Below are 121896 nucleotides of genomic sequence, written 5' to 3' on the forward strand. Positions count from 1 at the left end.
AATTCTGTTATCACTTTGGTTCACATTTTCACAAAAAGCATCGTGAATTATTATGAATTAATTAATTGTTAATTGCCATAATACAGGTGGTTACAAAAGAGAGTACGCGTAATTCTAATTTTGATACACAAATACAGATAAAATGGAAAAAATAAAGTAGCAAACTTTAAATTGTTCAATATGTTGTCCTCAGTGTAGGGGTCACATGCAAAAAATGCAATCAACAAACCCAGACATATACAATATTTACTATAACAAAGAAATTCACTCACGTTTCGTCAAAATGCAAAAGGTTAAAACTATACAAAAATTGGACATACAAAATAACATGTATGTCTTTTAAAGCATGCAAACAAATGAAATAAATTTATGGATAGTAAGAATTTCAATCATAAATCTATGACCAAATATTGTAAATAATAATATGCAACATGGACATATATACTCACATAGAAAATATTCAAAAAATATGTTACAATACTAACATATCATTTACGTCAGTCAGATAATCAACTGTATTACGGTTAGTTACTTCCGTACTTAAAACGCTGTTTGGAAGTTCCCTACAAATTTATGTGTACCCTACTCAGTGAGGATTTGAAGGCGCTTATTAATAAAATACGGTAATAGTTATAAATACAGATAACTGGAATAAATATGTCCAAAAAGTAGATAGTATCTGGTTATAACACAATTAAAAAGATTGTTTACAGTGCTTTCAGATATTTACTCCTACTTCAACTGTAGGATACTTACTTGTTTTGATTTTTATGTTTACCAGTCGTCGCAATAATTCTACTCCAACGTATTTTTATATTTATATTTCATGTAAACAGTGTCTAAAATTTAAATCGTAAAAAATAATAAAATAGCTTTTACTAATTTTACAAAAAATAGTCTATTATTTCCAACCCCCCCCCCCCAACACCTTCAGTACCCCAGACGAAAAGTTCAGCGTTCTTAACAAATCTTATTGAAGGTATGAAACACTGTCAGTCGTGATACTCAGGACTAAGGAAAGGTGTACTGCCACCGCACTCGCATACTTTCATCTCGTGAATCAATACCAGTACCAACTTACCGGGGACAAATTGGCAATACCGTCCGCATAGTAAACGTTTAAAATAAATAATTCAGATGGGATTTGCTTATTAAGGACCGCATGGGGGTACAGGTGGACGATATACGAGGCTATTACCGTGTAGTGGGCGAGGGTTGGGCAGTAGCCGTGGCCGGGGGGCGCAGGATGCGGGGGATCTGAGGTGTGAAGAACACGGTTTATGAGGTGGGACCCGGCGGGGGGCCCTGGGGCCATAACTCGACCGTAGGGGGCCCGGCTACACCCTAATTAATAGATATAGCCGTGTTTCCTCCACCTCACCTCTAGACTTCTTGTCTTACACGACTGAGACAAGTCGGACAGGCTGGGAGCAGCGACAGCGCGATCAGTCTTCGACGTCTCGGGTTACAGGAGTGAAGAAGCTAGTCAGAGCCCAGATCATAGTAGCCGAATTCTCCAGTGCTAAAGTAACCACAGTGGTAAGCTGTTGGGTAACTTTATCACCACCAAAAGCTAGCCACATCCAAACCTAGATGTATCACTGAGGATAATAAATGGGACCATTCAACAGTTTGCTGGGGATTCGGTGTCTTATCTATGGCAGTTCATAGTCTGACCGTCTGATCGCCCTAAGAACAGGGTTGCATCGAGATTTCATTGTTTTGTATTTAGATGAATATTATATATTCACTAAATACAATACACTACTATTATATATATTACTATATATACTACTTGTGTATTATTATATATTACTCTATATTCATAGAGTTCGTTACGAACTCTTCCAGAATGGCAGATGTTCCATTTACTGAAACCGTAATGTCACATAATAATAGAGCGGAGATACATAGTAACTTGACAATTCAAGATATTGCCTAGAAACTCATAAATGAATTGCATGAATATCTGGATTTTGCATGAAAGTTCAGCAGGGTCCTTGGAGTATATTCTATAAATAAATTCTCAATATCTGTTTATCATCTGATTACATCATGACTAAAGAGATCTGATAGTGTTGATCATAAAACTAAATGAGTTAGCTAAAAATATTAGGAGATCGTTCTTTATCTTCTAGCAAGGTCGTCTTTGACAAGCCCATTTGATGAATCTTTGGTCATCTTCAACTTTTCCAGGATGATTAGAGAGTGACCCAATACTGTTCCAGGAACGACTGGGAGAGAAGAGTTATTATATTATGTACATTAACAGGTGATGTATATCAGTAAAGTTAGAAGACAATCAAAGCGGTAGGCCTACTTAGACTCATTTTGACACGTGATTCAGTCCTATGCTTCATATATTTTGAGATATCAACGTCGGGTTGTGTTGACGATCAGCTGCCACCTGTGAGAGCGTCTTGCTGGTGAGTTGGAGTTTAGCAATTTTTCAGAACATCCATCCATTCAGATACTCCATTAGGTCCATCTACCATGGTTTGTTACTAAACTACTGAAGATTTTTCCATATATAGAAAATCCTTGTAGAAAACCGATCTGGTTGTGTAAGCAACGTTCGCTATCAGTAAATTAGTTTGTTGAATCACAAATTTCCAATCGAATAATCTCAACTTAGTTGGGACATATTTACTATATTCCACACACCAGCCGGGAATTGAGCCTGTAGGCACTTTTATGAATAATGTTTTGTCTTACTAAGCCCCTAATTTTTATTTATAGATCGAGGAAAGTGTTGTTTGGGTTAATATGAAACATTGAAGTGGATATGAAGAAATAAAATCCCCATTTGATCTCACTTAAGGTGGAGCAATCGGTTTTAGATTATTTTATTTAAAAAAATAAATTACCAATCTTTGACATCTCCCCTCAAGACAGAAAAAATAGCAATGTCTGTTTGGCGATTTCATGCCTTTAAAGGAATAAATGGGGACATCTCGGAATCAGCCCCTTAGGAAAACGGTTAAAGATAAGGGTTTGGCTTCTCAAGTTCTCCAAGTCTCCTACTTTACAGCACTAGTAACTAGGTGTGTCAAAAGGATTGCCTAGTTTTGTATAAAATACGTACAGTAAATAAATTTGAATTTAATCCTTTTAAGTCACCTACCACTGATGAAGAGGGCTTACCTACCACGTTTCCAATCATTCCATGATTACAACTAATTTACGATTATGAACTAAGCTTGTCAAAGATAATCAATCTCTTATTAAAATTAATTCTCCTCCCGACCTCGAACCACACTTGAGAAAAGTGAAGTTTTCTGTCTTGGCAGATACTCCTTTGAGTGATCTCTTCTCGAAACGACATATTGTGTCCAAGATACCGAGGTTCTCCAAGACACAGGACTTTGTGAGCCTTGCAGTCTGACAGGACTCTGCATACGTCTTCCATTGGGGCTAAACCAGCTTTAAATAGGTATATACAGCCCCCCTCAGTTTACCCAAGGCACGCTGGGTAGCATATGTTACGTGGTCACAAAAAGTGAGGCCTAAAACCAGTATGACTCCTAAAGTTTTGACTTTGTCACACACTACCAGACTACTACCACACAGCCCTTGGGCCTGTTGATTGGTCTCGCCGAGGGTATGTAAAATAGTATGTCGTGCCATGTAAAGAACTGTGCACTTGTCTGTGTAGAGCTTAAGGCCATTAGTCATTGACCACAGGTTCACACTGAGTAACTCAGAGTTGATTTTACCAATATCCTCGCCCAACCTGTCCAGGTCATATGAAAAGTGCAGCTGACAATCATCTGCGAATAAATGAGGAATACAACTCTGGAAAAGTCAGAAGTGCACAGATTGAATAAAATTGGACCAATACAGCTGCCGTGGGGAACACCCCGCTGTCTAGTAAGCGGAAATGATTGAGTCACTACCAATGCTGGTTATCTACTGTCTCCCACCGAGGTATGAACATATTTAGTTCAAGACATTTTGTTCAAATATATTATAGCTACGTTCTGTGTAGAAGAGTGCATCCCTACGCGATGGACATCCAACGAATGTTTTATTAGTGTGGCTCTAGACGTTTATTAAGTCCGCCGTAACAAATTATGATTACAAAATAAGTTGATTATTTAAAATATTCAGTCTAGAGGAGGAACTGACAGATGAACGTTCCTCGCCCTCGCCACACCTAACGTCTGAAGATCGCAGGACACTACAACCCACAATGTCCTTAATCATCGAGGGACATTCCGGCCAAGATTAATCCCGAGAGCGCGTGGCGAGGAAAGCCGTGAAGCCGCGAGTAATCGTGATCCGATGGAGGTAAACAGTCCGCCGATACGAATGTGTCACTGGGGTTTCAATTAGGCCCTGGCTGGCGGTGCGAGCGGTGACGGGGCGCATTCCTCCAGCTCGGAGCGCAGTTTGTTTAGCTCTCTTTCTCGGCATCACCACCTTCACTGCCTTTCCTTGTGCATTCTCACACGGCCATTGTAGCTCAGGACTCTCCCTCACCGATCGTCGGTGTTGGAGGATGTCTGGCCGGAAAGTTTGGAGAGAAGGATTGCGAAGAAAAATTACAATTCAATACATTTTTGGATAGACCTAGTAATAAGGGTGTTTAGTGTCTCTGTTAATGTAACTTCCGGGAATATTTCTACACCTAATTCAAATCCTTGCTTATTTATTACGGCGATATTAACCAGTTTAAAACTGTCTCTCCCCCTTTAAATAATCACTCCTTCAGCTCTTACTTTTTTATTACATTAGTTATATCATAATGGGTTTAAAGTTCAATAAAATCGTTAAATCTATTCATAAAATGAAGTTAGGTGGTAGAGATCACTATATTCATTACGATGAAAATGGAATCTAGCATAACCAATAACAAAAACGGAGTCTAAACAGTACTCTTGATGAAGATTAATACACCACATCACGGAGTATCGAAGAACCTGACGGAACGTTCCTGACCAAACTCCAGGGCAGCTACCTTTGATATTTTGATCCCAAAATCAATGGAGTTCTTCCTTGAACCATGAGCAACCTTATGCATACTAATTTTCAAGACTCAAGAACCTGTGTATCAAGTGTTATAGCACAGATGGACAACGACACGATTTAAAGAATGGTCCGACGAAGATTTGGGGGGTAAATTAATGATGTAGCAATATGTTTTGTTTGGGTTTTTCAGTGGCCACGATACATTGCCGTATGGCACATGGCAGAAAGTTCCAGATACGCCTCCATTAATAGGGCATAAATAAGCTGCATCACAAGTGTGAAATGTTATCTTATGCCTAAATAGTGACAACAAAATGCCATGTAGGAAGGCATGCCAGTTTTACCTGGGGGCTTGAGTGAAGCTCTATTTTGTTCTTCTTCTTTCTTATCCAGTGAATGCAACATCACATTGGTGCCATCTACTCGGCGAGAATCGAACTTCGTAAAGTTTCTGTAGCTATACAAGAAAATTTGTGGTACTAGAGTTGCTGTGAGAGTTGAACTTGCCTATTACATCTTTCCACTTTCTATAAGGCGTAGTTACTAAAGCTCCAAATTTTTTGTATTTACCTTTTACCAGTGAACTCATTGGCAAATAACACACAAAACGTCCCCCGGATCCCCGGTTTCGGACCCCCCCCCCCGAACGAAATTTCTGGCTACGCTACTGCCTGGGATGATTGTCTTGACTGTAAGAACTAAGAATAAGCTATCATTGATCACGGAAGCTGTACTACATGTACCTACAGGAATTGCTGAAATGTCGCAAAAGATGGCACATATGCAAAGGCGGTACAACTAGTCCTAGAGATACATTTTATGTGGTGAAAGGGAAGCCTGAGTGGCATCCCTCCAGTGCTGCCAAGTAGTGCAAATAGCGGGGATACAGTTAGACCACATATAGTGAAGGATATAGGTGTAAAGTGTTGACAAGTAGTGCGAATGGTAATGAATGATACTGTTAGAACGCCTATAGTGTAGGATAGAGGTGTGCATTGTTGACAAGTAGTGCGAATGGTAATGAATGATACTGTTAGAACGCCTATAGTGTAGGATAGAGGTGTGCATTGTTGACAAGTAGTGCGAATGGTAACGAATGATACTGTTAGAACGCCTATAGTGTAGGATAGAGGTGTGCATTGTTGACAAGTAGTGCGAATGGTAACGAATGATACTGTTAGAACGCCTATAGTGTAGGATAGAGGTGTGCATTGTTGACAAGTAGTGCGAATGGTAACGAATGATACTGTTAGAACGCCTATAGTGTAGGATAGAGGTGTGCATTGTTGACAAGTAGTGCGAATGGTAATGAATGATACTGTTAGAACGCCTATAGTGTAGGATAGAGGTGTGCATTGTTGACAAGTAGTGCGAATGGTAATGAATGATACTGTTAGAACGCCTATAGTGTAGGATAGAGGTGTGCATTGTTGACAAGTAGTGCGAATGGTAACGAATGATACTGTTAGAACGCCTATAGTGTAGGATAGAGGTGTGCATTGTTGACAAGTAGTGCGAATGGTAACGAATGATACTGTTAGAACGCCTATAGTGTAGGATAGAGGTGTGCATTGTTGACAAGTAGTGCGAATGGTAATGAATGATACTGTTAGAACGCCTATAGTGTAGGATAGAGGTGTGCATTGTTGACAAGTAGTGCGAATGGTAACGAATGATACTGTTAGAACGCCTATAGTGTAGGATAGAGGTGTGCATTGTTGACAAGTAGTGCGAATGGTAATGAATGATACTGTTAGAACGCCTATAGTGTAGGATAGAGGTGTGCATTGTTGACAAGTAGTGCGAATGGTAACGAATGATACTGTTAGAACGCCTATAGTGTAGGATAGAGGTGTGCATTGTTGACAAGTAGTGCGAATGGTAATGAATGATACTGTTAGAACGCCTATAGTGTAGGATAGAGGTGTGCATTGTTGACAAGTAGTGCGAATGGTAATGAATGATACTGTTAGAACGCCTATAGTGTAGGATAGAGGTGTGCATTGTTGACAAGTAGTGCGAATGGTAATGAATGATATTGTTAGAACGCCTATAGTGTAGGATAGAGGTGTGCATTGTTGACAAGTAGTGCGAATGGTAACGAATGATACTGTTAGAACGCCTATAGTGTAGGATAGAGGTGTGCATTGTTGACAAGTAGTGCGAATGGTAACGAATGATACTGTTAGAACGCCTATAGTGTAGGATAGAGGTGTGCATTGTTGACAAGTAGTGCGAATGGTAACGAATGATATTGTTAGAACGCCTATAGTGTAGGATAGAGGTGTGCATTGTTGACAAGTAGTGCGAATGTAATGAATGATACTGTTAGAACGCCTATAGTGTAGGATAGAGGTGTGCATTGTTGACAAGTAACGAATGATACTGTTAGAACGCCTATAGTGTAGGATAGAGTGTCCATTGTTGACAAGTGGTGCGAATGGCAATGAATGATACTGTTAGAACGCCTATAGTGTAGGATAGAGGTGTGCATTGTTGACAAGTAGTGCGAATGGTAACGAATGATACTGTTAGAACGCCTATAGTGTAGGATAGAGGTGTGCATTGTTGACAAGTAGTGCGAATGGCAATGAATGTGCAACTCTCTTGATTCTTGTCCGAAAAGAATAGTGTTATCACTCATAGGTATTTACTGTTGGCGGTAGGGATACGATAAATGTGTCTTTTAAATAAATTATTAAAATAATAACTAAACTCCTTTTAGTATTCTCGATTTTTACTAGCGGTTATTAACAAAATCACTTTTTGTAGAAACTCAAAAGCGTTTTTTATTCATTTTCTGAAAGCAGTAAAATAGCGAAATAAATTCATCATCCTACAAAGATTGTAGGTAGTGATTTGAGTAATCTTGAAACTAGACCCACAGGAAAAAGAATAAGGACATTAGTGTAAAACAAAATTTTCCGAAATCGTTAAAAGGAAAATCAGAAAAGTATGTCTTAATGAAATTGTTTAGTTTAAAATGAGTAATTTCATTAAGTTACAATTGATTAAAAACATGTATAATAATAATATAACCACACGCTGTAAAAAATAATCATCCATCAGCCACAAAAGTTTCCACAATTACTACTCTAAATATCTAATTCACATTGGAGTGATCAAAAAAGTATTCCAGCTGAGAAACGAAGGCACTTCCTCAAGGTGGTCCTGGTTTTAGTGCGTTAAAGTCACGTTACGCTCTCGCTGAGATCAGCCGTGCTAACACATTATTCTACATACTTGACCACATGATTCGTCAACTCGAAATAAATGAAAGTGCCATAAAATCACCGTATCTATGAAGTAACAGAGAGGTCACGTGTTAAATTTTTGGGGAAAGTCATTAAAATGTGGTAACTCTGACTGGGAGAACATGCACTCATCGTGGAATTAATGCAATTCCGATTATGGATATCACATTTTATTTAACTAATATGTAAAAAAAGTTTAGTATACCATTTTGAACTCGATTTTATGTTTTTCATATTGTATAATATAGCTCTTTATATAGTTAGTTTCGATTTGCTTTAAGCTAACTATTATTAATAAACACGCATATATAGATTTATGTAATTTTTTAACAATACACCCACTAGTATCCCTTATTTATATTCAGCCAGTCATTTTACAATCTAAACAATTACTATTTTTTTTAATAGCCTACATTAAATTATGTATATTTTTTAAAGGTCAAAGAAAATATACTAATATAATAAAGATAAGTATTTATTTGGTCAAAATAATCTACTAGTGAAAAACAAGTGTCAAATATAATTGTTATAACCTATAAAAACATCCTCATTCCATGATTCATATTTTAATATGTTATTAAGAACTATTAACAGATTTTTAAAAATAAATAACTCTTTGTTGAAAAAAATAATCAAAATATTAATATTTATTTTAACAAGATTTTTTCATTATAATCCATACTGTGTTTTATAATATATTACTGGAAGGAACACCAAGGTGATGCAAACAATACCCCCTCAGCTCCTTAAGTCAATTGGCAGAGCTTCTACAGAAATTTCAGAAAGATATCCTTCTCTTTTGGCGAGTTTCTGGAAAATGTGTATAGCTATATTTCGGAAACATTTTGAGATAAACAGTTTCAAATCTGATACCAACCATGAATCCACTCCTTAAAACACCTCATTTCGTTCCATCAGAACAACAAGCTTGGAACCAATAATAAGTGCCTTCGGTAACCTTACTAGGGCAAGATATATATATATATATATATATATATATATATATATATATATATATATATATATATATATATATATATATACAGTATATATATATATTCGCAATCGTCAATTCAGTGTCAGAGTATTTTAAAGTTTCAAGCAATTAAGGATCCGACAGGTCTTAGTTGAAATCGTGCCGTCTGTCCGTCCATCTGTGTGATGACTCTTGATAGGAAGGCTGTAGAGACTTGAAACTTGAAAAATGGGTTTTACTTAGTTCGAGGGAGAACGCCATTTATTTTGGAATCATAATATCAAAGAGCAGTATGTCTGTCCGACCATCTTCCCGTATGTGCAATGATTCATAATAGAAAGATCCTAGAGATTAAAAACCTTTATGTAGGTTCCTATTTGTTCAAGGAAGAAACAAATTGATGATTAAAATGGTCAAAAGATAGTCCGTCAGTATGTCTGTCTGACCATCTTCCCGTATGTGCAATGATTCATAATAGAAAGATCCTAGAGATTAAAAACCTTTATGTAGGTTCCTATTTGTTCAAGGAAGAAACAAATTGATGATTAAAATGGTCAAAAGATAGTCCGTCAGTATGTCTGTCTGACCATCTTCCCGTATGTGCAATGATTCATAATAGAAAGATCCTAGAGATTAAAAACCTTTATGTAGGTTCCTATTTGTTCAAGGAAGAAACAAATTGATGATTAAAATGGTCAAAAGATAGTCCGTCAGTATGTCTGTTCGTTTGGGTAGTGCGCTACCTCTTTTGTTACATTATGTCTGGTCCTTGGGTACTCCATTGTATGGTTTATTTTATTCTGTTGTTACGACACTAACATGCAAACCGTTAATGTTCTTCCCTTAGTGATCGGTGATGATAATAATATACATTTGGCAATTAGGAATGTAGTTAACATTTACATTTAATTAAATTTAAATTATGCAATCCCCTCATAGCAGTGCTTCCCAATGTGTGCGCCGCGGTTGAGAGACTGTGATTAAGAAACTATCATATCGTGTGAAAAAATTAAAAATTAATATTTATTGTTGCCTTTACGCTAAACTAGATTTATAATGTCATTTCGAATGATTTAATTGTCATTAATATACCTACAGCTCCATAAATTACTTAAAACTACTTTTATGTTAAAACATTTAAGTATAAACAAAAGACATTGCTATGTCATCCCATGAATAGCGTTCTGGTAAGACTCGCAGGACTGTGTTGCCAGAACCCTACTTACTTACTTACGCTACACATCACTTCATCTGGACAAGCAGAACAACATTTGACTGGCAAAAATGAGTTGTAATACGTAGTCTACTACACATAACGTAGCTATGGTGGGAAGGGTTGATTCAATATGAATGTTGAGTGCCACCTTCCGCTTTAGTGCAGCATCTGAAATCTGATGCTGTCACAAAATTTGACTCCTGAAATGTGGAGGCATGTTCATCTGAAGGAATTCGAAAATAATCGATGACGAAGAAGCTCACTACTGGTGTTGCACTTAAGAGGATGGTGAACCGGAGCTAACCTTAACATTCACACTAATAGTGGAAATTCAATGGTGGGTCGAAAAAGTTTGATCCATAGAGAAGCATTAGCCGCTGAACATCTCATTAAGGAACTGCACGGTGTACTTACAATTGTTATCGGTGAAATCAACTACATTGAAGTAAATGTACTCTAAAGCAGTGTTCCCAAACTTTTTGGACTCAAGACTGCCTTTAGATCTTTCCACGGCGCTCCACCCTCTCAGCTCATCTCAGTAGAGTCAATGAAGAATAACAATAAAGTATTGCGACGTTATAATTCACATAATAATTTACTCACATTGGTAAAATATTCGCCTATATGCCTTTTTAAATTAGCCATCTACAAAATATGAAGTAAAATCCATATTTTTAATAATTTAAGTAAAACTATGTACTATTCACTATTACTGATTTTTAAAGAAGAGCAATATTATACTATTTTTATTATTGAAGTAGTACAAGTAAATATATAGAGGGAAGTAAATAAATTACTAAACGTTTTACATTTTTAATACTGTCTAAATAAATTCAATGACTTTTTCATAAAAATTACAGTTTAGCTAGTCAGATCATATCTACTCATATTCGTCACAGTTCATAATACTTTGTTTCACACAAGATAATCATATATATATATATATATATATATATATATATATATATATATTAGCTAAAAGTCTACGAGAAGGATGTGATTTTTCCTTTAATCAGTATTTCAAAATTTGGACTCATGTTTGAAATTGCAACACACACTTCTTTTTAAATTTTTAAGTTTGGTCTGCATTTTGATTCGATGACTGTCACGACTGAGAAGCCCGTCTCACAAATGTAGGAAGCAGCAAAAGGATAAACACAAACAACGTTTTCCTGGCAATTTGCGGTGAGTTTTTTTGACGTGACATCTCTAACAAATAATTTTTTTTAATCCAATCTTTAACGAAGCATCTCTTTGGAATTCAACCAGCTGTTCACTCTCTTCAAGGTTAAGATGTATTTCATTATTAAATGGATTTGATACCCATATATAGAGTTGAAATCACTGATAGGGAGATATTCATCAAAATACACTCCGTTTGGAAAGAGCTTTCTTCAATAAACTGTTTCAAGGCGGGAAATGTAGTGTATTCATCTTTATCCGCGATTGCCTTCCACAAATCGAGTTTCTTTCACTTTGTCTGACAGGTTTAAAACAATTATTCTTTTCTTGCAATTACTTACTTAGTAGGCTATGTTTAACTTTTCAAACAATTCTGTACGAAAAGCTAACTTCGACAGAAAGTTCTAGCCAATAAATTGTATCGGCAATGACATGGTTTTTATCCTTCTGGGAAACTATAAAAACAACCCTAGAGAGGGGGGGGGTTGTAGAGACAACATACAAGAACTACTGCAGAATAAAACATTAGCGGTCTAATTCTATCTCCATGTACATTACTTCGAAAAAAATGTTATTTTTTAATGAGTGTTTTAATGTATTTCTTTTATTGGATATCCTCCAGAACACATATCTACTCTTCTTCACTCGGACCATCCAAATTAAGTTTGTATCGTGTGATCATTTTTATTCCATTTACAATTATGTACAGTTTAATTAGCGCCAACGGCCAAGTTTTTCTTCTGACTTTTCCAAATTTCCTCTGACAGCCCCCGACCTCTAGGACCAACCGACTTCTGGCAGTACACTTTGAAAATAAGTAATGTTATAGTTAAAATGCTAAACCATTTTACAGTTTAGGTCATCTTTACGTATTTTTATAATGTATTAATAATGTATCCCTGTGTCGCATTAATATCTACCACGTGTAAGCTATATATCAGACCAACTTAAGAAATTGTTAGTTAATTACCTTCAGTATCAAATTTAGTGAATGAGGCTGTGTTTATTCAAATTAATATAGACGTAGGCAGAAATAACTGTCATTATTAACAGCATAGTAAAAATGTTTTTCATAAATACTTTTTTTAACACCTTTAAATTAATAAACGACTGTTTATTTTAAATTTGTTCCTCCAAACATCTCCACCTTTAAAAATGTACTCTGTTTTTTGAAGGTACAACGTAAAAGTACCGAATTCAAAGTACATTTTAATTTTTTATTTCCAACGAACCTATTATATAACAATGGTAACAAAAACCATAATGGTTCTTTCTTGGAAATACCTAGTATATGAGAAAACAATTTAAGAGAAAGGTCAAGTGAAAACAAGTGTTAACAGAGGACTAAGAACAAATTAATAAGTACTCGTAACACAACTTTACTCAATAAATTAAAAATTTATAGACAACTAATTATTAGGACGAATTAGGTGTAATGTTGTTAGAATCTCCCAAACTAAAAAAAAATCGTTTACATTATCTTGGTTTACTACACTAAGTCTGAATTAACACAAAACTTTTCTTATATTTTCCTAATTGTCCGTAAGGTGTAAAAATCCAATAAAACTGTAGCAATATTCCTATTTGGTCTGGCATATACTTAGGAGCACACTCGATTTGAGTAGTCTAGGCCAAGATAGAAAGAATCATTCAGACAGACTATCAGATTTGATAAGTGGCTTCGCTAACGTTAAACCATAAATAAGGTTGCGAAGATTGTGTCAAATTTAAATTGGTAATGGATGAAAATGCAAAGATAGCCATTATTTATCAAAAATAAATTCTATATCTGAAGAACTGTACACCACTTTACATGTTGCCTACATATTTGTGCATCATTCTTTCTAAATTAATAGTACGAATTTTACTGTTTTTAGGTGACCTAAAAGTGTTTCAATTTGATATTTGCAAAAAATATTACATCGACCATAATATTTTTGTGTAAGAAACTCAAAGAAATAACAATTTGCTCTGATATTTATCGATCCAGATGTGCCTCATCTCAATACTGTGTCATTCAAACAAATAACCGCACGGAACAAAAATTGTGCTTGCCCAATAACGCTGATGGGCTGAAAACTATAAAAACCGACCAGCAATCGTCCAGAGAACAGGCTGACTCATTATTAGCCATTTAAGGGGCACCATCATTAACCGTTTCCTGGAGGTTTTAATGACTGTGATCTTATAAGATTGAATGAACAAGCGTTTTTCAACCATCAACCCACACCTTCGGACAGAATTGGCGGACCGACTCGACTGTTAGTTTGTCTGGAGCACATGCGGCCTATGAATTTGGCATATCAAATGAGTACTGAACTCATGTGTACTGAAGTACCGGTTTAGTTCTCTTACAAGATGACAATTCTGTTATTGTGAATTCAAAATTAGAGAAGTTCCAGTGAGCTTATACTTGGTAGAAAATCAAGTTTTCAACATTTTGTTCGGGTAGGCATTGTTGTGTAACTCCATCATCGTTACATTGTATAAAATATACAGGGCTAGGCAAAAGTGTGAAAACGCCTTTATATACTTTTAATTGCTTTTACCAGTAAACCTAAACTTATATTGATAGGGTATAAAAATGTACTTTTTGGTAACTTCTTCTACTTCGCCCTTTTTTCAAAATGGAGTATTTAGCAGATAACTCTAGCATTTCTTACGGAAAGTCTCATCCATAACTGGATGATAAAATAGTAAGAATGGTGAAAACTAGAGGTAATACCATTCCAAATGTTAAGGAAATGAAATGTTAACATGTTTTACTAGGCAACAGTGTGGAGAAGTCTTATATCTTTAAAACCCCTTTAACCAAAAACACCATACTCAGGACAACAAAACTCATGAGTTGATTCATAAGGATTTTTTTAAACAGGCTCTAACAAGGTTTCCTCATTCAATGCTGATTTTGGGCTTCCTGGACGGATAGGTACTTGGCCTGTTTTCACAAAACTTTGTACTATTTTACACACCACTTTAGTATAACGGATGCTATGTGGGATAGTGTTACTAAATAAATTCTTATCCTTTTCATAGTACCTAATTCGATAATCAAAACCTTCAATCATTAATCAACTAATACGCTCTCTTTTACTTAGTTCCATTTCCTCAATAACTAAAGGAAACAATTTTTGCCTTGAGATCACTTACATGATACTGATAAGGCTAGCAGTTATCTGATGAAATGATAAGCTTCGAAAAAGGAATGAGAAACAGACCTCAAGTTTTCGCTACGTATTCCACGTTTTTTTTTTTTTTTTTTTTTTTTTTTTTTTTTTTTTTTTTTTTTTACTATGGGTTATTGTAGTTTATTATGTATATTATTTTACCAGTAACTTTGAAATTAGGTGTTACGATCCAAATATGTTTTGTGCATGGAACTCAATGATGATTTTCACTTACTGGATGGTTTATGAAATTGAAACCGAAACAAATAAAAATTAACTCGTCGGTATTATTGTCGCTTGATTATTTGTACATTTTATCTCATCTGTGACAGATAAACCGTAATAGTTCGCCTTCGTATCACCGACTTCCTTAATTAACATAGAACGAGAAATTTTTTTCACTTGTCACTATTGGTTCTGCCGCAACCCGTACGAAAATTAAAAAAATACTTTCTGATCTTGTCTTAAGTATGTAGACCGTTAGGCCGTTTCCTTGGGTTTCATTCCTAATTCAGTAGTTTTAGATCTAATGTCTCCATCGACGGCGAATCATATACTTCAAGATAGTGCCTATTACGTAACAGAATAAAATCCTAGAGGTCCTGATTTTGAAATGCATGAGAGCGAGCTCTCCAACGTTATAATTTTATTTGTATTGATGTATATTCTTTAGAAAAAAGGTGAAGTTCGAAGTTCGGCTGACCAGTTCCGAGTTTGTCATCTTTATAGCAATAAGATATTTGATAGTTTCGCTGATAACAACGTAAAACCGATTCTCTGTAGTAACTATTGATATAGAATAATGAATGAAAGTGTTATAGTGTTAAATACCTGTATTGAAAAAAGTAAAATAGTTGCTGGAACAAGAATTTTTATAAGAAATATTGAGGCAACCTCCAAATAAACCATTAAAAAAATGGCAAAGTTGCAAATGTAACCAAACTCATTTATAAGTTAGCTGGCTATGCTAAGACGCTTGATATTTCTTCTCGGAAGAAGATTTCGCTCATTTGTCAGTCTGTCCAGTAGTTTGATATGAAAGAGAATCCTTTTCACACTTTCTTGAAGATTAGGGTGACAGTACTCTATTTAACGGCGCTGATTTTGTGTTGTAATATATTACCATGCTACATAATAAGCTTTGTATTAAAATTCAATGGACGCAATGAAAACGTTGTTTGGAAATTCCAATAAAGGTTGTTTCAAGAAGCTTTGTGTTCATGAAAATTTACATTTTACTTCAACAAATTTACGTTTTGATATATTGTAGTTCTTTATTTAATAAAATTTAGTTTTTATACAAACATGCAACCTAAAAAATTAAACCACGAATGAAACACTGGCTGTTTGTGATTGTTCGAATTTCTGCTAGGTCACTCAAGTTTCTTTAAAATATCCTAAATTCTTGTTTCTCCCTTTTCCAACAATACAAGATTTTTCATTTCAGAGTTTTAAGTACAAAAAAGCAAATGAGAAAAAATTGAGTTGATAACAGACGCACGATTTGGTTCAGTCTTATATACGTTTCGTTAGATATAGATTTTGAAGCATCAGAAAATGAACTCATTTCATGAGCTCATTGATTGTATGCAGAAAATCAAAATAAACAAAGAAAATTAAAAATGAAGAGCCTTTTTAAATAGCCTGCAGCATTTAGGTTTAGCGGTATCACATATACTCTAGCCTCATTTGCACCACTTCGGATAGAAATATTAATTGTAATCGTGCTTTAGAATTATGTTCATGACAGGAAATCCTATCAGCTCATTGAAAACTACGCGATAGAAAATCTTCTGCTCAACAATACATTCCCAAGATAAATTTACTTGCGGATGATCTGAAAGATTTCAAAGTTGTGATAAGAATTGAAAAATCAAAATTTAACGTATGACTCACAGTATCTTTCTATTCATAGCATTCTCAATAGAAACGCTCGTATTTTGCTGTAAATAAGTAACTGTAAGCAAGAAGAAAACATTTCAGAAGTGGTGATAAGTAAATCAAATTAGTAATTATAGACAAAAGTAGTAGAAATAATTACAATAAAGTACGTTTAGTAGAGTTAGTAATGATAATAAAGTAGTCTACTAATCTATGTATAAATTCTAGATTAACATTGATATTTTGTTACATTAGCAAATCTGTATCGCTTTTTAAGTCGGGTTTCCTTTTTTGTAATAAATATTTGTGGTAAACTCAAACTGTATTTCGTTACAGTATCCATTGGTCCAATATCCGTATCTCGTATTTTAATATTTTTGCAATAGATTAGTTTACAACTTGGTTAACTATCGTAAAAAATACAACTTAGACTCTATTAGGACAGATCAAAATTTAAACATGTTTTCATTTTAGGATTTTCATAGTATTAAAATTTCAGACGCGTAAAATACTTACTTTGGCAACTAGGATTTGAGCGTATATTCTGCATGAATGGCTCTCGATGGAAAGGGAAAGTTATTATTGTTGTGAATGTATAATGAAACTGACTCTGACAGACCCATTGTGGGTGACAGGTGGCTTTGAGGTTAGGTTATCTCAACCGACGACGCGACGCGACACGGTTATTCCAAGAAACGAACCAAACTCGATTTTGTTGACCTGGTTAAAAAATACGGTTTGATAAATTTGTCCAATAAAACGTATTTCATTAAACAATTCATTTACATAAGGGAATTATTACTGCATTGTGTAAGGATAAATATAAAGTTTTCATAAATATTTAATTTTTATCCTTTGATGTTTGCACTTGTTTTTTTAAAGAAAAACTAAACAAAAGGATTTAGTTTTTACCCATAACATACCAATAATGATAATTATCCGCAACAATTTTTCATCCTCTATCCTTTCAATCCGTTCAAAGGTAATAGCAAACTTTAGACAATATCATATGTATTATATTATATGTAGTATGATAAAAATACCGTTTATAGATACCGTTGCTTCAATATATAAGAAATTTATTTCGTAAACACTCTTATTTTCCTTATATTATCATTGAGAAAATTCAAAGTTCGATTAAGGATCCTTAGCCTCCCAGTGAAAGCGCAAATATATTTTCCTAATTCCATGAGTAATAAAAAAGTTGCACACTTGGATGGAATTAAGAAGAGTTGTTTGTTGGACTAAAGCTTTTCCCCATATAGTTTTATTAGGTAAACTTCTAATCTGACTATTATAATGTCTAAAAATATACATTCTTATCCATATATCATAATGATTAAGGCAGCAATACTTTATTTAACTGGGTTATGGACGTTCAATAAGAAAATTGCAAGGTTAAAATAGTTATTGGGGCCAATCGGGCCAAGGAGGCGGAACTCTTTGTCAAAACCTGTTACTACATGACTAATATAGATATACTACTTTGTGGTTATATGGGTTTTAATCAAATTTGGAATATACATTCTACGTGGTACATTTTCCTCTGATGGGGTTTCGGCACGTTTTTGAGTTAAGGGAGTGGAGTCCTAGGGTTAAAACCATTTTATAATCAGTTATGGTAGAGTCCTTTTAGTTGCATGGAATTGTAACTACTCTGATCACCTTCTGTTTAGATCGATTATAACCGAAAAAATGCTAGAGAACAGGGCCTGCCAGAGGTTGGGGTCTGCTAGAGGTCGAGGCTTGCTAGAGATTGAGGACTGCTAGAAGTCATTAGGTCCTATAGGATGAGGACTGTCAGATGTCTGGGCCCTAGAGAACAGGGCCTGCCAGAGGTCGGGGCTTGCTAGAGATTAGAGCCTGTCAGAGGTCAGGGCCTGCCAGAAGTCGGTAGGTCCTAGACACCGGGGATTGCCAGATGTTGGGACTTGTCAGAGGTCGGGGCTTGCTAGAGGTTAGAGCCTGTCAGAGGTCAGGGCTTGCTAGATGTCAGCGGCTGTCAGAAGTCAGGACCTGTCAGAGGCAGGGGCATGCCATAAGTTGAGAAGTCTTAGAAGTCGGAGCCTACCAATGGCCAAGACCTGCTAGAGGTCAGGAGGTCCTAGAGACCGGGGACTGATAGCGGCCGGAACCTGTGAGTGACTGGGTTCTCCACGGGGCAAAATCTACCAAAGGTGGGGGAGTTGCTAGACGCTGAGTGCTTCCGAAGGCCTGGGCTTACCAAAGGCGGAAAGCTTCTAGAAGCTGAAAACTCTTATACGTCGGAGCCTGCTATAAGTATGTCCCTAGAAGCTGAGCGCTCTCGAGACCGGAGGAGTCCCAAAATCAGAGATCTGACAGAGGCTGGGAGCTCTTAGAAGATGGGAGCTTAAAGCGTTTCAGAGTTATTTTAATGTTTATTCTTTAACGTAACCAGGTGGTTCGATGGCTTGTTCCAATATAACTGGCTTATTAACCCTACCTGAATCTTTTAGTCGTTGAGCCAAATGGTCTTGTTTTATTTATAATGTGCATTTGATTGGTTCGAAGAATAAAACGCGACATACTCAATTTCTCAAATAGCAACCAGTATTCATTGTTAACAAATATAAATATTATTGTTAAACATAATTTCTTAAAACTTAAGGGTTTATGTTAATAGCCCACATTGTCTTATAAGACGCTATTTAGTCACTATAGTTTATATATTATACTTTTCCACTCAGGCCGTTATCAATTAATGGCGCAGTTTCCACAGCTTCCCGCCCATTTCACTGCGATATAACAGTGGCTTCTAGGCACCCCTATTGAAATGGCGTACTTAGACTAAGTAATAGCTATTTGGAAAATGTCTAATTCTTTGAAACCACTTCCATAAAATTTGTAATGACATTTATTTGAGATTTCATTAGTTTTGTACTGAAGTTATTAAAGACCATTAAAGTCGGAGCCCTTGGCTCAGAAAGCAAATTCTTCCTTTCTGCTAATTTCTAAGGAAACTTTGTGTCTGTGCAATATTTCATGGTATTCGGTTCGGTAGTTTTTGCGAATTATTGGTCAGTAAATCGGCCGTGATAAAGTCAGTGGATGTTATCTGTTTACGTTACAACAGTGGTTTCATCATGGTTATGATTTTTCTGCGTGTGATGTGGACCATTTATTGCAAGTTCCCTGTAAACTCTGCGGGTCTTCAGTAGTGGTAACATTTTGTTAAGTATATAGCAATACAAATAAGTGGACATCTGCATTCTACTGATGACTCAACATTTATGTACTATAAATATTACTAATCACACAGTTTCATAACATACCGTACAATTCTTATGATACATTTAACATGCCTATTATTATGAGTTGTATCTCTGACATTTATGTTTTACAGAACAACTCACCTTCCAATGTAACATCATAATATTATAACTAATATTATAGTTAAAAAAAATAATCCTTATTAAGTCTTGTCAAAATCCAATGCCATAACATAATAGTGATGTGGATAACCGAATGCTAACGTCAGATTACAGAGAAATCCAAATAATTATACATATATAAGTTCATCCTCAAGTATTGTTAATTTTCGTTTACATTTGTGTGCGGAAATGCCCAACACCTTCTTGTTCCAAATAGATAATAGGCTCCTATCGTATCTAAAATATTTGAGGCCGTAAAATATCTAACAACATTTTTAAGTTGCGAATTTCCTATTAAAATCGGTAATTTCTTTGTAAGATTTATCTTTAATGAATATTAAAAGAACCCGAAAATGTCGCATTCTTCAACGCAACACACAGAGATTCCGTGGCTATGAAAATTCCGATGCTCTGTAGAATAATTGTGAATATTCTGCGTTCAACCCATCCTGGTGAAGTTGGCCCAATGGCCAGATAAATCAAGGATACCTCAGATTCGCAAGATGTGCTCGAAGCCACAGTGTTGGTCTGACGGAGGTATTGGCTATTTAACGCGTATCCTGAATTCTACTTGCTGAGACCTGAAAGTTATTTAGCTTGTCAACCAGCTACACTATATTTCTTTATCAATGCCAATCTTTACGAAGAACAGAACGATGGTGAGCAACTATTAAGAATACCCAGCAGGGATCACTTTTGGCTGGATTATACCTTCCAATTGAACCCACCACTGGGCACAGCAAAAACCGATGTGTCACTTAAATCTGGGCAACCTTATGGATGTCCAGGAGCGGAACATCACTAACCGCAAATGTCGAGATTCTGGGGTTCATGGGCAATTCGAGGTCTAGTCTACTGTAGGAGATGGCTGTTGGAGTTGGTGGGGTTTGTTCCCTAACCTCAGAGGTTCTTGCTAGCCTCAACAAGGGTATGCCACTCCCTGCCTACTTTGACTGTGGAAAGACTGGTTCAGAGCTGGCCTCCCCTTCTTCCGGAGGGACATGACTTTGAGATGTAGTGCCCTAATTCTTCCTCATGAATGTCGACAGGAGGCGGTCCTTACCTCCTAACCTTACCCATCCTGAATATCCTGTCACTCCGGAAGCAGCGCAAAGGTTCTTACAGGACTAAGTGCAATTTATAAGCTTCTTGTCCTAAGAGAAAAAAAAACTATTACGAAAATCTTTGTACACTTCTAATAAAATCCATGTGCTACATAGATAAAGTAATCTAGTAGACATTTATAAAAGTTCTAGCTGAATACCATCACACAAGTGTATCATATACGGTTCCGGCCTTCAACAAGAATAGTGGATGTTATTTCTATCGGGCCGAGCGAAGGAAGCTCATTCTCATGCACGTCCCTGTCCGCATGACGCCTGCTGAAGGAGCGAGACACGGCGGGCGCGGCGCGGCTCTCCTCAACTTTGACCCCGGCTGCGGTCCATATCCATCAGCGGCTATCCGCTTGTCCCCGACCCCCTGAACATCTCCATCACTCACTCATCCATCTTTCCGTATATAGTTTCACAACCTCTACCGTACTCACATCGTCAAGTTGCTCACTGAAAGTGAAGTGGCTATTTTGTTGGGACACTCCAATTTGGCACCTAAGATAAGATACTGTAGGATTCATATGCATCAGTTTTAAATAAATTAAAAACATATCAGGCGTTGAAACCGCACAGTTCTAATACGTTGTATTGTTATAGACATAAATATTACGTTCAGCGCGGCAATATTTTATGGATTCAAGATACCAACAGAAGATTTAAAACGGCACTTGTAACTTTCGATTTGATTACCGTAATTCCAGCACAGCCTAAAATATGTTGTAACAAGGCAATGGTCGTAGTGCTTTTTGCTGAGTACCTTGAGATGAATTGGGATCGTATTTAATTTGATTTTAGTAGTCGTTTTTAACCGTTCAGCTGATGTTCTGTTGTCTTTTTAATCATAAAATGTGTAATTACTCTTCACCGACTACTGATGAAGTTGATCGTTTATGTGACATTAGTTAACTAGAACCTTCACCACCTATTACAACTCTCATTACTGCTGGGTAGTAAATTACAGACAACAAAATAATCAAACAACTTTTCCCACAAGAACAGGCGAGAAGGCCCATAGCTCGGGCTGGCTCTTGAGGGATTTAACGACTCTGTATTTCATCTCGCTGCAAATTAGTTAAAATAATAAAGAAGGAATCGATTATTAGCGGAGTTTATTATCGGTTGCAGTGGATGAGGATGACGATTTACTGCTCTTCGTGGAAACATGTGCAGCGCTGTCGTCCGGGGCCGGCTGATGGTAAATCATCGTGAGTTGGCTGGTTGTGGACCAGCACTGGGAACATCTGTGTAATACTCCAGAGATCTCGCTTTAGATTCCTAGTCCATAGTCGGCTGATGATAAATCATCGTGAGTTGGCTGGTTGTGGACCAGCACTGGGAACATCTGTGTAATACTCCAGAGATCTCGCTTTAGATTCCTAGTCCGTGGCCGGCTGATGGTAAATCATCGTGAGTTGGCTGGTTGTGGACCAGCACTGGGAACATCTGTGTAATACTCCAGAGATCTCGCTTTAGATTCCTAGTCCGTGGTCGGCTGATGGTAAATCATCGTGAGTTGGCTGGTTGTGGACCAGCACTGGGAACATCTGTGTAATACTCCAGAGATCTCGCTTTAGATTCCTAGTCCGTGGTCGGCTGATGGTAAATCATCGTGAGTTGGCTGGTTGTGGACCAGCACTGGGAACATCTGTGTAATACTCCAGAGATCTCGCTTTAGATTCCTAGTCCGTGGTCGGCTGATGGTAAATCATCGTGAGTTGGCTGGTTGTGGACCAGCACTGGGAACATCTGTGTAATACTCCAGAGATCTCGCTTTAGATTCCTAGTCCGTGGTCGGCTGATGGTAAATCATCGTGAGTTGGCTGGTTGTGGACCAGCACTGGGAACATCTGTGTAATACTCCAGAGATCTCGCTTTAGATTCCTACTCCGTGGTCGGCTGATGGTAAATCATCGTGAGTTGGCTGGTTGTGGACCAGCACTGGGAACATCTGTGTAATACTCCAGAGATCTCGCTTTAGATTCCTAGTCCGTGGTCGGCTGATGGTAAATCATCGTGAGTTGGCTGGTTGTGGACCAGCACTGGGAACATCTGTGTAATACTCCAGAGATCTCGCTTTAGATTCCTAGTCCGTGGTCGGCTGATGGTAAATCATCGTGAGTTGGCTGGTTGTGGACCAGCACTGGGAACATCTGTGTAATACTCCAGAGATCTCGCTTTAGATTCCTACTCCGTGGTCGGCTGATGGTAAATCATCGTGAGTTGGCTGGTTGTGGACCAGCACTGGGAACATCTGTGTAATACTCCAGAGATCTCGCTTTAGATTCCTAGTCCGTGGTCGGCTGATGGTAAATCATCGTGAGTTGGCTGGTTGTGGACCAGCACTGGGAACATCTGTGTAATACTCCAGAGATCTCGCTTTAGATTCCTACTCCGTGGTCGGCTGATGGTAAATCATCGTGAGTTGGCTGGTTGTGGACCAGCACTGGGAACATCTGTGTAATACTCCAGAGATCTCGCTTTAGATTCCTACTCCGTGGTCGGCTGATGGTAAATCATCGTGAGTTGGCTGGTTGTGGACCAGCACTGGGAACATCTGTGTAATACTCCAGAGATCTCGCTTTAGATTCCAAAGTTTAAAAGCCATCGATTTTCTTTCAAGAATTTTAGATTTGGTATCATACATTTTAAATCTATAATGACGGGACGTCCAGAGTATGAGGTTTTAACAACATCGGAGGAAAATCAAACCTGTCGTTTAATGGACATTCTACTCTTCTTAAAGAAGAGATTTTGGTCCTTTTGGACATTCATAAAGCCAATGTCAAAAAAAGAACAGTTTACAAAGGATTATACATTTTATATTCCAGGTAGTATGGCATGGAAAATAAGAATATTGCCGGTTTTGTTTTAAAATTAAAAAAAAGTAATATTATTAGTCAAAAATATAATATATTTAAACATGCAGCAAGTAATTAAATGGGTTCTGTTTAGATAAAAACTTTAATTATTATCTGCAGTGTTTATACTGTACACACAGTACAGTACTGGTCACAGGCAAATGTTATTTTCGTTATTGGAGATGACACAAGCACGAGGTGTGGAGTTAGTAGACCATAAGTGTTAGTGCAGGGTCTGTCACCATTTGTCACTCAGCGCCGATACCGCGACTACCACCGGCGGCGAAATCACAGAATTACACGGCGAATTAATGCAACTACTGTTTGTAATTGCGGTGCCGGAAACAAAGAGGCATTTGCAAATCTCACAAAAACGCGTCACTGGCAATAATCGGCGCGGTAGGGAAGTACCACGTCCCTCGGCAGCGCTCAAAGCACGGGTTCGCCACGCTCGCCAGAACTAACTGGGCGCTGCATCCCGCATTCTGCAGCGACAGGTGTGGGACACTGACAGAGCATAAGTAAAAGTAAGCACTCGTTACACAGGTGCTGAAACCATTTCTGCCCATCAGTCTGGCCATCGGGAGTAGCAGAGCTCCAGAGTAGAAGGGCTTCTTGGAAGAACAAAATTACTTAGAGATCAACTTGTTGCGAGAGACCAGTGACTGGCCATCTAGGAAAGCCAGAAAAAGGTTTCAATGGAATATCTATTCGGTAAAGCGAGAGGTACAGAAGTCGTCATACACGAGATAAAGGAATTTCCAGAATCTAGTTTTGACAGACTTGAAGCTTGGTGTATATTCACTGCTTAGAGAAAGATTCGTTTTTTTATATATATATATAGGGTAGGAGTGGGTCTATCCAACGTTATTTTCATAGAAATTTGTAACATCACTACGCAAAAAATGTTAGAAAAAACTCGATTTTCATAAAAAAATTCTATTACCCAAATCTTACGTTAGGGTGGATTTTTTCATGTACTCAACGAATAGGCTGTTTGAATACCCAAACCACCTGTACTATAGACGAGATTTAAGATTAATCAGAATAAAACTTTTGTCTTCTTGATGCTACTTTCAGCTGTTCGATATATAAACGGTGTTATGAGCCAACCTTAAAGGTCTCATCTCAACACCTCCTGTTGTAGTGGTGGTATTCACTGTCACCTCTACAGTAATCACTAAACACCTCACAATCGTATTTCTATCATGATCTTCTTGCTCAGATGGAATTTGTGGATTGTATTCTTTGTCTAACCTAATTGCAGTTGGTGCCCATCGAGAAATGCAATTCAATAGTCCATTGTTTAAAGTGAGCCATGATACACATCATACATGTGAACGTCTCCAAACCCGAAAAGGCCAAGTTCAAACTCTGTCTGTCAAATCCTCCAGAAGACTCATCTACAGTACTGTAAGACAATACTGAATGGCCGGTGTAGTGTAGCGGTTGACCGGTGACAAAGTGGTCGCCTCATCAGCCGGTGACGAAGACACACATGATACATGCTCTCGTGACACGCCATCGCTCAGCCAGATAGTCCACTCCGGTGTTTATGTCCTCGCAGCGGGAGCCTAACGCAATCCACCTCGGCTAATGGCACTCGGTTTGTCCCCGATCGGTGACAACTGCGACGCCGACGCCGCTGCATCCATCTCGCGTGTCTTAGGATCAAATTCCCCGCAGTAAAATGGGAATTACAACCTCTTGACTCATTCAGATCGTTATATCTTATCGAACCGTTCTTTTATTTCTCTTGGCAATGGCAAGAGAATATAAGAGAGTATCTGTGTTTTATCGTTCATTTAGCGAGCATTGTTTATTAGAACACCCAACTATTTGGTACACTTACAAACTCTCCCATTAATTTTTCAACAGTAAACTATTAAATACATTTTCAAATAATGATCTGCAAATAATATTGGCCGAAATGGATATAACGAATCCAGTAAGTTCACACGGATAGACAGACAGACTGCTCTTTGACCTTCCCAAGAAATAGGGTTCTTCCCTAAGAGAAATCCAAGTACCAAACTTCAACTCTCTAGGATCTTCTATAGGCTTTATTAAGTCTCTTGGACCTTCCCATCAAGAGCTTAGACAAAGACGGTCAGACAGACGGACTGTCCTTTGACTTTTTCATCTCAAAGTCAAAAGGTTTGAATACACATTTGACCTAGAAGAACGTATGTACCAGGTTCCATGTCTCTAGGATCTTCTATAGGCTTTTTAAGTCTCTAGGATCAAGAACTTAGACAAAGACGGTCAGACAGACGAACTATCCTTTGACTTTTTCATCTCAAAGTCAAAAGGTTTGTATACACATTTGACCTAGAAGAACGTATGTACCAGGTTCCATGTCTCTAGGATCTTCTATAGGCTTTTTAGGTCTCTAGGATCAAGACCTTAGACAAAGACGGTCAGACAGACGGACTATCCTTTGACTTTTTCATCTCAAAGTCAAAAGGTTTGTATACACATTTGACCTAGAAGAACGTATGTACCAGGTTCCATGTCTCTAGGATCTTCTATAGGCTTTTTAAGTCTCTAGGATCAAGACCTTAGACAAAGACGGTCAGACAGACGGACTATCCTTTGACTTTTTCATCTCAAAGTCAAAAGGTTTGTATACACATTTGACCTAGAGGAACGTATGTACCACAGGTTCCATGTCTCTAGGATCTTCTATAGGCTTTTTAAGTCTCTAGGATCAAGAACTTAGACAAAGACGGTCAGACAGACGGACTATCCTTTGACTTTTTCATCTCAAAGTCAAAAGGTTTGTATACACATTTGACCTAGAGGAACGTATGTACCAGGTTCCATGTCTCTAGGATCTTCTATAGGCTTTTTAAGTCTCTAGGATCAAGAACTTAGACAAAGACGGTCAGACAGACGAACTATCCTTTGACTTTTTCATCTCAAAGTCAAAAGTTAACGTATGTACCAGGATAAACATATTTACTAGAAGCAAAGTCAAAATGAGACCTCGATGTAGGTTCCATGTCTATAGGATTCTCTAAGTTAGGTTCTAGGATCAAGAAGGATCTTAGATAGTCCAGACGACGACTTCTAGTCGTCATCTCAAAGTCAAAAGGTTTGTATACACATTTGACCTAGAGGAACGTATGTACCAGGTTCCATGTCTCTAGGATCTTCTATAGGCTTTTTAAGTCTCTAGGATCAAGACCTTAGACAAAGACGGTCAGACAGACGGACTATCCTTTGACTTTTTCATCTCAAAGTCAAAAGGTTTGTATACACATTTGACCTAGAAGAACGTATGTACCAGGTTCCATGTCTCTAGGATCTTCTATAGGCTTTTTAAGTCTCTAGGATCAAGACCTTAGACAAAGACGGTCAGACAGACGGACTATCCTTTGACTTTTTCATCTCAAAGTCAAAAGGTTTGTATACACATTTGACCTAGAGGAACGTATGTACCAGGTTCCATGTCTCTAGGATCTTCTATAGGCTTTTTAAGTCTCTAGGATCAAGACCTTAGACAAAGACGGTCAGACAGACGGACTATCCTTTGACTTTTTCATCTCAAAGTCAAAAGGTTTGTATACACATTTGACCTAGAGGAACGTATGTACCAGGTTCCATGTCTCTAGGATCTTCTATAGGCTTTTTAAGTCTCTAGGATCAAGACCTTAGACAAAGACGGTCAGACAGACGGACTATCCTTTGACTTTTTCATCTCAAAGTCAAAAGGTTTGTATACAAATTTGACCTAGAAGAACGTATGAACCAGGTTTCATGTCTCTAGGATCTTCTATAGGCTTTTTAGGTCTCTAGGATCAAGAGCTTACACAAAGACGGTCAGACAGACGGACTATCCTTTGACTTTTTCATCTCAAAGTCAAAAGGTTTGTATACAAATTTGACCTAGAAGAACGTATGAACCAGGTTTCATGTCTCTAGGATCTTCTATAGGCTTTTAGGTCTCTAGGATCAAGAGCTTAGACAAAGACGGTCAGACAGACGGACTATCCTTTGACTTTTTCATCTCAAAGTCAAAAGGTTTGTATACACATTTGACCTAGAGGAACGTATATATGTACAAGGTTCCATGTCTCTAGGACCTTTCTTTCAATAGTTTTTACACAGACAGAAGAACAAACGAACTGACAATGATTGACTTTAATAAGACACTTGACCTGAATGAAATCTCGTGATATTTTTCAGGTCTGTGTGATCCCTGTGTCTGTCCTTTAAAATCCAACGCCCATACAACATTTTAACAGTGGTATCTAAACAATTTCTACTCTTAGCACTTGTACGTGATGAGATCAAAAATTTACTGCTTCCTGCTGCTGCAAACACTCAAATAAATAAAACGTTACTTTCAAAAATCATAACTGTTGTCAACGCATTTCAGTATACTACAAGGTTATAAGGTAAACAAATCTTAGGTCCACTTTAATAATTATCTAATTAGATCTCGCAATGCATTAGTTATTATCGTTCCACACATGTAATCTGTTTTTGGCACGTATCTTAAAATATTAAATAAATAAATTATTACAATAAGCCTTCACTATTAACTTGCATTGAAAATTTTTCCGAAGAAAAATGTCTACAATGGTAATGTATATGTAAACTTATATACCTTTTAATATTACTGGGGGATTATAAGTTTATGTGAAAAGTAATTAACCCATCTCAGCCAAGATTAAACTGTTGAAATACACTATCATAGTTCACATTTGCATGGAGGGTGTTGCTACCACGATGACTACATACATACATTTAATAAACAATACCAGAGTGTCCTACAAAGGTACCAGTGGGGTAATGTGGGTTAATATAATTCATAACCATCCTCTGTGTTAGTACTCCATATGGCTACACTAGGTTGTTACGGGTGAATTAAAAATATATTTTTCCTTTATAGACTTGTTACGCCCCTACCAAAACAGTTAGTGATAAGAATCGAAATTCCTTACTGTTTCAAAATGTAACTGCTGTACTAAAAAGAGAAAACTCATCAAAATTGATTTGAAGAGAGACCATATGCTGCCAGATCTCGTGAAAAAGTTCACAATTGATGGTCTTCGTGGCATTTATGGTCAATTAAGGGGGAAATTCGCGCGAGAAACGTCGACAGCGGCTGGTACTGGCGCAGCTGTGGTCAAATTGCAGTTTGATTTCAACATACGGCGCTCAGGTGAGGTCGCCATTAATGAGCGAAGGTCCTCAGAAACGCATTAGGGGCGTTCGCGAACAGCGACCTTTGGAGAACTGGGGAAACTTCGGGTCGCTTATATTGAGTTTAGTATCTGAAGTTAGCTAGTAGAGTCTGAATTTGTCTGGAATATTGTAAGATTCGCTCCTCAGTAGCGATAATATTGTAACAATACGAGACTTTAGTATTACATGTTAAAACCTACCCTGGAGAACATTTTATGAGTACTTTCTCCCTCGTCACGTGTAACCAGTTAATACCACATAGTACAACGGGTAAATTACTGTTTCAACATTTAGGAAAAATGTCCTTTAGGCAGTACTAAAAATTTCAGGAAAAGGGAGTTTTTGGACCTCCAACAGACATGAAAAACGTTAAGAACCTCGAGTCTTTTAACGATGTATCTTGTTTATATCAGAAATATTTTCCAGCGATCTTTCTACTACGAGAATTTGAGGAAAAGGGAGTTTTTGGACGTGCAACACACATGCAACACGTCAAGAACCTCTGTTCTTTGAACTATGTATCTTGTTTATGTCAGAAATATTTTTCCAGCGATCTTTCTACTACGAGAATTTGAGGAAAAGGGAGTTTTTGGACGTGCAACACACATGCAACACGTAAAGAACCTCTGTTCTTTGAACGATGTATCTTGTTTATGTCAGAAATATTTTTCCAGCGATCTTTCTACTACGAGAATTTGAGGAAAAGGGAGTTTTTGGACGTGCAACACACATGCAACACGTCAAGAACCTCTGTTCTTTGAACTATGTATCTTGTTTATGTCAGAAATATTTTTCCAGCGATCTTTCTACTACGAGAATTTGTGGAAAAGGGAGATTTTAGACGTGCAACACACATGCAAAACGTCAAGAACCTCTGTTCTTTGAACGATGTATCTTGTTTATGTCAGAAATATTTTTCCAGCGATCTTTCTACTACGAGAATTTGAGGAAAAGGGAGATTTTGGACGTGCAACACACATGCAACACGTCAAGAACCTCTGTTCTTTGAACGATGTATCTTGTTTATGTCAGAAATATTTTTCCAGCGATCTTTCTACTACGAGAATTTGAGGAAAAGGGAGTTTTTGGACGTGCAACACACATGCAACACGTCAAGAACCTCTGTTCTTTGAACTATGTATTTTGTTTATGTCAGAAATATTTTTCCAGCGATCTTTCTACTACGAGAATTTGAGGAAAAGGGAGTTTTTGGACGTGCAACACACATGCAACACGTCAAGAACCTCTGTTCTTTGAACTATGTATCTTGTTTATGTCAGAAATATTTTTCCAGCGATCTTTCTACTACGAGAATTGGAGGAAAAGGGAGTTTTTGGACGTGCAACACACATGCAACACGTCAAGAACCTCTGTTCTTTGAACGATGAATCTTGTTTATGTCAGAAATATTTTTCCAGCTTTCTTTCTACTACGAGAATTGAGGAAAAGGGAGTTTTTGGACGTGCAACACACATGCAACACGTCAAGAACCTCTGTTCTTTGAACGATGTATCTTGTTTATGTCAGAAATATTTTTCCAGCGATCTTTCTACTACGAGAATTTGTGGAAAAGGGAGATTTTGGACGTGCAACACACATGCAACACGTCAAGAACCTCTGTTCTTTGAACTATGTATCTTGTTTATGTCAGAAATATTTTTCCAGCTTTCTTTCTAGAAACCTATTTTTACAAATTTATGACTACAATTTACAGGTATACATCCTCTTTAATACGGATCATGATTTTTAACGAGCATAATAAGTAACAGTTTACATTTAATAATTCGTAAACAGATACATATAAAAATATTGTACATATATATAATATTAACAGAGCGATTACTATGATAGAACAACTTGCAACGGTTATTTGAAATCGTTCGAAAATTTAATCTTATTGACGTAGAAACACTTCTATAATTTCATTTGTCTATCTCCAGCCTTCAAAAGTGAGCAGAGGGAACTGACTTTTTATTATCTTGTGTAAATAACAGTAACACATAATAAATTATTTATCAATTAATTCACTTACTTCCTTTAAGTGAAAACAGTTCCTTTCACGCCTAAACCAATTATATTGTTTTCATACAAACACATCTTTCGTGTTTAAACATACCAACGTAGCAAAATATGATACTACTCCCAATGTCTCACTCTCCGCATATTCTTCATCAAATCTCTGAATCATAGTTGGATAAATGACAGGTTCTCGCTGCACGGAAACGAACTCTAGATTATCGTTCGTTCACGACCCACCCCCGAACGAACGAACACGGGGGTGGGTGCACGGGGGGTGCACGTGTGTGGGTGTGGTGTGCACTGAACACTGCAGCACCGTCGTAACCTGAAGTCCATGCCTTTTTAACGAGGGGAATGATCAAGCTGCTCATTTATTTGTAAATTACAGTCTAATAGACCCTATCATCAACCAGTGGGCGGGGGACTGTCTAGTAAAACGCGGTGACAGACATTTCGCCAATTAAAGGGTTTACGGCGCCGTATTTCTCCAGACCACACACTACATCCGCCTAAGTCAATAAACGCGAAATATTGTTTTCTAATTTATAGCGAGCGGTGCTGCGCGTTCCCCTGCTCCCCAGCTCCTCGGCACGATGAGTGATGGTCCGAGCTCCTCACCTCCGTCACTGTCTAAAACTCGGCACTAAAATATTATATCACTAAATCCTAAACGTTTTGACATAAAATTTTTACCGTTATAGATTAACTGCTATTTTTTCCATCGACTAATAAACAATCGACCATTCTTAGGTAATACTACTCTATCATTTTCATAGTAAAGACAAATTTATCCATGAGCTATTCTAGGCCTTACCTGGAGTCAATTATTATCGAGTATTGGTTTATTGTTGTCCAAATTATTATTGGGACATTTTTTGAACGATATTTTATAAATTCGATCCTAAAACGTTTATGAAACTTGTTAAACAGTTCGTATAGAAAGTGGTCCAAAAATACATTTTCTGTCCGTAAACCCTACATTTGTCCATGTATATAAATTTGGAACTGTATTTTATCGACAATGAATCGAAACCATTGTTTTCTTTTGATGATGCACGCCATGCGTGTCAAATAATAATTTTAAGTGCGCTTGTTTCAGGAACCAAAACACGCACTTATAGTCTTTTAAAAATTAAATACATTCAGAATATTTATCTTATTTATCCCTGAACAAGACGTTATTTAACTACCCATTGACACCGCTTTCTAAATTGTAACGATACTTTAGAATCTGCAAATTAGTCAGTAAGCCTGGAAAATGTTACTGGATGCTACTAAACATTTCAACGTTATCGTTTCACTTTATTATTGGGGCTGTGTTCAGACAATCGTGGTTGCGTAGCAAAAATGAAATTGTGTTGAAAGAGTAGTCAAATCACATTTCAAAATCTACTAGCCACAGAACGTCAATAACAATTTCGTTAACCTACTACTATCCATATTTTAAACCTAAACGATAGCCTGGATTTTGACGAACGTTCGCAGATGGTCGCAGCACACCTCACGCTGTTTGCAAAGACTTAATCAATTCCGGATACGAAATCCGGCAAAGGCAAAGGCATCCGATAAAAAATACTTAATGAAATCCCGTTGGAGAGTGGTCGGAGAGTTAATCAGTCCCGGGATTACTGCGGAGTGCCCTCTATCATTGCTGGCACGATTCAATTCCACCGCCCGCGCCCTCCCCGCACTGCTTGAGCCCTAGTTTTTCACGACTCTTTTATCTTTCCACCCCCTCGAACCCCCGACCCCCGACTCGACGTGGTCGTGGACACAATCTGAGGGCCGCGTGTCACCCTCCTTGTCAATCTGTCAGTCCGTCTGTGTGGTCCGTGTCGTTCGCTGATTGAAACCCATTTTTCTGATTAGAAGCGCACAGTTTAAATAACTATATTCGTATTTTTAAACCGTATCATTTTTATCCCTCGTTTGGAAATACCAAAAATGATATAAGTAATGCTTAATCCGTAAAGATCAGAATTGAAAGAAGGCGGGCTTCGAACACTACCTGGAATTGTTCTTGTGCAGGATTTTGTAGGAGTTAAATAGAATAAAAATGATCTTATTATTATCTCGACTAAGTTCGTTCAACAGCTTTGTATGACATTTAGTTCCATTAAAACGTCACCACAAAGTTTTATGGAAATCTAATTATTTTCTTAAACTTTTTTCTAAACTTTTAAGAATCATAAACTGATAAGAATGTGTATGTCATTAAGTACTAGGTGAAGAAATTTTGAAATAAGTTCAAACATGATACAAAAATTGACATATAAAAACATCTTGGCTAAATTCAATGGCCAACTCGGTACACCATTTCGTTCCAATATGGCGGCCTTTCAAATTAAAAATAATAAGAATTCTGTTATTTATAGACCAATATAAGATGAAAAAGGTGTTTTGGAATGAATATAACGTTTCCTAAACTTTTTGTTACAAAAAATGTTTTTTTATCTGGAATGGGTTTCGAGATATTGAGTGTCACGAAAATATTATAAATAAATGATTGACATTTTGGATATCACAAAATCGACCTACTGACCGATTGGTCAGAAACCAATCGATGGTCGATGGTCGATGGTCGATGGTCGATTGACCATTTGAGGTCAAGAAACTGTTGAACTATAAATTTAATATTTCATTTATATTAAGCTTAACAGTGAGATCTTACAATCAAAAAATTGAGTTCTGCTTTAATAATGTGTATAACTCAGTAGTTTGAAAAAGGACTGTTATGGAATTCTGTAGTAACTGCTAGCATTGGTTTAATTAAAAGTGCCAAATTCTATAAAAACAATATTTTGATTGACCTCAATTTGATCTGTTGTGAAGCAGAGTTTTGTTTGTATTGGGCAAATTCAAGTTTATCACGAGAACGGTGCGGGCAGGTTTACATGTAATAAATAAGGACCACGGGTTTAATAGGTTGTAACCTGCAGTAGGCAGACAGGTTATATTAACTATAACTCATCGCTTCATAGCGAGTTGTAACTCGTTAATGTTTACTGCGATAATTGATGTAGGCAGGGGCGTAGGTAGCCACCGCCGCGGGGGGAGGGGGATTTTCAAACTTCTCCGGCCACAAACACTTTTAACTAGGTAAAGAAAATTATAGTGTTGTTAAGCATCCGTACTTTATTATTATTATTTTTATGTTAAACCGTATCGTTCACATAGTATCTGTATATACGATAAGTGATGTTTGACTGACTGATTCATCTTCGCCCTGCATAAATCATGTAAGATAAACACTTGAAATTTGGTACATATGTTTATCTTGTGTCCTATAGGGACACTGGGAAAGAATGTTTCCTCCCACCTCAGGGCACCGCCCCACTGGTATCTAAAGATACTAACATTTCCATAAGAAAAACATTACAGCAAACATATTAATTGGAAGGACCTGTTAAAATGTAATCAACTGTTCTATGTAAATATAATATCACAACACAATCATATGTTCAGTTAATATAGATTCCATTTTTATTTTGTTTACATCTATAGTCTTGAGAGCATAGAGTAAGTTTGGTAGTATCAACATTTCTTATTTCAACCTTTTCTACAACCGCTGTTGAGTACAGAATAAAAAAGTTAGATTACATGTCCTACCTCGATTAAAACTTCTTTTATTTTATAGCCAACTATTTAGCCAGCGTACCTTATAACCGTTTGAATTATATTGTTCACTTATATCATATTGAATTCATTGTGTAAATTAATAATCCTGGTGATTTGTAAAATGTAAATATACGTAAAATAACAAATTTGTGTGTGTGTCATATACGTGGTTTAAAAAAATAGTGAACTTAAAGTAAGAGATAAAGTATACATTATGTACCGGGGTAGGGTAATAGTACAATGTGATGTTAGTATACCTCTGTGGGTTAGCGGTCATGTAGGGCCTACTTGACTAATTAAGCAAGGTAGACACCACGTGCTCTGTAATAGGCTTAGCCCAAAGTCTATAGTTTAGCTCATGCTTCAGTTGTCCTGCGTACATTCGGGCAATCAGACAGAAGAGATAATGTGCAACGCTACTGGGGGATAGACTTCAGTGGGGTTCAGTCAAATCCCATTGATGGGCGTACACCATCATTCAATTAATTCTTATTTACGTAGAAATTAAGTTTCATGCAAAATTTGAAATATAGAGATGAAAACGTTCTCGAGATATCTCGTGGGTAGTTAGGCTATGAAAAGGCTCAGCCACATGCCCATCGTCAAACACAAAACACAGCGTTTCGTGTAAAATTTCAAAATCATAACTCAGTTCGTTTTTGAGATGCCTACAGGAAACAGTTACCATGTTCATTAACGCTCAGCTAAATCCCATGGAATGACATGCACCATCATCGAAGTCGATGTTCCTTGTATAGAAATGAAGCTTTTTCCAAAATCTCAAGTCAGCAGGTCTGTTCGTTTTCAACATACAGTGCGGACAGACAAACAGGCAGAAATGGCAATTTCCACCTCCTCGAGTGATATGCCTCGCTAACGCTCAGCCAATAACATACTCGTGGAAGGGCTGACCTGAACAAATAAAGACTTTCCATTAAGTTGCTGGAGCTCGTAATAGGATATAAAGGTCAATACGTACCTTCACAAATCGTACTTTTTTCGCATCAACCTTTAACAATAATATATGAGGCTGTTGATTGCTATCTTTATAAATTTAATATGAGCGTTTTGAGGCTATTTGTCAGATTTCGATAACAACTCCCCTATTCTGCTAAAAAGGCTATAACCACTAAGCTCTTAACCGCGCCACATTTTCCCTCAACTGTGCCAAAACCAGACGCTCCAGCGCATATGGATCGATGTCCCGTCCTCTATTATTAAATATTTATCGACCAGTTCTGCACGACATGTGTTTCTGATTCGACACGGCTATTAAAACATGTCACCACTCACGCGGCGGGGGGCGGGAGCGGGGGCGGGGGTGGTAGTAAATGAGGGGGCGGACCACGGGGAAGCCGCAGAGGGCTTGTGTTTAATTGAAGAAGGGTATCGAGACTGAAGTACTCGGCGGCATGCCACGCTCGTGCTCATGCCGCGTGCGTCGGGTCTGGGGCTGCGAGCGCCAATTTGGCCTGTAATCCGTGAACATTTCCCTATGCTATTCCTAAAGTTTTGAGGATCATGTCACTGACGTGCATGACAGAGGTTCTGCTCCAAGGTTAACATAACTATTCAGGAATTTTCGACTCCTGACAACTGAAGGAAACTTTATTTTAAGTTTTTATTAGGTGCGCTGAAAATTAAATTCTGAATACAACTTTATTTCACTAATGTGACTTAGAAAGTGTAATAATAGCTTTTCGTACGAAAAGAACGGAAGTGTACAGTCCAAATATCAAATTGTATATTTGTAAGTTTGGCTTTAAAATTGAAGGTGAAGTTTTTAGATTATTAGTTAAGTTAGAATCTCAAACAGACTATTCGTGTTCCCTATCAGCTATAACATTATACTAAGAGCCTTTCCTCCTCTGTCCAAGATTTTGAAAATGTCCGAAAACGAGTTCTTTGACTTTAATCTGGCTGCTAATGAAACACTGTGCTCGCTTGCAGCCCTGGCCGGTATCGACAGTGCGAGGCTGCTCGCTGCCAATGCCTCGTGGAATGCTCAGCTTTGCCTCGGACTGTGGATACCGGGGTTGCTCGCTATGAGGTGTTCCCGTCGCACAATGTAAGGTGAGCCGTGTGCTTGTCGGTGTTAGAGCAGTGCTCAAAGGTGCCTCGCTCCGAGCTGTGCGTCAAGTGGATACCTGCGCTGTCTGCCTCGCACCATACAAGACACAATTCTGCACTGCAAACCAACAAACCTCCACACTGTCATTATGGATAATCATGAAATTATCAGACAATTAGGCTCTATCAATGTAATTAAATGTTCAAAATCTTGCTTGGACATTCGCAAGAAATTTGGCACGTCTTCTTCGAACCTCACGTCTTCTAGGAGTCTGTTCCCATATTCGAACCGATTTCGATAAATTTTTTTGACCCACCAACGAGTTTACGTCGCTTTTTCTGTTGTTTTTTCCTGATAATCGTCGCCATCACAATAAAAACAGCAGCAGCAACTTGCGCATTTCTAGAAAAAAAAAAACAAATTGTCCCGACTGTCTTCACTACGAATGCGAGTGGTTCGCGTGCTCGTAGTGAGCATTCGTGGTTACAACCTAGCTGCTAGCTGAAGAGCTCACCCTGAGGCAGATGGCACGAGGCATTGGCAGCGAGCAGCCTCGCACTGTCGATACCGGCCTTTAATTGAAGGCGAGAGACAGTCTTCGAATTCAGGGATGATTAAAAGTATATTATACTGGTCAAATTCGGGGGACAGGCTAGAGAGACGTTTTATTAATTGGCAGGAAAAGTAAATGTCCAGGACCTTGCATTTAACGCGGTTTAAATAAGAAATCGAGTTTAAATATAATCAGGTTCTGAATTATGAGTTTTTCAGGTAAGATCAGTTATCCAGGGGAGGGGGTTCATTCGGGAATGGGAAAAAGGATATCTAGTACTAGGGATAGGGCAAAAATACTAATTCATTAATCCTAACTGTGGAATAAACGCTAAAAATATCGATAAATAAGACAAAGTCAACACTGAGTGCCCTTTTCTGTATTGCTTTACATTATCCACTGAGTTTTTGAAGGCTAGGATTTTGAAAGTGAGTGTACCTGGTATGTGGAAGATTTACAAATTGTACAACTCCATAACCGTTCTTAGTAGGCCTACTATAAACACTTACTCGTACGATAAAGAAACGAGCTCCTGAAAATGTCTCAATTCTTAGATTTGCGCGGCCGGTGTCATGACAACCATGACCTAAGATTTTGGTCAAACATTCTTGACTCAAGATGGCTCACCAAAGTAAGGACGAAATATTTCAAGATTTCAACTGTGTTGGCAATTTTTCGACGCGATTTGAACCAAAAACTTTTAGATACTCCTGATAATAAGTTCATAAAATAACTTATCGTCATCGAATTAGAAAGTATTGAAGTATAGTATCGGAAGTATACTAGGCCACGATTCAGAAAGGTTTACCTTATTCTGCGTTGAGCCTCTTCCTCCAAAAAGATTTTAATTTTGACGTTTATAAACATCAAAGTGTGGAAACTACTGATTCCTAATCGTTAGCAAAATAGATTTAGCTAATTCACTTGCCTATAGCGTAATACCGAAATGACGTGACATAAGTTTCAAATTAAATAATGCAAAGCTGAGTAGTTGTAAACACGAGAACAAATTCTTGTTGGAGTTGTAGTTTCTCTAGTGTAGAGTAAATTGCACTAATTTATAAACAAGATAGAATCAGGCCACACCAAGTGTCACGCAACAGGCTTCACTGAGGTTACGAGCAAAATTTCAAGTCTAGCTTAGACTGATTGTGTTACTATAGCACGTGTACAAATGTATTTATCCTGCAATTTCCTTGTAGCCGTCATCTTATCCATAATACAGATGTAAACATGTAGGCTACGTTAACGCTCAGCCACATTCCATGGAGTGACATGCGACATCACCAAACTCGATGTCTCCTATATAAATTGAACCTTCTATAAGAAGCTCTGGCAACTGCCTCAAGATAACTAACGAAGAGAGACAGAAACGAAAGTTTCCCAGCCCCTCGAGTAATAAGCTTCGCTAACGCTCAGCCAACAAAGAATTGTCAGTGAACGATCCAGTACTTCAGTTCTAGTACGAGCCAGCTCCCCCCCCTCCCCACCCAATCAATCACATCCCTTGCATAGTGTCCCCCGACCGCCGCGCCTGCTATCCGCGCCCGATAAAACACCGACCCCAGGGCGATAAAGAGTATTAACATGTCGTAGCCGTCCGTATGAATTAAGTTAGTCACGGAGCTCGACCGCCTGCCGCCGCGCCGCGCCGCCGCCCTCCGTATGTAAATGTCAAAACAGCGATTGTGGGATTACAGTTGAAATTCACTTAGCCGCGTGTCTCTGATTCCTCTGACTTTTAGACGCGTGAAAGTAATTTAACGGATAGCTCAGTTACTCAAGAGGCAGGCGGACTCAAAATCTCAAGTACTCAAATTTGGACAAGTTTACTATGAAGAGATTTTTCACATTTTTGAAACAGGTTTACTTACGCTTCAGCTAAACAGGCTAAACAAACCATTTTTAGACGTGTAGGTATAGAAATTTAACTCGTTGGTAACTATTTCATTACTATAGAGTGAATTCGTTTTTTACCTTTTCTCGTTGATTATATTTTGGGGCTTCCGTATAAAACATCATAGAGGATACATTGTAAGGGCTATAACCCCCCCCCCCATATCTTGCACTGATAAGGTTCCAAAAATGGACTAAGCAAACTTTCAAAGAATATGTGTTATAATAAAACTATATTTTAATTAATTGTTTGTAAATGTTAAAATAAAAAAACATCCATTTACTTAAATTCCTCAAACACTTATTTCACAAGACAAACTAAATTTGTTTCCGTCTTAGATCTTGAATTAAACTTATCTTAACTTTGAATGAAATGTAAAGAAAAACGGATACAAATTGCGAAACAACTTTCTAGATTTAAGAAAGTAAGATGGTGCCCTAAGACCTGTTGTTCCATCACTTTAAATTGAAATTTAAAGCGTTCAACAAATTTATAAATAACAACATTTATAGTTGCTTGTAATGCAGTATAAAACTGTTCAACAATTTATACAGAGTGTTCTGTAACTTTCTGGATAAAGGTACACGTTATATTTCACCGTATGAACATTAGTCTCCGATGCTTAATTTCCCATATGTCGCCTGTATTTGTTTTTTATAAAATATTAATATTTTAAAAACTAATAAAGTGAATTATACAAAACATTTTATCTCAAATATTTATAATAACAAGGCCAGTCGCTAAAAAAATATTATGATATTATCTTTAATATTTTTAAAATGGCGGCCATTAAAACGTTTTAACTTTAATATCTTAACAACCAGCAATTTACCAAGAGCTACCTGAATAACGTTATTTAGAGAATTTTATCAAAAACCTAATGTCGTCAAAATTATTTGAATCGAATAATAAATAAGTGATTTAGAGCAGATTACTGTGACAAGACATGGCCCACATTAAGGTTCCCGGGAAAACTCAAAAATAAAAAGTGAAAAAAAACGGCAGCTCCAGAACATTTTACGTCTATTACGATCCAGGTTCTTTTATTTAAAGCGATAAAGTACATTAAGATTCATTGCTAAGTAACTTTTGTTTTATCTAAATAAATAACAAACCAATAAAGATGTTGTAAAAATGCATTAACAACAATAAACGACTTTATGAACAATAACAAAGAAAAACAAAAACTAACTTTTGAATTAACAGTAACAAACTGCTTTATTTACAGTAATTCTTCCTTTAGTCAATACAACTGTTAAAAGAACGAAATAAAGGTTATTTTTACTAGGTTAATTGTTTTCTATTAAGAGTTCATAATAAATCACTAACCCAATCTTAACAGTAATCATTCAATTCAGAAAACAACATTTTTGTAATTGGAAAAAGGATATAAGTCAGCTGTTTTATGTGAAAGACAGCTGCATAAAGTATGACTTAATTGTAGTAAAGAAATACACCATAAAATAACAGACCTTACAATTCAATGAATATCAAATATATGACACTACACTATCCTTAGGTAAGCCTGAAACGTGTGTATTTGTTGTATTCATTTACATCGTAAAACACAAAAAGTAACAAAAGTCACAAGATGACTTTAGAGCTGCCGTTTATTATTGTTGGCTATGTTCTGAGAACATCAATGTGGGCCATTTCATAGTAAATCTATTTTAAATCAATTTATTACTCAATTTTAATAATTGCTGGATTTTAATATATTCAACTTTAAAAGTTTTTATGGCCGTCACTTTTGAAGTATTAAAGATGATATCAAAATATTTTTTCAGTAACTGGCTTTGTTATTATAAACATTTAAGCCAAAGTTGGTATACTTTACATATTATTTTTAAGAAATTAATTTTTACACGTATTAACCATACAGACAGACATAGTGTAAACGGTTTTTATACGACGGTAAATTATGTTTGTCTTGACCTGAGCAATTACGTGTTATATCTTTTTCTACAGAGTTACGGGACATTCTGTGTATGATATATTATTGATATTTACTAAAACAAACATTTTTCTCTTTCTAAGATGCGACACAACAATTACAAAAGATATAAGTATTAGTTAATTAGTACACACTTAAACAGTCAAAACTGTAATTTTTAACAACATATCTTTAAATTATTCTATAAAATCAGAAAAATGCGGTAATTTCAACTATTTAACAAACACGTCTGGAACTACAAGGTACTTTATTCGTTGTCCCTGTTACATTCTCATTGCTCGAGAACCTTTATTTTCGAGAATGTACTTCGAGGTTGGAGTTTTTGGGAAGTTTAGGGATGAAATGCATATGAATCAGGTTTTCTAAATCACACGACGCCCATACTAAACGAATCGACTGTCAACCACACTGGATCATAAATAGAAGGTAGCCAAATGGTTCATAAATACCTAGTGGTAACTTTTTCACGGGTTAAATTTTATAGCTTGACATACCGTGCTTAACACCAACTGTTATACACACAAATAAGTGTTATACCAGAGTTAGCCCTTGTTATAACGATACTGAAATGATTTTTTTAGATAATTTTATCTCTTTATTCATTCTCTAATTTCGACAAATGTGTCCAGTTAAGTGTTCCGATCTAAAAGTATGGCGTGAGAACAAACTATTTCGGTACCCTCCCATTTTGAATTGCACCAAAATTAGCGCAGTTGGCGATCGACCTTAGGAGAAATCCTCCCATCGATTCCACGAAGACTAGGTTGTGTTCGTACAACGAGCAAATGGGCTCTCGGCTCCTGGACTGATGATAATATTACTCACGTGATAATTCAATAATAAAAATGTAGGCCTATTTTATGGCAAAGTTTCAGAAGGACTACAAAGACCGGTTATTCTCCCAGCCATCAAAGAACTACCCCTGTCCTGACTTTTCGCCCTTATGTAACATCGCAGTGAAGGGGGCGGTCAGATTTGTTTACCGTCTCTGTCTGCGCAGAAATCAGCGGCGGCGGGAGGAAATAGCCGCACATTGTCGCATTCTTCCGTACCATTACAACTGCTGGCCGGCCTAACGACTTCCTTCCACGGCCACCTCGATAAAATGTCCTTATAAATAAGAAAAATCCCGCCACGCCGCGCGACGGAGGGCGACCCCCGTGTAATTCAGTGCAGTTTTATGGCCCCTCGCCCTCGTACTGCTGCCCTGAGGTGCTGGGACTTGATGTACTGCGGGGAGGGGGGGGGCGGTCGTGATTTGCTATCCACTCCAGGAATTTTTATATTCAATCGCACACGGAAAATTCGATCGCACAACGAACTATAATATTTGAACGGAGCAAAATGTACAAAGCTAATCATCTGTGAATTAGCCCTTTTAAAACTGTATTACTTAAACTTACAATATACTTGAACAGTTATTTGTCAGTTAACTGTGTTGTCCACGACCTCGCACGCACTTCTTACGGCTTCTTAGAGGTCATTCCGGACATTCCTGAAATAAGTGAGGGTCATTGGAAGACATTCCATCTCCGGAACCAATTCCAAATCATTATTGCTTAAAGTTTAAAAGACAGACGAGAACCTGCAGTTGGACAGAGGAATAAATAGTTTCTAAGCAAAAATCGTTCACGTAACACAAACGTCTAACAAAACATAATTGTATGTACTTTCTGAGATAACAAATTTTATTCTTGTAAACTTTCAATGGTTAGTAGGTCGAAACCCTGAAATTGAGCAGTAAAAAAGTTACAAAGCGAATATCGCCGAACGCCTGGCAAAATATCTTTGTGTTTGTTTCTGTAGTTTCTGAGATTTCTGTTGCTGTTGCTTTGATGGCCAGTAGTGAAATTCTAAATCCGGAGATCTCTTCTTCTATTAAGGGGCGGCCTATTGCCATGCACTTAAACTTTTACGCACTCAGAAGTGTACCATGACGCCAACCAGTTTACGGTTTCAGTAGTTCTACAAACCGCCGAAAACAACTGATCAGATCCTCCTGGGGAAATTCTTCACCCTTGTTCAGACTATCTAAGACGGTGTAGCGCTCCCTTGTTATTCCAGGACAATCAAAGATCAGGTATTCAGCAGTTTCCTCCTGCTCGTCACACATTCTACAGAGTGGATCCTCTCGGAGAATGCCGAGTATGTAAAGATGCTTCCTCCTCAGGTGACAATGTCCCTGACCCATAACCCGAGAAGACACCGATCTACTTAAGGAGAGAAGGTCAGATACCACCCTGTGGGAACGCGACTGTATGACCATTATGTTAATTCTCAGACCTTGATGCAGCCTCCACCTTCTCTCAGACAGCCCTGAAGAATTGACACCTAGAAATACCACAGAACGGTTAATACTTTGCCATGTTAGACGCTGAGCCCAAGTTGACTAGAGCATCAACTCTCAGAGATCCCCTCACGACCAGGAACCCAACAAACAGTCACATTGTTGATTCTGTCAAGGGAAGAAAACTTGATAACAATCCTAGACATGCAAGTGTTCAAAGCCTTCCACTATCATACTTACGTTCCATGAGATAAAACGAATAGTTGTATAACATTTCATATTTTCATATTTCACATTTCATGTGTATGTACTTTGTAACTTTAAAGGAGCTGAACCCTGAAATCGAAGAGTAGAGTAGTTTCTGAGAGAGCACCTGTAGGGTGATATTTATGATTAGTTAATGTTAATACTGAGCTGGGAAGGGTTGATTCAATGTGAATGTTGAGATTAGTCCCAATACATCTTCAGCTCAATGCAGCGTCTGTAATCTGACGCAGCAACAAACTTCACTCCTGGTGTCCGGAGTCATGTACGTCTGAAGAAATCCAAAAAAGTCGATTACGAAGAACCAAAAAATGAAGTATAATCTAGGTAAATAGGTGTTCTCATTGTTTCATCTTGTGCACAATTGTGAGACGCAAACAGCAAACTGTTAATAATACGTTTCATTAAAACCCTACATAAAATGATAGAAGGTTTCTTATTTAATTAAAAAAAACTATAAAATGTAATAAATATCGACATTTTGTTGTTTAAGCTGTTTTATTTACGAAATTACCACATGTTTTGACTTGGCTCGATCTGATATTCAAATAAAAGTGTAAATATTTAACAGAGTATTAATTTACATTGTCAAAATTCAAGTGATCGATTAAAAAACAATACATATTTTATCTCTATTGCTACCTGTAAATTAAATTTAGAAAACTTGTGTCACTATTACGTATATACGCATCTGCTTGTTGTTTTCTGTACAAAAGGATGTAAACAAATCGAGTGAGGTCCGAAGTTTGTTGTTTCGACCCAGCTTCTATGCTCTACGGCATGGTATAACGGTGATGGATGGCCCGAGCACCTGTCCACCGCGCCATCACCACCACAGCTGATGGATCACACCTCCAACTCGAACTCACTGATGGATGGTGTCACGCCATGGCTATTGACGACACACTACCACCACCTGCCAATATATCGCCTTGTACCACGCCTTGTTGTCGACGGAAAATATACCTGTATACATTTCGAGGGATACAATTAAATTACATTGATAGAATAGCAATAAATATGTCACGAACTTCATCAAATTGGGAAAAGAAAATTTTCTTTTATTAATTTAAGAGATAAAAACTTTGTTTCTGGAATTAAAACTATCAATGGAATCCAAAACTGTCAAGCGTTTGACCAGAGGGATGTCTGGAAGGGCGGTCTTAGAATTTTTGATGTGTTTTAACTAAAACTTATAGAATCCTTATTACATATCGCATAACGCTTTATTTTGCTTTATTGTATTTTTTTCCAAAGAATCCTATAGTTATAAATATTATTCATACTATAATGTAATTTGAAAAAATAAAAGTTTTCTTACTTTGCAAAATGTACAGCTCCAAAAATATTCAAAATATTAGGCCTATCATTTTAATATTCTTTGACAGCTTATCGTTGGAAACTTCAGAATTTTAAAGGAAACAGGATTTCTCGCACATTTTTCATCGTTCAGTGATGCAAGAACTCAACAAGTTTTGTTATTCACAGTATTATATCTCCCTCACATGTGTAACTAATCTAACACATAACTGCAATCTAGTTTAAAATAAACATGTCATACCAGAGTTTCACACGCATAACTCAATCTTGTTGAGTTTCATTTCCATGTATAATATCTGTAAAACATACACTTAATAAAACGAAACACAAATTTTTTAAAACTGCACTGAAGAATATCTGAGGAAGAGGTCTCATTGTAGATCTCGGAACGTATCATCATTGATTCCTTGTATCACTGATGAGAAATCCTGTTTCCTTCATAATCCATCCATCGTAAAAAATATACTGCAGACTTTAAAACACGATTTGTCACATTTGCCATCTTTATGTGTTACAAAAGATATACCAACGTTTCGAGGATTGGAATCTATCGTATTCGTCAGGTGGGGAGGGGTTTATGAGTAAATACAAAAATAAAGAACAAAAAGAAAGAAAGAAGAGACAAAAACAGGTTAAAACATACCAGAAAGCTTCTTGGAGTTTCAGCATTTTGTGTCCCTCTTTTCTTCTTTCTGCTCTTTATTTTTGTATGTATTAATACTCCCCACCCCACCTGACGAAGAGGATAGATTCCAATCCTTTCAACCTTGTGTTATACCTTTTATAACATATAATACTGGCAAATGTCAGAAATCCGGTTATCCATCGAATTTTCCATCGTCTATAACAAACTTAAACAAAGAACAGAATTTAGCTTTGGCCAAAGTACAAATAAGGTAGGTTCAATGGATCAATCGTCTCTCGTGTAGGTCTATAGCCTACCTCATAACTCTACACAGCATTCTGTAAACAATTATTTGCTGAGCGTTAGCGAACATTTTTGCATTGGTGTTATGGGCAACCGTGTTGCCAATGATAAAATAATGGAATAAATAAATTTGTAAACAAACTTAGTACACCCATAAGACATTTTAACATGCGACATAGTAACACTAGGGATAGCTTAGCGGAATATGCTGTATATGTAGCCTAACTATCCCAATACATACATCATTTTTATCGTGACTTGGTGTGTAGTCTTTTATTATTTAAAAGACATATGAAACACAATTAAATCATCTAAACTGTGAATAATATAATGTGACATTAAATCTCGAGAAAGATTTCATCTGTAGATTTGAAAATGTTCATAAAACTTCGTTTCTACAGGGATAAGAATGAGTTCTATGATGGTTAATGTCCACCATAGAATTTATCTGAGTGTCTTTAATATCGCGAAGCGTCGATGAAACCAATCACTCAGTAGGTTGACACAATTTCTCCTTTGTTTGCCAGGAACGTATTTTTTCCGTATGATCGTCTATCGTTCTATCCGTCAATAATGAAATGGGCTATAGACTTGACATTTGGCATTGAAGCTCAGTGAAGTCTGTTACGCCTGATGTGTCGTTTCCCTTACCTTGTACTGTAATTAAATGGTAAGTGTATGTAAATAATTTCAATGCAGAATATTCAATATTTCCCATTAAAAACATCCACTTCCCCTTCAACACGTCAAGTACTGATTCCTGGATCCTCGCCTACTCTACGTAGCATAATTGTATCCCATTAAAAAATAATTACTCTCTGATAGTATCTCACAGAATTGCTCGACAGACTTCCTCTTCGCCAAATGCTGGCGCTGTCCCGGAAAAATCTGGAAATTATTTTTTTAATAAAATAAAGCTTAAGAAAATAACCTGCTTCATAATATTTCGTTCTTAATTAAATTATTTTGTGCATAAATAATACACTTGTCACTCCCTTAAGCTATATTATATAAAACATTACTCTTATACATAATATAAACATTGTATTTAATGTATACGAACCATACGAAAGACTGACTGTATCAGGACTCGCTTGCATGATACTTCAAGTTGACTGTTGCAGAGTTTTGTTGATGAAGGAGTATGAAACAGCCTCCTAGAATGCAATACCCATAACCGATAACACTAATAGTACGCTTGCAGAACCTCAGGGGTTCAGTAAGGGCGAATATAAGGTATAAATTTATTTACCCGTATATCTTGCCTATTCCACCTATCATTTTAGTCATTTTCCAAACGCAGTATTTTCAGTTAACAAAACTAATGTTCTTTAAAATCCTATCTACTTAAGTGCTTAATTCGTCACAGCTTAGTAATAAACATATTTAATATTTGTAAATTCAAAAAACTTACAAATCTTTTATATAAAGATTTGCCTAAAATGCATCAGAAGCGGGTTCAATAAAGGTTAAATATATTTCATAGGTTCTCTACTTGTATTTTCGGTGTGCATGTTTACGATAACATTACTGAACATAATGGAACATCTCGTAACATCTGTACATTAAACATTAAGTGAGCACAGAAACGAATTGTAACCAGCGAGACTGGTTTTCTCAAACTGCTTTAAGGGATGGAATAATTTATCAAAACATGATGCTGCAAAAGTCCGGACACAGTAGAAAAGCAGTTGGGTTTGTTGTAGTACAACCCAATGGTCTTCGTAATGACCATCTTCTAAGTCTTCCTGATCACAATCCGTCAAATAATTTAACTCGTGCAGTCTCTGTGTATTTCGGCCTTGCTTTTAGAGCAGCCTCGTAAAGAGGTGTTATTGTTTATTAATGATATTATTTAATTGCTCCAGTATATTGGACATTGATTTTAGATTTAAGATGACGTCATCAAAACTTTCCTCCAAGAACTTTACTGCTACGAAAATGCTTACGAAAGTTGGAACATCATCACTCTTCTTGGTGCATGCTCATCTCACTTTACGTCAAGTTTGTGCTACACTGAGATAGGAGTTGTAGAACTAGCAGTTAAGTCTTATAAATAAGCCGTGTTGATTTTATCAGATGATTTTGATCTTGATGATGTTCCAGATATCCAGATACGACAAGACAATGGAGGAGGTTTGATTAGCACGGTATCCCGGTCCCGGCTCGGCTGTGCCTCGGTTCACCTACAGGCGGCTCCTCCAATCAAGAATGTTTTAATTGGTCTGCCGCCTCCTCCTCCAGTCACCATGACTTGAACTTCCTTTGTGACCGCTCCGCCCCCCAGACGTGTTTATATCGCGGCGCAAGAGGAGCGAGTACGGCAGGTGACCGATTGACCGAAGTACTTTTGGGAAATTAACCAATGAGGTGAATTTGCTTTAAATTTAGGTATCCATGAACTGTAGAAACTGTAAGAATAGTAACTTCCCAATTAGGATGAAGTTTGCAACAGTTCTGGCCATCCAACTTCAGAGTCATCCACATCGAAAGAAAAGTCTGGTGTGCCTAAGGATGACTAACATCTGAAGAGGCATTAGACTCTTCCACAGAACAATAGACTACGCTCGCTTAATTTTGGACTAAAATGTAAACGATTCTATTCCTACTGTTGGTGTAGGAAGACAAGTATTATACGCTTAACTTTTCTCTTACTAATAATTTGGTTCATACTGAAAACTATTTGGTACTGAACTTGATGTTCAAACCTATGGCGCCATTGAAGTTTTAGTGTAATTCCACCTTTCCTTTGTGATATAGAATGTATGAGGCTTTTACGGGAGATAATTTTATTTTTTGGGTTCATATGAACTAGATAAGGACACTAGCCTATTTATCTAACTCAATAATGTTTCCTGAATTAATTAAATTATGTTTCCTAAAATCATTTGTCGCCAATAGCTTTGCAATTGGACCAGGAACAAAGGTGGAAAAAGACTTTATATAGAAAATGTTCTGTTAAATTTATGTTTGAGCTTTAAACAATTAACTTATAATAAGGATTAAAGGGACGGGTGCTATGCACTGTGTAAATTATTGTACAGCAATAAAGAGATATATTATTTATTGACCAGAAATCGAAGAGACATAAACCACAAACATAAATACCAAATAGATTTAAATATTTGCTTCGGTCGTTCAATTGATCTTGATTTACTACCGGAAAATCTCAGAAGAAAAATGTATGTTTTCTCTTCTTGTTTCTTATCTTCTGGCAAAATTTATAGAGATTTGCTAATAATTTCCACTGTCTAACAGAAAACTTCAGATTTCCAACAGAAATTTACAAGTATAGTTTACGATTTTTTGTGTGCTTAACGTTTTCTGCATAAACATTCGATTACACACATGAGAAATGGCTCTGTATATATTTTCTGAGCGCTTTTATCGATATTGGAGAGGCATAGAGCGAAACACAAAGATTACGTTCAACTTGCAATCTTATTCAGCTATTTAAAGGGAATCTGGTTACGTACTTAACTCTAAGGCGAAATTAAATCACAAACTTTTGAAATTAGATGAATAACTTTTTCATATTAGTATGTTTTACTGTGGTAAAGAGAAAAATTATTAGCACGTACAGTTCTGCTGACAGAGATGTCTCCATGTGAAATTGTAAGATTGTATACCTGCTCGAAGAACAGGAAGCTCCCAAATCACATTGCTGTTTTCCGGGGTCGAATGTTGATGATGTGTCGGTGTTTTGTTTAGCCGACAGAGATGATCTGCGGCCTGCGGGTGCCCTAGAAGCGCCAAGGACGGGTCGCCCTTGAGGCCCAGCGTGAGACGAGCGCCCCTGGTGGTCGAGCTGATAATTACTGCCGGTGACGTCACAGTCATCGTCCATCAACTGACACCCTCCAGGGCGCCGCATGGGCTGCCGGGGAGCAGGTAATTAAAGAGAGATCTTCAGTGATCACAAACCGTATGCGTAGATGCATACCATGCGTGCAGAGATGGATCCCTTGATACAAGGTTATATAGTGATAACATACTCCAGGGCGCCGCATGGGCTGCCGGGGAGCAGGTAATTAAAGAGAGATCTTCAGTGATCACAAACCGTATGCGTAGATGCATACCATGCGTGCAGAGATGGATCCCTTGATACAAGGTTATATAGTGATAACATACTCCAGGGCGCCGCATGGGCTGCCGGGGAGCAGGTAAGATCTTCAGTGATCACAAACCGTATGCGTAGATGCATACCATGCGTGCAGAGATGGATCCCTTGATACAAGGTTATATAGTGATAACATACTCCAGGGCGCCGCATGGGCTGCCGGGGAGCAGGTAAAGAGAGATCTTCAGTGATCACAAACCGTATGCGTAGATGCATACCATGCGTGCAGAGATGGATCCCTTGATACAAGGTTATATAGTGATAACATACTCCAGGGCGCCGCATGGGCTGCCGGGGAGCAGGTAATTAAAGAGAGATCTTCAGTGATCACAAACCGTATGCGTAGATGCATACCATGCGTGCAGAGATGGATCCCTTGATACAAGGTTATATAGTGATAACATACTCCAGGGCGCCGCATGGGCTGCCGGGGAGCAGGTAAAGAGAGATCTTCAGTGATCACAAACCGTATGCGTAGATGCATACCATGCGTGCAGAGATGGATCCCTTGATACAAGGTTATATAGTGATAACATACTCCAGGGCGCCGCATGGGCTGCCGGGGAGCAGGTAATTAAAGAGAGATCTTCAGTGATCACAAACCGTATGCGTAGATGCATACCATGTGTGCAGAGATGGATCCCTTGATACAAGGTTATATAGTGATAACATTCTCCAGGGCGTCGCATGGGCTGCCGGGGAGCAGGTAATTAAAGAGAGATCTTCAGTGATCACAAACCGTGTGCGTAGATGCATACCATGCGTGCAGAGATGGATCCCTTGATACAAGGTTATATAGTGATAACATTCTCCAGGGCGCCGCATGGGCTGCCGGGGAGCAGGTAAAGAGAGATCTTCAGTGATCACAAACCGTATGCGTAGATGCATACCATGCGTGCAGAGATGGATCCCTTGATACAAGGTTATATAGTGATAACATACTCCAGGGCGCCGCATGGGCTGCCGGGGAGCAGGTAAGATCTTCAGTGATCACAAACCGTATGCGTAGATGCATACCATGCGTGCAGAGATGGATCCCTTGATACAAGGTTATATAGTGATAACATACTCCAGGGCGCCGCATGGGCTGCCGGGGAGCAGGTAAGATCTTCAGTGATCACAAACCGTATGCGTAGATGCATACCATGCGTGCAGAGATGGATCCCTTGATACAAGGTTATATAGTGATAACATACTCCAGGGCGCCGCATGGGCTGCCGGGGAGCAGGTAAGATCTTCAGTGATCACAAACCGTATGCGTAGATGCATACCATGCGTGCAGAGATGGATCCCTTGATACAAGGTTATATAGTGATAACATACTCCAGGGCGCCGCATGGGCTGCCGGGGAGCAGGTAAGATCTTCAGTGATCACAAACCGTATGCGTAGATGCATACCATGCGTGCAGAGATGGATCCCTTGATACAAGGTTATATAGTGATAACATACTCCAGGGCGCCGCATGGGCTGCCGGGGAGCAGGTAATTAAAGAGAGATCTTCAGTGATCACAAACCGTATGCGTAGATGCATACCATGCGTGCAGAGATGGATCCCTTGATACAAGGTTATATAGTGATAACATACTCCAGGGCGCCGCATGGGCTGCCGGGGAGCAGGTAAGATCTTCAGTGATCACAAACCGTATGCGTAGATGCATACCATGCGTGCAGAGATGGATCCCTTGATACAAGGTTATATAGTGATAACATACTCCAGGGCGCCGCATGGGCTGCCGGGGAGCAGGTAATTAAAGAGAGATCTTCAGTGATCACAAACCGTGTGCGTAGATGCATACCATGCGTGCAGAGATGGATCCCTTGATACAAGGTTATATAGTGATAACATACTCCAGGGCGCCGCATGGGCTGCCGGGGAGCAGGTAAGATCTTCAGTGATCACAAACCGTATGCGTAGATGCATACCATGCGTGCAGAGATGGATCCCTTGATACAAGGTTATATAGTGATAACATACTCCAGGGCGCCGCATGGGCTGCCGGGGAGCAGGTAAGATCTTCAGTGATCACAAACCGTGTGCGTAGATGCATACCATGCGTGCAGAGATGGATCCCTTGATACAAGGTTATATAGTGATAACATACTCCAGGGCGCCGCATGGGCTGCCGGGGAGCAGGTAATTAAAGAGAGATCTTCAGTGATCACAAACCGTATGCGTAGTTGCATACCATGCGTGCAGAGATGGATCCCTTGATACAAGGTTATATAGTGATAACATACTCCAGGGCGCCGCATGGGCTGCCGGGGAGCAGGTAATTAAAGAGAGATCTTCAGTGATCACAAACCGTATGCGTAGATGCATACCATGCGTGCAGAGATGGATCCCTTGATACAAGGTTATATAGTGATAACATACTCCAGGGCGCCGCATGGGCTGCCGGGGAGCAGGTAATTAAAGAGAGATCTTCAGTGATCACAAACCGTATGCGTAGATGCATACCATGCGTGCAGAGATGGATCCCTTGATACAAGGTTATATAGTGATAACATACTCCAGGGCGCCGCATGGGCTGCCGGGGAGCAGGTAAGATCTTCAGTGATCACAAACCGTATGCGTAGATGCATACCATGCGTGCAGAGATGGATCCCTTGATACAAGGTTATATAGTGATAACATTCTCCAGGGCGTCGCATGGGCTGCCGGGGAGCAGGTAAGATCTTCAGTGATCACAAACCGTATGCGTAGATGCATACCATGCGTGCAGAGATGGATCCCTTGATACAAGGTTATATAGTGATAACATACTCCAGGGCGCCGCATGGGCTGCCGGGGAGCAGGTAAGATCTTCAGTGATCACAAACCGTATGCGTAGATGCATACCATGCGTGCAGAGATGGATCCCTTGATACAAGGTTATATAGTGATAACATACTCCAGGGCGCCGCATGGGCTGCCGGGAGCAGGTAATTAAAGAGAGGTAAGATCTTCAGTGATCACAAACCGTATGCGTAGATGCATACCATGCGTGCAGAGATGGATCCCTTGATACAAGGTTATATAGTGATAACATACTCCAGGGCGCCGCATGGGCTGCCGGGGAGCAGGTAATTAAAGAGAGATCTTCAGTGATCACAAACCGTATGCGTAGATGCATACCATGCGTGCAGAGATGGATCCCTTGATACAAGGTTATATAGTGATAACATACTCCAGGGCGCCGCATGGGCTGCCGGGGAGCAGGTAAGATCTTCAGTGATCACAAACCGTATGCGTAGATGCATACCATGCGTGCAGAGATGGATCCCTTGATACAAGGTTATATAGTGATAACATACTCCAGGGCGCCGCATGGGCTGCCGGGGAGCAGGTAAGATCTTCAGTGATCACAAACCGTATGCGTAGATGCATACCATGCGTGCAGAGATGGATCCCTTGATACAAGGTTATATAGTGATAACATACTCCAGGGCTGATTCACAAGGGTTTTCAGTTCTCAATGTACTAATGAAGTTCAGCAGTAGTATCTAACATAAGGAAGCTAAGCATGCAGTAATTAACTTACTGGTATGTGCAATGTTCATGTTGGATATCATTTATATCGAATGTTAAAATATTAAGCATAATTTAAATCTTGGAATCCAAAAAAGCATGTTCATTAAAAGAACGGTATTGTATCTTCTCTAATTTATAGATTACTAATTAGTCACCCTTTGACAAAATTATTAGTTTTTAGATTTTAAGAATAAATGGAGCACTAACACTACTTACTCATCATTTCAATTTTAGCTGAGTACTAATTACTTAAACGTCTTTCTTACATGCTATACAGGGTATATAAAACTCAATTGAAGCCCCAATTTAAAATATTTCGGAGGTAAACAAAACTTTCCACTCTATAACCTATAAACATTTACTCTGCTCTGCAAAATTTGAACTCTTAAATAGAAATAGTAATTTTTAAGCCACACTATTTAGCAAACTGTGAAGAATGGTTATTTATTTAGAGTTTATTAATAAGCCTAATAATAATCCATAATAGCTTACATGGTTTACGTAAAAAATTATCCCTCTGTTTTAAAGAGGTATTTAGGGGAAATTCCCTCAAAATTGTACAATATTATAACTTGGTACATTAGGTACAAAAGTATAACTATTCTGTCAGATTTGTGGTCATTATGCTGCTAGGAGTCAACATGGTGACTCCTACTGCTTAGAAAAATGCAATGATTTTTCAATAAAGTTTCGACCATCTTCAACTACTTCTTCAAGTGGAAACCCTTTCGAATCCTCAATGGTTTGTGCTTTCATCAACGATCAGTGTGAAGATTACAGTGCCGTTTAGAACCCACACATGATCCTGAGAATTTAGATTTCACTTTCCCTTTCCGCTTCTACTCCCTACCTCTGCCACCACTCTCTTTAATGATAGATGTTATTAAAAACTTCATTGATAAAGTTTCCATTTATTCACACAAAGTTTTATTTACATTATCACCCTTATAAAGTAAGATATGAATTTTGAAATTTAAAAGTATCACCTCCAGTCCCCATAAATTTGTAACGTTTGTGCTATCAAAAACTAGTGAAAATTGTCATATGATTGTTTCCAATAATGCTCCACGTGCAACGATTCTGTAAATGTCTGTCATCCTTGTAGAAGTCAAACTTGCTTTCTTGCTTCATAGTATAAAGCCATGCCACAAAACTATTGTCATGTAGTCTAACAGTTATTTTTAATGCGATATCAGAAATAGTTGTACTTCCAATGTGTTCATCTATAATTTCTGAATACATGTTTTCGAGAGTTTTTGAAGCTATTAAAGGTGTCATAAATGAAAAAATTAGCAGTTTTTAAAATATAAACATCAAAGAAGGGTTTAAGTTTTAAAAAAAGCAATACATTTTTATTATAAGTCCAAAAGACCTGGACTTGATTACCAATCAGTGTGTACACATGGACTTGTCTTACGTAAAACTTGCTGTAGCGAAACATGTGGTGTAAATAGTAAATACTATATTTCAATAATACTGTCACATATTATAATATAGGTTTCATACTGCTATTAAATTTTCTTTATTTTACTAGTTAAAGAATTTTTAATAATGTTATTATACTTGTACATTTTTATTTTAGCACTTCGGTTTATAAAATGCTACTATATTAGTGTCTGACACAATCAAACAAATATGCTAAGATGAATAAATTCCCAATAGAAGTACCACGTAAAGCATGTATTGCCCAATATTACATTTTGCCATAATATGGAAAACTATCTTCTTTTTCAATACTTCTAAAGATAACCTTCATCTTGATGAAAAAAATACTATGGCAAACAAACCAACAACAACAACACTGTACTGTACCTAAATTAAGATAATTAACTTTGTTCTGAAATACTGTATATTTTTCAGGAGTGCCAAAGCTGCTTGCTGTTACGTTTGAAAATCTGGAATGAACTACTTATTCTGGCAGTATGACTGAAGAAATATGAACTAAAATCATTTTGAAAACATCCACAAAGTACTGTAACAAAAAAGGAAAGTTGTGTATACTAATATTGTAAAGTGACTTGATGATCATTGTATACTTATTATAATAATTAGTACTGTATATTTGAATACATAATCTAAAATTACCTACTTTTGAAGCTAATGAATCTCTACAGAATTCGTGAATATATATATATATATATATATATATGCTTTTAATAACAATTCATATAATTGAAGCATAATTAAGTTTTAAGCGTTAAGTAAAAACTACGTGTACAAATGTCAAACAAGTGATACGGCTTTGTACTGCACTTGACCAGATAGACGTAATGTTTTCTAATCTTGCCGTATGAGTGCAGCACTAGTCAACCCATCTTCTTTTTGTTATTCTGCGTTAGTTGTAAATTTATTTTTCAACTACAAAATACAAACTAACACCACTTAAATACATTTGTTTGAGAGGGAATGGAAAAGGTTTCAATGGATGATCATAAGCAAACCATACAAGTGCTCTAAAGCTAGTAGTAAATTTCACAACTAGTTCAGGCAAGTCCTAAACAAAGAATCTTGTTAAATTGTATTATTTATATAGACCATATACAGTCTGATATTAATTACTTTCTGTATAGTTATCTAGTTGTCTGACAGTGATATAAATATTATTAATGCGCCTGGAAATATAAGTATTATCATAAATATATCTAATCAGTTAATAATATTATCATAAATAACTATTATCACATAGTGTCTGATGTTTCATTTTAAGAGTGTCAAGCTAAGAAAATGATAAACTATGAAAAACATTGTCCATTCATATTTTTAACCCTTTTGATATCATCTTCCTGTTTCGTCCTCAACCATAATTAGCGCAGCTGATGACCAATATCATTGTAAGAAACATTCCTCTTCTTATTACCAAGAAAAATCAATTTGTGTGCTTTTACAGAACAAATTGGCTTTTAGCTTCCAGCCTATTACTGTTAATGTAAGCTCACATGTTTTGGAGTGATTATAGAGGCTGTAACTACCAGGGGCGTACCAACGGTGGAGGGGGGGGGGGTGAAAGGGACCTGTCATAACAAAACCTTCTCAATTTAATTTGTGTTAAAAATAAACATGTTACATTTTAAATAGTGATTTACAAAATTACATGCTCAAAACAATGACTAAAAGCTCCATAATGAGACTAATGCCGAATTTTGTAGACCACCCAGTCAAGAATAGAAGTTAAGATGGTAATTTAACAAAACAACTTTATTTTCCCATTATTCTCAAATTATATAGGTACTGAATTACAGTACACTTGTATCAATTTTATACAAACTTGGTATTAATCCATTGGCTATTCGCGAATTTTTTAAATCTTATCCCGAAAATGTTAGCATACCCAAAACTAAAATGTTATCCTAAAATTCTTTTACTTAAAAAGATTATGATATTTCTTTGATATTAGTTTTGTTTTTTAGCCCATAAATTTGTATTTAAGAAAAATTACTCCATGCCGATATAATAAATAAAAATTTTTTAAATAAAAAAATATTTTAAATTTGTTTCTAAGTTTACAGCTATATATTTTTTATTAATGATAATAGAATGTCTTAAAATTCCTTATAATTACAAAAAGATCCTGGAAATTTTATGTAATTTGGGTACAATAAGACCAAATTTTACTAAAAACAAATAAATATTACAAATTTCATCAACCATCTACAAAGTTACTTTGTAAATAAAAATTTTAAACAATCACTTTTTAATTGTCACAAGTCAGATTAGATCTAGATAACCACTGTTCCGTCAATTCGCCGGAATTTAATTCTCTACAACTAGTACATAAATATGCTATTCATCGAATAATAAGTTACAGGAAATATATTGTACGACAACAATGTATAGTTGTGAAAAAGTTCTCGACAAAAACACGAACACGATAAATCGTTGTGAATCATCCAAAGGATCGGGAAACAAGTATCCGAGATATGAATTTTTAAAGTTCTAATTTGGTTTAAAAACGCCAAAACTTGTATTTTCGTTGTTATCAACCTAAAACTGGAAATTATTGTTTGTAAACAGTTTTATATATAGAGATGAAGAAATAAACAAATTAAATTTTAAGATAACTTAAGATAATAAAACTTAAACACATATTTGACAGAAACAGTCAATTACAAAATAATTAAATCGTAAAAAGTAAGGGCTCTATGGTGTAGAGGTAACATGCTCGCCTAGCAAGTGAGAGACCTGGGTTCAAGTCCCAGTAGATCAAGTACTTTTTGTGATTCCCGCTAATGCAAATTTAATAATAAATGTTAAAAGTCGTTTGGCAGATATTAAGCCTTCTGATCATATTTTAGCTTGCTCATTTAAAAACATATGTGCTAGAAAAGGTCACATACAAAATAATTGATTTGTACGTAAGTGGTATGGTGGTAACATGCCCTGCAAGTTAGAGACCCGAGTTCGACTCCTGACAGAGCAAGTACTTTTCAACTTGGTTGTCTATACTTTTTGATCCGAGAGTAGTAATCAAAATTTAGCGTTGGTTTTGATTTGTAATTTAAACTTAGCTATTTTGTTAATGTTGATTACATTTTATTTTATTTAAATACACTTCATATAAACTGTATTTGTTGCAGATCATTGGTGGTAGAGTGGTGTTACTGTAAACTTTACACACTGACCTGATATTTTTCCCCCAATTAATAGTTCAGGAATACTATAAAATAACAATTTTAGGACCTAATTTTTCAAATATTTCCCAGGGAAAGGCTACTGTAACCCCCTACTGATCTGGGGGGTTTTCACACACCAACTTCCCAGTATTACAGACTACAGATACACCCCAGTGAAGATTTCTGGGTGCGCCACTGGTAACTACATTTCTTACATTCAGACAGTGACTGGATAATACTCGTATTTGCAAAGTATTAGAAATTGATGTATTAGAAAACATCCAATGTTCTTAAAAGTCCATTTTAATTTTCTCTGAGATAAAATCAGCTGATATTTAACTGACAATCGAACTGGCAGTCAATTTTTCCTAGATGGCTGGCCATTTTTGAGTGTTTTGTACCCGTACTTTAAACATTTTGTAAAAAATACATTTTTACTAAAACCTATATGTCTAATACTTTTTTCAGAAAAATGTGGAGATATTTTGTGGTATAAAAACATTATGCATAAACCATAAAAAATGACTATAGTAATTTCTTTTTCTAAGTGGTGAGACTGCTCCTGGTAAAGTGTGATAATATTATAAATATTAGAATCTGAGATAGCCAATTTTATCTAGTTTTAGAAAATGTATAATAGTATCCAGGTTCTCTTGAAGAAAAATTATATACAGTATATTGTAAAAACCACAAATGGTACACAAAAGGCTAAATAATTTGTTGCTATGGGTATGTTTAAATTCAAAGATTTACAAAAAATGTAACTCTTACACTAAATATTTCCAAAACATACCACAATTTAGAGAATTATATGTACTACAAAACAATAAATAAATTAATAACCAATTTCTAATTTTTTTTATTTTTGAAAAGTGGTGGAACATACCTAAATTTGTTACTATGGATACGATTATTTATAAAAATTAAAAAAAAAATTCCTTTTTACAATAAATTGGATTCATAATAATTCATCCTTTGCACAAGAAAGGTGACAGATGTAATCCGGATAACTATAGAGGTATAGCACTCCTCGATTGTACTTATAAGATTTTTTCAAAGATTCTCTACAACAGGATTAAGGACCAACTAGATCAAGAACTTGGAGAATACCAAGGAGGATTCAGGCCTTGGAGAAGTTGTACAGAGCAAATAATTACATTAAAGTTAATTATGGCATATTATAAAAAACGAAATAAACAACTCTCGATAACATTTGTTGATTTCAAGAAAGCCTATGATTCCATTCATAGAATATCACTATTAAAAATACTGAGACATTTTGGACTTCACCCCAAATTAATTAAATTAATAGAACTAACATTAACTAGTACAAAGTCTAAAATAAAGTTTAGAGGAGAACTTTCAGAACCATTTCAGAAAAAGACTGGCTTAAGACAAGGTGATGGATTATCACCGCTTCTTTTTAACTGTGCATTAGAGTACGTCATGAGAAAATGGGAAAGAAATAACAAAAAAAAACATAAAGATTGAATATCAAAGGGACAACATTAATCTGAACTGTTTGGGGTTTGCTGATGACTTAGCTCTTTTGGCCAATGACATTCAGGAAACAAAACAGCAAATTAAATCTTTACAAGATATAGCTCAGAAAATTGGTTTAAAGATATCGTTTGAAAAAACAGAAGTTTTATTAACGCAGCCTCCACTTGCAAATAAAATAAGGTTGGACAACCACAATATAAAAATTGTGCAGAAATTTAAATACTTTGGAGAAGTAATCACTTATAACCTGAATGAAAAACCATCTTGGCAAAGTAAAATAGACAAACTAACTAAGATTAAACATGCTACTAAGAATACGTATAATAAAAGATGTCTTTCAATAAATACAAAATTAAGACACTACAAAACAGTTGCTCTGCCACAAATTACATACGCAAGTGAAACAATATTTAAAAACAACAAATACTATTGCAATAGATAAGGTTCTTAAGATGGAGAGAAGAATAGTCAGAACTTGCTTAAACAAAAACTATCAAGTAGACGGAGTTTGGAGACTAGCTTCCAATGAAACAGTCTACAAAAATATAGAACCTATTACAAGTATAATTAAAAAGAAACGAATATCATTCCTGGGGCATTTGTTGAGAACACCTGAAAATAGAATTAGCAGGAAAATAGTAGAAAAACTGTGGTATAGTAAAAGTGACATTAAATGGATCACAGAATTAAGGGAAGATATGAGAGAGTTACAAATTACAGTAGAGGATTTAAAACACAAGACAAACACATTAAAGATATTAAATGACAAACACTCTACACTACAGCTGAAAAGAAACAAACAACGAATAGGAAGAGTGGTTCCGGAGGAGGAATGGAAATTACGCTTGGAAAGGATGAAGAAATATTGGGTGGATAAAAGAAGAAAGACTGGAAAATACAAAGTGACTAAAGTGGTCCAATGTAGGCCATAAAATTATAAATAAATAAATAAATTGGATTCTTGCGTGATCAAATCCAAACTGGTTTGGGATTGCTATCAGGCCGTTTCCTCCCTTGCCAGAATCAACAATGTAACCGTTTGTTGGGTTCCTGGTCATGAGGGGATCCTTGGGAACGAAAGAGCTGATGCCCTGGCCAACCAGGGCTCAGCGACAATTATGACGGGCCCTCAACCGTTCTGCGGTGTGAATCCTCTAGGGTTGTCTCGAAATGGATTCGCGCGGAGCATGGGAGAAGGAGGAGGTTGCATCCGGGTTTGAGAGTGAGTAGAATGGTATTACAGTCACCTTCCTCTGAGGTGGCTTCGGACCTTCTCTCATTAAACAGATCAATGTCTTCTAAGGTCATTGGTCTCATTACGGGGCATGGTCACCTGAGGAAGCATCTTCACAGAGTTGGCATCCTTCAGGAGGATCCGCTCTGTGGAAGGTGTAATGAGCAGGAGGAGACTGCTGAGCACCTGCTCTTTGATTGCCCTGCAATAGCAAGAGAGCGGTATGCCATCTTTGGTAGTTTGGACAGGGGTGGTGAATTTTCCCAGGAGGACTTGATAGGTTGTTTTCGGCGGTTTGTTGAACTGCTGAAGTTGTAGACTGGTGGGCCTCATGGTGTGTTTCCGGGGTGTGCAAAAAGCCCTTGAGGCTTAAGTGCATGGCAGTAGGCCGCCCCAAGGAAAAAAAAAAAAAAAATCCAAAATATATAAACACCTAGCAGTATAGCCTAAAACAAAGCTATAAACCAAGATTATAAACTATACCCACGATATATCACCAATTTCAAAAATGGCTAGTGAAGACGATCTTTCTAGCAAGATTTATGACGTCACTGGTGCCAACACAGCAAAAAAATTTGACCATTGAAAAAAGCAAATCTTTCTGTTTGAAATGTTATATAAATAGTGGTGGTAATAGTATTGATTTATGTACTGTATGAACTATCAAAACAAGTGCGAGTCAGATCGACATTATAATTTCGGTTGCCAGTTTTATAGAGTTTAAACTCCTATATATAGTTTATGTTGAAGAAGAACATGCTGATTCTTAATTGGACACAAATGTAGTTAAAGCTAAGAATCTAGACTTATTTCGTAATGTTGTGATGAAATATTTCTCATCATCCATGAGGTAAATGATAGTAATAACTAGAAAAGTACATATCAGTTACACATCCCCACCTTGTTGCTTTCTGTTGTGTTTCAAAGGTCTCTTGGAGGAATCCTGATACAAACATCTGTGGGGTAAGCTGTGTTTATCTGGAAAACTATTTTCTGGACTCTGTCCTATGTTGCTGTCCTAAGATTCCACATTGCTTCCCGTAGAAATGTTACTAAAACGATTAGTATCTATGAATGAGAAGCTTCCTACAGCAATTGTGAGTTAGAAAATTATGATTCAAAACATTACAATCTCAGCACTCAACCCTCTCTCATTGCTCCAGACGGATTCGACACAGGCTCTAACAGGGATGAGATTCTGGCCATTACTCTGAAGTTGTTCCCTAGCATTTGTGAGGTAGGTTATGGTCATTAGAAAAAAACTAAATCTCTGTAGCTCACTCTGTCCTGTTGCTCCATATCATGTTTCACAGAATTCCACCATTATCTGGAACACTAATGTAAACTAGGAAGCTTCTCAAAACAATTCTGAGGTAAATTAAAAAAAGAAAAATACAAACTCAGCACTCAATCCCATCTCATTGCTCCAACAATAATCCCACATTGCCTCCAATAGGGACATTACTCAGACCATTACTATGAATCATATGGCGATATGTTCCATAGCATCTGTCAGGCACAGTGGTAGATTTACAAATGGGCCCACTAGGCTGGGCCTACAGGCCACAACTATTTTTAGTGTTATCAACAGTAAAATGTTATCAGTAAAATCTATCAACAATCATTTATTAATATTATACTGTATATATACTGAAGGTATTGAGGCAGTCAAAAAAGACTCCATAGCCGATTCTCCAATGTCAAGAGCTTGTAAAACGAAAGAAACAACATTGTGAATAGCCTCAGTTATCAACTTACCTTTAATATATCAGAATTAGTTAGGGTGAAATACATTGTTTTTATCTAAAAAATACAGTATTATATTTAATGAAATCTTTCCTACGACCTTGGAGAAAATTTACAATAATGATATAGGTCAATAATTGCTGTAAACATCTATTTCCCTTTTTTGTGCAATGGTCTCACAATCCCATGTTTAAGTGAATTTGGAAACATACTCTCTGAAGATAAAATGTTAATAAGGTATGCCAAGAGGTAAGGAATGGTATCATGTACCTGACCCAACAGTTTGTGAGAAATTCCGTCAGAACCACATGAAGGTTTTGGTTTCAAGGAAAGGATAATTTAGATACCTTCTCCTCAGAAACTTGATTAAGAAAAGATTAATTTCTCAAGGGCTTTGAAGTTACTGCACCAAACTAGTTGATATAACATTTCTCATGAACCAACTTTCCACCAATGAAATCTAATCTAATTAAATCTAATGAAAGTTAATTTAAAATTATATAACCACTAACATCAGTAAATGTTATTTACAGCACATTCTTCAATTTCATGGGGATTCTCAGAATTCACAAATTCCCACAAGCTTTTGATCTATTCAACCAAGACAAAATCTTTGTTATTATTATTTTATATCATTTAGATTTTTAATTTATTTCATATCCCTTTTGCTTTTTAGTAAGCTAGTCTAGACAAATTCAATTTTGTTGAAACTTATTTGTGTATCTTATAATCTCCATTATTTATAAATAGTAATAAAACCAACAATCCAGGTCTATCCTAAGTATGTGTATTTCACAAAAAACCTCTTCAAATCTTGCAGGCTCGGTGTGTAGATTAATCTGATTTCAATGAAACTTGGTAAACATATTTTTGTATACATATTATTTACACACATTAAAAAAGACCAGTTTTCCAGGTGTGTCTTATATGTATTTCACAAAAAAAAACCTCTTCGAATCCTTCAGAATGGAACAAAACTCAGCAGATTGGGTACTTCAGTTATTCTGATTCTATGAAACTTTGTCAGCATATTTTGTATATGTGTTATTTGCATACAGTGTAACATTCAACTTCCCACATAATATCCAAAGTATGTGTATTTAACAAAAAAACCTCTTCAAATCCTACAAACTAAAACTAAACTCTGCAGACTGGGTATGTCAATTAATTTGATTAATATATTGTAAATGTGTGTAATTTTCATGAAATACTTCTTAAAATCTTGCAGGTTGGAAAAAGTCTACAGACTGGGTATGTGGTTTAATCAGGTTGTGGTAAAACTTAGTAAGCATAATATTTATACATGCGTTATTTAGATACAGTAAAAAAATCAACTTCCCATGCATATTTTATGGATGTGTATTTCATGTCATATTCAGTTAGAACAAGAAAGTAAGAAGTCTCATTGCAATTAGTTCTAACAGGTGATAGTGCTTGCTTCCAGAGTGAAAGGATATTTAGGATGGGTAAGGTTGGAGTAGGCGCCACATCCTGTTGACCTCACATTACACCCACCACATGACATACTGGACACAATCTTATAAATTTCACCTTGGAAGAAGGGGAGGTTGTCTTTATTCCAGCTTATTCAAAGTGAGCAGGGGAGACAATATCATCTTTCTTAAGCTTGTAAAAACCTGCTACACTATGAGTCCTTACTGTGGGGAATGACTGGGTTACTACAGGGTGCTAATCCCTAAAGGCTCTCGTAGTGTTACAGGTTTTTACAAGTTTACATATGAGATGATATTGTCTCCCCTGCTAACTTTGAATAGGCTAGAATAGAGACAACATCCTGTTCTTCCAAGGTGAAATTACTAAGATTGTATCCAGTATTTCATGATGGGTGTAACATGAGGTCAACAGGATGTGGCGCCTACTCCAACCTTACCCATCCTAAATATCCTTTCACTCTGGAAGCAAGCACTATCACCTATTAGAACTAATTGCAATGAGATTTCTTAGTTTCTTGTTCTAACTGAATAACAAAGGCTCAATTATTAGTGGTGCAATTATTAGTAAGCTCCTTCAACAAATAAGAGATACAGGTTCTGATCTCTTGACTTTCCCTTATTGAAATTACATTGTGACAGGTCAAATTACGAGATTTAAATATTCGCGGGGAATTAGCAGACTGTGACGTAAGTAAATCACATGTTATCGGAATTGAGATTTATTTAATTAATAACGGAGAAATATATTAAACTTTATATGGGAACAAATTTAATTAGCTAAAATGAGTTAAACATAACCAAAATTCGTGTTTTACAAAAGTACTAAATAAAATTACGCAAAAAAGCCAATTGTGGGATAAAATGACTTGCGTATTGATGACATCAGAAAGCACATGTTGCAAAAATTTAAATAAAAAGCTATAGGAAATAATAGAAAATAGAAAGACTTAAATTGATCAATTATAGTGAACGTGATAAATTTCGATAATTATGAGAAAAGAATTAAATTATATTCAATCGTGAAGACGCTGATTTGAACGGGAGAGGGGATGAGCATTGTTTGAGCCGGTACACAGGGTTTTAGCCTGAGAATCTTCCTTCTTTCTCTGGAGTTGAAGCAGGGAGGACGTGTACTCGTGTAGATCCTCCTGGTACAGTAGTGATGCAATATGAAACTGTGCAATAGTGCATTAAAGTTATAATCAGGGATGGGATGTTGTTTTAGTGAACAAATTATCAAAGCAAAGTGAGTACAATTAGACAGTATTACATCAAAATAAATTGACATCAAAGTGATTTGCTTTGTCTTTCATTGACTATCCCATCTACAAAGAAGTGTGGTAAGTAAAGAAAATAAGCTTTAGCTCAAAGAATATTACTTTCAAAACTTATTAGAATCAAAGTGATTGATGAGAACCCAGTGAATACTTTGTGAACTTTATCCTGATATAAATAATCATATTTATCAGAGCCTTCAATAGAGTAATATTCAGTTTGAACTATCATTCAACCTACTTAAAAAACCTGAGATAAATATAGACCCAGTGCTAGTGATATATAACGTGTAGCCTACTTTCACTAACACAAACTACACTTCCAACAACACCACAGACATTGAAGTTTGATCATTATTTAAATACCGACTTGGAACAATATGACTCAGCCAACAGGGGACCACAACACACGTTAAAAAGCGGTTAAAAAAGCTGATTGTAAGCAAGTCGCACAACCAACGAGGGGCAACACACTTAAAAAACCGATCGTGAGCAACATATAGCATTTCAGAATTAAGGTATAAAGAAACACCAAAATAGCAATGATATGTTTACTGTTAACCAAACCATACACAATGTCACACTCTCAACTTAAAACAATTTAATTGGTTCCATCATCACTGTAGGACTGTATATTGAAACAGTACTGTGCACTCTTTACCAAGTACATAATTGTATAACTAAACAAATTTTCCACACGTTATTGCTAGTTTTTTAAGTTCACAGAAGTTGAGTACAAAAGATAAAATAGTGTTACATATAGGATTAAAATGTATAGAACAAACAGACACCAGGAAAAATTTGTATAGTTCTTATTGCTTGGTTGCCAGTTAAATTAAAAATTAACATATAATTATGAACTGATTTTAAGATAGTATTTTAAAGAAAATCCAGATCTTATAATTCAAAATTTAAAACCGACATTGAGCAAAGCATATACCCTGTCTTAATTGCAAAGGCTACTATAGGATTTGATGTATCCATTACAATGCACAAGATTATACAAACTTCTACCTGATCGTACTACTAAGGTAGGGGATAATACAAACAGGCCTATAGTCAGCATAAAAATTAATTATATTTCCTTGACAAACATTTGATTTTGTCATGATTACTTTTAGTTTTGTTCTTTTAACATAGATAACAAAAACGATTATTTTAAATATTTGCTTAAAATTGAATTGTATTTCAAAGTCGTTCATTAAATTTCACACAAATATAATTTAAACATTGTAATGTAAAAATTCGAACAACGTTGCGTAACCATCCGTTAATAAAACCATTTCTTTTTTAAGAAGGAACAGACATTCTTTTTACCACTGCCTGATCAATAAAACTCAATTTATTTTTTATAAATTACTATACAATTTTTTGCTGTCTACAAAATATAAATATTTTAAATTAGAAAAAGTAAATCTAATATTCCTTCAAATGGTAGGTATGCCATTTCTTTGCATATTAATATCACAAAACAAACACTGATGTAAAAACCCAGCTGTGGTAACAGTATAGTAGTCAAGAACCAATCTGCACACAACTTGGTTTCTCTTGAAATCAACAGAAAAACTTTTCCCAAGAAAGAAATTAATCATCAGCCACTCTATTTTTGGTAGAGGTCGAAATGAGAGGGTACTGAAAGGGTTACAATTATGAAAGAAAGTTTTCCCCAGATTATATTTTTCCTAGTCTGATATACTTAAAACTGACCATTAGATATATAAATAAATAATAGTTATATAACCATCAGACAGACAAGAACAAGTCACCATTTTAAGGCTCTGTATTTGGTTAGGTGACATTTATTTACATCCCTGATGGTTGGTTTTAACTGGGCAAAAAAATATGATCTGTGCAAAAATAATCATTTTTATTTGTACCCTCCCATTTCGACCTGCACCAAAACTAGATTAGCTGATGATTAATTTCTTACTTGGGTAACTTTCTCTATTGATTTCAAGATAAACCATATTGTATGCTTATACAATGCAAATTGGCTATCGATTTCTAGACTATAATCAAAGGTGTATCATTGCCGTAAAATTTTACTAATTGATGCTTCTCAAACCAAATGTTTCTGGAGTATTTCTAATGTGCGATATTCTCTGCAAGAATATCATCTACATGTCTACTGATATGGCAGCTAATCAACGACTAATAGTAATTCGATGCATAAAAAAATATTACTTGCATTTAGTGAGATCGGAAAAAGAACATCTTTACGCAAGGCATTTTATAGTTTATGTCTAAGAGTAGTGTTTCAAAACCAAGGGAAGTCACCCACCATAAAGCATACCTCTAGTTCCTAACAATAATTTGTAAGGGAACTAATTGGAATATTAGGAAATAGGTAATAAATAACTAACTATAATAGGCATACGCTTGTCAAATACAAGCTAACCTACACATAAAGAAAATTAGTTTTTAATTGAGAATGAAACAGGATTTTTCTGGACATTTGCCACATTGTTCAGTGATACAAAAAGTTCAGTAACTACATTTTGAGATCTGCAATCTGATCTCCTTTAATAGCTTTCAATTGTCGAACAAGAAGTTAGGCAAGAATTGCTAGACTAAGAAGTAAAAATCTGAATTTTACAGAACAATATCTCATGAACTATTCAATGAAATTTTAACGTTTTCACTGTCAAACTCCAACACAGGATATTTTTTTTTTTTTTTCTCTTAGGACAAGAAGCTTATAAATTGCACTTAGTCCTGTAAGAACCTTTGCGCTGCTTCCGGAGTGATAGGATATTCAGGATGGGTAAGGTTAGGGAGTAGGGGCCACCTCCTTACAAGATCCATGAGGAAGAATTCGGGCACTACATCTCAAAGTCATCCCGGAAGAAGGGAGGCCAAGTGTGAACCAGCCTCTCCAGTCAAAGTAGGCAGGGGTGGCACACCCTTGTTGAGGTTAACAAGAGCCTCTGAGGTAAGGGAACAAACCCCACCAACTCCAACAACCATCCTCCACAGTAGGCTAGACCTATCGAATTGCCCATGAACCCCAGAATCTCAACATCTGCGGTTAGTGATGTGCCGCTACTGGACATCCATAAGGTTGCCCAGATTGAAGTGGCACATCGGTTTTTGCTGTGCCCAGTGGTGGGTTCAACTGGTAGGTATAAACCAGCCAGAAGTGATCCCTGCTGGGTGCAACACAGGACATACTAGATGGTGTTATTCTGTTTCTTCTACCAAACCTATCTATGTAAGAGTAAACAGAAATGGCAGTTACCATGTTGCAGTAACTTAACAGTAATGATATGTCACAAACTGAATATAACATGGCACACAAGCATTACCGTACAATTAACGCCAAGGTATAACATAATAATATTCAACCCCAATAACATAATATTGTAAACTCAACAGAGTACTTCTTAAATTTTAACATACTATAGCAATTTGTAGAAGATTTATTTAAGTTTTAGATTCAAACTAAATGTAGACTGTGTTATATATTAAGTTGCCTGATATGCGATCCATTTATACGTTGAGGCAACCAACCTACACATACTATTAGAATCATTATGAGGCAAGATTACAAACAATATTCTATGACCTAACCTTGATACTGTGCCACAAGGCCCTGCCACCAAATGACAACATATCTCATCAACAATCTGCAATGGATTAATTAAGCACGTTCTTTTTACAAACCAAACTTCCAGTTTACGTAAAAGTGTAAATATGAGTTCTGTTAACTGGCGGAATAGACGTACCTAGGGAAAACTGAATTTCAAAGTAATATTCAAGTGGGCCATGTCATCAGGAAGAGTCTGGCTTCAAGAAAAGTACTATTATACTATATACTACTATACTATACAAGAAAAGATTTTAAAACATTTCTCATTCTTCATAGTAAAGTTAGTGTACTCGCACATATAACCCATATATAACCAGAATATAGAGAAGATAAGCAGTTATTTTAAGATACTGTTATACTAGCAGAGTGTCATCAATAATACTACCAGTACTAAATAGACATTTTACGTAAAATTTGTTACGATACATAAGCCAGGATAATTTGGTACTCTCCATTTTTTTAAATTGATGAATGGCTGACATACTTCAATTTAATTTAAATTCTTTTAAAAAGTCCAACCCCTATTACCGCAGGTTACCCCACTTATCTTCCTCCTTTTCTTAAACTTTCAGACCCGATTCAGTGGTAAAAATTACTTACAGATATACGAATTTCCCTCATGATTATAACTGACACTAGCACCACTTGTGAGTGTGCAGGAACGGACCATAAACATTAGTTTAAAAACATTTTTGTATCTTTATACGTAATCATTCCGACACATTAAAATTAGATTGTATCTCATTTTTGAGAACGTTGAACTGAATCCATTCTAATATGGGTTTGATGACAAAATGATTATACATTTAAACTTCAATTTAAGGCAAAATAGTCAACACACTTTACGACCTCACTTTCTCAGAAAGGTGCAAAAATTGAAGAGAGGTTTTAACACAATAACAAAAATTCCAACGATTTAATCCCCTTTCCGACCCCAAAAGTCTATCAATGATCTGAGTGTAATGAGCTAAGCAGAGTTGTCTGTATACTTGCTATGAATAAATTACTTCGCTCAAAAATTGTGCACGTTGAATATCTAGCGCTGACAGTTCCTGATATTTCTAACAATATAGACGAAATTGATACATTAAATCTATCTACAAAACGTATATAAACCAATTTTTTTTGTAAATTTAAGGTAAAAATAGACACTTGGACGAAACACACGCTTTTATCAGCCTAATATAAAGCTACCAACCTTTTCTGAGCATAATTGAATTTAAAAAGTCTTATATAAATATAGATATATATTAAGCTTTAGGTGAAAATCCAAGTTAAGCATTCTTAATGACTCCATTTATGATGAATATATTATGAGCATTCTCCTCCCAAAAGTCCATTGAGTAAAATATTATATTGATACTTTATGTTAACAGTACCTGGACAGATTAAAAACAATTCAAAACACACTCAGTAAACTAAAGTTAATTCAAAAACTCATTACCATTGTAAAAATAAAATTTTATTTTTTTAAAAGGATGGAGATACAAGAAAAAATTACAATCATAGCACAGTCTCAGAACAACACACTTCTCATTAAGTTGTTTCTTGATTATAAGCTCATGTCACACAAAACGCTTAGGCTAATAGCAATTTGTAAATTCAAAGAGATTTTACCCCCATTCCCATTCAATTTCAAACACAAAGAAAATGCACGATTGGTCTTTAAACCTTTTTTAAAACAACAAATATTTTATGTTAGTTTACTACAGGAATGGTTATTTAAAATCATCAAGCTTGCTGAAAGGAACTATTTTACTTGATACTTAAAACGACAGTTGACTAGATATTTTCAAATTTCAAAGCATCCTTACTTTAAAACTTGACAAGTTATTGAAAGCTAAATGAGTGAAATATTGTAACATATGTATACTATTTTAGTTTCAAGTTTCAAAAAAGTAGCTGCTCTTGCAATGGGTTTTGTTATTGCATAACTTTTTAATTAATTTAATTCAAACTTATGTACTACAATTACGGATGGCAATAATATATTGATATTTTGTTTCCGATGTATTGGTATTGGTAAAAAACGTTTTAATCATAAAAAATACAATACATTTCCATTGTATTGAAATATTGAAGTTCAACAAGTTCTATTTTTCAACGTAACTACTGTCCCATTTAATGCGTTTGAACAGCTGTTGTCAAAAGTTGGAAACACTGTTACCGAAAAAAAAAAAACAGACTCAGTTGAAAACTTGTCAAAACTTCTCTTTTGTAACGGTCTCCCAGAGAAGTATTGGAAATAGACAGCTCTAAATTGTTCTAATATAATGTATACATTTATTATTACGTTACATATAATAAAAGGCATATTTATGTTTTAGTAATACTTGATCTGTTTTGTATAAATAATATAGTCCACTTCTAAAGACAGTAGATGGACTATTTATTGATAGTGTTTAATTTTGATATCCAAAAACTTCTAAAACTTAATATTATAAGTACCTTTGTTCAAGTTTTAAACAGTTATCACTGGCCCAGTGTTTAATTTTATAATTTTAAATATTGCTCAATGGCAATAAATTAAAGATTTCTTACTGTACCTTTCTTTATTGTAAGTTATTTTCTTTTGCATTTAATTTTCACTGTTACGTTGTTAAACAGATAAAACTTGCAATTCAATAACAACTTCTACCCTATCACAAAATCTATTGGATTTTACGTGATGTGTTGAAAATCCAATATATCATATCCAATATTTGTAGACAGCGAAATGTAGCTTCCAATGTATTAAATAACCAATATATCGATGTTTTGAAAAGAGTTGGTCATCACTATGTAACAATACATCAAAATAAATAAATATGTTGCTGTGTCTGGCATTGCTGTGCTGCCAACATCTTGTGGAGGGGAGGGAGAAAGAGGGGTGAAACAGTGTAAGACAAATTAAAAAATATTTTAAATTATCCTAACTCTTTGTTCTTTTCTACTACAGGGACGTGAATTTATAACTGAAAATCATTTGCCTAATGATAAACTGAGGTGAAACACACTTTTCCTGAGTACGTTTCAAAACACGCAGTGCAGATACTCACAATACACTACTTACTACCAAACAAATTTTGGAAAAAAGAGAAGTAACAAGGGAGTATTATACCAAGAGAAAACAGACTTGCAACTCAAAACAATAAGTTGTAATAAAAAAAAACACTTGGTTGGCCATGGTTAATTTTAGAGTTTTTTTTTCTAAAAAGGTTTCATAGGAAACAGATTTTTCATAGGGAAAAAAGAGAGTCATCCTCTTTTAGCTTTATTCTACTTGACCTAATGAGCCTGTGGAAAGATGTTATCAAAGGGATGTTATAAAATTGTAACTCAGAACCAACACCCAATGTGTTACACTGCGTGGCCATAGACTCTCACATGAACTAATTAATGATACGTTGCAATTCTTAAAAAGAGACAATACAAAATCTTACTTTTAAAATGGGGAATAGGCTTATGTTCAAATTTAAATTAGTACATCTTAAATTACAATATTTATAGTACATTTAATTTTACATTAAATTACACTATAGTACATTTAAACTATAAAATCTTAAATGTAAGATACTTTAGATATTTTGGAATACCTAAGCCATTTTATCCATTTAACATTTAATGCAATAAACAATGGAATTTTGAAATATTCTTATTATGTTTTAAAACAAAGAAACTGCTAATAAAATTTTAATCACGCAATGATTTATAAAAACGAAATACAGTTGTGGTTATATATACTAGCTTTATTAAAAATGTATGCCAAACAGCATATAAAAAACTGAAATAAAAAAACAAATTAAAGCAATCGAAAACATGTAAGGTTAACAAAAGAGACCTTAACATACTTTTTACATTATAAATGTTTTTTAAGTTGTGTTAATTCATAATAAATTGGAATGGTCAATCTACAATACACTACTGAATAAAACATGATAACAATGAGACCAAACAGTTATTAAAAAATTATTAGAATAATGTCAATATTCACATAAAGGTCACTATAATTTACCTTACTACATTTCTTTTCACACGGATATCTAACTATACATTCATATGGAATATTATCACGGAACTATATGGTTAAGAACGTACCTGAAATATAAATCATGATAAACAAAGTTTCAGAGTAAACTTTTACAACTAAATGATATTTATATGAAAAATTCTCAAATCTGTAATTTACCAATAGTTACAGAAGTTACTTTTTGTGGTCAGCCTATCTCTAAGTTTCAAAAGAATCGTATTATATTTTTTGGTCAACGCACCATAAAATTCCAACGCACAATAAATAAATCTATAGTTCAAACATAGTACAATAAAATATAAGGAAAAATATATTTTTTAGATTTTCTTTAAGAGAGTTACACTTACATTTTTTATACAAAAGAGTTGAAAATATTTTAACATTTCCAAAAATTACATTCAACAATATTGTGTAGCATTACACTTTTCTGTATAATTAGTAGAATTAAGGCTCGTACCTTTTTGAGTATTTATAGAAATTACAAAGTTTAAAAATAAATAGTAATAAATCCTATAAGTTTATAGGCATTTAGCTGAGTGCACATGGAATCTGCACTGCTAGTCTGCTCTAAATCATCGGTTCATTTGCTACAACATGGAACATCCGATGTGTGCTCTCCGCGTGACAATTTGTTTGTGAAAAAATCGGTACTTCACAGTTTTCTACTGCAGTGAGCCTTCTATGTTGTCCGGGTGCACAGGTAGCTGGCTATATTTGGGCACCAAATTCCAAGACTGTAGACTCAATCTACCATTATAATTGTTAAATACTCTAAAGAAGCATTCATTATACGTTACAATCACAGCCTCATTTCTCAAACTGTAGGTGCTCAATTAAAAATTATAATTAAAACTGAAAAGTATGAACAGTGCAGTGGCTACTACAATCAAAAGGCTAATTGTTAAATTTGTTAATATAACACTATTTCAGCACTCTGTTTTGAATAGACTACATAAAATGGATGACTCAAAATGGTAATGGTTTCCATAAGCCACAATGATGGAGAAAAGTTGATGAGTCGGTGGGTTGGCTGATGATCACTTCAACATAATTTCAAGGTTGACATCTGCACAACAGATCAGATAGTGATAATAAATCGAAGACAAAATGAGGTTTTTATGTAAGTTATTTTGCTTAATATATTGCAAGAATACATATTTTCTACAGTTTTATAATTTAGTACATTTCATTCTGAATAAAAAAAATTTAAATAATGAAGAAAGTTGGTTGAAAATGTACTTAAAAAATACATTTTTTTACAAAAGTCTGTAAAATAGAAAAAACTGCAATAAATTTCTGGGATTTCAGGAAATCTTTTGAAAAAATGGCCGAGACCGAAAGAGTTAAATTAAAATTCAGTTCCTTCCTAAAACGTAATGAAAAATGTTTCTTCCTTACTCAAACGTTTAATTTAACAACATTTTTATCAATATAAAAAAGAAAACAAGGTAATTCTAGCCATGTAAAGTATTTATTATTACTAAATATATTTTTCTGAGAAGGGAACTTTTTGGAAATTACTAAATTTATCAGTGTTCTTTTAAGAAGCACCGGCCATGCCTTCAATGTTACAGAATTTTAAAAGTAATTTTTTAGCCATGTTTTAAAATCATGCACGTTTTGTAACTGAATTATGTTGTTATATTTTGTGGGGTGAAGTGGCAGAGTGAGGTCTTTACAGTCCTAACTTTTCCTACTACAGAGCCATGTTTTCATATCATGGTGAACAATATGAGTCAGCCAACAGGGGATTACAACACATGTCAAAAAGCGGTTTAAAAAACTGATTGTAAGCAAGTCGCACAACCAACGAGGGGCAGCACACTTAGAAAACTGATCGTGAGCAAATTGGCACAACAAACGGGGGACGACGAACGTAGCAAAATCGCACAACCACCGTGAGGACTGTGGGGACTGGATCGTAACAAAATGGCGCCTAACGTGGGGCAAGAACTTCCACAATTAAATTTAAGTTGGTTAGTGGTAGCCTATTTTAGACTAAGTGAAGATCATTGTTTTTTATATAATTGTATTTTCAGGTGTGTGTCTAGAATAAGTACGATAAATTATTGTTAGCCTATAAGTTTGATAACTTTGAACACAGTCTAGTTATAATATAAATTTGTAAAATTTTCCTAAAGTATTGAAATACAGCTTACAGATTTTAAACATATATTCTACAACAAAAAGCTACTCACTTTTACTGGGTTTTTTTCACCGTGTTTTTTTTTGCCTTCTTGCTGCCCTTAGTGACCGGTGTCGTCGTGTAGCCATAGTAAACAAACTGGCCAACCAGGATGGCATTGCCGAGAGTGGCAAGGGCATATATAGTGATGATCACAGTGTCTCCTGTCTCCTGCACTGATGTGAAGATGCGTGCTGTCGTGCCAAGTAGCAGCATCACACATGTCATCGCAGACAACTGACCCGTCCCACCATTACTATAGTTTGTGTAAGCTTGTACCATCTGTCGGAATAAACAAAATTACAGTTTTAATTTTTAACAATAGTTCAAAATTTAAGAAAACTAATACAGTATATTAAGTGCTTTATTAAAAAGAAGAAGTTATTTGGACTCATTATCTTCTTCGTAATATTCCAATACGAAATGAAGATGGGGTTTCTTCTAAACAAAAACAATATAAAAGATTAATATTTACTACTCATATTTCTCTTCAGTGCTAGTACTTCAGATTTGTACCCTTATTTTACCATTGTAAAATTATAAGACGACGATACAATAAGAAAATAAACTTACAATAAACTTGTTTTATCCACTTTTATTGATTAGTCCAGTAGCAGTTCGATTCTGCTGCAGGGTTAAAGCTCTTTCTCATGTGTTACAAATACTTAAGAGATGAAACTGTTACAACAGTCAGGTCAAAAGTTAAAATCATAAAAGGATTATGAATGTTGTTTTTTTTTTTTTTGTTTCTCTTAGGACAAGAAGCTTATAAATTGCACTTAGTCCTGTAAGAACCTTTTGCGCTGCTTCCGGAGTGACAGGATATTCAGGATAGGCAAGGTTAGGGAGTAGGGGCCGCCTCCTATTGAGATCCATGAGGAAGAATTAGGGCACTACATCTCAAAGTCATGTCTCCCCGGAAGAAGGGGAGGCCAGCTCTGAACCAGCCTCTCCAGTCAAAGTAGGCAGGGGGTGGCACACCCTAGTTGAGGTTAACAAGAACCTCTGAGGTTAGGGAACAAACCCCACCAACTCCAACAGTCATCTCCCACAATAGACTAGACCTATCGAATTGCCCATGAACCCCAGAATCTCAACATTTGCGGTTAGTGATGTGCCGCTACTGGACATCCATAAGGTTGCCCAGATTGAAGTGGCACATCGGTTTTTGCTGTGCCCAGTGGTGGGTTCAACTGGTAGGTATAAACCAGCCAGAAGTGATCCCTGCTGGGTCAAGAATGTTTGTTACTTTCCAAGGTCTTGCTTGAGATATTCCGTGTTCAAACGTCCAATTAATCCACTTATTACATGAGTTCTTGTATATTCAATTTACAAGGTACATATTTTTTGAGAATGAAAGAAAAGATATAATTTTAGAAAAATATCTTGTAAAGATTAAATATATCTATATATAAAATTGTAAAAGCTAAGATGAAATTAAACAATAACAGTAAAAATTTAAATTTTTACAACTCATACCAACAAGCTAAAATAATTCTTAAATATCTTAAAATATTTAACATTATTCAGATGCCATCATTTTCTATTATAGGGAAGTAACTGTTCGATACAGTGATAATCTAAGTGAACGGGACCAGTGAGTGTACTCCTAGTTTATATTCAAACAGAAAGACCGATTTTAAATTTGTCAGTGAAAATTTTACATGATGATTTAAACACAAGTTTGGGTTTATTTTTAATGGGCAGCGAATAAATAAAACTATAACACAGTGTTATACAATACAGTAGAACCTCTCATAGCTAACCCTGACGGGACCAGGCCATGGTTGAAAAGGCAAAAGGTTGGTTAATCCAAGAAGAAAGAAAGAACCCTTTTACAAAAAAAATTCCTATACATTTGATGATAAACACTTATCCAGTACTGTAAAATATTTTTTAACTAATCATTTACTGTATACAACAACTAATTGGTCAAATACAAAATATCCAGACCAGCTTGAATTTATAGCCTCACACCAGAAACAAGCAGCTAGTCGAACCCTCAGTCAAATATCTAAGAAGTCGGTTGTATGGTTCGGATATGAAGCGTTCTGTGTAATACATTTACTGAAATATTAATATTTGAACAATATTTAAGCACCGCGAAGTTGAGAATTACTTACCTTTCCTTTCCGGCGAACATGATGGGCACACTGGCGGCCTGCAATGTCCACAGGAAGTCTATAGGAGTGAGCCCACTGAGAAGAGTGTACAGTGTCACAGAGAACACAGCCAAGTTGAGAATTACTTACCTTTCCGGCGAACATGATGGGCACACTGGCGGCCTGCAATGTCCACAGGAAGTCTATAGGAGTGAGCCCACTGAGAAGAGTGTACAGTGTCACAGAGAACACAGCCAAGTTGAGAATTACTTACCTTTCCGGCGAACATGATGGGCACACTGGCGGCCTGCAATGTCCACAGGAAGTCTATAGGAGTGAGCCCACTGAGAAGAGTGTACAGTGTCACAGAGAACACAGCCAAGTTGAGAATTACTTACCTTTCCGGCGAACATGATGGGCACACTGGCGGCCTGCAATGTCCACAGGAAGTCTATAGGAGTGAGCCCACTGAGAAGAGTGTACAGTGTCACAGAGAACACAGCCAAGTTGAGAATTACTTACCTTTCCGGCGAACATGATGGGCACACTGGCGGCCTGCAATGTCCACAGGAAGTCTATAGGAGTGAGCCCACTGAGAAGAGTGTACAGTGTCACAGAGAACACAGCCAAGTTGAGAATTACTTACCTTTCCGGCGAACATGATGGGCACACTGGCGGCCTGCAATGTCCACAGGAAGTCTATAGGAGTGAGCCCACTGAGAAGAGTGTACAGTGTCACAGAGAACACAGCCAAGTTGAGAATTACTTACCTTTCCGGCGAACATGATGGGCACACTGGCGGCCTGCAATGTCCACAGGAAGTCTATAGGAGTGAGCCCACTGAGAAGAGTGTACAGTGTCACAGAGAACACAGCCAAGTTGAGAATTACTTACCTTTCCGGCGAACATGATGGGCACACTGGCGGCCTGCAATGTCCACAGGAAGTCTATAGGAGTGAGCCCACTGAGAAGAGTGTACAGTGTCACAGAGAACACAGCCAAGTTGAGAATTACTTACCTTTCCGGCGAACATGATGGGCACACTGGCGGCCTGCAATGTCCACAGGAAGTCTATAGGAGTGAGCCCACTGAGAAGAGTGTACAGTGTCACAGAGAACACAGCCAAGAACGCTGAGGCCAGGTTAGTGGAGTAGTTGTAGTGTAATACCAACACAGCAATCACCAACGTCTGGATCAGCAGGAACAGGGAGTCCCCCCATGCACTGTAAACACCACAGATATGTCGCATTACATAGTGACATAAAAAAACTCAACAAGTCAGGCGGCTATTGCATGTCACAACATGAAGCTAGTGTTGCCAACTATGCAATTTCTTCTTTCTCACACTGTTGTGGATTGAATTATTACTTAGTTAACAAAATGTTTAATAGCATAATATGAGTTTTTGCAATACAATCAAAAACCTTTAACAATGTAAAAACGTTTAATAGATTTGGATTTAAAAGTTAGTTGATAAATGAGTATCAAAATTAATCAACTGGTGTATCATCATTTTATTTCTTAGCTTAAAAGATAAACTAACAAAATATTGTTGATCTGATAAGACGGCGACTGAGCAGAACAGATGTGTCATATAGCGTTCCTTCAACCATACTCAGTTTATCATTATTTATATCCAGACCTGTACATTTGTTTTGTTGGTTAAAGTTAATAGAGGCTATAAGTGCACTTGTAAGAATGGAACAATACAGCCAAAGTATTAATTAATAAGGGCTTGACTGAAAAATTAAATAAGTTTATGGATAAAATTGATAAGTTGGAAAGTGAAAATAGGAGTCTTAAAAGCCAATATAGACCTTCTTGAAAATAAACTTGAAGAGCAAGAACAGTACACTAGAAAGAACTGTGTTGAAATACAGGGTGTCCCTGTCAAGAACTCGGTGGTAGAAACTGTGTAGGAAGTTGGAAGTGCTCTTAGTATGCCTTTATGGAAAAGATGATAGATGCCTGCCACTTGGAGAAAAGAACAAATTGGGACGGTCCTTCAGGAATAATTGTTAAATTTGTTCAATGAATTGACGCTGAGAATATCCTAGCAAAGCGCAGGGCTAAGAGGGACTTCTCCACCAGACACCTCAACATGAGCGTGAACAGCCCCATCTACCTAAATGAGTCGCTGACACCTAACAGTAAGTTATTGCTTAAGGAGGCTCTTGAGTACAAAAAGACAAACAATCACAAGTGGCTCTGGGTGCAAGGAGGAAGGATCTATTTGAAGAGAGAAGACAATGGACCAATTATCAAATGTCAAATGCAAGTCTAGCCTTAAGATGTAAGTTAGTGAGTGTCCTTAATATCTGGTGTCTGGTTTATGTCAACTGTCATATGTATGTGTTGTTTTGTGTATTTAACTTATTTATTAAAAATATTTTGGCTTCTAGTATATTAAGTTACAATATTGGGTTTGTTGTCTTGCACCTAAATATTCGTAGTCTCAGGGCAAATTTTAATTCCTTCTTAGTTGAAATGTCCATGTTTAAATTCTTTCCAAATGTGAGTTTTTTTTTAAATATGGATTTCGGAATCTGTAAAGCACTTATATGTGATCCCTATTTTTTTTTAAACTAATGATACATAATGATTATTATTAAATAAGAACTAATTAACCCAAATTTTGTTATTGATAACATATAAATATGATGGAGTGTCAGTCTATTTCAGCAACAATAGTAAATGTAAATGAAAGTCCAGTAAAATTTTGCACGATTGATATTATTGTTCTTTGTTTCAAAGCAATGGATACGTTTTTCAATATTCTAGGTATATATAGATTAAACATTCTCCTTTCTAGAAGAATTACAAAATTATTTTTTTCTAGAAAACTTAAGAAATTATAAAAATCTAATTTTGATAGCAGATCTGAATATAAATATACTTAAAGAACAAAATGTAATTGATGAATATAAAATTTTACTGGCAGAACATGGATTGGAATCTGTTATAAATACTCCAACTAGAATAATTAACATTGCTGCGAAAACATGCATTGATCATATTTGTGTAAGATTAAGAAATAGAAATTGTAATGAAATTGAAACAAAAATAATTGATAATCATATTATGGACAATTGCATGACAGTGGTTTGTTTGCGTAGTGATAAGACATCATATGTCGCACCCCCTAAATATTGCATCAATAACGATACATTGCATAGCCTATTTGACAACGATCAAATACAAATACAAATACAATACAGATCAATGGGAGGAAGTGTTAGTTACAAGATATTCAACAGTCGCTTTTTAATATTTTATGATAAGCTAACTCTTGACTTTTTTCAGAAATATTAGAAATAATTTGCTGAAAGATATTATAAACTTGTAGAATAGATATTACAACATTTTATTTGAAAAAAAGGGAACTCTAAAAAAACACTAAAAGTTTTAAATAATGTTACAGGGCAGAGTAAAAGAAATAATAACTGCATAGTACTAGAAAAACTGAACCCTGAAATTAAAGATCCTAAAAATTGCAAACGAATTTCATAGCTTTTTCTTTTCTGTTGCAAGTAAATGACCTAGTTTTGATGAAATAATTTTATATGAAATTAAAAAAGAAATTTGTGCAAAGCAATTTGGATTTAGAAAAGGAATAAACACAGAAACGGATATTAGTGAATTTGTTTGAAAGGGTAGCCTATGAAATAAAATAGTGGTACAAAGGTAAGTGGATTATTTTTAGATATATATATAAAACCTACGACACAGTTAATCATAACATTTTACTAAAAAGATGTATAATTGTGGAATTAGAGGAGTAGTCTACTCTTTATTTGAAAGCTACCTAAAGAATAGGAAGCAATGAGTATGATATGGAGTGCCCCAAGGTTCAGTACTAGGTGCTACATTGTTTCTTATCTACATCAATGACTACAATGTAATGGTACGTTCAAGGGCTATATTACGTCATTTACAGATGATACAGCTTTATGCTACATTGCTAATGATAGAAATGAAATTGTAAGACAAATAAAGGATGATATGTATAGTCTTGGTTGGTGGTTTTTGAAAAATAATAAGGTCTTAAGTATGGAAAACACCAATGGAATGTTGATAGTATACAAGTATTTGGTAAATATGTTAGGGATTGGATTTTAAGCATAGAACAAGTACAGCAAGATTTCTTTCCTATTATGTCTTAAATGCTGAAGTGTAAACCTATGTTACTGTATCCTAGCAAATATAAATAGATTAGTTTCTAGGTTAAGTTTTAAATAGTAGCAAACCTTGATACAATATTCCAACTACACCACATTTTATTCATTCTCCCCGACACTACTAAATGCCATATAGATCACAATAAACACACAACAAATATAAACACTTTAAAACACACACACACAAATCCGAAGAACAGTCACACACTGAAGACTTTATAACATTTTTTTTTTTGTATTGTTGTTCCTGAATTAATATAGGCTGGCGACTTGAGCCCTTTATACCCTACCTGAGCTTTATCAGCTGTTTGGTCTGCTGGTGTGGCAGGTAGAGGATGTTGCTAAAATCTGTATTCATGGCTCAATTGATCAATGTCTCTATTATTTTGTTATCTTTGTAATATTGTATTTTATAATAGCATGATTTAATGACACTGTTAGTATATTTAAAATATACTTAATATATTACTGAGTTTGGTTTACCAAGTATCAATTTTACCTTACTGGATGGTTATGTATTTTATTTTTTATATTAGTCTGCCACTCATTAAAATAAGTTTACATTGTATCATTCAACAGGCTAGGCCTGGGAGTTCCTCTATATGTTATTTAATTTGTGTTTTATTATGTAAGATTTTATTTTTGAGTTCAGATTGGTATTTCAGGTTGATATGAAATTGTAAATTTTCATGTATACATGTAAAAAAATTATAGGAATAAAGAAAGATTATTATTATTAAGATTATTGATCATAAAATGGTTAAGCAGATTCATCTCATAATCCATGGTAGGCGTTGTCCACATTTAAGACTCCTCAGAGATATTTTAGGACCTCAACCAATGAAACCCATTAAACTGTGATTTCATAAGTTACCATTTTAATTAGTTACAAAACTTGCTTGGACATTGGGGTATCAGACAAAACATTGAGCAGTTACAGTCTCCAATACAGATGATTTGGCTTTCAAATGAAGTTTTTTGTTAATTATACATTAATACAGATGAATATTAATAGTAAAGAACAATAACACAGTTTACACACCACAGTGTGTTTATACTCATGGTGCAGACCAATAAGGGTATGGAGGTTGCCTTAGCCCTTCCCACGTGTATTACGGTAAATCTCATGCAGCAAAATTTTATAAAACCGCTATGACCAGAAACTTGTAATTTACGTGTTTATTATTGTGAATTGTAGTTTGTAAAACCGGTGATAGAATGCACTAGCGTGTTGAGTGAACATCAGACAACAGCTATTCATTGTTCTTGCTTCATATTATCGATCCGAAAGTGGTTCTTTTAGTTACCTACCTGACAACATAAAAAATTAAATGAAATAACTGAATAAACAAAAACTTTAAACACATTAAAACTTTTTTATTGTATTAGCACTCTAGGGTAAGTACAGACATTTATATTGAGTATTCTAAGAATTAATACATCCAGTCTAGATACTCCTTCTCATTTTTCACTTAATTCAAATCTACTGAGTGTATATAGAAAGAGACTTTTAATTGTATTATTGTGTGTGACACTTTTTAACGTGCTGCAATCGTACAGTTTACATTTTCCATTTGAAAGCACTCATAAAAAAGTGTACAAACTATGTTAAACAAACCTGAAAGTGAAGCCCTTGGCATAGGAGTATGCAACACCTGTCGTGACAGCATACAAGTCCAACAACACACTCAGGAAACTGAGACCAGCTGCACTTTTGTTGGACCATATTTTAATGATTTGAGGAAACTTCACTGAAAAATAGAAGAAACAAAAGATGGTTACTTATGGGGGGACACAGTTTAAGAGATCATTTCCCAAAAGATCAATTCCAGATAACTCTTGTTTATATTCTGGGTCAAGAGTAAAGGGCCGAATCTATACTCCAAACAGGTAACTAAATACTTTTTGGTAACTAAATACTCAAAATACTCATGGTCATGGTAATTTAAAAGCTACACAGAAATTAATGTTTAACATGTACTTGGAGAAAAGTGATATGAACATTTAAATCCATACATAAATTTTCTATCCAACCAAATAAAATCTAGTTTATTGCCGTAAGACTTCTACAAGTATTAACAACGTTTATTTGCCGGCAGATTTGCTGTCAAGTCAAAAATACATAAAACAATGTACTATTCTAAAAACTAAATAAAATAAAAATCATACAGAGGTTCAACAGTAGCATTTACAGCAACATTGTATAAGCTTAGTGGTTTGAGACAGTTTTTCTAATACTTTTTGTTTTTTTTAAGCAGGCTGCATTACAACTAGTCAGAACAAGGCATTAACAATTGTAAAAAGCAACAAATTTGTAACGAAATGTATACAATTTTACAAATTCCCAACAAATATAAAAATCAAGAATAGGTAAAAAATTCTACAATAAATATAAAATTCAACAACAACAACCAATATATACAATTTAAGAACCAATATATATAAACAATTTAAAGATATATACATATATATACTACATATATATATATATATATATATATATATATATACTCTTCTAAGTACTTTTAAGTTTACACAAAAACAGAATATTCAGTGTTCATGTTTACTTTTCGAGTTCACAGAGCCCTTCATCAGAAACACACTGAATTAAAAACATACAAACAGAACTCAAACCAAGAACAAAAGACATAACCAACATAAAATTTTAACAAATAAATACCAAAAACAACAAGATTCTAATCAGCTGTATGTAGAATGTTTGTAAATGTTTACATAGAACTAACAATTTTGTTATAAGAAGGAAAAGAGAATCATCTTAGGTTCAACCTATCTGGTTGCCTTGTATTGAAGCCGATTGGTATTACAGAAGATATATATATATACTGTCAACATTATTGTCAACTTATTTTATGATCATAATTTTATGTAAAAAGTGAAAATCAGTCTAGCAACATATATACGAGGTTGGAAGGATTGCTGAAGGAATCAGGATTTTCTGGAAATTTGCCATCATTCAGTGATACAAGAAAGCGTTTTGCATTGAGCATTGTTCATTGTGTATGTTTTAGAGATAGTGTGCATGGAGTTGACACACAAGTTGTTTGTTGTGGTTCCTGACTTATGCGCGTAACAACGCTCTGGTATAATTAGTTTATTTTAACCTAGATTGTAGTTATGTGTTACATTATTAATTCACCCACGAAAGAGACCAGGTTGCATGTGTAATATATATATATATATATATATATATATAATAATCAAATCAGCTTAAATGATTTAATTTTAAACATAAAAAGTAGAATTTATCTTAAGTAATCAATTGTGTAATCAAGTATAACATTGGAGACTTAATTTTATAAAATAAATACAGGGAAAATATGGATTTTTTAACCTACCTTACACCTCCTCCTTAAGTAAGGTCAATGAGTAAGTTGTCCCACCTTAGAAGGGAGAATATCTGATTACATTAGGTGTAAAAATCTAATTTCTCATGTAAATCAGGATCTCACAACCATAAGGAATTATTTCAAAATCTCTGAGAAAGCTTCAGTTATTAAATGGGATGTTATAATTTTATACTGGTGTTTTTTTTATGTACACTCCATACTAATAATGATCAAATTCATAATTTTTTGTTTTGTTTCATTTATACAAACTTCAAGTTCAGTCTCAAGTACACACAGAGTAAGCAACACAGTGAAGGCAATTTCTTGTCTCAGTTATCTACAAATTCCGATTAATTGAACACAATTGACGACATTGAGCTGTTTCACATCAATCATATATTTCTCCTTGTACTGTCGACAGCACATGAAATTAGATGTGTAAATTAGAAAGACCTTGTTTTGAAAGATTTAGTCAGAGAGATAAGAACTTGGACTACTTAAAAAAACAAAAATGCATTGTTAGGTCTTCAATTAGTATGCATTCATTATAAGGGATACACACTTATATTATACGAGTATGTTGTAGATATCTAAGAGTAATGGTGATTTAATGATATACAGTGATGAAGGCTAAGGTACATTAAACTTAGGGCAGTGCAATCAATTTCTAATTGGAAAAATGTATTTTTATTTTATAATAATGGCCTTTTAAGATAACTTCTTTCAAGTCAGAAAACGTAAAAGAAATTTAAAGTCGCAAACATAGGCCATTTTTTAATCAGGCCATTTTTTAATCAGGCCCTAATAAAAACTGCTGAAATAAAAATGTGAAATATTTACAGATTATACATAAAAAAGTATCAGGTGGTGTGACAAGCACTGACTGCTAATTGATTTATGACAAGGAAATTGCATTTCTTTAACTGAAAATAATTTAAATAAATTACAAGTATTCAGTAGATTTTTACTTAATGAACATTAACTTTTTTATATACAAGAAACAGGTCACCATGTCCAGTCATCTTTCATGTAAATATTGTAAAAAGTTCATTTAAAACATTTTTCTTTGGTCTTAATACAAGATATCCCAAAATTCTGCTTCAAACTCTTATCACTCATCATTAAAAAACCAAAACAATTTTTTATTTGTCCAACCTTTAAAAACAATATCCTACAGAGCTGTGATCAAAATTTTCTTGAAAAACTGAAAAATATTCTAACCGAAAATCAATTGTACCACCTTAAAATGACCATAAATATTAACAGAAAGAAAAACCACACTCAATATAGTTGTATGTACCCTGCAGATATTTGCTTTTTTGTGTGGATTTCAAATGTACGCTGCAGAGTGACAACACATCAAAATTTTATCTCAGAGAAGTTTTAAGATTAATAAATACACAGTGTGAAACCGATCATGCTCCATTCGTGCTTTATTGAGAGGACAGGGAGGTAGGTAAGAGATTTGTCTCGAAAATATAATATCCTGTAATTTTGGTAAGAACATGTACTTTTTCAAGACAACTGCGGTCCCCTTCCTTTAAAACTAAGCCTACTCCTTTCTACGAGCCACTATGGTAGTCTAACGCTCTTCACACTTCCAGAATCATTCCTTGATATAATTCTTTTGGAAGGGCCAACAGATTACGAAAAGAAATTTGTCTGATTTTTTTCTGTCCTAAAATCTTTTCCCTTTCAGAAATTTTAATTTTGGATACAGCCAGAAATTATATGGAGCTATATCAGAACTGTACAGAGGCTGTTGAAGATGTTTTATATTGTGTTTTGTTACAACATGCTAAATAAGACTTTATAAATGAGCTGGTGTGTAGTCTTGTGCAGAATCCAATCCAACCATCGCCTTCACACAGCATCTTATAGCCATCTTAGGACATCAAGACAATATCCCTTATTGACTATCTGATGTTTAATATTGTTGTGGTTGATTTATGATAAATAAAAAGAAACATATGAATACAACATGTTTATTTATTAAGATTAAATCCATGACAATATTAAACATGGTATCAGGTTTATTTGAACCCATGATAAGTCAATTCAATTACGAAAAGTTGTAATGAAATCTGTTGTGATTGCTCTTATTTTAACCTGATTTTTGAAGCCTCACACGAATGTACAGGTAGCTAGGTTAAGAAATAGGTGAATTCAGTCCTCCATAGGAATCAGTTTTTAATGAAAATTTAGTAAATAACAGGAAGTTACTCAAACCGAAATTGGAAAACTATTGAACAGTGTCTGGTAATGACAAGAAAACTGAGGAGGTCTACGTGGCAATGCTCTTAAATTGCATTGGGGATGAAGCCCTAGAAGTTTATAAAACTTTTAAGACTAAAGATGACAAAACCATTTTTATCAGTACTGTGAAGCATACGAGAATGTGGTCTACAACAGATTTAAGTTCTCAAGGCTATTGATAATTTCATCAGTGACCTTTGGAAGTTGGCTAAGTTATGTGATTTTCAAGACGAGGATACATTAATAAGAGACAGAATTGTCATTGGTGTTCGAGATCAGAATCTTCAAGAAAGACTTTTGAAGTTATTGTATCTAACTTTAAACGAGCGATAAAACAAGGTAGGACAGCAGAAACTAGCTAACAGCTTGACCAAATTAAAGGTAAGTAAGATAAAATTATTAAGAAAACCCCCAGTTCTACACCCACACCTACTTCAAATATTTCCTCAAAAGACAAGATTCTGTAAAAAACAGTTTACCTATTGTAACTTCAAAGTCCAATCAACATAGGCCTAGTTCATTTAAGTGTTCTAGATTTAGCAGAAAACATGGTAAAAATCACTGCCCAGCCTATGGAAAAAGGTGTGTACTGTTTAAAAAAATAATCATTTTGCTATTGTATAACAGAAGAAAAATCAAGTCCATAGTGTCATACAGAGGTCCAGGAGGCAGCCCTTTATGTAGATACTCTTGAACATGACCAAGTGAATGTTGTCACTTCGGAAAAATTATTTGTGGATGGTATCAGTCCTTCTGGGTGATCAAGACTTTGTAGATTTCAAGTTACACAACAGAGCACAGTGTATTGTGCTTGACATATCAGCAACAAAGAAAAACAAAGTTCAAACGAGTGGATGTTTGCAGCAAATTGGTTAGGACGGGTGATCAGACGTGATACAGTCACGTCGCTACCGTCGCTAATACAGAGCTGGGTTTCCTTCCTTCCAAAGGGAGATGAGTGAGATTAATACCCTAAATTCTTCCTCATGGACAGTGGCGCATCCAGAAATCTTCTCTGGGGGGTGTCCAGAGCACCGAGGACACAGGAGCATAGAGACCTTCTTTATCAATAGGCGTTCCCGAGATTTGATAGTACTTCTGAACTAATAAAAGGAGGAAAAAGGTTAGGTCAGAGTTTACAGAGTACAGTAAAACCACCCTACCACCAATCACCAGGAAATTTATGTATGGATAGTTAAAATATTCTGAAACAAATATTTAAGTTTAAATCACAAATCAAGACCAAAGATAAACCTTGATGTCTACTCTCGGACAAAAAAGTACAGATATCCAACTTTGAAAGTTGACCATAAATTAACTAAAAGAGGTACAATAACGGGTGTTGTATTAAAATTTAGTTTGTATATTTTATCTTGCAAAAACCATTTTATCCACTACACTGCACCATTGGTAAATGCAGAGCGAACTTTAATACACCTGAGAGAACTAAATTGAAGTTAAAGGTATAAATTTCATTTCTGGGGAAGTGACAAGTAAAAAAAAAAAAACAGTTACTAAAAAGTAACAAATATAACCTGTAAATCTTAAGTTTTAAATTTATTTCACCAATTAAAGAGGGAAAAACTAACGATCATCCACAAGTAATGTTTTAAAAAGACAGAGGTAACAAAAAATGCTAATGTGTATTATAAAGATGAGGTTTATAGTCATAAAATATCTCAAAATGTTATGCATTTTCCATTTAATTTCACAGGTATTCTAAAATTAATAGTTATAATTTAATAAATTGGTAATGTTAAATCAAAACGAAAATAGAGATATACAACAGAAATATAAGGCTAAAGCACTATGGAATCTCATCAATTCTGAGACAGTCAAAACAAACCATTCAGTCTGGTCTTAAACTAACTGTAAATAATAAAATCATAGACAATCTAACTGAAGTAGCTGAACATCTTCAACACGTACTTCACCCAGATAGCAGAAATTAATTTGCAGAAGTTTCATCAACAGCAGAGAAACAAGAGACTAGTTTAAGGGAATGACTCTATTACAACTCTTCTCAAACAACCATTTCAAATGACTCCCACAACTCACAAAGAGTAAAATCCGTAATCTGCAGCCTAAACAGTAAATTATCTAATAACATTGATGAATACTCATCTAAAATTGTAAAACACTGCACTGAAGAATTAATCCCACCCTAACTACATAAATAAATCAAAATAAGAGTTATGTGCCCTCTGGACTGAAAATCTCTAAAATATACATACCCCAAACTCAAAAAAGGACCAAAACCAGAACCGGAAAATTACTAACCAATATCACTGATCTCAACATTTTCCAAAATTATTGTGAACAATACAATTGGATCTCTTAAACAACATAGCTTAGTTTACCACTACCAGCATGGGTTTCAGATACTGAGATCTACGACAACTGCTATCATCAGTCTAGTCAAGACCGTCATTGACAACATTGATGAAGAAAGATAAATGACAGCTTTATTCCTTGACTATAGCAAAGTTTTTGACTGTTTGGGGCACAGCTTGATCTCCGGAAAATTAGCATCTTTAGAAGTTACAGGTATCACAAAAGATTGGTTTGCGAGCTATCTACAAGGACGATCTCAAGTTGTTGAGCTACAGTACACCGCATCTGGACTTACAACCACAATCAAGTGAACTCCACAACCACGAGGAGTCCCTCAGGGATCTGTGCTGAGCCCTGTACTATTCATACTGTTTATTAATGACTGTCCCTCTTTCATACAAAACCATAGCACTCACTGCATGATCTATGCAGATGACACAACCGTCCTGATAAAAACTAAGTAGCAGAAAAACTGTATTCTAACTCCTTCACATCACTGCAGAATATCCCCACTTAAAGTAAATCTAATGACCAATTATTAAACCCTGAGGAAACACAGCAGTGCACTTCAGTAAAAGAAAAGATCAAATACCAAGTATCCCTGATGTATCCGTGGTTAACCATATTAAGTCCTTAGTTTACGGATTACTTTAAACAGTAACCTTTCATGGACAGAGCATGTAAACAATATCTGCAAAAAGATATTGCATCTATGTTGTTAATGTTAAACAACTGAAATGGATTGGAATACAGGAAGCTGCGAAAACAACTTATTATGCATTAGTTGAATCTCATATGAACTATGGGTTGGTAGTTTGGGGCAACTCCTTGGAAACCTCAAAATAATACTCATGCTGTAGAAGAAAGCAGTTAGATCTCTAGCTCTTCAAAGCTGTTGTCAAGCATTTCAGTTACCTCTCATAATCACTGTAACTATCCTTTAGATCTATGAAGCCATCTTACATGTCGACAGGTTAAACCTACAAACAAATGGGGATATCCACATTAGCACACTCGTCACGCCTCCAGATGTGTCTTATTTCACCATCAGACTGCACTTAATGGATAAACCTTCTTTCATTGGCCTGGCCAAAAGCTAAAAAAACATGCTACCAGATAACCTCAGGAACTTTTCAAGAAATGGACTGAAGAGACCTTAGAAATTTTCTAGTGACAAGACCAATACTCTGGAAGAGTTCCTGGCAACACCAAGTAGTAGATGGTCAACTTAAATGTTGTTTGTATATGACGCTATTACTGTACTTTTGTTCATGTAATAAAGGAATTTGATTGATTGAAATGCCTTCTTTTATTGCCTCATTGGTTTTAATCATGCAACATTTTATTTCAAAATATTACTTTTTTTTACTTGTCCAGGCTACTAACAACACAAAAGAAAAATCCACGGACAATCACAACTTGACTGAATTTTAGGTTGTATTATTATACATCACAGAGCCAAGACGGTCTACATAAAAACAAAAAAAAAATAATCAGCTCAGAGGTTTGGAAATTACAGGTTACTTGAGTGTCGGACACATAATTATCTTGCCAAGTCAACTGTGTCAACCACGGTCAGTTTTTATAGCCCAGTGCTTTTTATTGCCCACTCCATTATTATATAAGATATCTCCGATCTTTAAACCGATCTGTGAAATAACACCCTCTTCAATGTTTATATAAAACTTAATAATAAAGGTCTGAATAAACTTCATTGTAGTTTTATTTATTTTAAAATATGTTGGGAACTAATTGAATTTTTCAATTGAAAACAATTATAACTACATTGCTACTCTTGTTTATTAAATTAATTTTGCTATATGAATAAACACTTTGGAAATAGCTTACAATACTGGCATATTCTGTGCTACTGCTACAAAAATAGCAATTATTCATAACACATTGGCTGCAGTGACATACATACTTGTACCATCCAAAGGTAGTACTAGATAAGATAGGTGCTTCTTACCAAAGTGAAATTTTTAATATTAAAAAAAAATTGTCAAGCTTTTTGTTAATATTCAATAATTTGTATCAAGCCCTGTTTGATACGTTTTATTTATGTAGAGAAATTTATGCTAACTAAACGATTACTGTAATATAAGACAATAATAATAATAATAATCAAATTATTTGAAGGTAATTTTGTTTGGTTGTTCAAGTTTAAGTTCATAAAATATAAGGTAAATAAGATAAATTTATGTTATCAATCGTACACCAGCATAATTAAGTATTTCACGGTGTCTGGTGGTGGGGCCAGCAGTAGTATGGGGAGTGGGTGAATATTCACCTGTTGGGTAAGGAAAGCAGACCACACATGCCCTCCCTTGCTGGACGTCAGACACTACTTATTAGGAAAAGTAGCTTAAATTAGATAATATTGAATGTAGTTTGTATGGTAAAACTTTCAGTTAGTATTTCATATCAGATTTGTAAAATACTACTGAGTAGTAATAATGAAGTAAAGAGTTGTTTTATTAAATGAATAAACACATATGGATGTAGTGAATGAGTTCTGAAAGTTAATTATAATTGGAAATTCACAATAAAATATATTTTTAATAGTATGAATGCAGTATTGAAATGTAATAAAATAACATGTAGTTTTCTTGAAAATGATTAATATTAACACCTTAACTGCCTACTTCATGAATGGTACAGTGCCAAACTTTTTCATGTAAATTCTTGTAACTTTTGGGTTTTTTGTCTTTACTGCGTACTAATAACTACAATTTGATGATCTATTTATCAATATCATGTCTATAAAGGATCGTGTACTTTTGCCTGACCCGAACATTTTAATTTTAAAATTTTACTAAAATACCTACCTTGAGCCATGATATAAGGCACCTTTAGTTTTCTTTGATGGCAGAACGAACATCTCATATGTATTTTACTCTCTGGTTTCTGTAGACACGTCAGCTGTCCTGTACGTAACTATTTCACTAAAAGAAAGATGTCATTCATTCTCTAAACTGTTTTCCTACCATTTTACAGGAAACCCGTGTTTCTGTGTGCTAAGTGATGTTAAGCTGATTGTATGGCGTATGTAGTGCTTAGTTACTTAGGAAAATGAGTGAACAAGTGTGTTTAATCTGAAATTTAAGGAATGATTGACAATCTTTCATCACCGGGTTTGAATGCCGGTATAAGTGATGATGTTAGTGTCGATTCATTGGCAGTTAGTGATATACTTGACAACAGAGTCCGTGATCCAGACTTTATTCTTGTACATACTCTGAAAACTACTATGACGTTAACAATGTCTTTGAATGCAGACAGTGATGCTAATAACAATACAAACCACACATCTGGTACTAGCAATACTACAAACACCCTCAGTACTGGTGTAGGCTGTGGCATATATATATATAGATTTTTTTAGCATTACTTGACCGAATAAAAAAGGCGAAATGTGGCAAGAAATATGTCACAAGTGGCATTTGTAGTGAATGTCCCGAAAAACTATTTTTGTGTGAGAAATGACTGAGACATTCGCAAGTAATGTTTGTTAATTTTATAAAATCAAGTAAAATAAAATTTGTAATACATTGAGATAAACAATGTTACAATTTTGTGTTATTTTATGTATTACCAAATAACATGATCCCGTTTGTTTGTTAATATCTGTGAGCTGTTGAAGCGGTGAGATTAAAAAGGAAAACATTCCAGTAACCCTAATTTTACAGGAAACAATAAAAACTCCATAACAACCTTAGCTTAGCATTAAGAGTAAAATGAACAATTACAAATTTGTTTATTACATTTAAGGTAATATTTTTGTGTAAATACTTTTTTTAATATAACCAATAGTTTTATCCTGAGAGACAAATAAAACTGATGGAATATTTTCCTTTTTTATCTCAACACAGGAAGAAGGTGGAAAAACTATTTTAAAAACCCTCAGCTTTTATCAAATCAAATTAGTTTTAATTGTCTCAAAATATGAATTGCAATAATTACTTAGAAACAAAGGAGTTACAATGTAAAATGTTGCTTTTAGCTTGGGATTTTCAGTAGGTATTTTTAGTCATCACCGTCTTCTTGGTTATCAGTAGTTGAAGGCCACTCCAATATGTTCTCATAAAAAAGTCTATATTGATCTGGCACATAATGTATTATTTTAGATACATCATTAAGTTTAGCTACCTTAATTGGAACTTTTCCATTATAGGCTCTTTCACTTGGAAGGATAACTTCACCACCTTTGTAAAGTTTGAAAATACTATCACTGTTCAATCCATCAATGAATCGACGTGCAGTCACGTATCCCCTTTTTGCTGCAGAAAAAAGTAAGATGGCTGTATTGTACTGACTTTGAAAGGTTCCTTAGTTCTTACACTTTGACAGGTTTTTTTGAAATATTCAGGGCCACCACTGGTTAAAATCAAGTATGTCATGATTTTTAACACTTTTTACTATGAACTTAGGCTCCAGTTTTTTTGCACTTTGTATCATTTTGTTGTATTGCCTCAGGGGAATAAACTCTGTCATGGCGACGAAATTACCCTCTTGATGACCCCAAAAATCCCGGTCACAAGGTAAAAAAACTGTGCCCTCTAGTTGGGAAAAAAACTTGAATTTCATGAAACCGCTTCATAAGAGTTAATGATAAAAAAATACCTAACCATTGTTTGGTTACGATTTTGCCCTGGGCATGCATCACTAAAAACATAAAGAGTTTTTACTTGTTCATTAACACTGTTTTTGATGTAGTCATTCAATAAGGAACACACATCGTTAGCACCTTTTTTTTTGCAACTCCTTCATGGTATGTATACATTGTAGCCTTGTCATCACTTAAGCTGTGGACACAAAACACATAATGCCATAATTTTCGGAGATAAAAACATCTCCTGCACAGGCATGCAAGGTAAAGGGAGGTTTTGCATAAAATCAAAACACACTGCATGAACATCATCCCTATTTTTGCAAATTTCAGTGATCTCTTCAATCTTTTTGTAAAAATTTACATGCTCTCCTTTTATGGATCATTAACTCCACTGCAGATGTTTTCTTTGCACTATTCAGTCAGATTTGTAGATTTAATTTTAGTATTAAGATTTTCGCATGTAGAAACACACATCTAACTTGTGGCCTACCGAATCGGTATCCATATTTTTCTTTGTAGTAATTAAGGAAGTATTCATATTTAATTGTTTTTGCTAAGATCAGGATGTTTTTTCAATGAACATATCATGCATAATTTTGCATGTAAGGCCAGCCTCTAGGTAAGTTACTTCGATGGATGAGTAATGAGAGGTTTTTTTTGGATATGATTCGATATGCTCATTCAACTTAATTAAAACTTCATTTTGGAATTTTTGAATGATTACCATGTCTACCTCTCATATCCATAGGCTGCTTTCCTTTGGTTAAAATAGATGTCAAACGAAAAACAACCTTGCTAGTTACTGCATGTAAGCTTAAGTAAGCCTTACGGCACACTTTCAAACTTTTTTACCATCAACTACGGTGTTATATTTAAAAGATGAGGAAAGCTGTTTTGAATGTGGACTAATAGATCTGTGCCTTTGAACATCACAGCGGTCAATCAAACCTATCAAATAAGTGTCCCGTTCATTCTTAGGCCTACCACTGTAAACCGTACTAACTATTTTAAGTTTTTGTTCCTCAGTAAAATTAGAGGTACATTTGTTCCTACAGTCCACATTCAGGACCTGTAGTCTTTTGTTCAACTAATACTCCAGAAGTTGTTACAAACTCTTCTCCTTTCAGCCTAGCAACTTTCATTTTACTTTAGAGCATTTCCTACGCCTCTCCTTTTCTTAGCAGGGCTTTCTTCATTTTCTGATGCTTCAGACATAGTTTTTGATCATCAAAATGATTAGAACTCACTTAACTTACAGGGGTAATAGCACAATTACTGAAAATAAATAGTGTTAAATACTCTCATAAACCTTACAACTTTAACTACTTACAGGTTAGTGTATTAGCAATAATAAACCAATATTACACACAATGCACTCTACTGGCCAAACAACGAACTACTCCTCACTGAGGTTAAAAAGGAAAACATTCCTGGGGAATGTTTTCTTTCTTAATCTCAGTCTAGAATCAAATGGGTTGCCATGGCTACTAAATATAAAGGAATGTTTTCTTTATTTATCTCATTAGAAGCATTTAGGGTCTGAAAAACAAAATGGCTATTTCAACTCAATTTGTCAAAAAACTGGAATGTTTTTCCTTTTTAATCTCACCGCTTCTGTTTAGGTAAAGTGGCCAGAAAAATTGTTATGATAATGTCAAATCTTTCAATCTCAGTTAATCAGCTTAAAAATCACTTTACCACAAAAGACAACATCCTGTGAAATGTTCTGCTCTTTCTAGTTCAAGTCTTATTATTGAGTTCTGTCAGAGTGCTGCACAAGCAGGATGCAAAAGAAAATGGCTACCAGCTGCATAGTGATGCTGTCAGGTAACTTCACCTGATGAGTTATGTCATAACCCTTTAAGGAGTGCGTGTAAACTCTACATAATGAGTAAGGACGTCATATGACGTATACTCTTATAGTGGCCCAAAGGAGTACGGACGTCATATGACATTTAGCCTCTGTATTTTTGTATTATCGTAAATGCATTGCTATTACTGATTGCCTTTTAGTAGATTAGTCTGTAAAGTGGTTCCATCTATCGGCAACATACTTAACTTCCATTTTTTGTGCTGGGATTCACTTGTAATCTGATTTTACCACCATATCGCAGTAGTCACCTGGTAGAAGCTACTGACTCAAGGTCGCGTTGAGCGCGCATCGCTTTTCTGTCAGAATATGCCGCCACATTATACTAGCCATTCCTTGTATATTGCATACTGTGGCCATATTTATCTTGTGAGAGTGACTTACATTTGTTGAGCAACCATCTAGTTTGTTACTGTTGTCCAAATGGCATACAATATTGATTGAGTCTGCCGTAGTGAGGAAATAAGACATTTGATTTTGAAAAAGTACTGAAATATTGACTTGTAGAACACGTATTCCTTTTTTATTAAGCTTTCAAATGTAAATAAACATTTTTTAAGAGATTTTAAAGACTTTAATTTTTTACTCCTTTTGGTAATTTTTTGGATTTCATCCATTACTCATTTTAGCCTATCAAAAGAAGACGTCATATGACGTCCATACTCCTTAAAGGGTTAAGGAACACAGGTGTCGTGTGAGTTGGCCCAATGCGGCAGCTAAGGTATCAAAGTAGTATGAGAGAGAGATCTATTGGTTAAAAAAAGGAACTTAATAATAATTTATTTCATTGTTAATTATCCTACTTTGTTTGTAATTATGGCATTGGGGTTTGTAATGTTCACAGAGACCAATTTGTGCAAGGATAAAAGAGACAGAGCCTAAAGTAGAACCCAGAAGTACTTGATTAAACCGTATAAAGTTTCAAATAAATTAACATTTGTTATAAGTATCATCCGTTTAAAAGGGATACAGTATTATTTATTGTTTTATTGTATGGGTAGTTAATTCACTGGCAAATTTAGCAATTTCTAAATATAGTTGTAATGATGCATAATAAACCATGTTCAAACATCTGTGTGATTTTCATTTCATCCACTAAGTTATCGTACAACTTATTTATTAGAGAACATGTTATTGACATTGAAAACTCCTGGAGCAATTGGAACAATTTTACACTGCAGTCAATGTTATTAAAACAACACTTTTCCAATATAATTTTTTTTTTTGACGAGGCCTTTTGAAATCAAAGGTTTCACCGTCAAGCGACTACAAATAAATATACTGTATTGCATAAGCAATGCTCTAATAGACTAAAACCCCAGAGCTTCTCTTAACTATTTTCCCCAAGTTGTAAATCTGGTTACCTAAAATGGAATAAACAAAGAGCGACATACCCTATATTCCATACCCAGAATCAGCACGACTATTAGAATTAATTCCACCACCACTATCGTAGATGATATGTTTGTTACTTTTAAAACAGGTTTTTTCTTTATTTTACCACCATTTGTTAGTCTATTAAATGGATAGACTCTTACTTAGAAATTATTTTACATAGTACTTACCCATAACAACTATAAAAAACTTTAATAAATACCATTACTTACCCATCAACGACCCTGCTACAATTGCGAGTCCAAGTCCTTTACTGACTGCTGCCTTAAGGCATGGTACTGAAATCAAATAAATAAATAAAAGTATAAATCTTTGTATAGAGATACAATACTAACTACGACTTGAAAGTAAGTCTATTGTTCACAAAACAATTCATAACACAGCTCAATAGCACTGACTTTTTGATTGGAGTGAATTCCCAAACATATATGTTATATGAAGCACATACAGAGTGTGGCTAGACAAAACCGGATTAAGGCTAACAAATTATGATTACAAATAATTACAATTTGATGTTATTTCAATGTACTCCCCATGGAGTACAACTTCAGTCTCTACAGCATTTTTCACTATGCTTTGCAATGCTGCAGATCATTTTCTGTAAGTCCGATCATGACTTCCGTCACTTTTTCTTTAACTGCTTCAAAAGTCTACAATCTCCCCTTTCAAAGCTGATTTGACTGATTAATGACTTCATGATTAATCATTGCCAGTTTTTTTTATTTCATTTAGGTACTGAGTAGGATAGTGAAACCGGCAGGAACAATGGCAATGAACATGCAATTATTGTCTCAAAATGTATTTTTAAACATTGAACAATGTTTTAAATGGTTACAAGATAATAATGGCCTTGCTCCTTTACATCTAAAGTGTTCAGTTTTTAGTAAGCATATGAAAGCTAGAAAAGTGGAAATCGAATAGCATTTCGTTGTATGAAAATTCACAATATGATGTATCAAAAAACAAACCTGAGAAAACTTTTGTCAACATTCTAAATTTGGTATTATGAATATATTGAGAATCATGTACTATTTTAATTGGAATCAAACAAACTATGACTTTTTAATTAATAAACGTAGTTTTGGCGGCATCAGTACCTGCAGGAATAGGCCTACCATTTCAAATTGCCTAAAGTAATTATTGTAAATACTACACTGCTGAAGATAGTTTTAATATAAAGTGTATTTATTCTATATAATCTGAAATAAATACAAACATTTTACATATAAAATTATAGCTTCACTATAATATGATTTTAAAACCCTAAAACTTAATTCATTTCAACATTATTGCTCCAAATTAATTCAAAAGTAAAATCATGTGTATGGTATCTGATAATTGCCACAAGTAGAATGACGATGTACATGTGTTTTTTGTTTTACAAGGAGTCAGACATGTTTATCCTTAAAAATAGTAAAAGGAAAAGTAGATTTTATTAGTTTTTTGTAAAATTTTATAAATATAGATAGCATAGATAGTTTTTTTTAAATTTATTGTTAATATATTAATATTTAAGATTTAAAACAAGTAGAACTATATTGCTATTTAAAATATATATTTACACAAAATATGCTCTAACATTTAGCTTCCAGTATTTTTAGATGGTCTTAAATATCAATGATTCAATAATCATGATTCGAGTTGTGTTGGTGGCCGCTTATGATACTGCAGTCTATAACTTACAATCATTAAACTCTGTGTTGCTCCCATAGAAATGAAATTTTTCCAGCCCCTTGAGTGATAGGTTTCACTAAAGCTCAGCCAATTATTGATGGCTTTCAGTTTTCTCCTTAAACATAATAACTTAATTATCATTGGGTAGAGTACGATAAGCGGACCCGGTTTTTATATCGATAATGACAAATGATATTACTTATTTATAACTATTAATATAACCAACTGTTACTGATCTTGAACGATAATTAAATTGTATAAATACTTCTTCATATAATAAACTAATTATTTATATAGATAATAATAGGCAGTCAAAAGTTCGTAGACCGTGAACCGAAGTTTAAAAAGTGCCATGTCAGCCGACCTGCTTGCAGATCATCTTTGTATTTTTATAGAAAAGAGAAGTATGCTCTCAATAACTTCTTGAAAGCGGTTAATCATTCTTACCCAGGAGGAAACATACAAATAGTTACAATACAATATATATATATATATATATATATATATATATATTATATATAATAATATATTATTATTATAATATATTGTATAACTTATACAATAGTTAGCATATTTCGTATTTTCTGTTTATACGTGTTTTGTTTCATTGTTAATTATGACTTTCCTATTTCCAGTTCTAGTTGCTCATTTGATCTTATAGCTCCTTTATTATTTATGAGGTTGTCACTATGTGTATTATATTATTTTAATTTCAAATATAATTGTTATTATGAATATGAAAATGTTGATAAGAAAGACTCATATTTGATACATAAATATTAAATATTGATTATAACAGCCTACTATTAAAAACAGAGTCGCTTGTTATTGTACTCTACTATTATAATTTTCTAACAAATGATGAAAAGTGTATTGAATAATGTAAAACATAGATAATAATTATAATAAGTTACTAACCATCAAGGAAATTATAATTGATAAAGAATTCGTCATAGCACTTTGGTGGAAGCAAAAGCAACACAGTACTTCTGAAATAAGTGATGAACTTTTCTTGATCCATTTTTAGGAATCGATATATCCGTTTGAACAGTAATTACTAGCAAGAGCTATACAATTAAATATATATTTACAAATACCTATCACAAATTCATTATACAAACGAAAAGTGAGGTTAGGTTAGGACGCCACTCTCCGGTCACTTCACTTCGCTGTTGCAGCTGTCTGTATTATATTTGTCTGTCTGCCAAATAAGTGAAATAAGTGCCAACCACACCAAAAAAACAATACACAGCTATCTCCTATGACCACTCGCCACGACGCGGCGTTCATAGAGTAATGACAACATACATTTGGACATGGACAACGTACAGGCAATATTGATTGACTTTCACCATAGCGTAGAGGGATTTTAGCTCTCTATCAGTGGACTATCATAGTGGACCATAATGGACCTTCTGACACTGGTTCTGAAAAAGTTTCATAATCCAAGCTCCAACCAAAGGTCCCGGGAGCTGTCAATACATATTTACAAGTATATTTGAGCCGCTTCCTAAAACGATTAGTGTGATCTATTAATATGCCAGTGGCGTTGAAACAATCCCTTCAAAAAGAGAAAACTAGTCATACAGACTGCAATGTATTCTATTCAATTCAAGAGTTTTTAGAGACAGAAATAGAACTTTGAAATCCTCTCACACTACACTTATAGTATTAACAAATAGGGATTGCGGCTAAAGTGTCAGGTAGTCACCTCGCCCGCACACAAGTGCAGAGGGTCAGAGCCAGCTCGGCACCTGCGATTATCCAATAACATCTCAGACTCATGGTTAGGCAAAAACAAGGACAATCTCAGTGCAATCTATGTTATTCGGTATCGTTTTTATAGTTTTTACAATATATAACTCACGTTATGATTAACCATAAAAACACAGATAAAAAAAATCTGGGCTTGCTTGAGAAGGACACTAGGTAACTAATAGGGCCGAAATCCAACAGGTACAAACTTCATGAAGTTTCGTGTGTGGGGGTCTGCATGTTTGTTGGTACCTATGGAACAACTCGGGCGCAGCCGTTATCCCAATTTGGGTAATACTTTAATAATAGTCTGAATTATAAAACCACTTAAAGGATTCATTAATTAGGATAACACCACGTATATCTTTTTCAACTAAACTGCCATAACATCATGCCTCAAACTATAAGGTTATCTGGTCTAAAATATTTTTGTTACAAAATGTAAAATATTATTATGCTGATGTTTTTGATTAATTAAAAGTCAATAAAGATATAATTCTGATACAATTTCGACATGCTAATTTGGCCACTAAGCAATGTAGTGTTTAACAGAAAATAAAAATATACATTTCACAACATAATTTTTCTTCGTACCAGTTTAACAACACATTTTTGGTACGTAAAATAGTATAGTTTTTAGTGCTATGGTTGGTCAATTACATATGCCTTTAAGCAATAAATTCTTTTCTAAGCAAAAAACATACAGGTTACAACAAGTTCAACCTCCTCCACTTAACGTTTGAATAAATGAAATTGTAAAATTTCTATTAGAAATTTGTATAGTGAAACAACATTTGAAGGTTTTATTGGTTTTGAAATATTCCAAAAATAACAAAAATATTTTGATTAACTAAAAATGATCTTGCTTAAAAACCTAGCTAACGATTGAAACCTAATTTTTCACCATTCTAAACCAAGTGACAGTTATTTTATTCTTCGACAAATAATAAATATACAATGGGAAAGGTTTAGAATTCGCTAGCATTATTGGTATTACATCTCATTCCTGTTTAAATCTCGGATAAACTTCGATTTTATCGACTACCATTCAGATTTCAAAAACTTGTTTTTTTATTCTATGAACAATTTTAATAGACATTTTTTGTTTTTAGCGAAAAAGAATTTGATATAGTTTCTCGTCATTTAAATATAGGAGGAATGTTCATCCAAATACGGGAAGAACAATTCTGCTTTTTACATTTCAATGCTCATTGCTTCCATTGTTAAATATATCTAAGAGAAGTATTAAATAATATAGTAAGGGAAGTCATTAATTTCCTTCATCATTCGTCCTGTTAAAAGGGACTTTGTATCAATCTGGAATTTTGTATTACTCAATTTATGAAATGTCTTTTTCACCTCCGTAGATTTAAAGGACTTGGCCGTCATCAATGTAAACTGGCTTGGCAAGCCCAAAAAGTCTAGCTTAGTATTTAAAATTACCGACAGCATTAAGCTTGATGACACCAGAACAATGTTTAACAAATAAACTAGATTTTTCTTGTTACTCTTGGCCAAAGAACCATACGTTAAAGTTAAAGTTGGTTAAGATAAGGTCAAAATCGGTTACGTGGGTGCTTAGTTCTTCAGGAAAATATCATAAAGTGCCATTAATTTATTTTTAACATTTTTAATCATGGATTTTAATTGGCATAAAGCTACATTGAAGTTTGGTTTGTCCATTGCATTTCTAAAATTTTAATTGTCAGATCCATTGTAATCGCTATTTGTAAGTTATTTTTTCTTAATTTTCTATAGGTGATGTAACTGCTTAATATACTTGATTAAAAATGGATATATGTCCAAGTTCTAAAGGGTACTGGCACAACCTAGGCCAGAGAGTTATACGAAAGAATAATTGTCACCACAGATGAACTGTAACACAAAACAGTGGCAATGCCCTATTGCTACGCAATTCGAACATCATTGCCTACTGCGCAGCGATAGGGGTGTTCTTTTACAACTCTCTTCATGTCACGTAAAGTGTTGCACGAATCTTAATTTGTAATCATTAGTTAGCGAAAACGATGGCAAGTGAAGAGTCCTAATTCAGATTGATATTGAGTTCCTGTATATTTTTCTAGTCTCGGTTTAATTATGGAGCATAATTTACGTTCATAAGATGATGACAGTTTATAATTAGAGAATGGTGGTAGTATAAGTCATTATAACGTATATTTGTGATGCTATAATCAGACTTTATCTGCTTGTATACTTCTGCTGAGTCTAGTGACCTCGATTAGAGCATTGGGTGACAAGTGACAACTCTTCGTACAATGCTGCTTACCTGTGAATAGCTTAATGCAACATCATAATATATTGGTTAATACGTTAAAATAGTTAATGCACTAATGCTGTTAACTTTTAATAGTTTTGGAACGTTCAGAGCACGTGATCCATGATCCTATTGCTATCCACTTAAAGCAATGACGTTCGGAGCAAAAAATTTATCAATAACGAATTAGTTTTTTGTTTGAAGTTTATTTTTGACGATGGAAGGAAACAGGATTTTTCGGACATTTGCCATCGTTCAGTGAAACAAAAAACAGTAGTTTTACTGATTTTCGATGGCAAATGTCCGAAAAATCCTGTTTCCTTCACAACGAATTAGTGGTGTACAAACTAATTTGCACTCAATGTCATATACCTCACATCCAATGGGTCTGCAACAGGTTAAATTTCCGTATAACATTGAATACTAACATGTATGTTATTTTTGGGTAACTAACCATAAAATAAAAAGAGCATTAAGCAGTTTATTTTTTTAGTCCCAGAAAACATTTTGAAGCAGGAATAAACGTTGGTCCGTAGCTGATTTTAATGACTGCATCATGTTTAAGTGGCAATTTCACAAATACAACCAAGGACTGAAACAATAGCATTGGATTTAGCAAGGATCTGAATTGGAAAACCCACATAAACATACTTTCCAAAGCAGCTCAGTTCATCAATCTTCTCTACATTTGTCTCATGTGATGTTCTAAAATTTTAGTACTTGGGTTTATTTGAATGCAAGTTAAAGTATAGCATTGAATTTTGGGGGTTTTGTGGTACCTTACTTTTATACAATATCTACTCTTAAAAAGGGGGGTTTTGGGTCGTCTGGTGAATGAAACAGGACAAAAGGTGCAGGAGGCGTTTCTGAACATGGTGGTATCCTTTCCCTCTTCTATTTTTGTTCATCGGGACATATTTTCCTGAATTTTAATAATCATGAGTGTGGTGACACTCAATATAGGAACAACTCAATCAGAGACAGGTATAGACTTAATTTTTTCAACAATTCAATAATCCTTGATCCCTAAATTATACAAGTCATTTTCCAATTCCATCACGGTGCAAATCAATCTAAACTAATTTAAAATGGATGTAAAGAATTACTTGGTGAAGAAGGCTTTATAATCTTCATGAAACTATTGAGATCAGCTGCACAGACATGTTATTAAGTGGTTTGCTTGGTGGTATTCTACTGAGACATTTTAGTTGTCTAATAATATTATTTTCAACAGGCTATTAGCTAAAGTTTTACTGATTTTCTAGATTAAACATACATAATTATGTTAAGACTAGCACAGGAAACAATGTTGTGTTCTACTGTGCACAGTAAAAACATGAACATTGTACAAAGTTGTCTCTAAGATCTTTCTTATCAAGAATTATGGAATAGACAGACAGATAACATGATTTAAAAAATATAAATTAAAGAAGTTACTCTTGCTAATACCAGCCAAAAGCAATAAAAATACAATAATATGTTGGTAACAGCAAAATATTGATAACTTCTCTTGGACGTTCACAATAATACTCTTACACCAGTTTTATTTATTTCTCTAAATGTATATTACATATTGCATTCTTCTGTCTGATTGTGAATCATTATGATAATTAACAACAGAATTTCGGCTTTACAGCAGTATAAGTGGTATTTCAACTTTAATAATCTTTATGCGGTAACATTATTTTCAAGATGCAACCAGTACTTGATTGCTTGGCAAATCCGGATTGACATCTTTTGTACTCAAATCCAATTAAAAATAATATTTGAAAATTAACACCTTCACTGCCGGTCTCTTCTGTGAGATAACCTTGATTATAGATCCTCAGAAGGATCCATAACTAAGAGTGATTCTTAGTTCTCTTCACCATCTAGTAGGTGCACTTGAGCATCTGCCATAGTCAAAATATTACAGAAATATATTAGTACTGGTTATTTTTCAAATGACATTTTGAATTAAACACTTGAGAAATAAAATTCTAAACTGCTTTATAAGGTCGTCTTTATTAATCATAAAGTTTTTTTAACACGTTCGCTACCAACCGGCACATATATGTGCCGGTAGGTCCATCAAGATAGACCACCATTGTGTGAGTTGGGCACTTCTCACAGACCAGCTCAAAGTAGTGTGGTCATTACCGTAGCCCAAGAGTACAAATTTGTTCAAATCAATTTATATATCATTTTATAGCCTTAGGCAAACGTATAACTTGATTCCACATCCCTTTTTTTACGTTGTATACATTTTGGCTAGTGGCACATATATGTGCCGGTCGGTCTGTAGCAAAAAATTAGGCTTAGGCTAAACCTCAAATATAAACCTTTTCTAGTTGAAAGTCAAGTAAAAATTGCCATAACTGTGTTAGGACACATTGGGAAAATAATAAAAACTAGTGTTGACATGGTAGTTATGTGTATTGTACAAAGTAAAACAAGATCTTTGGATAAACACTTTGGAAATAGCAGAATATGTTATTAAAAAAAACTCACACAAATGTCTCTTATTTATAAACTCCATTTATGTAATGAGCTACATTTTTATCTTTGACATAAAACAGTTAGGAAATAAAAATGTCTTAGGTAACACACATTTTGTTTTAGTTTTTCACTTGTGAAATTCATTGAAACACTCTGGCATGCAGAGTCCGAATTTATTGTCCTTTTCATCTGTGCAGCTGGAACATGTGAAGAAAGTTGTTTTCCGCTTTTTCTGTCTTATTCTACAAACATGACACCGTAGCCTCTTGTTCAATTTGACTGGGTCATGGCTTTTTTGACCTGAGACCTTGAACTGCACCAAGGAAGAAATTGTGAACATACCGAGAGACCAAGCGGCACAAATATGTGCCAGACATCCCTGTAGACCGATATGAAAGAATGAAGTCGAAAGAATAGACCGATCGTTACCACAGCCTTTTATTTAATAATACTACACTGGCACAAATATGTGCCGTCGGTCCACTGGAACTGTACCGAGCGGCACAAATATGTGCCATCGGTCTATAAGAATCAACTAGCCGGCACATATGTGTGCCAGCCGGTCCATATTAACGAAAAAGTTTTTACATTTCGGTAGCGAATGTGTTAACCATTTTTCATTTGATGGTTAAGCTGTTCCGACGTTGTTTTGTGTCTTCAGACACAGACAGCTGATTTCAGCCGTCACTGTATTGCAGCATAATCGGATGAAGATTGAGAACTTGTTCTTTCTTCAAGTACAATCTTAGCCAGTATATGAGATTAAACTCAGCTACTTTCCTTTGACTTTCTAATATTTTCTTAGAAATGTTCTCTGCCCTCCTTTTTTTTCCAACTGTAGTTCATTATCCATTCCAAATTGTTTTCTTCGTTGTCACTAAGCATAATATATAATATAAGAAATCACACGTACTGAGGTATATCCCATTCAGAAGCTTTCTTCCTTCAAATACACCTTGAATTGGTCAATGCTGTTGGTATGGTGAGGTACAACTATATACAAATAAATATACTTTATTGAAATCCAGTTTATTGGTTTCATAAGTACAAAAACCATTTTGCCACAAAAGCTTGGTTTTATTATCCTATTACATACAGATTGTAGGGTATATGGTAGGCTGCTAGAAGTGAACATGAATGTGTATATTAATATTTATCCTGCCAATAAATGGTTAGACAATCGCGTACTGGGTGGGCCATAAATCGTTTAATTAGTTATTAAATATCAATTTGATTATAATTGTAGCGCTAGTTACAGTCTGTTACAACAATACTGTTTAGAGGTTATGCTGAGTTAGTAAATTATACATTGTTAGAAGTGATTTTGTACGAGAATTTAATAAATAAAATGTATAATTACTGTTACAATGTATTTGTACCAAGTGACTACAACTCATCCTGTACAACTACATAGGAATAAAATTAAGTGCAATATGTTCCTACAGAATAAATACAAGTACTTCTATAAATTATTTCTAGAATAACAAGTAAAGCATTTAAAACTTACTAAAGTTGATCCATTAACTTATGTTAAATTAAATGAACATGTAATTAAATGTACTGCAACCAACTTGTCTAATTTGATTGGTTAGATTCCAATATCTGCAACCAAATACTTAAACATTTTTTAAGAAGTTATAACCAAGAGAATTTATAATTATAATCGCTCTCGGGTATTCATGTTAAGACCTTGTAGAATTTTTACCTGTTATGTGATATATACTATCTTGAGATGTTTTTTATTTGTCACTTAGCTTGCTCTGATGGCCAGATGCATCATTGTTAGTCCATTAGAAAATTCAAAATACTTTATAATTTTATTCAAGCAATCATTAAAAATAAATATTTATTAGAATTTTTGTATTTCAGTATTTAAAGTAAAATAGAACGGGTTTAATACTTACGGGAAGATACCTAAATTTAACCAGGAATCTGTTAAATATTCTGAAAGTACTTAGCAAGTGATAATACGTTTAAATAAAAAGGCTAAATCATTCAACAATAACTCTATAATCCAATTAATGTTTTTATAAAGTAATATACAATCAGTATAAAGTTTTTGTTACATTTTAATTCAAGTATAAACTTGATTTGGTAAATTTAATCAAAATAGTCTTCTATATCAATGTCAGGATTCAGAAGATCCTCCCCGAAATCCGTAAGGTCCAACTGGTTGAGAATTAAGTTTTCACACATTTCCTCTAAATCGGTTTCACCAATAAGAACAGCACCCTGCATCCGACCATTCTTCATCACCAATTTGACATACTCAACACCTTTGGTGATTCTTAAGAGCACTTCATAAGAGTTATTAAGAGTTTGTCCATTGAATAACCCAAGCAAAACTACTTTGTAGCCAAAAAATTTTGTGACGTGAGAGAACATCTCAAAGCAGAAATCTTGATAAAACGTTTCTTGTTGAAGAGAAGAAGCCATGGATTTGGCAGCATAAGTGCCCATCTGCCGAGCTTGGGTCCACAGCCGCATCTGGAACCAATGAGTGGCTCTGTCCCATGTTGCTGAACACACATCTCCAGCAGCATACACATCCGGCAGATTGGTCTCCATCTTCCAGTCAACTTCTATACCTCCATCGTCACCCATCTTGAATGTTTTACCATCTTCCATCTCAAATCTGCTGCAGGGGATCACTCCAGTTGCAGAAACAATAAAATCACAGCCGTATATTTTACCATTTGTAAGTTTTACAAACACTGGCCAGTTTTTGTCTTTTTTAACACAATCTCCCACATCCTGAAGAGTGAGGACAGATTCAACCTCAGATTTATACTCAACTGTGATTTCTGTATTTGTCTTGAGAGAGCCACTGAGATCATATTTGGAATGCCAATCGGGTCCTAGCGCAGCTCCAGTCTTGTCGGATTTATTCAACTTATCCTCCACTGTGTATTTCAGTCTCTTCACCACAGGTGACGAATCATTCGTATCTCTTTTGAAAACTCTGTCTTGAAAAAACTCTGCAGCCACAGGATCGATGAATGTTGCTGATATGTGATCATCTTTAATTACCCAGACCAGTTCGACACCTTTTAGTTCATGAATAACTTCTGTAGCAATACCTCCATTACCGACTACAACAATTCTGGACGAGTTTTGCACTCTATTCTGAAAGTCTTTTACTGAATCAGTATCTCTTATACCAATAATATTCTTGTTTTCTGAGGGAATCAACTTAGGATATGCCCCACTACATATGCAAATTTTCTTATACTTCAAGACACTACCTGTCTTCAACAATACTGTATGTAAAGATGAATTTAAACCTATTACACTGTCATGAATTATGTTAAGATTGGGATTAGAACTGGACAAAGTATCAGCACTTCTCTCTTCAACATCGAAGCTAGCAAGCATTTTTGTGATTGGGACAAGATTTGTAACAGTTTTAATCAGCGGAGACGATGTTATTAAACCAATTTTACTATCTGGACATAGAAATGTTAGAGACTCTGCACACGAGACTCCGGCTATACCACCTCCTACAATGACAAAATCAAACTCTTCCATTTTCACAGAGTTATTGTCCATTTACTGTAACTTTCTTACATCAACATACTCTGAATAGTCATATTTTTGAAAGGGTAAATCAAACGTTATTAATCCCATATCCTTTGCTTGCATGATAGCTACTTCAAGCTCTATATGACGCCTCTGACATAGTCCTGTCAACCTGTAACAATAACAAAAAAATCATTAATTGTCAATAAATAAATGGACTGTCAAGAATGTAACCAATGTTTCATCTAGATATTAAATAAATGGAGGTTACTTTTTAGGATATGAAGTAGTAGGATGAAGGGGGTATATTTTGGCACAACTGTAAATAACCCAACTTACTGTGGGTTTATCTTTATCATAAAGTGTGTTGTTGAGCCAGTTTGTTCAGAAGATTTACTGAAACAGCCTATGTCAATGAGAGTGCTGTATTAAACGTTTTCTTTGGTATTAATAGTTTCAAAGCTACAGAATGTATTAAAATCATTGTCAATAGTATGTATTTTAAGTCAAGAATATTTTGTTTTTCATTTTTTAAATAAAATATCAATATTTATGATTACATGTTAGTGAATTTTTAGCAGTTGAATATCAATGTGAAAAATATATGTTCGCTTTTTTCAATTGTAACAAGCAAATGAAATGCATTGAATTTTTCATCACATTTAGTCTGAAGATAAAACATTTTTCTCCACATCTCAATTACTTTTCCCTTGTTTGAGACACACAAGGAACAAGAATTCCTTACTACCTCCTTACTTATACTCCATTACTTAACATCTTAATTACTTCACATATACTCCATTATGTGACACTTCAGAAAGTTCTAGCTAAACAATGTTATATTCATTCAGGGACTCTCTCTACAACAAAATAAACTACAGAGAGTATGTTGAATATGGAGCTTGTATGGGCTATTCTTAATTTATTCACTACATCGAGAACATCAACCAATACTAACTTTTTAATTTTTTATGTGTCTGATGAAGATAGCCTTGCTATCGAAAGGTTCCACAAAAATAAAAAGTTAGTATTGGTAGGTGTTCTCAGTGTAGTGATTAAAAAAATAAATAAAGAGAGTATGTTTATAACTTACTGATAAGATAGGATGGCACCAGTGTGGGGGGATATAAATTGCTTCAACAGTTCTATATTCTTTGGATGCAACACTAGATATTCATCTCTGCAGATTGGACATGGGTTACCAGTAGAAATCATATCTTGCCTCTACAAAGAAAGGAAAAATTACTACAAAGTAAAAACAAAAAACTGATTTATATATACAATTTCTGTTAATTACTGTATGGTAAACAGAACAAATGTTATCTACCTTACTCAAAGAAGGAATCTAAAAATACGTAAAAATGTCACACCAAAGCTGCAATATTAATATTTAGCTATCTAGTTAAAAACACAAAGCGATTAATGACTTTCTCAATAAATCATTATTATAGTAATAGTAGGGGACAATAATAGTTTGTTTTTATATGGTATAGCTATGTTGTTAAATATTTAATCAGGGTGTCCAGCCAACTTTAATTATGGAATTCCTGAATTTTTTAAGTACACGTCTTTAAAATTCCAGAACGATCGAACAAAAAACTGTATATCCCAAGGCTAGTTAATGTTTAGTTTTCCTTAAAAATATATCTGGTACATTAAGATGTATTTTTTAAAATTATGTTCTGCCTAATGTTGATAAAAAATAATATTTAAAAACTTTGTCACAATGACACCATTTGTGTAAATTTAAACTTACTTTTAATAGGTGAGTGATTTGAAGAAGGAAATTAATTGTCCTGTACCACTTTTTTAACAGCACTAATACAAAATAGCAAATGTATTACAATCCATAAATTAAAATAGAAGAGCTAGCTATTTATAGTAGTAAGAGAAACATATGAGTATGACGTTTATTTCAAAACCAATAACAAATGATGGCAACTACAGACTGCCATACACCACCACAAACTAAATTATTGAGGGTTTCTAGCTAGCAAAGTGGCTTGAATAATTTCCCAAACTTTGCCATAAACAAAATTCTATATCCTATTACCGATCAAATAAACAGTCTTTTTAAAAGTTAGTTTTATTTATAAATAGTATGAGTGTCAAAATATGGTCGCATGTACTGATCAAAATACAATAGTACGTTTTAAATTAGTAAAAAGCTAATATTTACTTGGACAAAGTTACAAGATCAGTGAAAGTTAAAATAATGATTGGCTGTTATGTGTAGCTTATTGGGGTGTTTGGAATTCACATACTGACCCCAGAAATTTCCATGTCTACAAGACTTCCATCTTCTGAATATTCAAAGAAATATCAATTTTTGGCGATTGCAAGAGAGGATGTCTACTGCTGAGGAGTGATATATTGAGACTTTCAGTGATCTTCGAAGCAAAAAAATTGGTAACCTGTTATGACAACCATTACAAGAGTAATATACAAAAGCAATGTCTTTACAGGTGTTTATATTATATTATAATATTTTAGGGCGTAAAATTCGCTTATTAAACTGAAAAATATATTATGCATAGATTGAAGAAACCGTTTTTACAACCAATAACACTACCTTACTGTGTGTATGTAGTAGTTAGTAGCCCAAGCAATTTTTGAAGAAACCGTTTTTACAACCAATAACACTACCTTACTGTGTGTATGTAGTAGTTAGTAGCCCAAGCAATTTTTGAAGAAACCGTTTTTACAACCAATAACACTACCTTACTGTGTGTATGTAGTAGTTAGTAGCCCAAGCAATTTTTGAAGAAACCGTTTTTACAACCAATAACACTACCTTACTGTGTGTATGTAGTAGTTAGTAGCCCAAGCAATTTTTGAAGAAACCGTTTTTACAACCAATAACACTACCTTACTGTGTGTATGTAGTAGTTAGTAGCCCAAGCAATTTTTGAAGAAACCGTTTTTACAACCAATAACACTACCTTACTGTGTGTATGTAGTAGTTAGTAGCCCAAGCAATTTTTGAAGAAACCGTTTTTACAACCAATAACACTACCTTACTGTGTGTATGTAGTAGTTAGTAGCCCAAGCAATTTTTGAAGAAGAAACCGTTTTTACAACCAATAACACTACCTTACTGTGTGTATGTAGTAGTTAGTAGCCCAAGCAATTTTTGAAGAAACCGTTTTTACAACCAATAACACTACCTTACTGTGTGTATGTAGTAGTTAGTAGCCCAAGCAATTTTTGAAGAAACCGTTTTTACAACCAATAACACTACCTTACTGTGTGTATGTAGTAGTTAGTAGCCCAAGCAATTTTTGAAGAAACCGTTTTTACAACCAATAACACTACCTTACTGTGTGTATGTAGTAGTTAGTAGCCCAAGCAATTTTTGAAGAAACCGTTTTTACAACCAATAACACTACCTTACTGTGTGTATGTAGTAGTTAGTAGCCCAAGCAATTTTTGAAGAAAACCGTTTTTACAACCAATAACACTACCTTACTGTGTGTATGTAGTAGTTAGTAGCCCAAGCAATTTTTGAAGAAACCGTTTTTACAACCAATAACACTACCTTACTGTGTGTGTATGTAGTAGTTAGTAGCCCAAGCAATTTTTGAAGAAACCGTTTTTTACAACCAATAACACTACCTTACTGTGTGTATGTAGTAGTTAGTAGCCCAAGCAATTTTTGAAGAAACCGTTTTTACAACCAATAACACTACCTTACTGTGTGTATGTAGTAGTTAGTAGCCCAAGCAATTTTTGAAGAAACCGTTTTTTACAACCAATAACACTACCTTACTGTGTGTATGTAGTAGTTAGTAGCCCAAGCAATTTTTGAAGAAACCGTTTTTACAACCAATAACACTACCTTACTGTGTGTATGTAGTAGTTAGTAGCCCAAGCAATTTTTGAAGAAACCGTTTTTACAACCAATAACACTACCTTACTGTGTATGTAGTAGTTAGTAGTTGAAGAAACCGTTTTTAGCAACCAATAACACTACCTTACTGTGTGTATGTAGTAGTTAGTAGCCCAAGCAATTTTTGAAGAAACCGACTGTGTGTATGTAGTAGTTAACCAATACCGTTTTTAACACTACCTTACTTACTGTGTGTATGTAGTAGTTAGTAGCCCAAGCAATTTTTGAAGAAACCGTTTTTACAACCAATAACACTACCTTACTGTGTGTATGTAGTAGTTAGTAGCCCAAGCAATTTTTGAAGAAACCGTTTTTACAACCAATAACACTACCTTACTGTGTGTATGTAGTAGTTAGTAGCCCAAGCAATTTTTGAAGAAACCATTTTTACAACCAATAACACTACCTTACTGTGTGTATGTAGTAGTTAGTAGCCCAAGCAATTTTAAAACTAACATTTTAATATTTGTAATTAAATAAAAAAAATGAACTAAAAGAAAAATAGTATTGACAATAATGTTTCAATTTGTTAATCTATTTATGCTTTTTTACACACAAAGTATGACAACATATTTTAGCAATCAGTACATTGCCGATTAGATGCAGTCCAGAAATATATGGAGAATATTCGTGGTGATGCATGTCATATGTATAAAACGCAAGCACAATATTTACAAAAGTAGGATAATGTTAATTAGGATTATCTATATACAGTAATTCATACACAAAGTAAAACAAAATGACGTTTTCACGATTGGTAGTTAATGTAATGTCGATCTGCTGTCATCTGGGAAAATATGTAGCGGACTCGTAGTGATCTACGCTTGTGCGGCGCAATTAGGCACTAGCGGACTACGCGAGACAAAACAAACTGTTTTCCTTTAAAACAACACCAAAACCAGCTCTGTACCGTGTTTAATAAATTTTATATGAATTTTCAAAGTTGTAAAGTCCTTTTTGAAACGCCCTGTATTACTAGTAGTACTAAAATAATTTAATTTCCATAAAGATTGAATCACAAAAAGCTCTTGCTCTGCCAGGACTAGAACCCGGACCTCTCAATTGCGGAGTGAGTTTGCTACCCCTACACCACCAAGCGCTTACTTTTCACGTATCAATTATATTGTATCTGGCCATTTCTTTCACAATGTGTTTAAATAACCCAACTAACATACGTTCGGAAGACCAAATACATGTCAAAAGACTTATTTAAATTCATTAAATTTGTATGAATGGCAATAGCCTAATTTAATTTCCATAAACATTGAATAAAAAAAAGTAGTTGCTCTGCCAGGACTCGACCCCGGACTTCTCAATTGCCGAGTGAGTGTGCTTACCATACACCAGAGCCCTTGCTTTTCATGATTGATATATATATATATATATATATATATATATATATATATATATATATATATATAGTAGGAAAGTTTAATCTCCTGTCCATTCATAAGCTCAATGTTAACAAGAGTTATTAAGCACAGTAGAAGATACTGATTAAAAAAAAGTATTCTGAAAAATGTTTCTACAAAACAAAGTTGGTAACCTAATTTTAAGCCAAAATTCTCTTTCAACTGAAATAATGTGCTTATTGTACTTAGTTCATACTATCCAGTAAGTGAGAGACTACAAATTCAAATTTTGATCCAAGTTCTCTTATATCCAGCTTTTCCCAGCCTACTGCTTAACTGTTTTATATCAATAATTTGTTTGGAATTTAAATTATGATGACAACAAAACTTTCAGTAGGGATACTTACAATACATCTTTTCCTAGTTTTTCTTGGTGGTATCTGTCCTAAATGGTTCCTCCTATATTGCTTCCATACAGGGTCCCCACCATATGTAGTTTTGTATGCTGAAAATTGTAACTAGATTAATCAAACTGACATTATGATCTGATTTACTGTAATTATTGTCTATGATATTAACTAACTGTCATAATTTTTTCATTTTCTGTTACTATAGGTTATTTTATGTCTGTATTAGACAACTAAAAGCTTTTAAAAATAAGTATAAAATAAAACTAACACCACACCCATCTATCAAACTATTCTCAGTGGTAATATTTAGTGTAATAAATTGAGTGGTATAAATAAAAGTTATTAAAAGTGACGAATAAAAATATGATTAGTTTTTGCTAAGACGTAAATGAAAAACTACCTAATAGTTTTTGCTAACCCCAAGAAAAAGCTATGCAAACCTGGACCGTTTGGTAACCAAGTTTATGTGAAAAATGTTACATTTTCTCCCTAATCTTAGCAAAAGAGGTTTCTGTTTTCTTAGTCACTAAAGAGGAATGCACTTTCTTAGGACAAGGTCAAAATTAACGAGTTGTGTAATTACTCTTGGATCAAAGAGTATAGGTACCAGAGTTTGTACGTTAACCACAAACTAAACTAGTAGAGCTACGACAATGGGAGTAACATTAATATTTAGCTTTATTATTCCTGCATTTAGACATATAAGGATCTGTCCGATCTAGCAGTATATCAAAGTGGTTCATCAATCATGGCCTCAAGCTTAGTCTTGTAAATACACAGTGGCTCATATAGCAGCACCTCATGTGCTGATAAGGGTGAAAGAAAGCCCTGTGCAAGTTTTAGCTAGCTAAATTACAGTACAATACATACATTTCATGTGCTATGTATAGACAGTGAAATGAAAAACATGGTTTAATTTAATTTATTTAATCTTCCACAAGTAACAAGCAGCACAGGCTGATTGTGCTCATCCACAGGCTTTATAACACGATCAAACATATTAAATTTTGATTTAGTTTTTGCGTTAAATATAAATTTTATTATCGTACTTTTATTAGTGGAATAATAAATTTAGTTTTTATCAAATATTTAATGAGGGAATACCATACAATGAAACCACAGCATTTTACAGGATATGAGCCCTATGCATTTAGGGTGCGGAACATCTCACCTCCCTTCACTCCATTGCAATTCACAGTCGGAGGTTATCAAAATTTCTGGTTGTTAAAAAGCGTGTTGTATGGTCAAAAAGGCTGAGAAACTCTGTACTAGAGGAAAGTGATTTCCTTACAAATACTATAATGACAGTAAAATTTTAATTAATGACATAGCCTACCTGAACTCTGTAAATATTGTATGCTAACTTCAACTGGAATGATCTTGGATCGATCTTTAGCAGAATCAACAATTTTTTTCTCTTCTTTTCCCTCTTCTGTAGAGTGTTCTTGGCAGTACGATCGAGATTTCAATGTAATTGCAGGTGCAACTACAAGTGGGCGCTGAAAAATTTTTGTAAATTATTTAACACGAATATAAATTAAAGATAGCCTATTTACAATATTTGCCTATGTAGAATATTAAGCGCTTTTACAATAATCACCATACAGTATACAATTCACAGACCTTTTAATACAGGGTGATTCAAAAAGAATACCACAACTTTAAAAAGTTGTATTTAATGGAAGAAACAAAATAGAACCTTCAGTTACACATCATTACAAAGAGTATTAAAAAGAATTTTTTTTCATCCAAAAACAAGTTTAGATAGGTTTAATATGAACCCCTCCAGACACTCGAGCAATATCAACCCGATACTCAAACTCACTCCACACTGTCAGTAGCACATCAGGCGTAACAGTTTGGATAGCTGTTGTTATTTCTTGTTTCAAATCATCAATGGTGGCTGGGAGAGGTGGCCGAAACACCATATCCTTAACATACCCCCAAAAAAATCGCAAGGAGTAAGGTCAGGGCTTCTTTGAGGCCAGCGATGAAGTGCTCTGCGCGGGCTGCCAGGCGGCCGATCCATCGCTCGGGTAGTTGACGATCAGGTAGTTACGGACAAATAGGTGCCAATGTGGTGGTGCTCCATCCTGCTGAAATATGAATTGCTGTTCTTCTTGTTCGAGCAGAGGGGAACAGCCAATTATCCAACATCTCCTGATACTGTAGTCCAGTTACTGTAGCATCTTTGAAGAAAAAGGGACCAAAAACTTTGTTGGCTGAAATTGCATAGAAAACGTTCACCTTAAGCGAGTCACGTTCAATTTCTATTGTTTCCCGCGGATTATCAGTGCCTCATAAACGGACATTCTGCCGGTTGACTTTCCTGTTGGTGTAGAAAGTAGCTTCATCACTACAATATTTGAAACTAAAGATTCATTTGTTTCCATTTGAGCAAGGATAAACTCACAGGGAATCGATTCTTTTAATCTTATCAGCTGCAGAAAGGGCTTGAACCAATTTCAGACAATTAGGTTTCATTACTAAAACTGTTTCGTAGGACTCTTAATACAGTTGTTTGTGGAAGTTACAGCTCTCTGATAGCTCTTCAAGTCGATTTACCTGGGCTGCGAACAAAATGCTTGCTGTATTATACCAAAGTTTGATACACCACCTATCAGGAGGTTGAACACCATACTTTGTTCGAAACGCATGCTGAACAACTGTCGTCGATTCACTTCTGCCGTACTCAATAACACGAAAAGCTTCCTGTTTTGCAGTCACCATATTAGCGTCAACTGACGCTTTCCCAACAGCACCTCAAGTGAACAAATGAGCAACTAAAATTAAACTTTAGAGCTTCCCAAATTCGCCGGACAGATAGTACTTAAACTCTCCTTTTATTCTCTACAGAGTTATACATTTCTAAATTTGTGGTGTTGTTTTGAATCACCCTGTATAAAGAAATTAGTTTTTGAAGAAAATATAGTTTATTTACAAAAGAAAGTATACTACAAATTATATTTACTCCACTGGAACTGAAATTTAATTTTTCAATTAAAAGCAAAACATGTGGTACCCCCAGGCCTTATGTTTTACACTATATCATTTAAAAATTAGTTTAAGTTTTCATTATACATTTTTCACTTCTTATTTCATAAATTTATTGAGATATATATTTATCTTATATAGACTATATTTAACATTGACATTGATATTTTAACATTGACTGTTATTGAACTTGTATGTTCGAACCCTTTTTATATAAGGAAAACTTTCTGAAGAAATGTCAGTAACTATTATTTTATTTTAAGTCTCAAAAATGTTCTCTATAAACCAAACTCACAAGCTATTTAATACTTTAATAGTATTAAATGATATTTAAATAGACTAGCCATGGTCTGAAATTTTTTTTTGAAAAGTATGTATGAAAGTGGGCCTGATGTCAACACAAAAATTTAGTATAAATCAACCCGAAAATCATATAGTAGCACGATGACACCAATATGTTATTGAAAAAGACATGAATGTACTTTGGTATGTATGTATGATATGTATACTGGAGGCCCACTCTGTGTACCTATCTACTCGTACTCTTTGTTTGTTTATATATATAAGTATCTGATCTAGGGGATTAAGAGGAATCAGGGTTACTGGATGGGGAAGGATAAAACACTAGGAGGGGATATTCAAGGTTGTCAACATTCACGTAAGAATTTAAACTGAAATAATATGTGTACCAACTGCAATTAAAGTTTGTCCGTTTTCTTCATTTTGGTCACAGTTTCTACCTCAATGTTAAAGTTAATTCATTGTTTCTACATCTATGGTAACGATTATTTATCGTGTTTACTTTAGCTATTTCAGTAGTGTTGACTATTAAGCAATTCTCTGAGTGTCTTACCATTGCTTTTTTATATTGGTTATATTTGGTTCAATAAAATTTAAAGAAAGTCATTGTTTTCTCATTTGTAAAGCTAGTGAGTGATGATTTTCTGTGTATTCAATTTAAAAGTTAATATTGTGAGTGCACTTTTAGGGAAGAGTAATTATTATTGTTTCAGAACAAACAGAAAATACGTTGTGTTGTTTTCGTTTACATCTTAATGTAAATTTAAATTCTTTGTGTACCGTACTTTTACATTATCTGGTAGCGGATATTGCCCTGCTACACAAAATAATACGGTTAAGTGAATTTGTAATATTTTTAGTTCTCATTTGCAAACTAAAAATATTAGTGATCAGCCTTTTGGAATTTTATATTATACTGATTTGGAGAGTTGATTTCTTCAACACCAACTATCTTTCGGTAATGCCCCACAGGCATTACTGTTTTAAACCCACTCAAGTATTAGTTTCTTTGGTAATTCTAAGCAATATATGGGTCAACCTCGATTTTTCTCATATTACAATATAATGTTCCAATAGTCAATTAGAAAAAGGAAATGACTAGAATTTCTTGCGGAAAGCAGTTATAGGGAGCAGGCAACCGCCAGACGGTCTTATATTGCTTAGAGTTACCTATTAGTAAACAGGGGCACTGACGTGATCTGGGCTTCAAATTTGGAACTACTCGAGTTAATTTTTTTTCTAAAAGAGCAAGCAGCGCGAAGCGCTGCGCAGCGGGCAGGCATCGTGCGTGATCCTTTTTTTTTAAAAAATTTCTGATAAATTGTTATTACATATTACAATATAATGTAGGTAATGTATGTAAAACAATTTTAAACACATAATTACATGCTGGAAAGCAAAGTAAACCAATATAATCCGCCCAATACAAAATCTCCGTAAAAATATGGTAAAGGAATCTGTGTCATTCCTTTGGCCTGAATCAATTCAGTAAATACGAAGATCACGCACGATGCTTGCACCGCTGCGCAGCGCTTCGCGCTGCTTGCTCTTTTGGAAAAAAAAAAATTAACTCGAGTAGTTCCAAATTTGAAGCCCAGATCACGTCAGTGCCCCTGATCACTAATAGGTAATTCTCGCGGTTGCCTGCTCCCTATAACTGCTTTCCAGCAAGAAATTCTAGTCATTTCCTTTTCTAATTGACTATTGGAACATTATATTGTAATATGAGTTGCCTGCTCCCTATAACTGCTTTCCGGCAAGAAATTCTAGTCATTTCCTTTTCTAAATTGGACTATTGGAACATTATATTGTAATATGAGAAAAATCGAGGTTGACCCATATATTGCTTAGAATTACCGTTTCTTTTATAAAATAAAATAAATTTCAACCTTTCCAAAATTTAATTGTTTACTTGTTTTATTTACTTTCTAAGCATTTTCCTTAAAAAAAAAAAAACATCAAATATTGTAAAGTGGCTAAAGTAAATATTTACAGTTTTTTCTTGTGCACTTATGATATTTTCTGAAATTAAACAGTAGTTCCTGCTACTTGATTCTTCTGCCATCTTAACTATTAGCCTATTTATTTTATAAACATACGGAAATATCAATCTATTGGGTTCAATTTGATAACGGTATTTTTATTTATTATATCGCAGACTATTAGCCTATCAATATTTACAATCAATTGTTTTGCCAGCCTCATCTATAACTGCAGCCAAAAAATTCAAAGTGGGTCTTGTAAAGCAGTACCGAGATGAGCACTAGCCATATCAGCGGGAAGTCATCCATCGGCCTAGCCTAAGTGGTACAGTATGACATTTAAATCATCTGATTGATCCGGTTCAGTCTCGTTCACTGCCATGACCCTATCACTGCTGAGCTACAGAGCCTTCCCATGATGTCACAGGTCAATACTAGTCATCGTGTGAATGAAAGGATTTACTTGCAAACTAGTGAACAAATATAGGAAAAAATACCTTATCGTACAATGAATTTATTCTATATATCTATTCTAGCTGGATGATTTTGGGGACCTGATGTAACCTATAACACAACAGATATATACATTTTTAGTTATTTGTATATACTGTTGAGTTATTTAGTTTTAACGATTCTTAAAAATAATTTATCAGATTCAGAAGAAAATGTCAAATTTATTCAGATGGCAGGAAAAAGTAAACAAAATGCTTGGTGTGAACGGATGTCTTAACACTTTGATCCGAATCACTTGTTCATATGATTGACCCAATCAAATTGAACGGGTCATAACCAAACAAAACATATCTCATGATTTCCAACTTTCTACAACAGATCTATATTATATATTCTAATCTATAAAATCTATTAGCCTATTAAGTTGAAAACCCCATTAAAACATAATTAAATTAGTAAAGGCCCCTGGTCAAAGCTGTTTGTCAATTTTAATCATAAATTGGTTTACAATACAAGTTATTATTGAATTTAATTTCTATGAACTGTCAATTATGCCTAATATATATGCAATTTTAAATCTAGCCTAATTTAATAGTTGTAAGAAAAGACAACTTACAAATTGTGTTATATGAAATTTAGAAATAGGTGTACTTAGACATCCGAATTTCATCAGATTGCTAAATATAACTTTGCTAAAAAGCGACATGATTTTATAATAACCTTATCAGAACATAAATTATTCCTTGTCTACAAAGCACATCACTCAACTGAATCAAAAAGGTAGCATTAACTGTATTGTTGAGTCACAAATATGAATAGTAGTTTTTTACTGAAAAGAATATTCGTAATCGATATTTTAACGGACAATCACAAGTATACAAAACGGAACTTATACCACTAAAAATTCACCATAAAATATAACCATAAAACTAACGTGGCCTCGGCCTCAAACGAAAACATTGAAAACTGAAAACAGCTGCATACATCAAGGTACCGACAGTGCAACAGCAGTTCTTTTCTGGCTAGCTAGTGTTACAAAGAGAAAAGGGCAAGTAAAAAATTACTCAAATACGAGTATAATATTTTTAAACGGTACTAGCAAAATGATTAAAATGAATATGAGTAAGGAAAACAAAAACATTTGCAGATTCAAACCAATAAATGAGCTCTAACTACCACTTTAGCTTTAATATGCAGATGTTCTCATGTATCCGTAGGGTTGCCACCTGATTTCTACAACCAAATCTGACTATTTGTTTGTACAAGCCAAAATTAACTTTTAAATTGATTTCCTCTCTTTTTTCTTTTTCTGCTATTCCTAAAATATATTACCGTGACCTTGCTAGCCCCTAATCAAGAAATGCGG

General features: G+C 35.1%; 3 protein-coding genes and 1 long non-coding RNA gene across 5 annotated transcripts; 1 reads left to right on the forward strand and 3 right to left on the reverse strand.

Moving 5' to 3' along the window:
* Window positions 1–49834: 49834 nt before the first annotated feature.
* LOC124365086 lies at window positions 49835–56495 on the forward strand. Its single transcript, XR_006922699.1, has 2 exons — window positions 49835–50010; window positions 55612–56495. It is a non-coding gene; the product is annotated as an uncharacterized LOC124365086 (long non-coding RNA).
* A 13947-nt stretch (window positions 56496–70442) lies between these two features.
* LOC124365089 (mannose-P-dolichol utilization defect 1 protein homolog) lies at window positions 70443–100307 on the reverse strand. The gene is made up of 6 exons (XM_046821022.1): window positions 100042–100307; window positions 97662–97727; window positions 83254–83386; window positions 78476–78680; window positions 75369–75637; window positions 70443–74236 (listed from the first exon to the last, which is right to left on the reverse strand). Exons 1-5 carry the CDS (start codon window positions 100142–100144, stop codon window positions 75371–75373), a joined length of 774 nt encoding a protein of 257 aa, XP_046676978.1. The 5' UTR covers window positions 100145–100307; the 3' UTR covers window positions 70443–74236; window positions 75369–75370.
* Window positions 100308–106641: 6334 nt separating this feature from the next.
* LOC124365090 (pyridine nucleotide-disulfide oxidoreductase domain-containing protein 1) lies at window positions 106642–109185 on the reverse strand. Its single transcript, XM_046821023.1, has one exon. The coding sequence runs from the start codon at window positions 109178–109180 to the stop codon at window positions 107732–107734; it is 1449 nt and encodes a 482-aa protein (XP_046676979.1). The 5' UTR covers window positions 109181–109185; the 3' UTR covers window positions 106642–107731.
* LOC124365091 (28S ribosomal protein S18b, mitochondrial) lies at window positions 109181–121505 on the reverse strand. Of its 2 annotated transcripts, none has more exons than XM_046821025.1 (5): window positions 121440–121505; window positions 116138–116300; window positions 114799–114896; window positions 110244–110374; window positions 109181–109322 (listed from the first exon to the last, which is right to left on the reverse strand). In XM_046821025.1, exons 1-5 carry the CDS (start codon window positions 121488–121490, stop codon window positions 109181–109183), a joined length of 585 nt encoding a protein of 194 aa, XP_046676981.1. In that variant the 5' UTR covers window positions 121491–121505. The 2 variants fall into 2 exon arrangements, with proteins under 2 accessions (XP_046676981.1, XP_046676980.1); XM_046821024.1 differs by having other exon boundaries at window positions 121147–121496.
* Between the last annotated feature and the right edge of the window lie 391 nt (window positions 121506–121896).

Source organism: Homalodisca vitripennis, chromosome 6, assembly GCF_021130785.1.
Source record: "Homalodisca vitripennis isolate AUS2020 chromosome 6, UT_GWSS_2.1, whole genome shotgun sequence".
NCBI classification, from domain to species: domain Eukaryota; kingdom Metazoa; phylum Arthropoda; class Insecta; order Hemiptera; family Cicadellidae; genus Homalodisca; species Homalodisca vitripennis.

Bases quoted from the DNA above. Each gene is read 5' to 3' on its own strand.
- LOC124365089 (XM_046821022.1), bottom strand. From the start codon at position 100,144: ATGGATCAAGAAAAGTTCATCACTTATTTCAGAAGTACTGTGTTGCTT. The intron at 78,681-83,253 runs GTTTGTTTAACA...TGGTGTTTACAG, and splicing joins GCCAAGGGCTTCACTTTCAG to TGCATGGGGGGACTCCCTGT. The intron at 75,638-78,475 runs GTAAGTAATTCT...TTATTCCGACAG, and splicing joins CCATCATGTTCGCCGGAAAG to ATGGTACAAGCTTACACAAA.
- LOC124365090 (XM_046821023.1), bottom strand. From the start codon at position 109,180: ATGGACAATAACTCTGTGAAAATGGAAGAGTTTGATTTTGTCATTGTA.
- LOC124365091 (XM_046821024.1), bottom strand. From the start codon at position 121,236: ATGTCGCTTTTTAGCAAAGTTATATTTAGCAATCTGATGAAATTCGGA. The intron at 116,301-121,146 runs GTAAGTTGTCTT...AAAATTTTTCAG, and splicing joins AATTTCATATAACACAATTT to CGCCCACTTGTAGTTGCACC. The intron at 109,323-110,243 runs GTAAGTTATAAA...TTATTGTTACAG, and splicing joins GGTGCCATCCTATCTTATCA to GTTGACAGGACTATGTCAGA.